The sequence below is a fragment of the Nesoenas mayeri genome (genome assembly GCF_963082525.1).
Source record: "Nesoenas mayeri genome assembly, chromosome: 7".
Lineage (NCBI taxonomy): Eukaryota > Metazoa > Chordata > Aves > Columbiformes > Columbidae > Nesoenas > Nesoenas mayeri.
The window spans coordinates 40,082,713-40,224,123 of NC_137551.1; the positions used below are offsets into that span (position 1 = coordinate 40,082,713).

Consider the following 141,411-nt stretch of genomic DNA (forward strand, 5'->3'; position numbering starts at 1 on the left):
CTGGGATTCTGTGATTCTGCGAATCCGATCCTGTTGGAACAAGAGCCACGTGTGCGCCGTCAGAAACACAGAGATCCAAAAACAGGACAAAAACCTCAGGCCTGTTTGCTGCCCTTACGTGGGAGGAAAAGGGACATCGAATGTGTCCTCGTTCACGTTGGCTTTTTAAAACACGCGTCCAGTTCCACGACAGAGGTGCCTGTGTGATTTTTGTGCATTTAGACCTCACGTTAGGGCGCGGGGACGCCAAGCGCTTGTTTCGGAGTGAGCCGTCAGTCAGTCAGAGTTCCACTGCAGGACTGCCCCAGCCAGCTAACACCGCCTCCCGCTGCCAGCAACACCGCGGTTTTCAGTTCGGTTGAGTGTTCCGGAAGTACATCCAGCAATGGTTCCGCAGATCATACATCCGTCCATTAACCAATCAGACCGGATCGAACGAGCGCGCTCGCTCGTGCAGCCACCCGCGCGCCCACCACGGGGTTTCCTGGCCGCGCCAATTGCAAACCACAGGGGCCAGTGGGCAGAGCCGCCCCCCGGCACCGGAACTGCTCTCGGGATCCACTGACAGACAGCGCCGTCGGCCAATGAAACGCAGCGGTTGAGAGAAGGTTCCAGACCGCTACCACAAAAGGGCGGAGCTGGGCTTCCGGCGGGTGCGAGGGCGCCGGCGGTTCGGGGCCGCGGGGCGGCTGAGCCCCTCGGGCTGGGGCACCAGCTGAGCGGCCTGCGGGAGCACCGGGACCCCGCCTGGCTGGTGAGTGGTTGCGTGCTCTGGGGGGCTCTGGGAGGCCTCGCCGTGCGCGGGTGCGGAGGGGCGCGGCTGGGAGCGCGGTTAGGGGCACGTCTGGAGGTTCGCGGTCCCGGCTCTGAGCTGTGTGGGGACTGAACTCCCGACCCGGCCGAACGAGCCTGTGTGTTGTCGGAGTGCTGAGTGTTTTCGGATAAACCTCGCTTCGAGTTGGTTCTCTGCCAAACAGTTCTGGTTAGAATCAAGTCTGTTGGGAGCTTATTACCTGCTGTGATGGGTAAAGTACTTTTAAACATACACTGGAATGACATATATTGAGGAATTACTCTGTATTAAAAAACGTGGAGTAATTAAAGGAGTTTAAAAGTTGCATATTTAAACAGAACTTTGCCTCTAAAAGACATGGTGTGAACCTTGTATTAGGGACAAGAATAGATCTTCCAATAAACCAGAAAAAAACAAGAATATCTTGTGTAAGTGGTCATGTTGATGCTATGCTTAAAGTGGTCTTTGTAGATGCTTCTTGCGGAGGCTTTCCTTTTTGGAAACCTGATCGGGCCAGGGTGTTATTTTCTCACGTTAAGGTCCCCAGTAAGGGACAGATGTCTTTGGCACACCCACAGTGCGGTCTGTGTCTCTCAGTTCCTCTGCCGAAATGCTGGGCTGTGGAGAAACTGAAAAGCTGAAAGGCTGAGAAGATGATTCAGCGCATTGTGAGGATCTCTGTGCCATCTAGAAGGTTGTGTGTTTTATCTTAGGGGCCTGAAATGGAGCTCACAGGTGAGAAGTCCCTTGGCATAAGGTTTGCTAGTAGTTAAGTGGCTTTAGTTTTGGCTTTAATTTTTAAATTTTTAGGTTTGAGGTTTTGATGCTTTAGTTTTTAGTTTTGGCTCAGTGTAGTTGGAAATCGCATTATAGTATTTATGGGTTTAAATATAGAAATAAACTGAAACTGCAAGCCAAGGATACACTTACTTGTCAAAATCACATGGAAGACATGGAGAGAACATAATCACAGAAGATTTAACTCCTTATAACAGGAAGAAAATAGCGAGGCACATTCTTCTGTGCTTTCTAAAAAAAGCCCTTCAGCTTTTCCTAAGCAGGTGTTTGTTGATACAGTGGTAGGTGTCGATACAAATGACAGATCCAGAGTCTTTTGCAAAACTCTAGAGAATGGTAGTTGAGAATGGGAAAAATGAAGGTAAAAATGCAGCAATATAAAGGTCCTGTCTGCTTTAATCTTATTTCTCAGCTCCAAAAAAGCATTTATGAGGAAGCAGTCTGCATTCTGTAGTATTTATTGAATGAGATAGATGTTAATGCAGTCCTAGCAAATTTTCCCATATGTGATATTAGAAAACACTTGTCTTTTTTTCTGTATGTAAAATCACAAGGCTTTACTTCACTTTGACACGATCTGATGTCCACTGGCTGTCCTCCCTCATGCCAGATGACCAGTGCCTCTTTTTTTTTTTTTTTTTCTTGCTCACATTAATTTTTGCTTGTTTGACATCCAATTTGCCCAATGAATGATGACAGTAATCCTTTCTTCTGTATTGTTGCTTCACCTTGTTCCATGTTATGTATTCAGGTTTTCTGGGGTCGTTACCCCTTCCTGCTGCCCCTTGTTTTGTGTTCTGTAAAGATGAAATATTTGATTTATTTGTATTGATCAAAGTACTTCTAAACAGTTTTACATTAATTTATGTTCAGATAAGCTGAATTACAAATATTAAATGTATCTTGTAACCTTTTATGCAGAACATAAGACTCTTTAGTTGTCAATGGTGCAGAAAAACTATATTAACTTGTTTGGAAGGAACAAAATGACTAACAACATCTCACTAGAACAGGGGTTAAAATACTTCAGAAGCAGTAGTTATAAGAAGATATGGAAAGAAGCGTTCAAAAGGACCTTCTCAGGGGAATAAAAGGTGGTTGAAAGATTTTAGTTCCAAAGACAAACATTTAGAAAATGGCTACTTCAATAGGAAAGGTATTTAGAATGGCAAATTAGACATCTGTAAATGTGAGGAAGGAAAAAAAAAACCTACATGCATTTTGAAGAAAAACTTTTTCTGTAAAAACAATATTTCTCTTCAAATACATGAGATAATGTCCTAATTTATCCACAGAACAGTATGAAGTGGAAGGTGACAGTTAATTCTCCTGGTTAGTGTGTGCCTGTTTATGCAGTTAACACAGAAAATGAGGCGTCTTACTAAGTGTGTGCTCACCCAGCATCTGTAGCAGAGAAACTTACACTATCTACAAGCCCAGCAGTCTACCTGGGCCAGTTCCAAGCTAGAAGTCACATAACTGTGTTAATACTAAATCAGATTAGTGAGATCTGCTTAGTAGTAATTTATCAAGTTGCATAATGTGGTGAGTTTTTTCTGTGAGTTAAGGAGCTTATGGTATGCTGGGTCTCTGTCTTAGCCTGACTGTTCCGAGTGGACATTTGTCTGTGGTCATGGCAGCCTGTGGTTTTTGCATCTCCCCTTGATCATACAGAGATGATGTGCTGGGGTTCAACACTTGTGACAGAAAACTCAACAAGATTGGGCAGTTAGCTTTGTATGCTGCCTTTAATGGTGGCAGATTCACTGTTAGTTCACGCTGCATTCTTGCAGAAGAAAGGGTCATCTCTCTCGACACGTGTTCTTTGCTTTTTTCACCAAAGCAGCCATTAAGAGGTGCGGTGGGGTGACATGCGCGGGGTGTCCCAGGGTCCGAGTTTGCCCGCAGGCTCAGTCCTTGCGATGATTGCTGTCTAGAGCCTGCGGGACTGCTTAGCGCACTCCAGCTCCTCCGGGCTGGGCCAGGCTTCCGGAGCTCCTGGCAGTCCCTTCCAAGCAGTGTCCTTCATGTGGTGGTACAGCCTGTGTCACGCCACAGCAAAACAAAGACATGGTGGCAGTGGTTCTTTAGTATATTTTTACCAATTCCCTGCATCCCATTTTCTCTGTTAAAGCCCTGGATTAATGGGACAATTTTAGTGAAGCAATTTAATGACATTTGGATCAGTCTAAGCCTTCCTTTTTATGGGCTGTAAGGGATGCTAACTTTTTATTTAGGGCTGCAGTAAATATCCTGGATTAAAAAAACTTAACCCAGAACAGTCTCATGCATACAAGAATATATATCTGGGCAGAAAGTTATGCTGGGAAGAAGAGAGTCACTGAACTGTCAAGTGGTTGTTCTCTCTTCATGGAGCTCTATGTGTGACACACAAGTGACATATCATCTGTTTTTTATAGTACATAAACTCAGCAAAGCAGGTTGTTTTTATCTTAAAGTGATATCTCAGAACATTCAACATTATTCTGGTAAGTTCTCAGCAATAAATGCTCTTTATATTCCAGTGTAACTACGACAATAAAATTTATTAGCTAAACCCTAATTCAGATGGACAAGAGAGTACATAAAAGATGCTATGTCATCAGAAAACTCCAATCATAGGCTAAATGGAACATGGGTAAACTAAATGTGATTGACTAGTACTCTGGAAATACCCGCTTCAGCTTAAATGTAATACAGTGCATGGATTCAGTACATCACACAATCAGATCCTAATAAAGCATCCATCATGGATGTTGATTTGCATTTAAAGAGAGACAGGAAGCCAGTGGATGTACATAAGTAATGAATTCGGGTTTATAAAAAAAAAAAGACAAAAAAATTGTAGAACGTGGTCTTCAGCAAGAATTCTGTTAGGTGACTGCTGGCAGACCTGCTGCAAGCTGCTAGTTCCAAGTGTTATTAGTCCTTAGTGTTATTAGTATGAAGAGATGCATCAATGTTTGTGACCATTTGTGTTCAAATGGGGGCTGATAAAAGCAAACATGGAGTTGGTATTTTTCTATAAATCAAGTCTCACTATTGGAATATTCTTAAAGAGGATAGTTAAAATTGGCATAGTTGTTTGGAGAAAAGTGCTGTTTTTTCTTTTTTGAAATCGACAGTGAAGGTTAAAAGCAGCTTCTGCTGTGCACCCTTCCCTTCCAAATATAATGAGCTTTGTTTTTACTCCCTTGCAGCCTGAATATTTCCTTTTATAAAGTGTAGTGGTATACACAGTTATGTTTTGACATTTGGAAACTATTACATGAAGTGGAAGGTTTGGCAAACAGGTCACATTAGTTTTGTATTGCGAAATTAAGTCTACTAAAATATTCTTGAAGATCTATGTGTGAGGTGGTAGTTTGTTAGAACTATAAACTGCCAGCACTGAGTGGTACCTTTTTACTTCGAAATACAAATGCAGGCGATTGAAGAACGAGACAGACATTGCATAGCTTTATCTGTCTTGCAAGAGATGTTGATTGTACCATGTCATATTATAAAATAATCAGATAAAAGCAGGCAAGTAAACCGCTTTATTTCACGTTGTTTGTTCCTCCTCTATAATCCTATCATGAATTCTTTAAAAAAAAGTCTGCAGCTACTTCATGTGGTATGAAAAGAAAACTTCTCTGAGAATTCAGAGGCTGTAGTCACAGATGATATGGAACTTCAGCTTCCTGAGAGTCAAACTCCTGCTGAAGCTGCAGAGAATGGAAACTGCAGCACAGCCAGCAAGACCCCTGAGCATCCCTGGTACCCAGGGGCTCAGTCCTGCTGCCTTCTGGAGTTGATGTCTGGAGTCTTTTTGTTTGTATGTGTCTCATCCTCAGTTTTGCAGTTATTACCACATGTAGGTAATGTCTGAACTTAATTTGTGCACTGTAATGGGTAGATTGAAAGAGAAATGATTGCTCATGATGTCATTGCTGCACAGTAGCTGTCCACATTCACTATGTTACTAGAAGCGTGCAGGAAGAAGTGGACTCTTTCCTGAGAGGTAAATTTCACATGACTCACATCAACTAAAGGATAAAACATGCATATTTTAGACACAGAACTGTGTCCTTTTGTTCAAATATGCAACTTCAGTAGTGTCACTCAGGTAGGCCTACTCACTGTAATCAATATAAGCATTTACCTCAGCATTTGCAGGATCAAACCAGTAGGTTCTGATTCAAAAGGAAGGACTTCTAGTGGATTTAAGGTCAGTTTTGTTTCAGGGAGTTGTATCTAACAGTTCAAAAGGGTCAGTCCCAATGGGCTGTTTGTGCAAGGAGTTCCAGGGGTGTCAGAGGGACTCCCTTTTATTATTGTGGAATACACCTGAAAGGATCTATTTGCAGAATAGGAGCCATTCTGGTGTAATCAAACCTTTTTCAGCAAAGGTAGTGGTACATTCAACTGTGTGAGCTCTTCCAGGCCTTGCCGTGGTAGCCGGAGAGTGTTGGCAGCAGCAGTGCCGGCCACCAGCTGCCCCCTCTGCCGTGCGCTGTGTTGCATCTGCTGCCCCTCGGAGAGAGCGCTGCTCCGTAGCTTCTGCCAGCATAACCAGTCTTAATGAGAGAGCTGGGTTTTGTTCAGTCAGTGCATGCTTAACTTTCAAAAGCTCTCATGATCGTTAATCATTGCAGCTTGTAAGAAAGCATTGCTGTGAACCTAAAAGTCAAGACTTTGTTTAACATTATTTATGACACTGAATGTGTTCACAGCATTATGATATAGTTTGCTTAGGGCATTTTGTGGTAATCTTGCCTGCATTGGGAAGAAGCATAAAATTAAGGACCACTTTTTCATGTTGGAAAATTAACTAGTGCTGAGCACTTTAAAGGCATTAAATTCAGAGGGGGGATTTTTTTCCTAATTATACTATGAATCAGAAGTACAAAGGAGAGCAAAATTCTTATCAGTTCCTCCTGCCCAGGGTTTACTTCAGAAGGCCAGGAATCCCTGCACAGTTGTGTATTCATGCTTCAAGGTTTTGGTGACTTAGTGTTGCCGGAGTTAACCCTCCTCTTGCTTCCCCATGTGTGCTGTCTGTACACTGTGTGCCACTGAGCTCCAAACCGCTCCATCCCATGGTCTCACTGCATGGCTGCATGTTGGGCCTCTCTCCTGGCTCTGTGCTGTCACACCCTTCTCAGGGACACTGTTGTGATACGGTGATTAGAAACTGCTTGCTGTATTTCTTATTAGTATTATTTGTATGGTTCAAGTGAGTTGTATCTAAACATGGTGTATCTGGGGACAAAGTGAAGCTGCTCCAGTGGACTTTTTTCTGTGTTTGTCAGCCCGTCCTTCACAGCAAGTCAGCCAAGCTGAGAAAGGAAAGCAAGCAGTGTCATGTTTATCACTGCTGCTCACTCGTGGCTTAAAACTCAGATCCTTTAAGTTAAAAAATCTTGGGAAGCTTGTGAATGTGGATGGAGGCTGCTTTGTTGGTCCTGTAACTATTGATCTCTTCCTAACTCCTGCAGAGAAGGACTTTGTCATTTGAATAAGCACAATTTCTTTGGCTTTGGCAGTGTTTTCTTTTAATATATTTTGCTGCATTACTGTGGCTAGTTGAAAAAATAAGTTGGTTTTGTTTCTATAATTTTCCTCTGGGTGGGAATGTTATGAGTCATGCTTAGTTTAATGCATACACGGACCATTTTCTTGCACATTCTCCAGGGACTGAGGCATGTGTTATCTTCAAATAGTTAAAGTAATAAGCTGTTACTTTTAGGCTGTGGGACATGTGCCTGGTGATGATTCAGGGTTGTGTCACAGTCTTGTATTATTTGGAGAGGAAAAAAAAACTGTGGTGCTTGGTGACAGAATGGATTCCCAATGCACAAGCCAGCCTGTGTGCTCACCACACAAAAGATAGGTTAGGACTGCTCCTCCCTGTACCTTACTCCAAAATGTCTTCAGTTACTGAGAATGTCAGTGGACTGTGTCCCTCAGAACTACCCAAGGAAAGCAGTCATTTCCAGCAAGCTAAAAGCTGGGGTGATTTAAAGTATTTCTCCCCTGCAGAGCGAGTAAGGCCGCCAGCGTTGGTACAGAGGGCGGTGTGGGAGCGCTGGGCCAGGGGGGCACGGCGTGGCTGCGGGATGCGCCCGCCTGGCGCCCTGAGTGGCCGCCTGGACGCTGGCGGTGCTGTGGGCCTGGCCGAGACGGCTGGGGACAACCAGGCTGGTGACAGTCAATGGAACGCTTCTGGTGGTCTTCATGGGATTTGACTGGAGTCTTAACTATTCAGTGTTATACTCTGCAGGGATGTCTCGAACCTGTTATTCTGCTCTCCTGTATTTCCTCTGAGACTTCTTCCCAACAAGAGGTTATTTGCATAAAACCTGTTATCTGGCTTCTTGTATGATGTTTGAGTAGCATTTTGTCTGTGAAAATCTGCTTTAAAGATAATTTGAAATTTCTTTCACTTAAATTGTGTTTACAATGAAAAAGAAACTTATGGAAATGTGAGGAACTCCTTGTTCCTGAGGATAAATGCTCCATGATAGACAGATACATAGATGTGATGTTTTGTCAAATGGCAGATGGGGATTTAGTGTTTTTTACTTTTTCCTCGGGAATCTCTCTGGTATGTGCTAACACTTGCAACACCATCAATCTCATAAAGAAATTTAGCCATGAGAGAATACCTGACTTGGCCCCAAACAAGTATAAATAAATCTGAGTAGAAGGCAAGGTCACGGTATGTTTGATTTATATCATACTAATGAGATACCATTGGCTGGCTAGTGACTGATTTTGTTTCATCAGAGAATTGCTTTGGAAAACTGAGGAGCTGGAGACAGTCCTAAGGCTCAAACCTGAATCCAGGGTCTACTGAAGTGCATGAATACTGTAATGTAGGGTTTAAGTAGAAAATGAGAGATGGCCCCTACTTCTTAACCATAGGTAGTTGTGTACATGTAGTTAAACAAGTAGACATAACCAAGTGCATAGGCCAGTGGTGTATAGTATTTTTAGTGTAATAGTCTATTTTTAGAAATTGCAAGTACAAAAATGTTTCACTTCAGTTTCATGCTTCCAGCCAGAATGACAGATACCACAAAGAAACTGAAGTTTCGGTAGGAGCATGGCATAGATCTGCACCAAGCTTTCATGTGCTCGAGACTCCGCTCCCTTTCTTCTGGCTGTCCTCAGGACCTGTTAGCAGACTGCTGCGTGGAAGAAATCGGTATGGTGGACTGTGTGTCTCAAGTCTGAGGCCTGGCATGGGGCTGAAGGGTGGGGCTCCCCTGCTCCTCGCTGTGGGCACAGCCCTGTGCCACAGTGAGCACTTTTAATAGGGGCAGCAGACAGGGCTTTCAACAAACATCCTTCGTTCAAAGAACTTCAGCTTTCATGGATATTGGGACTTGGAGTCAAATACCCTGGTGTAGACTCGTTTCTAAAGGAACTACAAATGAAGTTCCCAGGGCTGGTGCTAGTCTGGTGCAAACTGCAGCTGTGAATGGTGCTGGCAGCCTGGGCTGTCCTCGCCTGCACAGCTGCAGTGAGACTGTTAATGGGTTTGTATGGACTGCACATCTGTTTAGTTTAGCAAATGGAGCAGATCGCAGTTCACAGGGACTTTGTAAGTGTTGAAAAACTGTATTTATGTGAATGAACAGGAGGTGTTTGGGTTTGGGGTTGTTTCTGGGATTTTTACTCAGTTTTTATTGGGCACCTATTGATCAATGAACTTGTGAGCTAAACACTTCGGAGCCTGCAGGGACTTGTCTGCTAAGTCTTTGTGTGATGTAGGACTGATGGCAGTGCTCACATAAATCCCAAAGAATTTAAGATCTTCTGTCTCTTACTGTTTTCCTTGAACAGGTAGTAACAGAAGGAAATGAATGTGTCTGTCTTCTACCAGGAGTGTGCAGCTGAAGAGATGTTGCCTCTGCTGGAAGTAGAGTGAAAGTCATCTTGTGACCTGCTGCTGTTTGACTTGTAAGCGTGATTAAAAATAGACTTTGCTATAAAAATTAAGTTGAGTGTTGTAGAAAGAGTTTGTAATGATTATGGGAGAAACAGAGAATGGTTTGGGTTTTTCGTTCCGCGTTGTGTGTAGAGGCTTTTTCTTGCTGCTGTTAATTGTTTGGTGCAGAGCCAGCTCAGGCTTTCCCAAGGGCACAGAAGGACTGACTGCTGCTGTGCCAGGAGTGGAGACAGTTTGATACCACTTCCACAGTCTCCAAATTCCCAGCCAAAACTGGTCCCAAAGGCCTTTCTCCTGTGTCGGTCCAGGTGTGCCTGCTCCATCCGGAGGCTGGTCATACTGATGGCACCGCACAGCCAAGGGCAGGACTGCGCTGGACGCCCTGCTGCTGGTGGGACTGCTGTCCCCATGGTCACCTCACCACCCTTGGCCCCACCAGCGTGTGGGAGGACGAGATGGGGCCCATCCCTGGCCAGGCAGCGGGCCTGGATGTCACCTGTGCTGACGTGACTGTTCTGCATCACAGTCTCTCTTGTGACTATGATGTAGAAATTATCTTATTAGTGATTAAATGTCTGACAGCTAGGGTTACAGAAATTTAAAAAAATCTAGAAAACTTTTACATATAATCACTCTTGAAAAGATGATGACGAAGGTCTAGTTGAATATTGACTTTAGGCTCTGTTTAAACTAGTCATGGACAACATGTCAGCTTCTTTATAATATTTACAGTAAATGTAACACAAATATCTTCATTTGTATAACTGTTTTTTTTAACAAAGCTGCAAATTGTATTCTTACCTTAATTTCTTCAAATATTTGGTCTCAATCTAATGCCAAGTTTAGGGCAAATGCCATTTACTGTCTTCAGGGACTGCAAAATAGAAAAAAATGTATTTAATGTATCTAATAACAAACTTTAAAAAATAATGGTTAAGACTAAGGATTCACATGTACATAATCTCCCTCAGGATAGGATTTCTTGCATGATTAATTCCTCTTTCTTCTGAATGAGGATTTTATAATAGGAAACTTAACTAAGAAATATCATGTGAACAGTTTTTTTTTTGCTTTGAGCTGCCGGGTGAATATACTGGATAACAATTCACACTGATCTTTTGGAGATTACACAATTTTTGGGGAAAAACACACAGCTGAAGGGTTCTTTTGGTAATTATAATCGCATACCTCTTTCAGTGCATATTAACTTCATTGCTTATTGTTAAAACAATGATGTATTTTACTGAAGTGTTAACAGATTAGTATCATGTGAAAGCAAGTAGATGAAAAGCTCAAACCTGTGGAAAAACTTTCATAGCAACAGCAAAATAGTTCCAGTCAGGATCAAGAAAAATATGAAAACATTGCCTTTCACTCAGGTGCTTCTGTGCAGTGCCCGGGGAGCTGGGTTTGCAAAGCACTGTGCTATCATAAATTAAACAGTCTTACCTGCTCAGGTGAGGCCCCAGACTGCAAGATGTTAACATGTCTTAAGTAAATACAGCCTGATAACACATTATTTCCTTTTCTGATGCTTAGTATGTGCCTTTATGAAATTTGAATTAGTTTCTTATTCATAGTTAATAGTGTGTTGTGTTTAGCTACCAGCTTTGTTAAATATTGCTGGTTACTGAAATTCCTGCAACTGTGCCGGTATCTTTCCCAGTGTAAAACGCCTCTTTTGTACACAGCTTTTATCTTTTGACAAAAGGAAATCTCTACTCCTGTTCTTTTAATGAGCAGGAGAGCAAAATAATTCTGCCAAGTCACTCAAAAGGGCACGGACAAATTTTTCCATTATGATAGTTGTGTTTTCTGAGACTTCAGATGTGGAATTGCTGACTTTCAATAACTGTGAGAAGATAAAACTGGAGCTAAAAAAAAAGGATGGAGGAAATATTTTTAAAAAACAGGTGCCAGCACCTGGAGAACTTCCTCTACAGACACTCGCAAACTGGCCACCTGGAGATGCGTGTGTCGGTGGCACAGCCTGACCTGCTGGAAAAGCCCGCTGCACTCATGATTTTTTGCATTGGCTCTTGGATGTTCGGGCTGTTTGTGAGATAAAGTGTTTTCCCACAGAAGCTTCTGAATGGGTTATATGAAGGTGCTTTACAATATCCTTATAACGTGGTACTGCACAGGAGTAGCAGCTCCTCTGCTCCACTCCTGATGTGACGCTCAGAATGGTTTTGGTTTAGTCAGGCTGCAGGTGAAGAATATTTGTCTAAATTACCAGAAGTTTCACTGAATAGAAAACCCATTTCCTACATTCAAGTTTCAACAGGTTCTAGAAGAGTGTGGGGTGATACTGAGAGTAGATGTTAATGAGATTAATCACTGCAGTCCTCTAAGGGGGTTCTCAAGTGAAGTCTATTAGGTTTTGCAAGTGCTTTCTGTGAACTTTCCCAGGCATAAAAAGGTTAAATGTAACCCATAATAAACCGGATTTATAACTCTTACAATTAATGTGGAACAGTAACTAATTTTTTACTCTTAGATTTTAAAAAAATGAGAGTTTTTACAGGAAGGGTTGTCAAGCACAGGTTGCCCTGAGAGGTTGTGCAGTGTTCATCCATGGAGACGTTGAAGTGTGCCTGGACAGGATCCTGGACGGCCTGTGGGGCTGCCGGCCAGCCGCAGCCCGTCGTGTTTGTGATTCACTGCGTCAGCTAAAGCATGTTTGCATACGCGATCTGAGAGCTGTTGCTCCTAGATTTGTCATGTAATCTGTAATAGTCTCTATGCATAAATCATAATTTCTGCTTAATTTCTAATTGGAATGAAATGCTCATACACTCTTCAGGTTTTCCTGCCCTGCTGCTGTGGCAGCCACCCCAGGCAGCGCAGCCAGTGTCCCTGGGGGGCCCGCCAGGAGGTTTCTGTGTATGGCCAGACCTGGGGGCTGCTCTCCGGCGCTGCCGCCTCCCAGGTCGCACAGGCCCATCCCAGCACGCTTCCCTGCAGGAAGGCTTGTGCCGGACCCCGGCTTCAGACTGGTTTGGCACGATCTGCAGCACTGTCTGGCGAAGAGAAGCACCAGCTGCAGCCCAGGTCCTGGCCCAGAGGCTCACTGCTCTGAAGGGCTGAAGTATTCGTGTCTGATGGAAGCAGTCTTGGGGGCTGTCGGTTCAGCACCATTTGCTCACAGAAATGGGAAGTGCCTGAATCCCTGGTTGGATATTTTTTTTTCTTCAAAATATAAGTTAACTTAGGGGGTGGCCATGTCTGTCACTGAGATGGGCACTCAGTTTGGTTGTACCAAAGGTGGGATCCTTCACTTCACATTTCCACAAAACATCTGTATAGCAGAAAATGCTGGTTGCTCTAATTAAGTGTGACTAAACCAAATAATTATTGGGGACGAAGCAAATCTTTCACATCTCTTACAGGAGCAGAGGCCACTGCTGTCAGTAGATGGCAGCATCTTGGGAGTGACCAGGATATGCTCAAAAGCTGAGAGAACCAATTCAAGTGCACCACTTGAAATATCGTACTGACTTCCTAGCTTGTTTCTCTGCTTGTCTTGTGGGAATGGTAAATTTTGGGCTAGATCGCTAACTGCCACATACAATTTCAGGCATCAGATTTGATCTCAGCACAGTTCTTGTCATCCTGATTTTGTTGAACAGCTGAGATTACTGTAGGCATATTACACAAGTGCTGTTAATGATGTGTCCTCTTCACCTCACTGACTGTATGTTCCCTGCTCCAACCAGCAGCGGTTTAACCGTAGCCTGAGGCTGTTTTGTTGTCTTCCAGCTTACCCCTTGATACGGAGTGCTGATAGGAACACCTTGGTAAGAAGGCAAGTCCTGCCTCAATTCTGGCCAAGAAAAGGAAGACTGCAGTGGCTCAGATGTCCAACAGGCACTCCTCCGATTGCATGTGCTCCAAGTTTATCAATAAACCTTCAGAATATGGAAGTCTAGGGAGAGGGATTTGGCACTAATGGAAAACAAGACCTTAACAAAAGCAGCTGAAGATCTTGTGAGGTGAGGCTGCAGAACAGCTGTCTCTGAATGGAGGCTGCAGACCTGAGATGCTCCTGCTCTCCGTGTGCTCATAAGGCAATGCTTTATCTGTCTGAATTTATCTTGTATTGATTCCAGAAACAAGTCTCACAACAAAACTGCCAAAATAAAATCCTTGTGTGTATTATTTGCACCAAAAAAAGGCCTACACCGCAAGAGGGGTAGCAAATGCGGAGCAAAGTACCAAGTGCAAACCCATGATGCTAGAAGAAGTGCAACTGCTGTAAGTTGTAATAAGAAAGTATGTCACAGAGAATCACATTCAGTGATAAAGTTGACCTGTTGAAGAGGAAAAACAAGGCAAACAGGCAACCAAGACAGTATAGGAATGTTTTTGAAGGATTCTGAACAAAGAGGAAGCACAAGGTAAAGCATAGAGAATGCATTTACACTGTAAGCAAAGTCATAACTCATAGGAACAACTTGAACAATGTGACAGTATAAAACAACAAAATAACTAGAAACAATCGTTATCCATTCTTTAAGGAGATTCAGTGTACAGTTAGAAGATTTGTACCTTGGAGAAGTCCAGGTACTGCTTTCTGTGCTATATGCTAAATTCAGCATTCTAGTTTAATTCTGACATCCTCAAGAATTTAAAATCATATATCATTTCAAACATAATATTCAGACTTGGTTTTAAACTTCCAGCCCGCATATTCCGCTGCAGTATGCAGACGGTGGAGCTGTGCTGGGTCATGCCATACAGGGACTGGCTGGAGGCATTTTGATGCTTCTGTGTGGTGATCATTTTTTACTTAGGACACTTAGAATATTTTAGTATTCTTGTTGAATGAATGTTATTTTGAGTATTTTTATTAGATTTGAACTACTTAAGCACTGTTTCTTTTCAGTTGACCATATCCTAGCCATTGAGTAGGAGTTATTTTTCTCAGTTCAAAATATTGAAATTTTCTGCTGCCTAACTCTGCCCGTGTCCAGAAACCCTTCTGATTCCATTCCTGCACATGGAAAGATCTGAACCCTTGTTACCAAAGCGTTTCATGTACAAACAAAAGCAGATATAAACTCAAGGGAAGGGATGTACAGGCAGTGTTACTCGTTCTCACTCTCACTCCAGTTCCGGTTTGTTTATCTGTGTGTTGTATATGGTGTGTGTCCAAAGTGTGAACTTTCCAAGATGAACTGGATTGCTTTTGTATTTTTGGCTCTGGTTAATACGCTGGGGCTCTGGTTACCAGTTACGATCCCCAGTGATTACCTCACAACAGAGCTGAAAGATTTCCACATTCTTGAGGTATCCAGCTTAATATGTGGAATAATGACTGACAGCCCTTCAGAGTGAGAGTACTGGAATATGTTGCAGAATTGGCTCATTGGGGTGCAGAGGTGACCGAGCTACTTGCCCTGGGAAACAAACACAACTAACCCCAGCTGCTAATGATTATTAAAGAGTTTAGATACATCCAGTCATTTTTATCAGAATTATGTGACTAGCTATTAATTTTCCCACTGTCTATTGTCATGCTGTCCTGATTTTATTTCTTTTCATGTATTTACAAGTTCTGTCTTTAAAATATTTTTGTGCATCTTTGAGTTTTTAGTGCTAAAGCTGCAGTTACACTGATGATGTCTTCATCAGGGATAACGTTTATGCTATCTCTGATAAAAACTCAAGTTCCACTGAAAAAGCAGAAGAATTACTTAATTTGGAGCTTAAGTTGTGAGGCGTGAGCTGCCCGGGTGCGGTCGGGGTTCGTGTTCATGGCGTGGTCTCCCTGCCCGGCTGAGGCTGCGGCGGTCGCCCGTGTCTGTCGATGCAGGGCTGCCCCTCTGCAAGGGAGCGAGTCAGGCGGGAGCTGCCCTGGCTGTGCTCCCAGCAGCACAGGGTGGGAGGGAGATTTAGCAAGAGGAAAGCTTCATTTTTAGTGCTAAGGTCAGGGAGGGATCCACGCAAACGCTTCATTTTACCTCACAGAGCAGGAGTGATCTGAGGGAGATTTCAGCACTGCTGTTGGTTGCTGCAGCTTTTGTGGTTGGGTTTTATTATAGACGAAGACACCACTGCAGGAGGCTACTGACAGAGAGGGACAGAAGTTGTTCTAAGAGAATATCTCGCTCATCCCTGTCCCGCGTTTGCTGCACAGCACAAAACTTGCCTCTGACCAGAACTTTGGACTGTTGCTGGCAAGCAGGAGCACGGAGGGTTTGCTCACACTTCTGTTGGAGGCAGCAAAATTCTCCTTTTAATCCTGAATATTACTTATAAATTGGAAGCAGTATTACACAATTTTGTTTGTGCCAGTGAGAGGAGAAGAAATGGATGTGTTCAGAGCACCTGAAAATGAGTCGCTGTTGTCCAGTCCCTCTGGTCCGGGCAGATGGGATCCCTTCCGTCGTCCCCTGGACTCCATCCCGCCCTGGCACTTCCGGCTCCTGGCAGCGCTCATGTTGGTGGTGACCTCTCTGTCGCTGGCTGAGAACCTGGCGGTCATCCTGGTAACCTTTAAGTTCAAGCAACTGAGACAGCCTGTCAATTATGTTATAGTCAACTTGTCTGTGGCTGATTTCCTGGTTTCACTGACTGGTGGCACCATCAGCTTTTTAACCAATCTAAAAGGTTATTTTTATATGGGATACTGGGCTTGTGTACTGGAAGGATTTGCTGTCACATTTTTTGGTAAGCTGGATTGTTTGTGGTTGTGTATTTTTTTCACTTCTTCCTACTATTCTAGTAGCTATCCTGCGGCCTCCCCCGTCACTGACTTTGCATGCCTTGGAACTCACTAGTTCTTCCCCCAGTTACATATATTGTGTGGTGGACCTGGTGTGTGGGTGAATAACATGTATTGCTATCTCTGTCATATGTCAGTGGCTTGTTGCGTGTGTACTGATCATTGAGTATGTTTAATGAGAAAAAGCTGGTTAATAAGTGTTGTGGGGGTTTTGGTCAAATGGTGTCAAAAAGCCCCCCTCACTGTGTGTAACTGTCAAGGTTTGTGTTCAGGTGTGTGCATATATGGATAGGTAAGAGAATGAGAGTGGCTGCTGTTAAACTGCGAAAACTATCAGGGCACAGAAACATGTTAGCTACCCCGCAGTGGTTCTGAGGAACGGTGACACACCTGTGACGCACCTGTGACACCTACATCTTTTTGTGATTCTTTTTCGTGGCTTTGTTTTACTAACTACAGAAAGAGTATTGAAATTGCTCTAAAAGGGAAAATCCTCACCACATAGTTCTCTGTCTAAATACAAATCTGCAGAATAAATGGGAAATGAGTTTAAAATGGGACGTCCGTGTACTTGAGGGAGACATTCATTCCTGCCTCCCTGTTCCTGAAGCGGCACAGTAAAGCCAGCCTGGTAACTGTCAGTGCTCTAAACACACTGTGCTGATCCTCAGCCTCAACAGGAGTCCCACAGCTGCTCTCAACCTGTTTAAGAGGGAATAGTGGTGAGGGACAATGCTACTAGATCAGTTTGTGACATGTAAGCCATGTCCCGTGGAGAAAGATCTGGCTGTTTCAAGATTTTGGTTGCCAGCCAGGTGATATGTGCCTAATAAACTGATAATTTTGTGTTGTGGGCAGCTGTCTATAGGTTGAAGTTTTATGACAATCTGAAATACAACATTTCTTGCAAAGATACTGTTTTGAAGAGTAGTTTGTTAATTTGGCAGCTACACAGAATTTGCGGGTTTTTTTAGAGCAAAATGAAAAGAGAGGTCATTGCCAGTTACATGGCCTGATCAGCTTCTTGGCCTTGTAGTCATTGTAGTATAGAGTGACAAACTAGACAAATATGAAAATCTTGTGCTCTTAACAAATATTAGAACAATGCACATAAATTGCACATCCTTTCACAGCTTGGGTGGTTGGAGAAGGTGCCTGATACGGTGGGCAAACACAGGAACAGGTTGCCTGGAGTGGCAACTCATGCAGAGTTTCTATCTGTGGGAGTACTCAAAATCCAACAGAACTTGGTCCTGGACAACCTGCTCTATGGCCTGTGCTTGAGTGTCAGGGGTTGTTGAACTCGAAAACCTTAGAGATGCCTTTCAGCCTAAACGGTTCTGTAAATGTGGGTGGTGTCTGCTTCTCAGTGCACCTCCTCAGTTGCTGGTGCTGTTTCTTCCTACAGGCATCGTTGCTCTCTGGTCTCTTGCTCTGTTGGCTTTCGAGCGGTATATCGTGATCTGCCGCCCGCTGGGAAATGTGCGCTTGAGGGGGAAGCACGCAGCCCTGGGTATTGCCTTTGTGTGGGTCTTCTCATTCCTTTGGACCAGTCCACCAACAATGGGTTGGAGCAGTTACACAACCAGTAAGATCGGAACTACTTGTGAGCCTAACTGGTAAGGCTGCCCTTGCAGAGCATGGTAAAGAAATGAAACTTGCAGCTCAGGATGTTTCAGGGGTGGGAATTTTAAGGAAAGGTTTGAGGATTATGTTGATCTCTGCAAAAATGAATGTAAAGAAAGTTGTAACAAAACTGAGAAGAAATTGCCAAGAACAGATAAAAAAATCTAGAAAGAGTAGGTTCCATCTCTAATGAAAATAGTCATTTGTACCTTGTGCCTTTGTCAGGGTCCACAGAGACAGATGTTTGAGCAGGCTGCCCCGAGCAGCCTGGTCCGACCCCACAGCTGGCGGCGCCTGAGCCCGCGGGGGGATGGAGGCTGTTCATCCGGCTGTCCCGCAGCTCTGGGGTCCGTGGTGCTGTGCTCCTGGTCCCAGCATCCCAGCCCAGGCTGGGGACGTGGCTCAGGGCTCCATCTGCTGATACGATTGCAGATGGACTTTGGACAAAAATAGTAGTGACAGCTTTGAAGAGCAAAATCAATACTTCAATAAAATAATAAACACATAATAGTAATACATACTCAATGTATTCTGTGTTTTATACAGGTACTCAGGAGCTTATACTGACCATACGTACATTATTGCATTCTTCACCACCTGTTTCATAGTGCCTTTATCGGTGATTTTGGTATCCTATGGAAAGCTGATGCAGAAGCTAAGGAAGGTAAGATGAAGCACTTAAAAGTAAACTTTGAAAAAGTGTATGTTGGCAAACATTTGCAATTTTTGTTTGATTTTCTTTAAAGATCAAACATAAGCAGATTAAATTTCCAGGCAGCAAATGCACTCGGTTACCAGTTCTTGTTATATAATTATCCTTACAAACAGGAATTTATGCTCTGGTCAGAAATGATTTTCAAAGTGTGCAGTTTGCGTCACTTATCAGTACATCTCATTAGCGAATGTCTGCCTCATGAGGTGGGCGACCCAGAATTGGTTTATTTACAATTATACTTCCATTCAGTGATGTTTAAGGCTCAAATCAGATAAGTCAGAATTTAGCTTAAAATTACTGCATTTGTAAATGTTAGGAGTGCTGGCTAATACTGTGTAACACCTACATGCAGAAAAACATGTAGCATTTGTAAATAATGCAATGCTGTTGAGTAAATAAAATGCTCGATTGTCCAGGAACATTTAAAAGACTTGAGAAAAGCTTTTGAGTTTTACTTAATGATTGTTATCTGGCTGCAATTTGATTTCCACACAGATTGCCCTAGTAATTGCTTTTTGCTGTCACTTTGACAATAAAAATACAAAGATACTTAAGTAAATAAAAAATTGATAATGACAGTATACAGTAATTCCACACCCTGTGGTTCAGTATCAGGATCCTTTTGTGCTGTCGCCCTCCAGAGGAACAGGTCTTTCCTTGTAGATCATTAGCCTGCTCACTGGGTTCAGTGGTTGGAGGCCTCGTTTGTTTTCTGGAATCTTCTGTCTTTTCTTTAAAGGTGTCAGATACACAGGGCAGGCTGGGAACTACAAGGAAACCTGAAAGACAAGTGGCTAGAATGGTCGTCGTTATGATCGTTGCCTTTCTGATCTGCTGGATGCCGTATGCCGCCTTTTCTATCTTAGTCACCGCGTACCCCTCCATTGAGCTGGATCCTCGCCTGGCAGCAGTTCCAGCTTTCTTCTCCAAAACAGCTACCGTTTATAATCCAATTATTTATGTCTTTATGAACAAACAGGTACTGTATGCTCTCAGTGTCATTAACATTCATTTTGTTGTTTTGTAAAGAATTATTTCTGCTTACCTATGTGTTAGTTAAATAGCATTACAATATCCAACATTTAGAACTTAAAAAAGAAGTCACTATGTGTCTGCCTCTTGGAAGATGGCGTAAGCCTCTGCATTATTGAAATATGAACATTAATAATTATTAGGTGTAGATATAATAAAAGAAAATCAGCCCTTAGTTAACATCAGTTTTCCATATGAAAATTCTATTTTCAAGACTTGTCCCAGTACATTTTTACAGTTCTTCAGGAATGCAATGGTAGTGAGGTGGTTTTTGAGGTGGGATGGAATGCTCCAGACGCTTGAATTGGTGTTTGTGGCTGTATGTACAGGGGGGCAGAAGCACCGCCCGTGCCTGTGGGACAGGGAGCGTTCTCCTCTGGAATGGGGGTGGAGGATCGGACGTAGAGACGGGTTGACGAGTGTGTGTGATAATCAACTTGAATAGATTTGTGCGATGAATGTAGCTACTAAGAGTGGTGGCATCAAGCAGAGTATAAGCAAATAGGTGAAAAGAACAAAAATAGTGAAGTGACTGTTGAATGAGAAGTGATGAATGCGTGTATTTATGTAGTCCTGCAGGGGAGCTACTGCCTGTATGTCACACGGGCAGTACCCTGACCTCCCAGAGCTTGGCAGAGGTGTGCTGGTCCCCCCCGTTAGTGGATGTGAATGCCATGGAAGCAAACCAGCTTTGAATAGCTGGGTATTGGCACATGAAAGCCACGCACAAGCCTGGGGAAATGCCCAGTTCTGTCCGTTAGTTGTGGTTAGTAATAAGCAGAGGAAAATTATTTTTAGAGCAAGATTTTCAAGTAGTCTGGGTCTTTTTAGCATGTCATTATTTCTCAGAGTTCTTATGGTGCCACAAACAAATACATTTTATGGGGCTGTTTCTTTACATTCCGAACTCACTCATGAGAATTTCCAAAGTTTTAGCTAAGACACAGACTGCTTTATAGAGAGTGTCTGAATTCTTTGTGTTTTGATTGATCTCCTTTTTCTTTCAACTTTCTAGTTCAGGAAGTGTCTGATTCAGATGTTCAGCTGTAGCGCCATAGAAACTGCAGAGTCCAACATGAACCCGACTTCAGAGAGAGCGATGCTAACCCAGGACAAGAGGGGCAGTGAGATGTCCACCATGGCAGTGCGTAGCACCCTTTCTAAGAGGAGAACTGGAGATCAACACAGAAATTGCCAATCTTTTGCTCAGTTGTCAGCTTTGGAAAATAAAATCTGTCCCTTGTAGGGTGGGAGGTACAATCATTAATGCAGTGCTACAGCGTATTTCCTTGTTACCATCTCTTAATACAAAAATGTTGTCAGTAGGGGTGTTACATTCCTGTGGACACTGACTTTTGCGATTCCAGGCTCCTGAGCGCATACAAGCGTTTCTTGGCTCTGCAGTTGCAGTCAGACACCCCGCAGGAGGTGGGTCCCTTTCTCTGTGTTCTATTCCGTGCCCACAGCCTGCTTGCTCCTGAGAGTGACATCAGGAGCTGTGCTGGCACTGGGACAGGACGGGTGGGGGAGTTGTATGCTGATGACAGCTCCTTGGTCAGCTGGACAAAAACATCGTGTCATATGGCTTCAGTGTGCAAATGGACGAATAAATGATAGATGGCACACAGCTGGCTCCATCTCAGCCGGTGGAGGTGCAGGGAAGAACAGGTCTGAGGGATTTTTTTTTTTTGGTTAGTTTTGGTACTTTTACTAAAAAAAAAAGAGGCAGAAGCTTCTGCACTTACGTCTGTCCTTGAGAACCTCCCTGGGCCACTGCAGTCTCCAGCAGCTCGGGTAGGCCATTCCAGGCTCCCAAGCACTGTTTTAATGAAACAAGCCCTAACAAGAGCTGGTCATATCCTCTCGTTGCATCCCTCTTTGTCAAGAAAAATCTGTGCTTGTGGCAACTTTTGAAGTAATTTGGACTAAATGATCATAGTGGGTCTCTTCTAACTGAGCTGTTAACTCAGCTTTAGGGGTCAGAAGGGTCTAGGAAGGTACGACTATGCAGGAATTCTGGAGAAAGGGCCAGCAGCACAGCTTAGAGTTATGAAGCTAAGCAAAATTCTTAGAGATTTTTTTGAAAGCACAGATACTCGTCTTGCAAAGTGGCTGGTGCTGCGGGCTCCCGGCCCTCTGGGCGCTGGTGCTGCGGGCTCCCGGCCCTCTGGGCGCTGCTGCCGGCTGCAGAGGCACCGCGCTTGAAGCGCCCGCTTTGTCCTGGCGCACCAGCTCGTGGCGCGGAGCTGCCTGTGAACTCTGCCCAGCACAGCACGGAGACAGCGCCGATGTGCGGGGGATAACTAGGAAGCAGAGCAGTGATGCTACAGTCCGGTGATGCCAGCCACATGCACATACATATTTGAAAGTTAAGTGGCGTGTTGTAGCTTTAAAGATGTTGTTTCACAGCAAATATTGGTGTGTTGTTTCTCTGGTAGAATTACATATGTATGTTATACATATGTTATGTAGTGTTTAATTTGTTGGGTTTTGTTTTTCTGAAGCGGCATATTTAAAGGCGTTAATTCCAGATAACTGTAGATACTGTACTTTGAAAGATACTATAAATAACCAAGTGTTAATGTATTCATATTGTGGCATAATGATTTCATAAGAGCAGTTGCGTGTAACAGTCAACGTGAGAGCCTATTCTGCTACCATTTACATGATATAAATTGAGTGAGTCACTAAGTAATCTTGTTTTTACGTTACAGTGCATCATTTGGTCTGCGGAGCTGCCTAGAAAGAAACACAGTATTTCACTAATTCTATACTTTTAATTATGAATACAAGCATTTCCATATAGTGGTTCAGATGGAAGAAGTTTGTTAATTTTGACATTATGAAAGTTTTTCTTGAACAAATGCCAGAGCTTGGTTAAAACTACACACACTAATTCTTGACAGAGTTCAGCTTGTTAAGTTACATTTTTAAATGTAAGTGGTTTTGGAGGTACTTTCTGTGAGGTTCTTTTTCATGCAATATTTCATTAAAATCTGAAACTTACCAGCACAATATAATAGACAGGTAGCAGTCAGTAATTTTCAATTAAATTTGGGAATAACACAGCCAGACTCTTAGAATGGGTATTTTATGAGGATGAATAATGGCATAATTTGAGGCCTTTATAGTGTTGTGGTGCCATTTTGGCTGTTAACCTGCATTTGAGGAGTTCTTCTCGAGTCAGTATTTGTAGAGCTTCCACATCTCGATGTTAATGTCAGGAAACGCTGGTCCCACCTGTGTTTGGGGTTCTGCAAAGGACATCAAGGAGAGGCTGGACTGTAGCTGACTCACACTAAGGGGAGCAGATCTTGGGTACGAACACTGTAAGCACGTCATGATAAGTCACAGTAAGCCATTGCTGTAACTACCTAATGAAGTTACACAAGGCCAATGTGTTGCTTTCTGCTTCACAAATCACCACATGTTTGCTGTGAGGTTTTCTTTCCAAGCATGACAGTTAATTAATGTCAATGGACTGTGTGGATGGGAGTTGGTAGAGCAGGTAGAGGAAGGAAGGGGTCCAGTGCCCAGTTCTTTACAGGTCCTTGTGTATGTTTGTACTGCCTGCAGCATAAGAATTTGCACTTACCATTTTTTTCTTTGTCACCTTATGGCCTGTCCCGATACTCGTGTTTCATGTGGCTGATGACTGCAAACGTCTTTGGAACCTCACCAGCAATGCTGCACTTCAGAATGTGTCAGTCCATCAGGACCGAACACCCTACCAGTACAGAATTTCAATTCAGCTCCAACTGCAAAGGGCTTAGAATTCAAAGTCGAGTTTAGATACGTAACCCTTTCTGTTGTCTTCATGGCTGTAGTGTTTTACCTCATAAACTGCCATGGCTGAGCAGCTGGAGGAGATCATGAAGGTCTAAATGCTTCACTGGGTGTCTTGGTGTCAGCGTGCTCGGGGAGCTTGCAGGGTGTTCTGGCTCTTCCTGGGGTGTCCTCTGAAGGTCTGGGTGTGGTGGTTTTGGGTTTTGTCTAAATCAGAGTTGTGCCTGGTCACATACAGTGAAATGGCTTCTTTCTGCATGGGCAGAAACAATCCACATGCCCTCTGGCATTTCGTTCTGCTTGAGGCCAAAGCTTCGGTCCCTGCGGGTGTATGCTCCAAAAATGACTGGCGGGGGCTGTTCTCAGCAGTGCCTTTATCTGCGGGAAGCTGTTCATCCGTGCCGCTGTGAGCTGGTGGCTGGCTGGGTGACTTTACGCAGATACGTTTAATATGAAGGTGTGCTTCACATAAAGCCCGGGTCACCAGGGCCCAGAGTGGGAGGGAAGCTCAGCACTGGCGCTGTGCGCCGGGCCGCCCCTGGGGCCGCGACGAGCTGCGCCGGCACCCGCGGGCGCTCCCCGGAAGGGGTTTCCGGGCCCCCAGCAGCAGCGCATGCGCCGCTCGCTCGCGCCGTGTGACGCGGTTGCCATGGTACCCCCGGCGGGGGCTGCGGCTGCGGCGCCGCTTTCGGGCCCGTGACCGGCGGCGGGGGCAGCGCGCGGGTCCCCGGGCCGCTCGGGGCGCGTGTCGTGCGCGCGGGGCCGCGCGGGCAGTACCGGGGAGCGGGGGGGGGGCAGCGGGCACGGCCCGTCCCGCGGACACGGCCCGCAGCCCGCAGCCGGGGCCGTTCGGCGGGTGCCGTCGCAGAGCCGTTCGGCGGGTGCCGTCGCAGAGCCGTTCGCGGAGCTGCCGCACGTCCCGCTGACCCGCGGAGGGGCGGCCATGGACCGCTCGGTCCGGGAGCGGCTCCGCGCCGCCCGCTGCCGCCGAGGTGAGCGCTGCCCCGAGGCCTGCCCCCTGAGCAGCGGGCGGGCAGCAGTCACCCCTGAACACGGGAGCTGCTCGATCGTAACCAGCTCTGCTTCTAAGGAGAGGCTGTTAATCGCTGCTTGACTATGAGAAACAACCGCTGCAGCGCTCTTAATTTAGTCTGGCTTTCTTCCAGTCAAGTTTACTTCATACAAACGCGTTAAGGATCAAATCTCGGTACCGTCGCGGCCGGGGGGTCTTCAGACAGCGGCAAGACAGTTAGTGCTTCGTCTCAGAACCGGGGCTGACCGCAACAGCACCAGAGGACACACACCGTGAAATAATGTAGCCGTGTCCCGCAGTCCAGCCTGAAGCGTGAATTCCCTGCTACCTTCTTTATTCCTTCTTTCTTGCAGACGTTCAGGCGTTGAAGGATGCTTATGAGTTGATCAGATCAGCCGCTCAAGGAGAATCTGTGCTGGACTCAGATAATTTCAGCACTGACTTGTATGTTTTGTGTGCTGAACAAGCATTTGAGGTTTGTAATTTAGGCAGTTTATTAAATAAAAACATTTATATGATGTATTGTATTTACAGGTTAAAGTTACTACTTAAAAATATTCCCAGAAGTACCTGTGAAAAATATTACACTGTTCTGGTTTTGGGAAGCAATTGTCTAAACGTGCATTTTCAGTTAAAACCTGGCCTCTAAATCATCACTTCTTTATAATCAGTTATCAAACTGGCTTGTGACGTTTGTAATTAGACCAAAACATTCAAGGTATACCATAGTAATATAAAATAGTTTGCCATGCCTGTTTGTTCTTGTTATGGAAAGCTAACATTACCAACTTGGTTATGACCAAAGAAAATGAGTGTGTGAACAGTCCCTACTGGGCAAAAGAAGAAAAGATGACATTTTAATTATGAGAGATTGTTGCTAGTTGAACTGACTTCTATAAAACGTGGTATAGGTTCTTAATTTTGAATTATTGTTTAATTTGCAGTCCATGGGTGCAGGTGGTTGGATTTCAAGCGGATGGCCTTTCTGATAACACATTCTTTTCCCCTCAAGTTCCATCTGTTGTCTGAAAACTGAGATGCAGCACCGACCTCCCTATGAAATCCCACAGGCTGATATCTGTCCTTCCAAAAAACATCTCTCAGAATTTTGCCTTTATGGTCAAAACTCTGTTAACTGACATTAAAAAGTGAAACTTTTCTGTATATTGTAAGGGGCTATATGACTGAGTGACTAAGGAACCTTTAAAAATAAAGGACCCATTTTTCTACACGTTTGTAATGACAAAAGTCTCGCTTTAAATTTTATTAAATCTTAATGTGTTTGTACCAGATCTGATAGTCAGCTTTATGGAATATTGTTTGCATACTGCTATGCAGTTAGATGTTACACTTTGAGTAGCCGTGTCTTTTTAAAAACTAACAACTCTAATTTAGTTGTTGCATTTTTTAAATGTTGAAATGCTTTTCTTGGTCTTAGCTGGGGCACCTGGAGATGAGCGGTGACTGTCTGCAGATGTATTTTAAAGGAAGGGTTCCCGTGAACCAGTTTCTTGGCAGAGCGTATTTGTGCCAAGGCCAGTTGCACACTCCGCTCTCTACGGATAATTTGGTGAGAAATTGTAAAGAGTATTTCTTCCTGGGTTTTAACGTTCTGCTTTCAGCCATTTAAAATACACAAGGGTAATCAGGATTGTGGGAAAGGTTGTTTAAAGGCAATAGTCCTCCTTCCCTCCCGCTGGCTCCACATCTGCTTTGCCGCTTCCGCTGCATCTTAGGCTTTCAAAAATCCCTTTTGATGGGCCCGTCCATCTTCCTCTCGCCGTCCCTTCGGGTGTTTGTACGCGCGGTTGGATCCCCTCCTCAGCTGACAAGCGCTTCTCAGAGCTTTTCTGAAGAAAATAGCACTTCCAGGTTTTAATGGTACAAACCATTTTTTTCCCTGGCTTTGCCCTTGGACATTTCAGAGCTTTCTTTGCTGAAAGCTTAAAAAATGCACAGCTTTGCCAGTCTGGACATTTTCAGGCCTGATAATTAAAGTTTGGCAGAAATGAAAGAAACCTAAAATATAGGTTTAAAATTTGAAATTAGGAAAACACAGCATGTTTTATTTGAGGTTGATCTGAAAATAAAAATCCTGAGATGTGAACATATTGAAATAGGAAAATAACGTGCTGATTTATAAAAGCATTAACAACGTTTTTGTTCCATTTTAGGAAGAGTTTGAGAAGTTCGTGCTGTGTTTTATGAAGGCCGTAGACTTTGCCGCCCAGGACCCGAGGTAGGTCCTGCCTCCTGAGGCCCCGGAGAGCGCTGCCGCGTCAGGCTGTAGGAGTTTCTCGCGCTTTCACCAGCTGCTCCGCAGTTGCGTTCTTTGGGGTTTTTACTTTCGGGCGTTTTCCCTCCGTTTGCCGCGGCGCTCGCGCGGCTGCTGCGGGCGCTTCGCGGGCTTCGGCGGGCGGGGGGAGCCGCCTGAGGCTGGTTCGTGTCTCAGGGCGTTTCCGCTGCCTCCGTGCTTACGCTAAGTAGGAGAGCACCACGTCAGCCCATTTTAAGCGGTTACTGGGCAGAGTGTAGTTGCAAGAGTTACTGTATTCCTCTTGAGCTGCACGTGTGTTCTCAGTTCTTAGGGTTGGTGCTTATCTGGACACATAGAAAAAGTTCCAGTTCCTGACTCTTAGAAGTGTTTTAAAATACTCTGTCTGTACTTTTATGTTTATCTAAGTCCGTAAAATAACTAAATTCTTGATTTTTGCTTTTCAGATACTATTTTTTGATATATAATGCCTCGGTTCTTTATTGGCAATTTGTGAGGCCGTATCTTCAGCCTGGATTCCGCTATTGTCTTATTCCCAGCCTTTCCCAGATTGTTGACGCGTTAAACCGAACTGAAGAGCAAGACGGCGAATGGAGGGCAGAGCTCATGATGTAAGCGTGTTTTCCGTGTGGCCGTTCGGTGGTCTCTTGTACACGTGGCTGCCACCTGAGGTTGTCTTTAATAACGCGTGTTTCATTGGTGACACTGGAGATACGTTTGTTGTGGAAAGCTTAATTTATAGCTTTTTAAAGATACAGAAATGTGCGCTTAACAAAAAAGGTCCTTCATTTTAATGTTTACTTTGAGGTTGAAATGTTAGTGGCAGGGGCTGTGGGTGCGATCTGAAGTATCACAGTTTCGAGTGTAGTGCTCGAGTTGTTGTTTATGTGCAGCGCTTGTAAGGGGGGAGAAGGACGGACTCCTGTTTTCTTCAGGTAGAGAAACACACCCTTTAAACAGATAAACAGAGACCTTTCTGTCATCTGATCCCTGAAATGAAAGAAACAGCCAATCTGGGAGCAGTACCTTGGATATGTAGAGTCTCTTGAAAAAATATCAATAAGAATTATTCCAGAAAGCATTAATAAAGGTTTAATACAAATTTTGTTTGATCTGCAGAAATTTACTTGAGTGCTTCCTCGATGCTTCAAAACTGAAAGAAGCAAGAGAGTTTTCATCTACGGCAGCTATCTTTATTAAGGAGAATGTTCCAGATAAATACCCTCAGCTATTTTCTCTAATGGTAATGCTGTAAAATATTTTAAACTCTCAGTAAGACAGGAGCTTTCTCTACATTTCATAAGGCGATAGTTATAATTGCTAAATATGTTGTCTCCATTTAAATTCTGAGCTCCCAAACAATACAGTAAATATGCAGATTGTTACCAATTTGTGTATTTTTGATACTAAAAGCTAAAGAGCTCCCTACAGCCACACGTTATTTTAATACAACCTGGTATATAACTACTATTAACACAGAAGATGTAGTGGGTGCAGCTTAACCTACCTTATGTTATTGAGGGTGTATTTAGCATCTGTTGACTTTTCTTATGCTGATGAATACTTAAACAACCCAACTTGAACCCTATAAATAGTTCTGAAAATCAGAGCATATGGCAATAGTTCACATTTCTTGCATGCCCTTAATTTGGGAAACAAGAGGATGAAGACAAATGTGGCAAAAGCAGAAACAGGCAATTAAACTTGGAAGCTGCCCGCAGTCATACTTGCTTTCTTTCTGCGACATTGTCTGTTGTCCTTCTCTGTCTGCTCCCAATCACTGCGTTTCGAAAACATACGTTTGTAAGGTGAAGTTCTCTAACATTTGGATTAAGAGAACCAATATACAGCCTTCCAAAGTGCAGTATTAACGAAGTGATAACATTCAGGCAAGGTCAAAAAGCCTTTTGTATTTTTCAGAGGCACTGTTGAGCAGAGCTGTTCGACAGTGGCCCCAGGCAGAAGGGGGCAGTTCTGGAACGGGCCTTGGGCCGCGGTGTGACCCCGGCGAGCGCTCTGGTGACGCGGCGCGGCGGCCCTGCCGGCCTCGCTGCTCCAGCGGCCGCGGTCGCCAGCGCTGAGTGCGGCGGGCGCGTGTCCCGTGCGGAACAAACCACGTGTGCGCGTTCCGTGCGGAACTCTGCAGTTGTTGCCATTTCTTCTTAACATTTCTTGCTCTTTGTAATTTAGAGTTGCAGATAAATTTAAATAGGGCTCATTACTCTTAGCCGGATGAGATAATTTCAGAATGAGTGTTATCAAAGGATATTATTAAAAATGCATTAATCAGAATTCTAACTCAGCTGTTAGTTGCACATGTAGGTTTCTGCTAATACTTCTGCTCCTCACTATGTGAAGATCAGTGTTAGTATAGCTCTACCAGGTGACCTTGGCGGTATCATCAATGATCATAGGGGTCTCACTGCCCTTAAAGTCCATGAGAAAGCCTTCAGTCAACATACCTGCTTCGTTTTGAGCCCTGTGGAATGTCTGCCTTATGTTTGCTTATTTAGTCAAATTATTTTGTAGGTATATCACAAACTAATGGATATTTCCCAGCTAGAGAAGGAAATTCAAAATTCCATCCATCTTGCAGTTGTTTATAAAATGCAGATGTTAAAATTGTGAGTATTAAAATGTATCCTTCCACTTGTACTTTGCCTGATATTACAGGGTTGGAGTCAGGTTCTGGTGTCCCATATGCGGGTAGAAAAATCTACTGCAAATATTAGTTTCTTAAAAGGAAAACAGTGATGGCAGTTCGGGCAGCGAGTGCCGGGCCGTCTGGAGAGCAGCCTCGGCTGAACGTGGGGGCTCCCGGGGGCGGGAGTGGTCGTGCGGCTGTTCCCACTGCGGGAGCTGCAGAGGTTGGAACACGTTTTGTTCCCAGCGGATGGCGGTTCCTGCACCGGTCGTGTAGGAGAGTGGAGCGGGGAGATGGCACCTGAAGCACAATGCGCGGATCGCAAGCATGAGAAGCATAATGCTTGTAAAACTTCTTACAGGCATAAAACAATTTTGAAAATTGGACTTCATAACAAAATCTCATTTATTTTTTTTAATGTCTCAGCACCTCCCCATTTTAAAAGTATTAATTATTTTCTTAGTTATAATGGATTATATTATGTTGACGTTATAGGAAAGGACTTTTGCATACTATTTTTCTTTGCTTCTGGAATAAAATTTACTGTCTGAAATATTAATTGTTACGCTGGAATGTTCCTCGTGCTTCACATCTGTCTGCCTCCGGTAACTCACTGGCATACTGAATGACGTTTTGTTGACTTGCTTTGTGATTTTTGTCGTTCATATTTCAAAGTGTCCCGCTGATGCCGTTGGACTACGAGCCATCCGTTCTAGAGCTAGGAGAATTATTTCAAACTTTTAATGCAATAATACTTCTTGTGAAAAATTGTGATGGATTCTCACTGTATTGCAGGCAGTGGGACACAGGTGAGCTCCCAAGTGACGCCGCCGCAGATCTGAATTCTGTGTATGTGCTTCTGAAGCAGTACGATGCGCCTCCAGCAGCTGTTCTCAGCGCGAAGTGAGTGTTACTCGTCGTGTCCTGGGCAGGTGATGCTGAAGCTGGTGCTGTTTCCACAGATTCTGATGAATTCTGTGACGCTGAAGAGAGAGCTCAGTTACAGTAGTTTGTGTTGCATTGACGCCTGGGTCATCTTAAAAAAAGACAAAGGTCCTATCATGCTTTAATAAAGACCCCAAGATCGAATATCTTCTTACATATATTTGTTTGTATAACATGATTAAGTCTTTCCATAAACCTTTCTTGCTGATAACAGGAGATTTTAAAAGCCCTTAGAATTGACAAGTGCTTTTCAGACTTCAGTTCATTTTTAGCTTTTCTTGGGGCCCTTCCCAGTTGTTCAGCATCACTTTGAAATGCAGACTATACTGAGCTGTCCGTTGCAGTAGTTATGTCACAGCCGTGACATACGGCAGTGACAGGACATTTTCACTCACGAAGGTCGCTCGTCTTTGGCGTTCAGGTATCTCGGTACGTCCGTCCCAGACCGCGCGCCGTGCTCGCTGGGTTATTCCTGGAGATTCAGACTTGCAGAACAGTCTCCTGCCGTGTGTGCGTTGTGGGTTCTTAGTCCCTAAGTGACTGACCAGCGGGTCTGAGTGGTTTGTGTGCCGCTTGGCTGCACTGTATTTACATGATTACCTGCAGTATTTATTTGCTATTTCATCATCTTTGTGCTCCATACATTTCATTCTGTATTTTTAATTTTCTTCAGGAGCAGTTTGTGCGAGAATACAGTAGAAGTATACTAATTATACTAAGTATTCTAATTGTTTTCCATAAATACAGAAGTTTATCATCTGCTTTTCATGTAGCCAACTTTACTGTTTTGCTTTTTTCCTTGTTAACAGAGCATTGCTATTATAGTATAATCACATCCTCTAATATTCAGATGACTTCATAGTTTTCAGATATATTGCACAGATTTACTTTCACATAGTGTTTTTCTAATTCCATAGAAGAGCAATATCAGATTCCCTGAAGTGATGTTTTCCTGTTTTTGAAGGATTCCTTTGATTCTGGAGTTAGCTCGTTTTTCTCTGGAAGTTAACTGTGTTGAGCTTGCCCATGACTGTGTACTTGATTTGAAGAGAGCTGGCATTACCGTAAGTATTAATGTTAATTACAGTTGATTTCCCTTTTTTTTTTACAAACACCCTGCCCCCTTGTGATTATACTTTAAAACTAAAACTGATAGTTCTGGGATTGCTGTCCATCTCTGTATTGTTTCAATACTCATTAATGTAAATAATTACTTAGATAAGTGATCTATGGAAAGCTAAAGAGAAGGTGTAAGGTCAGAAGGTAGGGTGCAGGTAGAAGAGGGTAATTAACAAGACTAGTTTTGGCCAGTACATGTTAACCGTAAATTTTTGCCCATGTGTTTTAAATGATGCCTGTGGAACAGTTTCATGGAAGTTAAATGCTGCCTGTTGAGTTTTGAAGGTTTAAGCAGTTTACCCATTGAGATTGTGACGGGTCACTAGGATGTAAGCTCTAAAAGCAGCTAATGTTACGTACATGAACGTGAATATCACCCTTGCAGAACTGCATATGCCTCCAAATTTTGATGAGGAAAAACCAGAGCATTTGTCTGGAGCGTTACTGGGGGACTGGTGGAAGGGGGAGCTCCAAACCGTGCAAAGAAACAAACCCAAACCAAGTTGTTACCTTAGGCAGCGCAGTTCCCATTGGAGCGAGAGACGTAGAGACGTTGTGCCACAAACCACACTCCCTGATCCTGTCCTTCCTGTGGATCTTTCCTGATAGCGTTTGTTCCTGTACGTTGCCCAGAGTCCTTTAGTAGGAATGATTCATTTCCCAGCAAACTATTGTTTGATTTGTTATTTGCTAACATAATTTTTACACTTCTTTAGTGTAGTTAATGTAATGTAGGTGTAGCGATGTTCTTAGATGAAAATTCTGTGTGGTCTCCCTAATAACCGATCTCTCACTGTGTGTGCTCCTTTGGTGCCCGCATCCAGCTTGCTCTGAGGTTTGTTCTTTCTGTTCCTTCCCTGTTGTGGTGGCCCCGGCCAGCAGCTGAGCACCACGCAGCCACTCACTCAGCACCCCTCTGAGCAGGGCGGGCAGAGAACCGGGAGGGTGACAGTGAGAGAAGTACTGGACTGAGATAAAAACAGCTTAATGATTTGAAGTAATAATAGTAATAGGAAAATAAGGGAAAAAAAGATAACAGACAGAATAAAAGCCAAACAAAGACAAGTGAATCAAGTGAAAACGGTTGCTCATGGCAAACCGGCCGAGGCCCAGCGGGTCCCAAGCACAGCCCCCCCGCAACCTTCCCCCCGTTTTATTTCTGAACAAGATGTCATGGTCGCTGGGGTCACTCGTCCGGCCGCGCCCCCAGCTCCCCGTGCGCCCCCGGCTCCCCGCGCGCCCCCGGCTCCCCGCACATCCCCGGCTCCCCGCGCGCCCCCGGCTCCCCGCACATCCCCGGCTCCCCGCGCTCCCCCAGCTCCCCACACATCCCCGGCTCCCCGCGCGCCCCCGGCTCCCCACACATCCTCGGCTCCCCGCGCGCCCCCGGCTCCCCGCGCATCCCCGGCTCCCCGCGCGCCCCCGGCTCCCCGCACGCCCCCGGCTCCCCGCGCGCCCCCGGCTCCCCGCACATCCCCGGCTCCCCGCACATCCCCGGCTCCCCGCGCATCCCCGGCTCCCCACACATCCCCGGCTCCCCCCGCATCCCCGGCTCCCCGCATCCCCGGCTCCCCGCGCGCCCCCGGCTCCCCGCGCTCCCCCAGCTCCCCACACATCCCCGGCTCCCCGCGCATCCCCGGCTCCCCGCGCGCCCCCGGCTCCCCACACATCCTCGGCTCCCCGCGCGCCCCCGGCTCCCCGCGCATCCCCGGCTCCCCGCGCGCCCCCGGCTCCCCACACATCCCCGGCTCCCCGCGCGCCCCCGGCTCCCCGCGCGCCCCCGGCTCCCCACACATCCCCGGCTCCCCACACATCCCCGGCTCCCCGCGCATCCCCGGCTCCCCGCCCATCCCCGGCTCCCCGCGCGCCCCCGGCTCCCCACACATCCCCGGCTCCCCACACATCCCCGGCTCCCCGCGCATCCCCGGCTCCCCGCGCATCCCCGGCTCCCCGCGCGCCCCCGGCTCCCCACACATCCCCGGCTCCCCGCGCATCCCCGGCTCCCCGCGCATCCCCGGCTCCCCGCACATCCCCGGCTCCCCGCGCATCCCCGGCTCCCCGCACATCCCCGGCTCCCCGCGCGCCCCCGGCTCCCCGCGCATCCCCGGCTCCCCGCACATCCCCGGCTCCCCGCGCGCCCCCGGCTCCCCGCACATCCCCGGCTCCCCGCGCATCCCCGGCTCCCCGCACGCCCCCGGCTCCCCGCGCGCCCCCGGCTCCCCGCGCCCCCTGCCCGCTGCGGGGCGAGCGGCACAACAGCCCTTGGTGTTGGGCGGGGGCTGCTGGGCCACGACGCCCCTGTGTTCCAGAACAAACCCAGAGCAGCCCGCACGAGCTGCCATGAAGGAAACTGACTCTACCTCAACCAAACAAGTCCACCCACCGAGACACAGCTGTTTGTCACTGTGTGCAGAAAATCAGCATGTTTTAGATACCAAAATGTATGAAAAAGTGCCTGGTTGTGTTGTGATGATACCCATGAGTAATTTTTTAGTTATTGGAAATATGCGTGTAAGGAAATATTACTGGCAAATACTGCCAAATTCCAAACCACGTTTCCAGATTTCTATTATAGTGGTCCTACTTCGGGTTACTTGTAAAGTAAATTTCACTTATCCGCACTGGAATAGTTGTGTTCCAGGTGGCTGCTTCGGGCCTGTTCTTTCTGAAAATTCCCGCGAGTCTGAGATCAGACCCGGTCCCACAGCGCTGCCCCGGAACAGGCGTTTCAGTTCCCCAGATCAAGGGCTCGGGGGGTCAGCGTGTGCACGGGCAGGATCGCCAGGATCCCCCGAACCACGCGGGCCCTGCTGCTGCTCCCCCGCTCCGCACAGCGCGGGCTGTCCCGGCGCCCGGCCCTGGGTCCCCCGGCCCGTTGCACAGTGACCACAGCAAAGGGCAGAAATCCGTCTGGGGTTCCAGTGCCTCGGCTTTGCCGAGTACGGACAGATTTCTCAGCCTTAACACCAATTCCATCTCCCTATGCGTTTGTTGTTACCTGATGGTGGCAGTTGTACATTCATCTGGGTTTTTCAGTATCTCATCTGTTTTCCACTCGTGGGGATGTTAAATTAACAGGTCGTGCGCAGTGATTTGGCAGTAGTTCATAACGAGTGATGGATGGCGATGCTGTCTGGCTTTCCCTGCTGCCCCACGTGAAACCAAATACAAAGTACCTTAGACGATCCATACGTATGATTTATATGATTTAATACCCAGATCTTTCCTGAGCTGTTAAAACCTAACCTCTTTTTTTCTCTCAGAAGTTACATTACCCATCAAGATGAATCCTTTCTCTCTTGACTAGCTCTTATTTATTCCAAGCATGTACCTTTTTAATAATATTAGTGAGCAAGAATCTACGAGAACTGAAGTCAAAGCACAGTGTAGGAGAAATCAAGTGTACCCTGGCGTCCTTAGTGCGGAGTCTGGCAGCGAATGACTCTGAAAGTCTCGGTAAAGTTATTTTGCAGCTTTGGTTTAGTAAGAAGTTACATCCATTCAACAACAAGTTCTCCTCTTCATTGTTTCAGTTAATTAGCTTGTATAGTGGGATTTTTAGCAAGAAAGTACGGTGCTGTATTAGTGTAATGGCATGGGTTTAATCTGCCTTGTGTTCCTTTTTAATTATCAAAATGAGCATTTTGTATATTAATTCTTCATAGGAGCAAGGGAAACTTATTGAAATAGAATGCCTGGAATGTGAATATGAAGCAAAAAAAATTGGCACTAAAATTATGACTTACACCAAAGGAGTTGTTGAGGTATGTTCTTTAACATTATCTTTGAGAGAAAAGTACAAGTTTTAATTTGTTAAATGAGGAAAATTACATTAGGCTCGTGTGTCTTTATTATGTTATACTGGTGAGAAATCATGTTAAGCTTTATATTCGTTCTGGTTGGGCTGCCAAGAAGAAAACGGGCGAGTAGCGAGCGGTTGCGTTCCCCTCCCTGGGCGTTCTGCGCCTGCAGCAGCTGGCGCTGCGCGGGGCGGGCGCCGCAGCGCCCCCGGGTTCGTGCTGAGCGGTCACGGGAGGTGTTTCCATGGGACGTCTGCGCTTGGAACGGACCCGTAGGGACGTGAGGTCAGCTCAGCTGTTGTTGGTGTTATGGGCAATCTCGTACAAATTTCTGTGTCAGAGGAATGCAGGTTGTTCCTGATAAATTGTGACACTGAGGGGGATCTTCTCTTATTTCTCTAGGTAGCTGGCTCAGTTATAGTTGAGACCCTCGAAAGCAGAAGCCTAAGTGGTCGATATTATCAATGGGATTAGACAGATGCCACGAACAATTGAGAACAGCTGCTGGGACAATTAAAGTTCCTAAAATAGAAAGTATGAACATGCTTCAGGGAAACTGATAGCGCATAAACCTACTCCTGTCTCTGACTGTTCTTATTTTAGGATTCAGAAATTTCATTCAGCTTTTGAAAAAAATAAATAATAATTCTTCATAATATGAAACACTACTAGTACTGTTTAAATAAGAAATAGGATTTTTAGATACTTAGGTATTTCTAAATACACCTACCACAGTGTACACAGAGAGCTTTTTGGTTTGATTTTTAAATTTTAGTTGGTTATTTAGTTCGTTATTTTAATCAAGTAACCTCTAAAAAGAACTGGGTAATCAGTGAGTATCTCTACTGCAGGTAAGGATTTGCTTTGAGATTTGATAGGAACTGAATTTAATTGACAGCATGGCAAATGCCATTGATATTTCATTTTTTCCTGTCCTACACTGCGTTTGTAATTTAGTATTAAAGAGAAGATCCGACCCTTCTGAATTCACAGATACTGCAGTTATCGGCTTCTGTTGGTCACAAGGATGGGGAGCAGCTGACAGGCTGCTGCCTGCAATCCCTAGTAACAGCACCTGAGAGAAATACCACTTAGTTATCAATGCCTGTTAAAATAGAAAAGGTTTTAATAAGGAAATCATTTTAAAATGGAGCTCCCGAAGCTGGCTGGCTGAGGGGCTGCTTTCCATTGCATAGAGGCTGAAGGTTGAAATTGGAGGATCGTGTAAGAAGTTGCATTCATGCGTTCCTTAGCGACGTGTGCTAATTAGTGTTTCATTTGTAGGTGCAGCTGGCGTTGGTGCGGAGGCTGGAGCTGGCGCTGCGGCACGCGGTGGCCGCGGGCGACCCGGGCGCGCTCCGGGCGGCCTGTTGCAGCCAGTGGAACGCGTGCCTGCCCCTGCTGCAGCGCGGGCTGCGGCGGCACCTGCGCGACCCGCTGCTCTCGCTCGCTGCCGCGCTGGAGGAGAACAGGTCGCTCCGCGCTCCACGCCCGCGTGCTTGCCGCCGGGGCCAGGGTGGCGTCAGAGCCTCTGAGAGCTCACGCTCTGGAAAGTTTTCTGCTAGCTTGTGACAAGTGAACATCTGCATATTGCTTACATGTCCTCATTAATCATTTAAATATATGTTTCTTTCAGGCGAAGTCTTATGCCATTTAATGGCCTGTAGCAAATATTGAAATTTGTTAGGAAATGAAAATAGTTAATCATGTGAGAAAATTCCAAAGCGGCAGTTAGAGTAAATGTGTTGGAACGGGGTTTAGACTGTTGTGTTAACGTGACTTCTATTTGTTAAAAACATGAAATTTAAAAATTATTTTTAAAAACCATCATGGCTTCTGTATTACATGTCAAATGAGACACTTCTTGCAAGGTACTGGTTTTGTATCTTCAGTGATACCTCCTTTTTGTTGAAAAACCTATAGTATTAAGAAAATGTATAATTATTTTAGACTTATTCTTCTATTTGCTGTTACATGGTACTTAGCCTTCTGCTCCTTAATAGCTTCACCTTCCTCACTAGTGTGAGTGGAACAGGTGAACCTGAGTTAGTGGTGCTAGTTAAGTTTGGACCTGTACGTAGGCTGGCTGCTGGGAACAAACACCAAAACCCGTGTGGCAGCGCTGGTCACAGCAGACGTCACCTGCGTCTGAGCGGGACGCTGGGTGCTTTCTGGTGAAATGTTACAGAGGAAGGTGAGAATGTATTTTCAGTGGTTTTAAAATGTAATTCGTTAGTTGTATGAAGAGGAAACAGAAGCCTGAAGATGCAGATATACACATGGGTAAAACTGCTATGTTGTATTTCTGCACTATTATTCAAGCATTTCCTATACTTTCCATATAAAGAGCGCAGTATTGGCATATGCAGCTTGGATATTTATACTGAATGTCAGTAACGACCGTTTTTCTGGAGAAGGTTGCAGGTTAGGTTTCTGGGGTTAGAGATTTGGCTTTTGTTCTCCGTATATTCCAAACGATGCGGTAGACTCGCCCTCAGCTCTAAGGTGGTTCGTTACTGGAGTTTGAATGAAGTCACTTGTCCTTATTAATTTACCTGTCTTCATTTTTGTTTTGATTGTAGCATTAATTGTGAGTGCTGTGGTCAGCAGTAAAGGGCGATCCTTGCTTAGGTTGGCTCTAACGTGGGCCTATGGCGTTTGATAGCCATGAAAACCTGCCCTCTGTTCGATTTTTCATAACGTGGCTTTTATTCATCTGATTTCTTGTTGTTCTTCCTGGAAATAACCTCCAGCAGCATGTAGAGCTCCAGGCTGCCTTGAGCGGCCCCGGGAGGTGCTGGTGGGGAGCAGGGGTCCCCGGGGCTGGGACACTGTGCACTGAACACGTGGGTGCACAGGGGTCAGGGATACTGGGGCACACGGTACCGGGGGTCCCTGGGGCTGCGGCAGAGGGTACCGGGCGTCCCCGGGGCTGGGACACTGTGCACTGAACACGTGGGTGCACGGGGGTCAGAGGTGCTGGGGCAGAGGTACTGGGGTCAGAGGTGCTGGGGCAGAGGTACCGGGGTCCCCAGGGCTGGGACACTGTCAGCGGCACCGGGGCAGCTGCCGCTGCAGCGAGTGTGTGCGAGCGTGTTCACCCGCCGAGCCGGGGCAGCCGGGCTCCGTGTTACAATTTGCTTCTACTTAAACCTCACGAACTTTTAGCAGAAGTGGCCGCTCTCCAGTACATCCCGGTCTCTCTGAGGGTTAATAAATACTTGATTTGCATTCCTAAGTCTTAACTTGAGTGTGGTACTGGAAAAGAATTCTGCTAATACACAAAGATGAGTTCGTTTACAAGATGTGGTGCTTGCTCATGGCTGTGTGTTCTCATGCAGAGTTAATGGAAGCAAAATGCAGTTGTATTTTCTAAGTAATTTCATTTAAAAAGTCAGGGTAGTGAAAATGAGAGAGAGCTAAAAAGGGAATATATTTTCATACTGGAGTAGCTTTTAGTTATTGAGTTTCACTTCGCGGTAATTTTTAGGTCTAATTTTAGTTTGCCTCATTTTAATGGTTTACATTTAATTTCATATTCCTCAGCATGTTGGATTTGTTGCGTTGCCAAGTTCACATGGAAATAGCTCGTATTGAAGAGGATGGCGACAGAATAGAGGCTGCCGTGGAACACTTGCAGAAAGCTTTACGTCTAAACAACGGCGGGCAGTATGAAGAATATTTAAGGTTGTCTTTGAAACGTCTGCAGTTGTGCACCATGCTGTATGAGTTGCCTGAGCGCCCGGAGGATCGGGCAGCGCTGCTGATCGAACAGGTAGCCGTGCGGGGGGGTCGGCGCGGGGCAGGTTCGCGGCAGCGCAGCGGAGCGCAGGGCCCGCGGCCCCGAAGGGCCCCAGGCTGCCGCGGTCCTGCCGCTTCCCGCGCTGCCGGTCACGGCGGAGGAGCGTTCCCTGCCGCGTTCAGAGCCTGTTTCTGGAGGAGGGGAGGTTATCTGTGTAATTAAAAGAGTTAAGATTTCATTGCATGGAACAATGTTTTAATTAATGAGGGCAACAGTGGCCAAATAGCTCAACATCCCAGCTGGCTTTGAAATATTAATAAATCAGCATTACATCACACTTACAAGTGACACTAAATAATACAATCTAAATTCCCAGTGTAGTCATTGTCCAGAGTTACTGCATCTAATTCTGTTATGGTGCCTCAGCACCTGAACAAAAATCATGTTGGCAACTGATTGCTAGCTGGGCAAAAGACATTCCGGCTACACACCGTTTTGGGATATTCACAGAAATCAAGGTTTGTTCACGGAACCTAAAATCAGTTCTGGAAAGCCGCTGGTGAGTTTATGTCTATTATTAAGACAAAGAAAATTGAAGCTTTGTTGTCTAATTTGGATGCTTTTCCATGCAAGTTTACTCCGTTTAAATGTCGTTTCTAAACAAATAAGATAGATAGATAGATAGATAGATAGATAAACACGAGTATAATAAAAGTGAACCTTATAACCGTTCCTTTCTTTCCGTAGGCTAAAAGGGGAAAGCAGGAGGATGATGTGAGGAAAAAGAGGGCCCTTCTGATAAATGCAGGTCTTGCACTGGCTCCTGATTCATTTAAAGTAGTCCTTGACAGTGAAAATGAAGCTAAAGGTAATGTCCATGTGTGTGACTAAAACGTACTGTGCTTGACTTTGCCTGCTTTGCGCAGTCCTAAAGGCTGGACGTGATGTGGAGAGCGCTGCGGTGCAGGTGAACTCGGCAGTACAGGGCAAGGGACAGCTCCGCTCGGTTCTGTGGCAAAGCTCCTGTTGATTTCATTAGGGGTCTGAGATTTACATTGTGATCCTGGAAGAGCAATTATTGTCGTTTTCCCCTCTGAAGTAATCTGAATCAACTCCTGAATGTTCTTACTTAAGGTCAATTTTAAGTGGTATTCTCAGTTTTCACCCCATAATATTCTGTGTTAATTACATACCATGGTGAGTATTCGTTCCATATTGTAATTGTCTTTCTATTTGAAATCTTGCTTTTGAGAGACCAAGTTTTGCACAGAGATCTAGTCGTGAAATCTACATTTACTTTCTAAACATGGTCGCAAATAGGCACGTTCCGTGTGCCACAGGCAGCCTGGGGCTGGGCTGCACAGCTGGCTGCTGAGGAGCGGACAGGAACAGGTTTTCCAGACTGCTCGAACTGCTGTATCTCGTCAGTGACCGAACGTTCCGAACAGCGGCGGTGCCGCGGGCTCCCGGGGCCGTCCAGCCAGGACGCGGCGTCCGCGCGTCCCCCCCCAGACCCGATCGTGGCGCACAAGTCAGTGTTACGGACACGGTCAGCAGCCCCGCTCTGTGCGGGGCGTTTCAGTGGGTGAAAATGGTTTGGTTGGAAAACATTTTAATGCAGGACTTAAGCTGATAAAATGCATCGTATTTGCGCAATGAAGGGAAGTAAAATGTGCGTGTTTCTAGTTGCTCTTCAATTTTGAGGCGATAACTGTAAAATTATATCCAAACTTCCTCAGAATAAACCGCACTACACATTAACTTTCTAAGATAAACTGCTAAAATGAGTGAGATTATCACTATATTGCAATTATTACAGTACTTCCTATCGTTTGATCCCATTTCTTGTGAAATGGTTTGGCGATATTCCCGCTCTTCCTGAGGCTGTCATCCAAAGAGCGAGTGTTTTGCGTTTTCCATGACGCGTTACAACAAACTTAAACATGGTTATTGAAGGAGGAAGAAAATATATATGCAACTGTTTCATTAAAATATACATAGAACAGGACACCAGATTTGTAGGGTTATTTTGTTTCTTTTAAGTTACGTAAATAACTGCATCTTGGTGCGTGTGTTGGCCTAATTTAGTGAGAGTTGTACCCGTAGATCCAGAGGACAATGCCATTATTTACCCCACAGCCTGGCATGATATAACTGCCATATGTATTACCCTGAACAACGTCTGTGCGCCTTTGGGTAACGCGGCGTTACCATATGCTGGGTAACGCATTGCAAGAGGTTTGTACCAGGAATGGCAGGCCGTTACGCCTTCCTCCTCCTATTGTGAGTGAAGGGACGTGATCCTGCTTGTGTATTTCTTTTAAAGCCAAGCAGACTTTATATGTATTTCTTGCTGTTATTTGACAATGTTTTTGAGGATCACATTGATACCTGGTCTGCATTCCATTAGGGGCCGTTGCTTGGCTTCAGGTGAATGTACGAACTCATCAGATTTCCCAGTCACAGTCAAGTTACCTGTATTCTAATGCAAAACGTCTCCTCTGCATCGCTGCGCTGCAGAAATGACCCTGTTGGGTCTGTGGGTACCACGGGGGTATTTTCTATCTGGGGGGGCAGTTTGTTCCTCCTTTGCATCATTTTTTTGTGTTGGTTATTTCTTTGGTTTTGCCCAATATATAACAAAATAGCCAACTTTAATATAGATTGAAGAATGTATTTGATTAGATAAGTGTTCTTAAAATTTGGCGTGATTGTGAACTTTATGTATTGCATCATCCATTTACTGTTGAGTGAGGCTAATGAGAGCAGTGCATATCCGGTCAGAAAAGAGGTGTACGTGAGAGATTTGGGGCTCAAACAAGCATAAATCAGTTTTATGTGAGACAGCGGTATCTGAAGATACAGGAAAACCAGAATTAGATGCTTGGTAGACTGGGCTTTTCCTTGTTGGTTAGTTGGGTTTGGAAAAACTTAAGGGACTGAAAAAAGGGCTGGATTTTGTGTGTTTCAGACAGTAGACACAAATCAAGTTGCAAACACTTCATGTGGCTTTTTAATACTTAAACATTGCCTGGAACTGTTTTTTTCTTTGCGAAGTTTTCTCGGGTGACAGTAGGAGCCAAGCGAGCGAGCTCGGTGCCAAAGCACAGCATCATTTGAACAGCGTGGGGAGAGCTGAGGAGGACTCGAAACACCTACAAGGAAAGGACAGGGAGAGGTAATTACCATGGGCAAGAAGTATCTTTGGGTCTCGTGTGGGAGTCTCCAGTGGCAAAGTTTCTCACTGCAGCGGTTATTTGATGATACCGTGTAAGACTTATTTTGCAATTCTCAAGATGAGTTTTGAAGTACTTAGTTTATTTTATAAGGTAGATGGTTAGGGATGTCACACACGTTTTGGCATTTCTGTATAGTTACTATCCAAAGCAAAAATTTAGTGCCAGCCTCGGTATGCTGAGGGGATTGTTTGCTTAAATTAAAGCAACAGTGTTATCTTTGCTTCTGATGGGAAGCCTTCAATTTATTAATTTTTATTAGGTTTAAAATTTAAGTTTCGATGACCATTATTATTGACATGATTTTTTTAGTGTTTCCTGCTTATCAGGTAATTTTGTGTATGTTCTTTCTTTGCTAGAGTGATACTTTGGGCAGATTTGGCCAGAGCTGCACGTGCGCACGGAGTCTGGGATGTGTGCCGCGCTGCGTGCCGCTTCTGTCTCCTGTACGATGATGCTTGGTTTAGGAAGGCAAAAAAACCAAGAGAAAGTAAGTGAACGCTTTTTGTGAGTGTCATAGAACTCTTTCCTCTTTCATTAGAGTTACGTGAAGGAGAAGCCAGTTTTATTTTCTTCCTTCCCATCCCCAGAGTTCCCGGGCTCTTGTCTGTCCCTGTGTCTTGGCACACACGGAACATTCTTTGTACCTCTGGATCTAGAAGCGGGTCAGTACGTTGTTCTGTTGACACCGTACTCTGCCTTCGGGAGCGTTCCAGCAGTGCTGGGGAGGCCTGGTGAAATGTATCTGCCTGAGAAAACCGCCTCATTCCCGGGTGCTCATGTAGGTCCGTGTTATCCATTACCCGCGGAAGCACAGGGAAGGTGGGTTGCGGGTCACTTAGCCCGAGGCTCAGGTGGTGCCGCCGTCCGCACTTGCTCTGTGTGGGTGGCCGCGCGCGGTCTCCAGCGCTGCCCCCACAGGCCCTCGGGGAGCGCGTTCTCGTTCCGGGGGGAGCGCGTCCGAACCTCGGGCTGTTTGACGTCTGCCCGTCTCTGTTAAAGTGGGTTTTGCCCGGGGGCTGAAAAACTCACCTTTAAGAATAAATGGACACCCCTCTGGCTGTTTTTTTTTCTCTAGCCAATGTTCATTGAACCTATTCCACATTTTTCCTCTGGATTTTTTCCAAAGTCCCCTTAACAGATAAATTGATGCCCTATTTTTTCTTCCGTGAGTTTTTCATCTTTAGACGAGCCATATTTCATCTTTCATCTCTTTCCCACGGGACTTTATAATTCTGTCTGTGTCAGCCTCAGGCCTTTCCTGGGCAGGCAGAGGCAGAGACCCTTGGCTGCTCAGACGCGTGTCCTGTGTCCCAGCCGCGGTTACGGGAGGGCGGCAGGCGGCCGACGCCGTCAGCGGCAGCGCCTCCCCCGGAGCGGGGCGGGCCTGTGGCGCTGAGGTCTGTCTGTCCTGCCCCGGCTGTCCGGCGTGGAGCGGCCGGAGCGCTGCCCGCGGGTGCCGGCGCGGAGGACAGGGCGCGACTGACCCGAGTTCTCGGGGCGGCTGGTGCTGGTCATTTCCATGGTCCGTTTGATCTTTCTTTATGACTACGGATTGAGGATCAAATGTGAGAAGAAGGAAAGGTTGTCTTTATATATGTCGGATTGAGGATAGAGCAAAGGTAAGTGTAGAGCGATGACCCCTACAGGGGCTTGCTGGCTTGTGAGGCCTGAATAAGGGCAGATAATTCAAGACATTCTAGAGTTACAGAAAAAACCCCAAATGTTCCAGTTCCTCTTAATGATGCTTTTGGTGCGTGGTTGCCCTGACGTTCTGGTACATCTTTCTTTTTCTCTTTAGTTAGAAAAGAGATGAAATATGAAACGTGGCTAGTCTGGAGAAAGTAAACGTGTGATTGATCCGGGAGCCAGGAACGGTCCCGTCAGCGTCACGAGCTTTATCAAAACAAAGATATTACTTTTTATCAGAAATTCAAAAGTTCTTTTGAATATCTAAGTATGGTTTAGAAAATTAGACAAACACTAATAAGTTAGGTTTTATTTAGGAGAATTGAACCTCTGGTTCACGAGATTCTTGGGTGCAGACTCTGGAACACTGAAGGTACCAGGAGCAGTAGCTTCACGCACCACGTTTCCGTGCCCTCCTGGAACACCCGCTGCCAGCCGCTGGCGCAGAAGGAACCGCCGGGACAGCTGCCGTGCCCGCTCTTCGTGTTTGTCTTTCTCTTCATTACTAACCCAGAGAAAAATCATGCTGTTTCCTCTTTATTGACGTGTGTGTTGCCAGAAAGTGACCCCCTGCGTGACTGACACACGCCGGGATTTTAGCCAGTGCATGCGCCTGGAACTCCGCTTCTGCTGCAGCAGCGACGTTGAACTGCAGGCCACGGGCTGTATTCACATCAATGTAATTTCAGTATGCACGTTATGACTGAAGCAAGTTATTTGTTGCAAATATTGAGGTTTATGCACAGGTGCAGCAAAATTGCAGGTAACCAAGCCCTCAGCACTGCTCAAGAAGAATAGGCGCTGAGTGCAGTGAATTGTACTGATGAAAAAGAAGTGAAATAATTGTAAGTCTGTACTTGATAACTTTCTCGTGGATTTAAGAATGTGTACAGATTTTTAAATTTCAAAATGAAAGTGATTTTTTTCTTATTATTTGCATGGCAATAGGGGATTTATGTCTCTATTTATTTAGTTGTAGCACAGAAGAAGAAAGCTGGTGCGACTCTGAAGGGTGAGGAAGGTGACAGCTCTCCAAGACAACCGCTGCTGCCCGATAAGTCCTTCTCTTTTGAAAGAGATTTACTCAGAATATTAGCAGAAATAAGATTCATTAATGGAGAGGTAAATAAGTTACACAACTGTCAATAATATTTGTTTAATTTGGTTTTGGTTTATGTATAATTTTATAAATCTTAAAGCACTGGAATTTTGAGTTCAGTTATTGTCTGTCTTCATAGGAACTAAAGGAAGAAGTAGTTTCATGAAGCATCTGAACCAAAATCTGTGTGACTGTAACTGTAGCAATAGTTTCACTAGAGGTGGTGCTAACACTTTTACAAGGGATTCTATAGTAAATATTTGACATGTGACGTTGTGTTTCTGGATGCTTGAAATTCCAATATGATTTTAAAAAAACCCTAATTTTTTCTTTTCTCAATGAAATTATTTAGTAAAATTAGCTGCATCCAATTGCAGTATTATGGACTATTTTACATGGTGTTTCATGTGGTTGTACAACATTTGGAAAAGCATTTTGTGCTTTTTAATTTTGAAGAGGTATCAGCGCTAATACTGAGTCGCAGCCTGTTCTCAGTGGCAGCGGGTTGACTCTCTGTCTCTCCAGGCCACTGTTGAGTTGTTGCGGCTGCAGGGCGCTGAGCTGCACGGCCGTGCTGAGCCTCCGGGACGTGGGAGGCAGGATCCGCCTCTCCCTGAAAGTGATCCAGAGTGGAAGACATACAGGTGCTTCTCCTTAACGTGTAACAGGACCTGGGAGCTCTAACAGAGTGTTATTACCATGCACAGATGATAATTGCTGAAGTTATTTCTAGTTACTAAAATTCAGTGTCACCAGATGCTTCATATTTTTAGATATTCATGGTGGTGGGAAAAGGAAAAGAATATTAAAAAGTAGTTTGAAATATTTTTTTTTTTAATTTGCTTTCATTCTGGGGTGTGTATTTTATTTTTCATTTAACATTTAATTCTCTGAAATCTAGAAGCTAGTAGCCCAGCCTTAAAAACTATTAAATCCGTGTTATATTGATATTTAGACCATGAAATTCTATATTTAAAAATACATTTCCCCTAATCAGAAAACTCTTTGTCTTGCTTTATGGCTCCTATAACTACAATGATATCTGAGTACCTGAATACATACAATGAATTATGTCAGTTTGCAACACTAATCTGTTCCATCAAATCAACTGAAATTAATAAGGGAGGTTGGAACACAGCAAGTATCTTTTTTCCTGGTCTCACAACCATTTCTTGCGAAGGAGAGGAGGGGCAGAGTTCCGAGGCTGGTGAGCAAACTCTGCTCTGTTCACGCCCACACGGGTACTGGCCGTGTCCGTGCTGGGTCCCCGCGGCCGCCCACCCTCTGATGACCGACTGATGCTTTTCTCACCATCCACAAATGTTCAGTAAAATGGGAAAGCCGTGAACTGATCAGAACCGAGGGACACAGAACATGAGGCCATTGCTCCAGAATTTGCTACTAAGCTGTTTTTGAGTTTACCCAATTAGATAAACAGCTCCCAGGAAAGAGCCGTTTGGTCTCTGCTGACGTGGAATTACCCGTGTCCACTTGTGGTTTTGTGGCAGCCGCGGCCGCTCTGTGTGGTCACTCAAGACCCTGTTGTTAATATTGTTTTTTTCAAGTAATGGTACATCTTGATAGCTGAGGACAAAAAAGAAATAAAGTCATTGAAAAAAGTGATTGTCTAGACTATGAGAAGGATGATGTTCTGCTACAACCGAGCGATTCAGGCCACCCGGAGCCCACCGAGAGCAGGAACGCGAGCGGTCTGAAGCGGCAAAGCCGCCTCTGCTCGTGAGCGGGTGTCTCGTGTCTGTGTTCCAGCAGAGCCCCGTCGCGGGCACCGGTGATCTGCAGTCACACACCCGCGTTAAACAAACGTGGGGATGAAGCGTGACCTATAGCCACTATTTTTAAGCTAATAGCGCTCGAGTGTCAGAGGCTATTCATTTCATGTTGATGCTGATTCCTTCCTGAGTCATCTCCTCATCCAAGTAAAATACAAGTTAATGGGTGAAGACTTAATAAATGCAGCTGAAAAGTAGTTAAAATGTTGGTGGTGTTGATTGAGATCTGCTGCTGCATATTTAACCTTATGATACAATTCCTTCTAGTGTCAAAGTTTTGGAATAACAGCTCCTTTATATTAATTCTGTAGTTTGTGGATAGACCACTTGTCTCGATATGCTATGGAGAACTTCCAGCGCGCAGCTGAAATAGGAGAAGAGCTGAAGGAAGCCTGGATCGTCCACAACGCTGCGGTGTACGTCCTGAACTACAGCAGGCACCTCATCTCCGCGGGAAGGCAGCGGGACATCCTTGCGGACCTGCAGACGCTGCTTGGAGCCATCAGGAGCGTTGGGCAGAATGGGTGAGTTTACGGGTTTGGTTATGAGCGTGCTCTCTTCTTCTAAAACAGAAAAACATTGTAAATCACTTTGTGCTCTGAAAGACTTTCACTGCTACCTTTTATTATTAGTAGAAGGACTTTGGTACAGAGTAGTTCAGAAGATTAATTTTGTGGTGCGAAATGACTTTTCAGTCATTTCTATTTGTTCTTTGTTACTATTCACATAATCTGTATTAATTTTGGACCTGATTTCTTTTTGTGCAACAGCGACGTGTGTACGTGAAAACAACGTTTTGTAAAGCTGGTCAGGTAGAATCAGGGAGATTTTCTTCGAGTTTGCAGGACAGCTCGAGATGCGTTTGCTTGCGTCAGGTGCTCTGAAGTGGAATGATGTTGTAAATATAGTTCACTGTAAGTCTTTCTAATCAGAATTCTGAAATACAAGAGAAAAGAACAAAGGGAACGTGCAGAACAATGGACTGCAAATGGGAGCATGGATTCGAGAGTGGTTGGGAGGAATCCTGTGAATGCAATGGGAGCGACTGACGGAGGGGACGCTCGAGTCAAATCTGACTGTGGGGCGAAACCCTAGAGATTTTAGCCCATTCTTGGTGTGGCTTCGGCGCCAGGCGGGCGGTGAGGCCGGCAGCAGCGCGCTGGACAGCGAGGCCTGAGGAGCCGCTTGTGCGCTTACTGATTCTGATACGTGTGTTACCGTGTATCCGCAATAGCCTCTCAGCCATAACACAGCTCATGTTTCCACAAAATAGGGTAACTCCAGCTCAGGGGTTGGTTGGTGGATAATAATACAGTGTAACAAATAAATGGGTTTATGGAAGAGGTTTTGCTTAGATTAATTTTTTAGGAAATAGTATTTTCGTGCATAGCAGCCCACTAGAAAAAAATACATTTTAAATGTGTTTGTCTGACATAAACATGATTTTTCTGTGAGGAAATAGAAGCTTCAGTTGTAGAAAGAGCTGAAAAAATAGAATGTAAACTGTGAAAGTGGTTGTGGTTTTTGTGTGTTTAACCATTTTAACAGCTTTTCCAATAGGAAATCTTTTGTAACATCCATAACTTTGCTTTCTAAAAATAAAAAATCTGTACTTTCAAGTATCATTTGTTACTCAAAAGTAATGAACCTTATTGCTTCCTCTCCTTTTGATCTGATGCAGCGTGCACTTGTCATTCTTGTTTCCCTGCAGAAGCACTGTGGTGCTATTGATGCTGTGCAATGCTGTGGCTCGGGGCCTAATTCTGCATTGGATTCCAAAGCCAGAACCTGCTGAGAAGAAAGAAGAAGCTGCAGACAGAAGCAGAAAAGCTTTGGAAAAGAACCATGAAAGAGCAGATATCATCCAGTCGTTTTCAGTGGATCCCCGTGGACTTCCTGATATCAAAGCTGCCTTAGAGGTACAGACCCCTCGGTTTCGGTGTCTTTCTTGGTCTGCTGTCATGTATTACAATTCATATACATTGAATCATAGACATTTTTGCCAGAAGAAAAGCCGCCATGGTTGACGGTTGCTGCCGCAGGTCGCGCTGCGGCTGGGCGCTGGGGCTCGCGTTTGCGCTGCGGGTTGGCACCAGGCTGGAGGTGCATGTCCGGTGACCTTAGAGGAACGAATCGACGGCACGTTCCGTCCAAAGAGCGTTTCCTGTTTCTCCTTCTCGATGCTCAGGTCTGTGAGTTGGCCCTGGCCGCGGCGGGCGGGACGGCAGCCGGCGGCGCGGCCCCGCTGGCGGCGCGGCAGCAGATCGTCGCTGCCTGGGTGAAGGCGAAGCAGCTGCTCCAGCAGCCGGTCGGCGCGCACCCCGGCGCGCGGCAGGAGGTACTGTCGCTCAGAAACCCCGCAGAACCGGAAACCTTCCATACCTTCATTTAATAATGACTGAAATTATCAACACATATTTTCTTCTGTGTATTTGGATACAATGTGACAATAAATTCTGGCTGTAGTTCCCATAAGTCTTTATGGAATACAGCAGACTTCCCACGTCAGGCATAGCTGTGAGTTTACATTTCTTAACTGATGGCTGTATAACATATGTAGTTTTGAATTCATACATTTAAAATGATGGAATGGCTACACTAAGAATGTTAAGACAAATCAGCCCTATTTATATCAGCATGTAATATTGTCTGTATATAGAATATGGACCTAGTAAGTTGGAAATTAATATTTTATTCCTATATTTTTATTTTAGTATGTCTATAAAGCCATAATCCCTCAGTGATATATTAAATTTACATTCATTGTATTCTGGCTATGTTTTTTCTAATGTTGAAACTGTAGTAGTTCAGAATTCACAATGTTAATTAAAAATAAATTATTACATAAAATCCTCCATTTGCAGGGCACGATAAGGAGTGGAAGACTTGCTTAATGGAAATCAGGGTTTTCAGACATAGTTGTTGTTATGATTACCTCGCCATCTCAATTAATGTCCTTGATAATGTTTACATGCAGACCAAAAAAACCACTGTTAATGTGATTTTTTTATTTCTGCTTAGAATAATGATGAAGCACAAGATGCTACAGCAAGACTTCTCATTGGTCTGGAAATGTATTCGTGTAACGGCTTGGGTCTCATGGACTTTGCTCTTCCCAGCTTATCTCAGGTACGTAGTTTTGGTTTATTAGCTCTCAGGTTTTAAGAAATCTCATAGTATAAGTGTGATTTCAGTTTCAATGTGGATAGAGGGAAACTTCAGTTTGACGTTTTCATTGTACCATTAATTCTTGAAAACTTTCCAGGAGGTGAAATAGTTACGAGAGGAGGCAGAAGGTATTTGTGACTGAATGTTTTCATTTACCCAGGAGACAGGCAGCATTAGAACGCCCGTGTTAGGGTGACCCGTGTTGCTCTAACAGATTATTTCCATAGCTGTTAAGGAGATTTCTTCTCCCGAGGTTTCTTGTAGCAGAGACTCAGACACGGATTCTAGAAATTCTTCTTAGATAATTCCCAGGATACCCCACAGAGCAGCTCGAGCTGGCGCCTCCTGGAGAGGGACCCTGGGTGAGGGACACGCGGACAGCTGCACCGCGGTCCCGGCGGCCGTGCGGCGCCCAGCGCAGCCCCACCGGCCACCCGTCCTCCCCGCGTCCCCTCGTTCCTGTTCGCCCAGCGCAGCCCCACCGGCCACCCGTCCTCCCCGCGTCCCCTCGTTCGTGTCCCCTCACTGCAGAGCTGGCCCGGCCACCCGTCCTCCCCGCGTCCCCTCGTTCGTGTCCCCTCACTGCAGAGCTGGCCCGGCCACCCGTTCTCCCCGCGTCCCCTCGTTCGTGTCCCCTCACTGCAGAGCTGGCCTGGCCACCCGTCCTCCCCGCGTCCCCTCGTTCGTGTCCCCTCACTGCAGAGCTGGCCCGGCCACCCGTTCTCCCCGCGTCCCCTCGTTCGTGTCCCCTCACCGCAGAGCTGGCCCGGCCACCCGTTCTCCCCGCGTCCCCTCGTTCGTGTCCCCTCACTGCAGAGCTGGCCCGGCCACCCGTTCTCCCCGCGTCCCCTCGTTCGTGTCCCCTCACCGCAGGGCTGGCCCGGCCACCCGTTCTCCCCGCGTCCCCTCGTTCGTGTCCCCTCACCGCAGGGCTGGCCCGACCACCCGTCCTCCCCGCGTCCCCTCGTTCGTGTCCCCTCACCGCAGGGCTGGCCCGGCCACCCGTTCTCCCCGCGTCCCCTCGTTCGTGTCCCCTCACTGCAGAGCTGGCCCGGCCACCCGTCCTCCCCGCGTCCCCTCGTTCGTGTCCCCTCACCGCAGGGCTGGCCTGGCCACCCATTCTCCCCACGTCCCCTCGTTCGTGTCCCCTCACTGCAGGGCTGGCCTGGCCACCCATTCTCCCCGCGTCCCCTCGTTCGTGTTGGCAGCCCGTCCATCAAAGTCCAGTTTCTATTTTGCACTTGCAGCTGGAGAAAAATAAGTTGTTGACAGTGGCCAAAGCATTCTTCTGTTTCTTACCTTCTGTTAGATGCTGTTCTGTTCATTTACTTATCTGCAGGGATGGAAGGGTCTGAGGCCGTTTTATTTAACGGATCAGAAAGTTCACAGGTTTAGAGCTTGCACAAGTTATTCTAAGCAAACTTACTTACACCGAGCATGTTGTAGATAAGCAGTTTCTAAATACGTTCTATAAGAAGCAGTATAATTCAGTAAGCTAAGGCAGTCTATTCCCTAACAATAACATCAAACGAACATAATGGGTTCAGATGAGTTCTGTACAGAACTGTACTTCTGACCATTCGTGTTTTGTGGAGAAAACTTTATAGAATCACAGAGTGATTTTGGTTGGAAAAGCCCTTCAGGATCATCGAGTCCACCCCTGTCCCTGCCCATGTCCTGAGAACCTCATGTCCGTCTGTCCAGCCCTCCAGGGCTGGTGACTCCAGCACTGCCCTGGGCAGCCTGTTCAATGCCCCACAGCCCTTTGGGGAAGAAACTGTTCCCACATCCAACCTCAACCTCCCCTGGGCAACTTGAGGCCGTTTCCTCTGCTCCTGGCGCTTGTTCCTGGGAGCAGAGCCCGACCCCCCTGGCTCCAAGCTCCTTTCAGGCAGTTCAGAGAGGTGTATTTTAGGGTCTATATTGGAAGCATTATGGAATTTGAACAGAAAACTTCATGTTATAGTGCAATTACTCTTGGCAGTTGCAAGGTAGAACACAACTACATTTGTAACTATTTAAAAATCAAGAAACTATGCCTTGTATAAGGCCTAAAGAGCTGGCTTTGGTTCAGGCTGAGCAGTGCCGCGCTTCCCTGTGCTCCTGATGGCACCAGGGTGGTCAGGAGCAAGGAGGGTGGTGTCCAAGGTTTATACCCTGGAGTTTCAGTCTTACCTGTTGGATTACCACATTTATAATTTCTACCTCTGTGTGAAGAGCTTTCTTAAAGGAATGGGATGTATTTCTCCATTTAGTCAGGGATCTGGTGACGATATCTAACACTTCTGTAGAAGTCTTTTTTTCTAAAGACCAGGGTCTGAGTCCTTATATGTAGCTATCTAATTCTAGTTGGTCTACAGGTTCATGCCAAATACTATGAGTTAGCTTTAGCTATTACTTCAGTGGCTTAGTTTTGTAGAGCAGTATTTTAGTATCCTCATTTATGACTAATTAATTAATGATTCTTATTATCTTAAAAAGATGGAACTTTCTGACTGATGCATGCGAAAGCAAGGAAGATGTTTAGATCCTACAATGAAACTCAATATGAAACACTCTTGTTGTAAAACTAGTTCTGTCTCCCGTTCTTACCTTTGACTGAACTAAAATGGGCTCTAAGTTCAGAAGTCCCGTTCCACTGATTTTCAGAAGAGGACTGAGGACATGTAGTGAGTCCTGACGGACACTGCTGCTCCAAACGCGTGCACACTTGCACCTGCATTTGTAATGCTTACTACAGGCTGAACGATGCTTCTCTGTTGTATATTTTGATTGTTCTTGTAACTCTTTGGTTTTCTAGCTTGTTTTACCACACACTTGTTCCGTGTCCGGGGGGCTGTACAGAAAGTGCTATAGAAAAGAGAATGATGAACCGCTGAGATTTAAACTGGTTTTGTCTGGTGTGTTTCCTTTCCTCCCCAGTTAGTGGAACTGGCTTTGGAGTGCAGCTGGTCGGATTCCCTGGTGGAGCTGCAGACGCTGGCGCGACTGGTGTATTTCGGATACGTGTCCCGGGACCACGAGACAGTGATGGCTTGTTCCCGAAGGATGCTGCAGTCAGACGGGTGCTTCCACAACAGAGATGCTAAGAAACATGAGATGTAAGTACGTGGAATTTTGCTGATACTGCGGTGTATCTGAACTAAGTTTTGAAGATAAAGTATATAGGGTAAATGCATCTGATCACATAATCAAAAGTGAAAGAATCTTTGTTACAAAGAGACTCTGCTGTTGGAGGTGAAAGCAAATTTTTCCTGCTTCTGCTGACTGGGTCCTTACCAGTGACTGAAGTGCTGCAGGGGGTGTTTTAACTCTGCAGCGCAGCCTGGGCAAAAGGCAGCGGGAGATCAGAGCGCAGCCTTCCGTTCGGGAAGGTGCACGGGTTTAGTTATCCAAGCGAGTCATATATACAGGAGCAGGAAATGGCCCCTGGCAGTCATGGTCTTTTCACACTTTCAGAATTTCCGAGCAGAAAGCCTGTTCGAGGCCTGCTGCTGCTGCAGGGGGCACCTGGCGGGGGCTGGCTGGGGGGCTGGCTGTGGGGCTGGCTGTGGGGCTGGCTGTGGGGCTGGCTGGGGAGCTGGCTGTGGGGCTGGCTGGGGAGCTGGCTGTGGGGCTGGCTGTGGGGCTGGCTGTGGGGCTGGCTGTGGGGCTGGCTGGGGAGCTGGCTGGGGGGCTGGCTGGGGGGCTGGCTGGGGGGCTGACAGGGGGGCTGGCTGGGGGGCTGGCTGGGGGGCTGGCTGGGGGGCTTTACCTGCCACGGTAAAGCATGACCTCAGCACAACGAAGGGTTAAATATCTGTTTTCCACGTGGCTGTTACCTTGTCCTGTCAGCCCCTGTAAGAAAAGTAGTGATACATGTGGCCTTTCCGCAGGGCTGGGCACAGGGTGGGACAGGAGATGCTGAGCACCGCTGCCTGTATACAGGGAAAGAGCATCATGCAGAATTGGCGCGGAAGAAAACATTTGCGTGTAGCAGCAGCAAAAGCCTTTGTTCAGAGTGCCAGGTATGTTTTATTTGGAGAGAAGACTAATATAAAAGAGACCTAAAATTTGATTTACAGGTTTAGGGAGGATCATGTTCTCTCCCAGGACTGATAAAAATAAAAATGTTTGTGAGTTGAGATGGTTAACAAGGGATTTGACAGATTCTTACAGTTCAGTAGATCCATCCAGCCCGTATCTCGTCCTGTCGCGGGGAGCCTGGTCGGAAGGGACGGGGGGCGACACGGCCGCATTCTGCTGCTGTCCGCTCCGACCCGTCGGTGCTGTGACCCGCGGGAAGGTGGCTTTACATAGTCAATGGGTGTGAGGAGGTGATGCGTGACTTTGGTATGAGTTCTTTGCTATCTGGAAGAAATAAACTAATGAGCAAAAGTAGCAATTCGAACTCTTAGAAGATGAAGGTGCGGTGGCTGATGTGAGGTTGTTGATGTTGTAACAGTTTGTTCCTTCTATTGTTAAAAAGAGAGTGATGAGTGAGGTTGGACCAGCTGGTGTCATGGATCTCTAAGACGGTGTCGAGTTGCAGATGAATCTGTATTTTCTAAACTCTGCATGGTATGACAAGGGCTTTTTCAGGAAGGGCTAAGCACACATTTAATATATAGCTCAACACATTCCAAAAGGGAGACAACAAGGGGTGAGCAAAAGCTGGGCCTTAACAAGTCTAGTGTTGAGACAAGGTGCGTGAGCATATGGACCCCAGAAACCATGGAACTGTGCCAGAAAGTGGCAAAGGCTGCCAGATTGAAAACCCGCTCTTTTAAAAGCAGTAAGATTGTTCAATGTGTGGCTGCGTAATACCAGTCCATAATTTTTAGATAAATTCTAAAGCTTTAGCCCATTCATGAGAGCACCGTGTTGCAATCTGGAGAATTATTAAATTTATTAACTCAAAGTAACATTTACATGGAATATACTCGAAATAATTTGAATGCAGCTAGAGGCGTTGAGGGTATATTCTTGTGTTACAGTGGCACCGCACTATGCAAAATCCATAGCATTTTAATAACTGTTTTGTTCTATTCTTTAATGGTTTTAGAATGAGAAATAAACATAGTAGGAAGCCAAAAATGTAGATTATTCCAATGATAACATCTTGAGTAGATTTCTACTCTTTTTTTGTGAAGGCTCTTGAGCTAAGATTACACAGAGATAGAGTAAACCCATCAGTATGGTACTTGATTATTGCTACTTCTGCTAAATGTGTGAATGTGTTTTGTATATAAAAATGGAAAGTAACTCTTGTATGAAGCTCATATGCTAATACCTCCTTGCTGAGATTATACGCGGTGGTGCCCAGGTCAGGTAACATGGATGTTTCTAGAAGTAGAAGCCTTTATTGTACCTGGAGTGTAACTGTTTTCGTTCATTGAGCTGTACTTCACTGTCTTCAGGTACGCGGGTGAAGCTGGAAATTACTCCCTCGCAATGTTTGCCGCCAGACACTTCTGGAACACGTGTGCACCTTTGCTCGGCTCCCCACGCGACAGGGAGCAGCTTGAGGAACCGACGGACACAGTCCTTAAGAGTATCATTAAAGCGCAATCTAAAAGTGAACAAGTAAGAATATCCAATAGGTATTGTTCATTTCGCTTGTGTTTAGTGGTCGGTGCTGATGATGAAGGAACGTTTTGGTTTGCTCTGAAGCTCTGGGTGTGTACTTCAGGATTCCTTTCCTGAGAGGGGAAGGTGACTGACTTGTTGTAAACACGTGTGGTTTCTTACCTGCATTCCCATGGTGCACATGCACACAGAGCCACCCATCTGAAAATGTCAGCGATTCTTCTGAGTTAGGCTGTACAGTAACGGTATTGTATTGCTATACACTGTATGGTAGTGTATTCAGTGGTCAGTAGGACTGTGTATGAATCTGCTTTTGAAACGAGAGTTGGGTGATCTGTGAAGCTGCCTCCGCCCATCTGGAGTTCTCTGGCAGTTCTCTTTGAGATGCTGTGTTCTCCGATCGGCGTAGCTGGTTGGACGTTGCAGTCTGGGTATTTCGGTGTTGGTTTGTGTTACAGAGCTCGCTCTGGAGGAGGGGCTGCGGTTTGCATCTCCAGCACAAGTAGCTGTCTAAGTAACACGTTAATAGTTCGCACTAACCGTATGAAATGGTTTGCAAATTAAACAGAAGTACATTAATATTTAAAGACGTATGTTAACCGAAAGATAAAAGGGTTTTTTTGTCTTCTTTTTTGTCTTTTTAGGAGAAGGGAGATATGTTGCCTTTGCATCAGTGGATCACAAAGGATTTTCAGAGTATTGGGTTATCGCCTGGATGCGTTCTCCCAGGTGTGTTCTTCCTTCTTTTGATCTGGTAATAAAACCACCAGTATTTTGTGATATTATTCTAATTTTGCAGTATACTAATAAATCATTTGAACGTGCTTCAAAGGTGCAGAGGAAGATCTGTCGTTAAGAACCTCCTTATATGGGTTATTATTCCATATATATGCGGATAAAGCTGACTGGGAGGCAGCACTGAAAGTCCTGGATGAAGCTTTTGAAGTTTTGCCTCAGACAAGACACAGGCTGTAAGTTGGTTGACTGACGGTTATTAAAACAAGCGTCCTGATTCTTGAGAGCTGTAAAACTCTGGTTTTTTTATTTTGCATTGGGAAAATACTGTGATTACTTTTTGTCACCCCGACATTTCTTATAACAGAAAACACTGTTGTGTCTTTTGGATGAAGAAGACATACATTGGTAGTGCTTCCGGTCATTAATCTGTTCATAATATTTGTAAATTTCATTTTTTAAAACTTGTACATAAGTGGTATCTTAAGTTTTCAAGAAGGTAGACACATGGAAAGTTTCCTGGCTGTAGATCCATTTACATTAAATGGAAACTAAATTATTTAGGGAACTGTTTACTTAGTCTTATCCAAGTTCAAAGATTTGCGCCCTTTTCTCTCAGTTTGTGAACTTTGCGTCTCTGTACTATACTGATGTGAACTAGCATACCTGTCCTACTCATAAAGTTTCTTTACAGGTACAAATGCAAATAAATTGCAATTGCGTTTGGTCTTTTTGCAGCCTGATCTTTAAACACGTGGCTACAGTGAAGGCCGGACTGGGAGACGGTGTTGCGATGGACATCCAGAAATTCGGAGGTGTAGGTGAAGACTGTGTGTCACGCATGTGGCGTCATTTGGTACCGGTCTCCAGAAGTGCTGTTGCACAGTTAAGCTGTTTTCAAAATGCCATCATGACTCTACAGGTTTGTCAGGTTTTGCTGTATGTTCAAGTGCTGATAGAATGATGTTCCCCGAGCGACTGCGGGGATCGCAGGTGTGCAATGAGCTGCCACAAGGGCCAGTGACCTGGCCGGTACTTGTTATCACTTGGAAATTACTGTTCAGGTGGAAAACTGTGTATGGACGAACCCTGCTGTCCAGTAACAGTTCAGTTGAGTCCTGTCAAAGAAGAATGTCTAAGAGTAACCAATTGCAAGAAGTTTTGATAAAGCAAAGGATTAAGTGGTAGTGTTCTGCTACATTCCCTTTAGCATAACTCTGATTATGTGATGCCAATAAAACTACTCACTGTCAAATTATTTTTTCTTGTGTTAAGACTATATTGGACTTTTGAATATCATTTCAGTGGTTTCCATCGCTGAATATAAAGAAACTCTTCCTTTATTACTTTTATAGAAACAAGAAAACGAATGGCAGAAAGTTGATTATCTGATGGAGTTTGCTGAATGGTTATATTGTAACCAGTTTCCTCTCCATGATGTTATTAAACCTCTGGACTGGGTGGTAGATCTCTTGCTACATATGGAATTTTCTGTGCAATCCTCACAAGAAGGTATGTGAAACGTGTATCTTTCAGAAGAATTTCTCAGCAGCAAATGAAGGGACATTTTTAACTGACAGCTCAGTGACCACGAGGAACGTGAGCAGCGTGGCTGTGGTTTCTGCAGCGGGCGCCCGCTGGCCCGGTGCCGGCGTGGCCGTGGCCGTGGCCGTGGCCGTGTCCGCGTGGGCAGCTGCGCCGCGTGACGGGTCTGCGTCCCCGCGCTCTGGTTTGTGTTGTGGAGCATCAGTTTGGTCTTGAAAGAACTGTGGCTTTATAGTACTTCACTTCGAGCTGCAAATCTGCTGAATTACTTGGTTTTGAGCTGAGTTTCAAGTAGAGTTGCAATTTCTATAAAACATCAGTGTTTACTGAAAAATTACTAGAATTACACAGCACAAAAGAGAGGGTCGAGTAGCACGGTGTCTGCTGTCGCTGCCATGAAGAGCCATTAAGAGATCGCATTAAAACACGGGGATGAGCTTGAGCTGTTCTCTCGGTTCAGGTGGCGTGGGCCCAGCTGTGTCTGGGTTGTTCCCGCTGTGCAAAGGAGCGCTGGCCAAACGCGCCGCGTGCCGGCTCGGAGCCGCCGGGACGTGGTCTCTGGCCACCGCAGACCAGGGCCAAGAGGGTTTCTGATTTGGCTGCCGCGCAGCTTGAGTGCCTGAAACAAAGGAGGGAGGCTGTCTGTCCCACAGATTCGTTTTCAAAAGACATAGCTGAAGCGTACTTGCTATGCATTTCTGTGTCAGATTGCATTGTTTAATATATGTAACCGTTACATTACTCATTGAAAACATGGTACAAGTAGCATTGTATCACCATAAGAACATCTTCAGTAGATAGATTTCCATTTCTCTGGTTTTGCTTCATAAATATTTTCATTTTCAAGTCAGAAATGTAAACTTCTGAATGCTTTTTTAAAATACCATCGCTGCAAGCATGTTTGTTTTTCAACAGGAAAAAATCATATACCAGAATTTTCGCCTGGAGAAAATGTGAAGATCGACATTGGAGCAAATGATACCGGGCGCCAGATTAATCTGGAAGATCTGAGTAATATTAGGCAGTTGGAAGCGTTGTTCAGAGCGCAGACTCTGCTGGCCGCGGTTGCTGGTCAGAGCTCTCCTCTCCACCCGCGCTGCTGTTTGGTGGCCTACGCCTGTATCGTCCGTGTCTGGCAGGTGAGATTCTGTGAGGGTTGTTATATCAGAACGTGGCCAGTATATTTCAAGTTACCTTGTGTGATTATGGTGCCAGCTATTCCCCTGATCTTTTAACTACATCTTCAGAATTCCCAGTTTTATGGTATAGTTAGAATATTTTCTCTGTTTTAAGGATTAAACAAGAAAATTGTTTAGCTCAGGAGAATAAAGAAGAGACATCAAGAATAAAAGTAGCGGTCCATCGTTTCTTTGGTGTTCATTCATTTGTTTCATGTAAAAGTTTATCAAATTTGTACTTCCTGTGTGTTAAAGACACTCAGTAATGTCAGACAGGGGCTGCAGGCGTTGCTGGAAGCTCCGAGGGCGGTAATTAATTACAGAGGGACCTGCCCTTGGGTTGGATCAAAGGGTTGTCATTTGAAAGGAATTGTGTGACAGAATTAAATTAAATTAAATGTTGATTTGGTTGTCAAGTTTTAAGAAGAAGTATAGACAGGCGGTGTTCACTGATTGTTGTTCTCTAATCATTTTTTAATTGTTACAGCATTTCAAATCAAACAAATCTCTTTCATTTCTCATTGATATGAATACCTAATTTAAATCAGAATCATAGCAAAAAGCATAAAAAACAATTATACCTTAAACATGAGTAAATCTTTGCAGGGCCTAAATCTCTGCTTGATAATAGTAATGCTGCAAATCATTCCAGAAACGATCTTAGAGCTGTGGGGGGTCAGATCAGCTGGATTGGAAAGCCATAGCTTGTGCAGAATTTTATTCCAGTTAGCTGTAAAATCCTGCAATTAGTTACTCCTGTGGTAATTATGATCAAGTTTTCATTCTGGAATCAGTTTAGACTCTAATATTTGATGGAAGACAGGAAATTGAAAAATAAAAATCAAATATTGATGTTTTCAGATTTTACATAAGCATAATATTCAATATCCTGAAGTTGACTATCTGAGTGTCTTAGTAGAGAAAAAATACCTGGAAGGAGTATCGCTGTTTGAATAGGCTATTAACAATTTAAAAATGAAGAGTTAACGCAGCTGCCAGTGCCGGTTTGAGGCCAATGGCAGTAACTCACAGTCACAGCTGAACAGCACCGTGGAAGAGCAGCCACGGGGGCCGGGGGGAGCACGAGTCCCCAGGACAGGACAGGGCAGGACAGGACAGCTGAGCGGAGCCTCAGGAACAGCCACGGGGGCCGGGGGGAGCATGAGTCCCCAGGACAGCTGAGCGGAGCCTCAGGAACAGCCACGGGGGCTGGGGGAGCACGAGTCCCCAGGACAGCTGAGCGGAGCCTCAGGAACAGCCGCGGGGGCCTGGGGGAGCACGAGTCCCCAGGACAGCTGAGCGGAGCCTCAGGAACAGCCGCGGGGGCCTGGGGGAGCACGAGTCCCCAGGACAGCTGAGCGGAGCCTCAGGAACAGCCGCGGGGGCCTGGGGGAGCACGAGTCCCCAGGACAGCTGAGCGGAGCCTCAGGAACAGCCGCGGGGGCCTGGGGGAGCACGAGTCCCCAGGACAGCTGAGCGGAGCCTCAGGAACAGCCGCGGGGGCCTGGGGGAGCACGAGTCCCCAGGACAGCTGAGCGGAGCCTCAGGAACAGCCGCGGGGGCCTGGGGGAGCACGAGTCCCCAGGACAGCTGAGCGGAGCCTCAGGAACAGCCGCGGGGGCCTGGGGGAGCACGAGTCCCCAGGACAGCTGAGCGGAGCCTCGTGTGCAGGGCAGCGCCGAGCTGAGGGTCCTGCAGCCGCCTCTCAGGTGCTGGGGCTCCATCAACCACTCGCTGGAAGCATTAAAATGTTCTCTGAACACCTCAGTAGCACCAGCCAAATCAGCCGCTTCTGGCTTTGTTAGAGACACGTGTTACCTTTGGTTTGAAATGCTTACAAGTTGTGCAGCATCCAGCATTACTTTTTGTTCGTCTTGCGTGTTCTACTCTTGATCCCTCCAGCAAAATGTGTTCATATGCTCAGTTGTTCTTTTTTCTTAATTCATTTTAGGTAAGATCGGCAGCTGAGCTATTGCATGTTCAGAGACGTTTTCAATGGATACTTTCATATGTTTAAATAGTTACAAATTTCTTTTATACGACATTGATGAGTGCCCTTATTGAAGTCTGATCCGGAAGGTCTTCCAGATCACTTTGACATGAAATTCATCCCTTGTAGAAGATAACAAATCTAGACAAGGTTTTCGGTTTGGAGTTTTTTAAATGAACTCACAACCATAAGGTTGGAAGGGCAGCAGTATTTATCACAGGGCAGTGTCATCTTCTGACAGTTCAGCTGCTCAGGTGCACGGTCTCCATCGTCCGAAGTGCTTGTACAGATAATGCAAACATCTAAGAATCTTGGAAATTTTAGTTTTCTGAAGAAATTGCTTATGCAAACATAACAGGGTATGTGACCATTGTTAATAGCTGTGGATAGCGACTTACAGTGAATAGTCAGTATCACTAGAAATCGACATTATTATTGAAAGTTGAAAATCATTAACTGTAATTATTTTATTATCTAGGTATCGTTGTCAGCAGCACGATCTATTATAAAGGTATCATCAAAGTCTTCACAGCTTACAGCTCCTCAGAAGGTGGAGTCAATAATTGCTCCTGAGAATGATGAAAAGAAGAAGGAGAAGGACAAAAAGAAAGACAAACAAGTAAGAACGGCCTTGTGGAATGAAAACAATCATCTCTTCCGGAGAGCTGGTGCCCTGGGCTCATCTGTTAGATGATTCGGTTGCTTTCCTGTAGAGTCTCTTGTAACTTGTGAAGAGTTTGTCTGTGAGTCTGTACATCACACATTCATTCTCGATCACACGGACCTGACAGGTCACACATTTACAGATACTTTTCTTTAGTTGTTAAAATACTGCTGTTCTGTAAAATGTGCAGTCTGGAGGTAAAACAGAAACAAAAGACAAAACTTCAAAGGATATTAAGAAAATACTTTTTTTTAAAATGTTAGCTGAATATTTAATACCAACAAGAATGTTAATTTGCCTCATAAATGTCCCTGTTTTTTTTCTAGGTTGAAGTTTCTGTTGTGAAAGAGAAGCCAAGAGGGACGGGATGGGGGGACGCCTTACCAGTAAGCGTGGAGGAGTGGGCTCGTTACGACTGTCCCCGTGCAATCAGAGATGCTTTTAAACAGAAGACAAATAGTTACGGTATTAACTGGGATAATTTCCCCAAGCCCGTAAGTATACTCCTCAGAATTCTAGAGCATTAGTTATTTAGGGAAAAAGCGAGTAGCAGAGACCTTTGCTGTTTCAGTTTCTCTGCCTGTGCGATCGTGCTCAGAGGGCTGTCAGAAATGCCCCCCGTCATGACGGCTGTTAGTACTGCAGAGGTGTTGGTCTGTCCTCTGCATTCTGACGTGACCTGAGCTTTCGGAATAAACTCACGGCCTTTCCGTGTACCGAGCTGCCGCTCCAGCTGGAAACTTTGTTTATGAACAGTAGCGCTTGGAACAGAAGATGTAGTCATCAGTTTAAAATGTATTCTCTACAAATTTGTGTTTATACTAATTGAATTTTTAAACTTTCTTTTCAGACTTGCACTTTGTATTTTATGGACCTTTTATCTAATGAACTACAGAAAATGTTTTGCCCCCACCTGATTCTTCCCGTGTTCCAGCTGGCTGAAGTCATTGCTCATGACGTTGTGGAATGCGCGAGTCTGTCTGGACTCTACCACCTGCGGTTTGTACCAAAGAAAAGAGAAACTGAATGCACTGGGCTGTCCATTAATATTTCACTAAATAGTAACAAAGCTTTTTGTGACTTGTTGATTTATATTTTTAATGGGTTTTATTTATTTTCATTCCTTTTTTATAAGTTTAATAGAGTTTGATGAATTGGTTTGCTTGCGGCATTGTTATTTGTCACTGCACCAGGAAGGGTGTGCAGGACTGGGAGCTCGAGCCACAGTTATGTGAATCATTTTGGTAATGCCTTGTTGTCACCTACCTGAAAAAAAGCGAAGTAAAATAGAAAGTTAATAAAAGTGTTATATTTTAGGTGTTTATCTTGCGTTAAAAATATAATGTATTAAAAATATATTTGCTTTAGCTTAAGAGTGCAAGTAAGTACCCCAAATAAACACATTCTCTTTTATATAATTTGCCTTTGTGACCAAAATTCTGTTATTTTTATGGATGATTAGCCCTAAAAGTTTTGATTCAAAATATTTAAGATGCATGCAATGACAAATTATTGCTGTCTTTGTTAAAACTTTGCATCACGCTTTTTTGAAATGTATTGCATAATGTTTGCTTAATCATTAACAGTTATAAGATAAAATTGATTGCTTGATTCCCAATAGTTTGTGAAATGCCAAATAATGTATTTTTAGAATGCCTCGAACTGATCCCACGTAACAGAAGAGATAAATATCCACGTATACAAATGTCTGTTTATCTGGATTGCCAACTGATGCTGAGTCGCTGTCTCACACAACTAACATTGATTTAGGAGCAGGAAATCGATTTGCAGCCAGGCTTTGCCAGATGGGTTTTTTGATTGACTCCTCAAGATTTGTTTTTATTTGGTGGCATTTTATTCCTATCCGTGACCTGATTTTGTGTGTGGCCAGCTGCGTGCACCTGCAGATGCTGCCGGGGCGTGGCGGGGCAGGCCGGCTCCTACAGGCGGACGGGGCTCCGCCCGCCGCAGGACGGCGCTGCAGCGGTGTCTGCGCGTGCCCGCGCGTCCCGCCGCTGCGCGGGGGGCGCTCCTGGCCGGGCCGGCGGCGGTGCCGCGTGCCCGTGGGCGGGTTGGGCGGGGTGATCCTCGCCCACTCCGTTGGTCTGTGACCTCTGTCCATGTGTGATCTCAGCTACTGCATTTCCCTCTCTTTTAATTCAGTGTTTTTGTTATTGCCATAAGGTGGCAGGACTGCGAAATGTGGAATGTGCGCTCTTTATATATGACGTGTTTATATGAAGCAACATATGAAAGATTCTGATTGTTTCTTAAACGTTTCTTCTTTTTATTCGTAGAATTGCCCTGATATGTTCAGACCTAAAACTGAGCCAGGCATCTTTGTATCATGAGAAGGCTGCTGGGGAAGCACACATTAGTGGATTAGAACAAGCAATGTATGTATTTTCGCTACAGAAGCTGCATTTGGTTGAGCTGTTTTGCCTACAATTGATAAGTGTTGTTGGGAAAAAGTATTTAAAAACATGATCTCGTGACATAGATTTGGTGTATTTGTTGTCCCCTAAAATTCTGTGCCGTGGTTGTTGTGTGCCTACCCACAGACACCTAATGCAGTAATACATTTTGTTACACTAATTACGAAGTACTTTTACAATATTATTGAATTTACTTCTTCTTTCTCGTGATTTAGGTGTAGGCAAGAGATTGCACTGAAAAAAGAAAAGGAACTACATACTAGAGCAGAAGAAAGAAAACCGTGTTTTGAGAATGCCCAGCTGAACGGTAGCGGGGTGGAGAATGTCCTTGCTTCGAGTGCCGAGGTTTTTCTTTCTACTCCAGTTTCTTTCATAAATTACTCTTCACTTTGTGTTTTAATCTACTTGCTAGTTTGTTTTTAAATACTTCTATACTTGAGAACTATGTGAACACAAAAAATCTTTTAAAATGTGTACTACTTAAATTTTGCTGGCCGGCATAAGCTGGATGTGAGCTGGGTTTGCCTGGCATGTTACTCGTACAGAGTCAGTATTCGTGCACAGTGAAAGTGCCTTTCTACAAGGGGAATTGGTGACTGAGGCAGACGAGTGGAAGAGACAGTGAGACGTCGGTGCCTGCGCCGGTCCCGGTTTGTCGGCTCCCTCTGTCCGTCGCAGCGCTGCACACGGGTTTGCTCCCTCTGGGACCTTGTTTTGAAGGCAGCCGAATATTCCAGCGCCGGCTTTTCTGTGTGTTTTTAGTGAGGTCATTGCCTTAGTGATGCTCTCAAAGCTCACCTCTGTTTTCTTTCTATGGCAATCCTGCCCTTGTTTTCACCACATCATTCAGCTGTCTGTGTGTATTTTTCCATTCTTGTGCTTGTAAAATATCTTTTTTTTATTCATAATGCCTCTCAAGTCACCTCTTCTGGCTCTTGCAAATAGTTTTTAATTGTTTTAGTTATTACCAGGAATCAACTTATTCGCAACAGTAGCAGATCTGAAGTATTTAATCTGTTCTAAAATTAGTTTTAATAGTATATACTTATTAGTTGAATGCCTGTTGAGGATTACAAAGTCCACATCTCACAGTAAACCTGTTTTTCCCTTAATATAGTGTTGAATTTTGAAGTTAGAAAATTGAGCTGGGCTGTGGGATTTCTCAAGAAGTGAATATGATGGTTAATAACAATTTGTATTCCATCCGGTTTAGTTTTGAAATCTATGAAGGCGTAATATTTTGTTATTTTTTCAGGGTTTTGAGCTAAATGCAGTAACAGGAAAAGGACTGAGTGCCCTTTCTTTCCCTTATTTGTGGATGGAAAAAGCTCAAGTGCTGATTCAGCTCGGCTTGTATCAACCAGCGAGACTTCTGCTCTCAGAGGCACATGCGGCAGCTCAGGTACCTCAGAAACAAATAGAAAACGAGAAATTAGTAGAATGTGTATGATAAACGTTCATTTTGATGCAGTTGTTCCTCAAAATAATGATCAAATTACAAAACCAAACCTTACCCCTGCCCACCCCAAATCTCTGTCATTTGAGTTTCAACATGAAGCGTACATTTAAATATGTTGCACTTAAGTCCGACTTAATGGGAATTGTCTGAAAATTATTTCAACTTGTGAAGCAGTGTCAGTGTCTGTGTGCTTTGCGGTGACCGTGGGTGAGGGAAAGGCCGTTCATGTTGTTCACCTGGACTTTAGTAAAGCCTCTCACGCTGTTTCCCACAGTGAAATGCTGTCCTGGAGAAGCCCGCAGGTCGCGGCCTGGACGGGTCAAGGACCGGCTGGATGGCCAGGTCCAAAGAGTTGTGGTCAATGGAGTCAAATCCACTTGGTGTCCGGTCGTGAGTGTTGTTCCCCAGGGCTTAGTATTGGGGCCAGTTCGGTTTAATCTCCTTATCAGTGGTCTGGACGAGGGGATCAAGTGCACCCTCAGTCACTTTGCAGATGACACCAAGTTGGGTGGAAGTGTTGATCTGCTGGAGGGTATGATGGCCGTACAGAGGGATCTGGATCAATGGGCTGAGTCCAGTTGTCTGAGGTTCACCAAGGCCAGTGCCGGGTCCTGCAGTTTGGTCACAACAACCCCATGAGCGCTCCAGGCTGGGGAGGAGCTGCTGCAAAGGGACCTGGGGGTGTTGGTGCCAGCGGCTGAACATGAGCCAGCGTGTGCCCAGGTGGCCAAGAGGCCACAGCATCCTGGCTGGTACCAGCACTGTGTGGCCAGCAGGCCCAGGGCAGCGACCGTCCCTGTGCTGGGACCTGAGGGGGACAAACCCCGAACCCTGGGGCAGTTCTGGGCCCCTCACGCCAAGAAAGGGCTTGAGGTCCTGGAGCGAGTGGAGAGAAGGGAACGGAGCCTGTGAGGGGCTGGAGCACAATGTGATGGAGACTGAGGGACCTGGGGGCTCAGCTGGAGAACAGGAGCTGAGGGGAGACCTTCTGATCTCTGAACTGCCTGAAAGGAGCTTGGAGCCAGGGGGGTCGGGCTCTGCTCCCCAGGAACAAGCGCCAGGAGCAGAGGAAACGGCCTCAAATTGCGCCAGGGGAGGTTGAGGTTGGATGTGGGAACAGTTTCTTCCCCAAAGGGCTGTGGGGCATTGAACAGGCTGCCCAGGGCAGTGCTGGAGTCACCAGCCCTGGAGGGCTGGACAGACGTGTGGATGTGGTGCTTAGGGACATGGGTTAGCAGTGAGCTTGGCAGTGCTGGGTTAATGGCTGGACTTGATCTTAAAGGTCTTTTCCAACCTGAATGATCCCATGATTCTAAGATGTATGTATATGCAAACCTTGTTCGTTAAAATAGTTTAGGGACATTCAAGATTTGCTTGTAAGAGAGAGAGAGCATGTAGCTCCATCCTTTCAACATTTGTTCACTTGAATGTCTAGTTATGTGATTTTGATTTTCATTACGGTTTCACTGCTCACTGCGTTTTGATAAGCAGCCGCTGGCACTGCAGTGATGGCTTAGAATGCTGGCAGGTCTGAAATTAGTGTCCGTATGTTCCATCAAACAAATCCACATCATCGTATTATCATGAAGGGTTTACATTGAAGATATTCTTCCTCTACCTAATCTTATCCATTGTAGCTCTCGTCTTGGTTATATGGGTTACTGAATCATAACTATTGCAATAAATCCTTTCCCTTTAAAGAAATGTAATTGTTATCCTATTATTTTGCATAATAATTTTTGTCATCTAAGTAAAAACTGCCTATGTATATTTAGCTTGGATCATGAATACTTTGAATAATAATATATTAATAATATATTCATTAATAAAATGTGTCTCTTATTAACACATTAATTTAGTATTGTACATTGAGAAAAGTTCAAAAGACATTAGGGAGGACAATAATTCTAATGATGTAATTTCTTAGTAGTATCCTGTATGTATGCTAGTGTACTATCTATACTGTACACCGTATTTGTCTCTTGTATATACTAGTATATCATTCAACTAGCATAAAATAGCACTGTAAATTGACTGGAGATCTTGAGTATCAAATCCCAGCTCACTAAAAAATTTTTCGTCACCACATTTTTTTCATCAGATACTGAAAAATGACATCAGATATACATATCATACTAAATAATGGCAGAAAAATAGCCTGTTTGACTTGTGGGTTAGAAGATAAGTGAACATAAAGGTCTATAAGGTATATTTGAGGTTCTTGACATGAGGTAGACAGTTCATGTTTTTCGAAAAAATGAAAGTAATGTAAGTAGTAACTCAGAAATTCTACGGATAACTGGGGAAATAACGTTCACCACTCATTTCTGCGCCTATTCGTAAGTTTGATCTGAAATACGAGCACGAGTAACTGTGAGCAGCCGTGGCGGGTCTCCTGTCTACAGGCGCGCGTGTCTCTTGCAGGCGCGGCGCGCCCCGCGGCAGCACGCGCGGTGCCTGCGGGCGCTGGCGGCGCTGGCGGCGCGGGAGCGGCGCCCCGGGCAGGCGCGCGCGCTGCTGGAGGCGGCCCGGCGGCGCGGGGGCCCCGCGCGCTTCTGGGGCGACAGCGGCCTGGCGCTGGCCGAGGCGGCGCTGGAGCAGGGCGGGCCGGCGGCCCGCGGCGCGGTAAGGACCCGCGGCATGGTAAGGGGGCCCGCGGCGCGGTGAGGGACCCGCGGTGAGGGACCCGGGGCGCGGTGAGGGACCCGGGGCGCGGTGAGGGGGCCCGCAGTGAGGGACCCGCGGTGAGGGACCCGCGGTGAGGGACCCGGGGCGCGGTGAGGGGACCGCGGTTGACTCACGTTGCTCTGGGCCGTATGCGGCCACTTCTCAAATACCCCCAAGAATGGAGATTCCACGGCCAAAAGTGACCATGAAGGCCCAACACTGGAACATCTCCTTAGGTTTCCCCTTTTTTCAGGTTGAATGTGCTACCTGTGGTTGTTTTGCTGTGTTCCTCTGAGTCTGGCTTCATCTCTCCATGTGTCTATGTGCTCCATTCACTTATATCAAAATATCTAAATATGCTCGTAACTCGTACTTCTTAGACCCCTATTTACAGTCGTCAAGGATCAGTCCTCTTAGTGAATATTAGGGAAAGATACTTAACATGTTCTGCACAAAATTTAAGCTTTCTCGGTGAACGTTCAGTATTATACGCAGACGTCTGAAATAGAATGATGAAATTTCTGATATTACCTGCAGGCTTGTGAGATCCTGGAACACACTGTCAGTGTGCTCAGATCTGCTTTCCTGAAGAGGCCGAACAGCCAGCCGGAGCTGGGGTTCATAATCGCATCCCTTGAAGCCAGGTAACTGCTTTATGCCCATCCTCTGTGCAGCCACGTTGCAAATACATGGTGATTTTTGCTGTTCATCTTTATATTAGTGTGGTGCATTCTGTGGATTCTCAAATATATTTCTTTTCAGTAATGTATGTTGCTTTTTTCCAATCTAAATGTCCGGTGTCCTCGCTCGGTGCGCAGCCCGGCCATGCGGCGGGTGGGAGCCGGCTCTGCGGAGCCCGTATGTGGGCTCCCAGGAGCGGGGCACGTTGGCCCCTGCGGAGATCCCGCAGCAGCGCCGCCGCCCGCAGTGCCGCCGCCCGCAGTGCCGCCCCACCGCGACGCCACGGGCCCTTCTGTGCTGAAACTGAAGCTGCTTTGGTCACGTTGGAATCCGCGCACAGACAAGTTCAGCTGTGTTGGTGAAAGGAGAGAAGTGGAGGGTGTTTAAAAAGATGGACCCGATTTGAACTCACTGCATCTCTGAAGCTGGGTCTGTCTTTTTGAAGCACTCTGTTTATCGCGTTTACACTTCCTTCTCTTTCCAGAAACGTGAGACTCCTGGGCTAGAGAGGGAAGACCAACAGTCTTCTCAGTTTGGCTACATTTAGAAGACTGATTAGGCCTAGACAGTTTGAGTAATTAGATACATGGAACAAGTCACAGTTCAGTTCTAATCTGAAAATGTAATATTTTGATTTTTTTCAGGACCTAGTATAATTTGTAGGGCACAGATTTGAAGAACGAAGAGGCTTTTTCTAGATTTCTTGCAATTTAAAGGAGAGCAGAGAAATAAGGCTGTTTTCAAACACAGGCTGTGCTTTCTGACTGCCATCTTGCACTTCATTTTTATTCCTAGGAAAACGCTTCTTCAGGTACATTTTGCCCAAGATTGTATGGCGATTGATGCAGAGTCTTGTCAGTTACCAGATATGCTACAAGGATACTACAGTAAATTGGTTCAAATTGAGAAGGACTTTGTTCGTTATGGGCACAAAAGCTGCAGCGCAGGGATTCTGCTGGAATGTGCAAATATTCACAGGTAAGAGCACACCTGTGATGAAAATTTTATTCAACTAGTCCACAAAGCGTATTGTTTACATTTCTGTAGTCTAATTGAAGATGGCGAAGAGCAGATAATTTTGCCAGGTTTTATATCTTGGTGTTACAGGTCTATTTGTATTCTTCCTGTGTTCTGTATCAGAACAGTACTGTAGAATCAGAAATTCTTTTCGCTGAAGGCAGAGTTAATCTTACATGGGAATAGTGATTTTTGTGCTGGCTTGGAGGTCAAAACACAGTGTCAGGTCTCTAAGTCAGCTTTTTAGGAATGGGAAGACAAAGGCATTTTGCCTTTTACAATTGTTACTTTTGAAATGGTTCTCTGGAAACGGCTGTAAGACAGAAGTGCACGGTACCCTACGCCGCGGCCCCCAGCTGGTTCCAGGGTGTCCCGCCGACAGGACAGATACGCTTGGTGGCCGACTGCCCTGCCGCTTCATCCTGGTGAGCGATCCTCTGGAGCACTGTTGGCCCTTCTCCTCCCCGTGTCTCGGCGTCTTCTTGCCTTGCAGCAGTACAGGTCCGAGAATAATGTGTGAGCGTTCGCTTTTCCTGTTTGAACGCTGAGGAGACACATATACAGAATTAATCTATTTAATCTATGAATCTAATCGATTAATCTCATTATTTTATTATATATGTTCAATAGTTTTGACACCATAAAAATAAACACTTTACTACATTGGCTCCTTTGGGCTTATGGCGGTTGGTTTTTGTTTTATTTCAGGGTGATTGCCAAGCAGGGAAGAAACGAAGAAGCAAAACACAGTCGATATCTAGATGCCTATAACTTAGCTCAGAGGGCAGTATCTGAGACGGAGGAAGTGTTTCGTGATGTTAGTAGCTTATTTGCAGCTAATGAGGTATGGAGATTATATTTACATATCTACTCATGGAAAATAAATTTAGTTGTATTATTCACTCACTCTTGGATAATTCCTGGAAGCCCCAAATGACACTGTCTTCCTGTAATAATAGGCATTGTTTGAACATAGAAGGAAAAGTTGCATTCCAATAGATTTTATAGTTTAAAAAGGGCAGAAGATAAGCAAAAATGAGAGGATTTTTTCGTCTTTGTCAGTGGTATTTAATTCTGAAGTTTATCTAATAGCTACAAAAGTCTAAACTTGCAGATATTTTTGTCTCCCTAAATACATGGGGAGTCTAAAATCTCCGCAGTGGAGCGTTTTGCGCAGAGCGCTGTGTAAGCGGAGCGAGCTGTGTGCGGCCGCGGGGGCTCGCAGCCGGCGCCGCCTGAGCTCCAGCACCCGCTGTGTTCTGCTTTACCTTTTGAAATGAGCCAGTATTGTGTGCAGCTTCCAAACCCATTAATATTAAGTTTCTGGTTTTATGTACGCATTTGTGACTCCTTTGGAACTAGATATTTCTACCAGGTACATAAAACATAAAAAGCAAAACCCCATCTGCTCTTTTTCTATGCAGCTACTTTGATTGCTTTGTAATATATTTCACATTGAACTTCATCTTTTAAATTACTTAAATATCTTCACAGCAATATCTCTGGTATACCGAGGTGATATCGTTAAAATGTTTGCTTCCTTGGTTAAAAGAAATACAACATTCTAACTTCTTACCAGGTAAATTTGAAAAAATATTTGAAATCAGAATTCTGCTTTCTTTTGTATTTCAGACTGCAGATATTAGTATCCCGTTAATGAGGCAGCTAGCTAACAGGAAACTAAATCTTGTAGAAATTCTCTTGGATATTCTTCATCTTGTTGTTACTGAGAAAAAGCTTAAAGAAGAGAGAGAAGCGTCATCTTATGACGTCGTGGAGGCTTTCCTCCGAGCAGCTGCTGGAGATGCTGCAGCACAGCAGGTAATACAAAATATTCAGTCCTATGATTTACATACAAAAGTCTGACGAAGTTTCCCAGGGATATTTTCCATGGCAGAACTTCTTCCACTTGTGAGGAAAAGGGTCCCTGGACCATCCATGTAGTTTTGCAGCAGAGAAAGTTCAAGTGTGTGGGCTTTGTCCTGGAGAAGGTTTGGGTTTCGGTTGGTTGTTGTTGTGTTTGTTTATTTTCTGGTTTTGTGTTCTCATAAAGATTTTGTTTCTCAAATGCAGAGACTTAAAAACCGCTGAGAACAGCAGGGAAATTGCGTGAGGATCATAACTGACGTGGAGTTTTTTTGCAGTACTGTCTCTCCTTTTGACAGCAGCTGGAGCTGAGCAGAGCTGCCTGAGCTGGCGGACGAGAGCACAGACGAGCCCGCTGGAGCTGCCCGCTCTGTCCCGGCAGCAGGAGCTGCCGTCACAGCCCAGCACGTGTGGCACTGTGCTCCGCGTAGCCTCCCCTCTTCCCGCGTTCGCCTCAGCACTGACTGTTTGTTAATCGGTTGTTAATTAATCTGTATATCTAGGAAAGACAGCTTGTTTGTAGTTGATAGTGTAATCACATTTAAGAGTTGTGTTTGTATGTAAATATCTGTGTTACATTTTTTTAAGTATGTTTCTGGGCGGGGGACGTATATGAGCGAATAAACGTAAGTATGTATTTCACCAGGACTGGGAGCGTATGGAGCGCACTGTGGGGCACATCGCGCTGGCTCAGTTAGCAAACGTGCAGAGCCTTTGCAAAGGCTGTCCCGACACGACATCCAAATGCCTCTATCTCACTGGAAAAACTCTTCGTTTACTGGCCGTTAGCACTGATCCTGTACGTTCGGATGTTTACTGGAAGGCAAATGCTATGGTAGGCATTCTTTTTGCCTTTACATTTGCTCCTATGTGTAAAGCTTGTCTGCCAGGATATCTTTTCCGTATACTACACTTTCTGTAGGGCTAGGTTTTGCATATTGCATACAAACCATCATAAAAATTAATACTGAACCAAGTAATTTCAGAAAAATGCTTCTGCTTGCATGCCATTGTCATGTAGATAATTTTTTATTTGTTCCTGAGATATGCTAAATACAGTATTTTCAAATGAGATAGAAGATTATCCTTGAATGCCTTAAAGGGCCAGATAGGCTGGTCTCTGAATCCACGCAAACAAGTCATGACTTGTGAACGAAAAGCTCAGCCTTGTCAGTAGCTTTTGTGTTGTAGTAAGAACACCATGTAAGAAAAGAAAAGCTGAGTCATAAATTCAGTGATGAATTACAGCGTTCAGAAGAAATCAATTGAGGACACATACCAGAAAATCAAAATCTTAGAGATTGTATGGGGTCTTTCGAGTTTCTATTAGTCATATTGTCATACATACTAAGAAATTTTGATGCCTGATAATATTGCTAAATCTCTCACCATCAAGGGATTCAGATAGTCAGGTAATTTGAGTTCCATTTTCTCCTAGATTCACAGAAAAAATAAAGCCAGACATATTTAATGGGGTGATTAATTATTTTTTATGCTGTGGCGAGTAGGAAGAAGCTGAATCAGACATCGCAAGAACCGCCCTGACTTCGGCAGCACGCAGCGGGCAGGAGGTGGCACACAGCGGTTCCCCGGCCCATCCGTGTCAGTATGATAAGTACCAGAGGAAAATACAGGACTTAAAGGTATGTTAGCATATGTGCTCGTATTAGAATTCGTGTGCTTCCTTTCGATGGAGTAATAGTCACCTCACCTTATCCGTTCTGTTTGAACTGATAATAGAAATGTCTGTAACATCAGATCTCCAGACGCCCCGGAGCCGTCTCCGTCCTGCCCTCAGCACCTGCAGCGGGAGCTCCTGCCCCAGCGTTCGCAGGCGCTCCCGGGAGTTACCGCGTCTGCTGAGCGGGGTCCGCGGGGCAGGGCGCGCAGGCAGCCCGGCCCTTCCCGCGCGGGGAGCACCGCGTTCGGCTGGGCAGCGGCAGAGAGCTGCTGCCGCAGAGCAGCGCTGAGATCCTGACCGAATAAGCTGTGTTGTATGGGCAGCCGACCTTATTAACTACTGCAGGGCGAAGCGCAGGCCTTGGGAATGTACTGTTTGTGGTGTTACTATGATCAGCAAATACCCGAGATAAGAAATTCACGGGCTTATTTGTATTAAATATAGTGGAAACAACTGTACTGAAAACTGACAGAAAATTCCTTTGTTCTAAATGGCTCATATTGCCTAGAATTGAAACACTGTTCTGCTAAATACATGCTTTATATTAAAGAAAGTATATTATTAAAATATTTATTCTTTGATGTATAGTGAATGTTGGTGTCTGCTAAATAATTTATATTGGAATATTTTGATCATACATTAAGTAAATGCCTTAAAAAGGAGAAAAAGCATTAAAATCAGTCTTGAAAAGGGAATACTTATATTTTCTAAAACACTAGTAATCTCTATGCGTGTAAAAATATTTAATATTAATACATATTTGAATATAAACCTTGTTATTTTTATCATCTAGAAGGAACATAGGCTGGCTGAGAAATACCTTTCTCAGTGCAGCGAAGCGCTGCTGCGGTGCGTGAACGTTGCGCTCAGGCACAACGTTACCGACGTCCTGGCTCCTGCCAGTTTGGAAATGGTCGAATGCTTCCAACAATTCGATCCCGTTTCAGCTAGCCAGTTCTTGGCACTTCATCAGGTAACGCAGCTCATGTGTTGTGATTCTGTCCACTGTAAAAAGGGTCTTTTAAGTTACATAAGCAAAAATGTCTCTTCATGTAGCCTGAAAACTGGTTATACGAAACACAGTGTACACATACATATAAGAACTAGTGAGTAATACAGGTAATCAAATACATATGTTTGTTGATTTCAAGATGTTTGATCAGTAGCTTTTTAACAATCCTAGTATCTGTTGTGTTCGGCTTGATGTTATCATTGATGATTGCATACATGAAACTACTTTAATATTAATAAATACCTATAATGTGATTAACTAGGATAAGCATTACCACGAAATACAGTTTCTTCCTTCTCTGACAAATAATTTTAAAAATTTTTCTCTAGACTCGTTCATTTGTTACTTTGAAGTAGAGGGGAAAGGTTTACATTCAGTTTGTCAAATCAACACCTACACACGTGGTCCCATAGGTGGCTTGAAGGCGTGTGAATCGTTCATGTCTGCGCCTTCATCACAGAGATGACGAGTGACTATAAGGCTTATGTTCCCTATATCGGGAACAAGTCACACGCTTCCTATGCCATCATCTCCATTGTGGAAATACAGAAATGTGCCTTGTACTGATTTCCTTCTTGGCACGTCAAGGCAGCCGCGGGTCAGGACGCGCCGTGGGCAGCTGCCCCTGTGCCAGCTCCCAGGTTTGCACTCCCCTCTGCCCGCAGGTGGAGTGGCCTGGGGGTCTTTGATAGATCAGGAAACGGGTAGCGCTGGTTTCCGTGGTTCAGTCCTTTATTCCTGTACTCCTGCAGCACACCATGTTATTTGTAGTTTGCTGTCCTACTCGTTAGTGAACAAGCTAAGTAGAGTGTGTATCAAGGCACCAAAATCACCACCAGTCCTGTCTTCTACTGGGCAAATAATTCTGCTGATTCAGTTACTGTGCTGCCCAGAAGGGTTTGTATATACAAAAACGTCACTCCATGGTAATATTAGGCCTCCCTCTGGATTATTAGGTCAACCCAAACTGCATTTTTTAATGTGACATCTGCATTAAAAGAAAAAAAAAAGATGCCTTAGCTCGTAGCAAGCATTGGTTCAGAGGACAGGATTGGTGCGTTTGCTGAAATAAAAGGGTGTGGAGTCTTACCTTTCTCTCGCTCTGTGCAGGAAGTCTTGAAGTGATGCGCTGGCTGTGCTGTCGAAGGCACAGGAGCACGGAAAAGACTCAGCTTACTCGAAAAGCTCAGCACAGAACACTGGCAGTTACCTTTCCATGTAGACCTTAGATGGCTAAATGCAGGAACGTAGGTGATAGATGTGGTCAAAGAGATTAATTCTAGCTATTCGTATTTAAGAAATCTTCATTAGTTATTGCCATCCTGTCTACATTAGATTGTAAACACATATAGCAGATAGGCTTTGGCTGATCTGTCTCACTTTGCAACCAAGAGACTTTAACATATATACATGTTATAACACATATAGAGTATATACATATGTATGTTATTTTGGGGAGGGAAAATAAATAGATATACCAATTTTACAGAGCTGTTGGGTGTCTCTGAGGATGAAGAGTGTCCTCCGAGCAGCCGCGTCTGACACCAGCAGCTCCCAGCTGGCGGCGTTGCTGCATCTGCAGGGGCAGTTATCGCGCACCAGGAGCACGAGTGATCTCCTGGCCAGGGTGGAACAGCACCTGGCTGCTACTTCAGTGGTAACTCTTTGAGATATGCTGCTTGTTAGTGGTTTATTTGTATTTTATATACAGAGACACATATATACCTAGGCATACATTTAGATATACACAAGTATTTGTAATTTCGGTGGTTCCTGGAATTAAATAATATTTCATCTGTTTTATTTAAACTCTATTAAACTTTTTTCCCCTTATTTGAGTAATGGGTTGACTTGATCATGCATAGAAATACTTTTTTATTAGCATGGTATGTACTATCCTGTGGTTTTGTTCCTGCCAGGTTATCTGTGTGGCATGAGCTATGTAATTTAAGTCAGAAGTCAAATTCTAAGTTCCAGTTTGTCTTATAGTTACAATTTGGTACAGCTGGATGTCAGTTCTGCATGCTTAAATCCTTAATTCCATGTGAGTCTCACCCAGTCCAGCTGCAGATGTTACTGTAAAGGACCCTGCAACAGAGACTCTTGTCCCTGTCTGGACAGTCGTCCTGTTTGAGATACTCAGGTCCCCATGCAGGTGTTACCCTGTGCAAACGGCCCGATACCCTTTCATTCGTTCACAGGACCGCTTTACCCGTGAGCCTGGGCGTGGGCCGAGCTGCGGTGCTGCAGGAGGCCCAGGTTCCTTCCTTGGCGGTGCCGGAGCCCGGCCCGGCCGCCCGGGGGTGCGGGGTCTCCGCAGTCAGCGCAGGCCGCGGGGTTCCGGCCCTGCTCCCGCGGGACACCTGCAGCCGGGTGGCTTGTCAGCGTCTCCGGGGATGGAGGCTGCACGGCCGCCAGGGCGGGCGCCCCGCGGGGCAGCAGCGTCCCCGCGGTTCGCGCGGAGCCTCCCGTCGTGGCGCAGCGCCCAGTGCTCGCTTCGCTGCTTTCTTTTCAGTGTTAGCACTGTCTTCCCTAGAACTATCATCAATTTTCTGATGAAAGAACTGGGATCGGTGATTATAAAATGTATGAAAATAATGCTACTTTGGAATTATTGTACAGGCATGGAGAAATCTCTGTATTCCTGTTGAGCATTTTAATATAATGGACGAATTGCCGTCTAATTTCTACATAATGATTCTCCAACATTCAGAAGACAGGTATAAAATTTCATCATTTTGGTTTAGCATTCTGTTTGTTACAAGTGTAATCTGATTATTTACAGGTTAAAAAAAGTATTTTGGTTGTTTATTGTCTTTTACTTCTAATTTTGCTGGGCTTGAATTCTATGATAGTGAACAGATTGATGTATAAACAGAAGTGCCTGCAGCTCGAGCTGTGCGTTTCCCCGTACTTTGATTTCCCTGGTTATCTGTTTAATCTCCAGGGGTCACTTGAAAGGTTCCAGACCAGATTTGGTATCCTTCTAAATTCTGTTAGTAGTTCCCAGCTCTTGTTGCTTGTGCTCTTCAAAATGTCAGGAGGGATCCTGTTTAGCTGTATGAAGCCACAAATGATCTCATTACTGCAGCCTAATTAGCGACTGCTCATGAATTCAGCTATAGCAACTGACCATGGGTATCCTCACCAATTGTGAAAAGTCGTAAATAGTTGTCATGGAACAGATACAAATCTACCTTGCTGGAAACGTAGTAATGAGAGAACGCTAGAGGATAATAATTACTCATCTGATAAATGTGCATCATATAATCAGGCTGAAGAGTCAGATAATCTGCTCGTTTCCTGCGTTCCACAGGTCGCACTTGTACAGTTCGTTGATTGGGAATCCGGGAGCAGCCGCTGCGCAGCAGAAGGGGAGACCCACTGGGCCGGGCGGTGAGTGCGCGGGGACGCTCGTGTCCGCCACTGCCGCTGAAATAGTGACTCTATTAATGCCAGAGGAACGGTAATACCTGAATACAGGATTCCATTGTCAGATATCGTGTATCTGGTCACAATTTACAGGGGTTTTGTTTATATTTAAAGGCTAAGGTTGTTATACATAAGTAATTGTAGACTTTTTTCTTTCATTGTACATCTCTCTTTGTATTTGGTGCTAAATATATAAAGTTATTTAATTTTCGAAGAATACCATGGCTTTAGAAACTGATGTTCTCTGTGCAGTCATTTCTTAAAGTACAAATGTGATTTCTCAAAAGGAGTCTTAAGATGGTGTCATCCTCCTTTCAACAGTGCGAGCCAAAGTGTCTCGATTTCCCGTGAACCCTGATACCTTTCGTGTGCTGTTGGAAAAAGTGCATCTTTACAAGCAGCAACAGATGCAGAGTCAGCTTAAACAGACTGTCATTCCAAACTTGCAAGAGTGCACCTTCAGAACGGATGTGGTAATGTATTTGATTACTTTATATTTAAAACAGGATGAAAAACAGGTACTAAAAACTCATTATAAACACTCTTTGTGCAGAATTTTCAGTTTATTCCAAGTGTAACACCCAGTCTTCACAGTTACCAAATGCTGTGTACTCCGCTTCAAAAGTTAATCTTACTGTGCTATCTCGTCACTATTTTCAGTGTCATTCGGCAGTTTTGAAATGTTGAGTAATTTATCACAATTGAAATTGATGCAGTTGAGATCAATGTGCTTTAAAATGAGCTGAAAAGATCTGCATTTACAAATGTGCATTGGCTTTCACGTCACAGGGAAGACCCAGCTGTCCCAGGGGAAAAAAGGGATCTCAGGTCTAACCCTTTACTCAAAACTATCTCAGCCAGAGATTATTACTGATTTCCAACCCAGAAAAACTTCCAGAACACACGTGATCCTTTGCACTGTGGCTGTTTGTCTGAATGCAGTTGATCCAAGTCTGTTAAGTCACAGTTTTGCTTCAAGGACACATTTCCTTGGAATTCCAAGTTTGTAGCTATGAATACTTTAAATGTAGATGATAGAAGTTTTGTGTTGCTGCGAGAAGGCTCCGTTCTGTGAGGATGTTGCTCCTCACAAACAGCGGAGCAAGTCGTGCAGTGTCACGTCACGCTGGAAAAGCCTGTGACTCCCACGTCAGCTTTTAATCTGCAGGGTGACAGTTGTGCACGTGGGATGTGCAAGTCTGCATCCGCTCTAATTTACTGCAGTTTTGGCTCCATTAGATAAAATCTAGGGTTTTCAATATAAATAAAAATTCACTGTTAAATATAGCATATTAACCAAAGCTGCTGTAGACCTATTTCCATTATTAATGTAAGGGTAAAAATATAGATAATATTGAATTTTCTGTACAGTTTTTCATTATTTTAATCACACAATTTTAAGACATCTGGTTCATGAGCTGGAATTCTGTACTGTTGATCATGTTAGCTTCTTTCAGTTAAAACACTGATTATTGCTTGATCCCTTTTCCTCTTGCCCCTGGCCCGCCTCTGTTGTGATGGCAACTTAAGTGGAGGTTGCTGTGGTTGTGTAAGTAAAGAAAAAGGTGAAAAGATGTGTCAGGTAGAACAGGCCGAAAACAAGTGGCTTAGGGTTTTCAAAGGCGTGTGCGTCGTGGCTTCCCTCAGCTGTGCTGCAGCGCACCCGGAGCCGCAACAACAACCGGGGCAGAACCAGCGCCCTTCGCCTTTCTCTGAACTCTTCCCCAGCTGGTGTTTTTGTGTCCATGTCTATTGGCTTTTAGAATCTTCATGTTTTAGTGTCATCTTCTCCTACATTATTTTATTATCTCCTTATCTATTTTCTTCATTCTGTTTAGGTTTTCTTTACCAAACTTGCTCCATTGGTCTCTCCATACACTTCCATTTGCTGCTTCCACATTCATCGTGCAGTTTCTGTTTCCTTCTCAAAGTTGTTATTTGGTGCATCGCATTATCTTTTCTTGCTGCTGGACTATCCTCACTGAAATTGCAGAAATACATTAATTGCTCAAATAATAAATATTGAAATCTTGTACTGATTTCTATGTTAGAATGTTTTGCTGCTAGGAGTGATGTTCTGAAGCAAAGTAGTTTAGAAACTCAGTTTCTGCATTTATATTTTCTGTTTTATGGTGTTTCAACTTATTTGACTTAGCCTCTGATTGATTTAACAGATAATACACACTCCATCCTTATTAAATAACATTTTGTAAGCATTCTGTTTTCGGTTGCAATGTGCGTGATAGACTCCACCAGAGAAGATACATGATAATGGACATGATTTGACATCGGATTTCTCTGAAATATTAGAAATTATGGAAGACTATCTGAAACCAGTGCTGTCACAGGTCGATTTTTCTGATACCAGGTAAGACATTTGTACTTGTTCTGTCATCGTTTGTGAAAACAGAATGGTGACTCAGGTCCTGCGAATACGGGAAGGGGTTTAGCAAGAACAGACTCTGTTGAATGAACTTCTTACATCCTGAGAGACAGGTTCAGCCATATGATAGACTGAGTTATACAGTAGTTAGCTCAGGATGAAACGTTGTAATTTAACTAGTCAAGGGTGGGATTTCCAAAGGAAAGGAACTCCAGAGGGAGCACATCCTTGGCGGTGTAAAACGTCATTGAGGTTGAAGCAGTTTTGTCCTGGTGTTTGGCGTGAGAACCTTTCCTTACGCAAGCATTAGTGCTGGCAATGCTTTCACTGCGGTTCCTCTGCGCAGGGAACAGGACACGTCAGCCTCAGCAGCTGGATCGGGGAAAGCAAAAGTGAAGGACAAGGACCCCAGGCGGACTCGGATGCAGGGTACGTGCGCTCAAGTACAGTGCGTGTGTACGAATACACAAAAATCCTGTCCCTTCAGTTTCCATTTTTTGACACCGGGGAGAAGATGGCTTCAGCAGTGGGCCTGTTTCCTTTCCATATCAAGTATTTCAGTGTATTGGTACGTGGGATGGACCTATCCTTCTGCATGTATTTAAGGTCTTCTAAACTATGCGTGCTCTAGACAGCTAGTTAAATGCCTTTTTTACAAACCAGACTTTTCAGGAGAAAAGCCAAAAGAGTGAACTTTCTTAAGTCTCTTCATGTGTTTTTGTTCTGTCTTTCTGTGCTTTTCACGGTATGGCCTGTCCCCGGTTGTTGGCGCTAATGCGTCCTGCTGGTGGAGCACGTCCCTGAAGGTGCCGGGAGAAGCGCCGGTCAGGCCCGCGGCCTGCCTGCGGGACAGGGGCTTTGCTCTGTGCTGGGGAACAGTGAAGTTTCTCAGTTAAAAATTACTAAAAATAAAGAGGCATTTGCATGTGCTTTTACTTAGAAGAGTTTCTTTCTGCAGTCTGGCAGCTGGTTGCTTCTGTTGTTCTGCAAAGACTGAATAGCTTGTCTTCGTGTGTTCATTGTCTTTCTGTAGAACAGGAGAGTGTTGTCATAATGATACGCAGTACTTTTTTCCTAAAAACAAACACAAAGGTTTCCTGCAGACAGACACAGTTAGTATCGGATAAGAGCTCCTTTACAACTCTGTACTGTTTGGCCAAACTCCACTAAGGCAGTTTTGCATTTCCAGAAATCATTTTCGTGAATACCTATGCCTGCACTTCATCTGAGCTGGGTGGTTGTTGACACGAGGGCAGTTTTCCCTCTGAAGAATCGGTGCTCACAAGTGCATGTGCACAGAAGCCTGACGGCATCTTAGAAGTGACAGTATCAAAAGAAATAATTTTGCATAATGCACTTAATCCACAGTAAAATGGAGTTCGGGTGTCACACAATAGAGGAAATGTAGATTTTTACATCTAACTTGAATTATTTACATGTATACCGAGAACTACTGAATCTCAGTCACGTTCTGTAGGTGCAGCCGTGGACTTTGGATTGTGTGTGGTGCTGCTGGGAGATTCATCGCTGATGGAATTGCCTTTGGAAGCTCTCAGGATCTTTAAAGCAGAAGGAATAAGTTCTGTATCCAGAGATTTTTCTCTTCAGATTCTCTACAATCGAATACATATGGCTGAATCAGGTACTATTAGACATTCTTTGTACTAGTGTAATGGTGCAGCAAACAAGGTACTTAGAATTTAAATAACATGAATGGCGAACCATTCTATGTTTCTGTGACTCTGTGTATCGTATTTTGCTGTAAGACTGAGGCATACAGGAGGTTTCCGGTATTTTAGATGGAATAGATAGTACAGTAGACTTTTTGCACTGATGTACAGGCTGACTATAGCTGCAGTGCTAGCTGATTTAAAATGACCTCTATATATGAAAGAATTATGTAAAACTCAATGGAATCCAAAGTGGCTTGCAAAGTTATACAGGTATGATCTTAAACTCTGTACAGCTGTTTTCAGCTGCACGGAGGGGATGGACTGAGATGGTGCTGAGCAGTGGGGTCCCGCGGGCCCCGCCGGCCTCCCTCTGCGCGGCCTCTGCACTGCGATGGGTGCGTTAGGTAGCTGGACAGTTGGTAAACTTGTCCGTATGGCATCTTGAGACTCATTTCTTATTTATTCTAAAAGTGAGTAATAAATGCAGACACTAAGCAGCTTTTTTGTATATATCAAAGATACCTTTTGTTAAAAAATTGGAAGTCACAATAGGGCAAAAGGGAGATATAAAAGCATATTTTAACTCAGACTTGATTATTAAGACTGTAAAGTAGGCTGAGTTTAGAAATCTCGCTGTGGAGCTGTTCTGTTCCAGAGCAGCTCTTGTGTTTGTGTTCATATCTGTGATATTTAGCGCCTTCAGTGTCCCCTGTCTTGTGTTTTTCCATTTCACGCCTCCTTTCTAAAGGAAAAGGACCGTGAATAATCCAAGATTAGAACATTTTTAGTCTACATACACATGCGTGTACCGTTACAGGTCTGTTAGGAACAGGGGTTTTAGAACATAGGGTTTTTCCATTTCTGTTTTTCCCTTTTTTAACATGAAACTTCTTGTAGCTGCATCATTTTAGAAGCAGATAAATGAGAGGAAGCATAGTTGAAAAGTCTGTTAGTGCAATTATTGCTTCTAATTTCTGCTTAGAAAGTGCTTTGGTAACCACTGTTCAACTCTGTCCTAAACCTGCAATGTAACGAAGCATTTGCATGTCCAAGAATCACTTCTCTTGCTTGTTTTCCACTTTCAAACCATTACTTTTAGGCAGGAAGCTTTGGGGAATGTTCTTGCTTTGCTGTGGTGTGAAATTCATTTTTATTGTTGCAGTTTAATCTGATATTATTATGACATCAGAACAAAGACAAGTCGTCCTTCAGGAAAGCTGTGTTTTCTAGAACTGCCTGTATCTTTACAAAATGTTCTTTTCAATTCCGCAGAGACTGATGGCAAAACGGATGTTGAAAAGTCTAAAGAAAATAAACCAAAAGCTCATCAGAAGAAGAATGGCAAAAAGGTGAATTTTCCACATTTAGAAAACGAACTCAATAGCAGTAGTCTTCTTTTTGTGTAAAAATGTTAAAGAACAACAAGTAGCTGATATAGCAGCTCATTATACATGCTGTAATACTGAAGTGAAATCAATATCAGGTAAGACTTTTGCCAAGAAAGGTGGGACCCGCTGACCCCTGCGGCCCTTCCAGCCGGGGCTCCGCCGTTCTGTCCTCAGTCCGTAGGAATTTGGCTTCTTGCTGATTCTGCAATAGTGACAGAGTGGTTGTTTCTTTGAAAATCAGTCCCTGTGTGACAGGCTTAACAGCCCACCAGGCAGCTGCTCCGAGTCACTAAAATACTTCCCAAACAATATAGTATATTGTATATTGTGGATGCACATATTTTTATAAATATATGTATGTATGTACATGTGCTTGTGCGCATGTGTGTATATATTTATATGTAATGTATGTATATGCATCGTAGGTAAGGCGGAATAGCTTGTGCTTTTACTTTCCGTTGACAATTGAGTGTCGTGCTGCTTTTAATCCCGACATCTTTTTGATAGCTCTTTGACACAAAAAATGCAATACTGTTAATATTTGATTGAGACTCCTGTATGTAATAGAATATGTATTGTTTTTACTTGTAGGCACCAGTTAACCGTGATTTACCCTCTAATTGCTTGTCTGTTGATACTCGTCATTTAAAATGTATCCTTTTGCGAATTATTAGTTGTCTATCAGTTAAACTTACCTTTTTTGTTCTTTACATTGTGTTGTTTACACTTAACTTTTTATTAGATATTGTGGATCCCTATAATGAAGGAAGAGAGGCAGGTAATGTATGTTAAATAATTATTTCACCATAAACTAGCCATTGAATTTAGAAGTTTTTGTAACAGAAAATGCAGTGATGGCATCAGGCTGCTGACAGAAAAGTCTGGTTGTTCATTGGAACAGCAGCTGCTTATCGCCTGTCAAATGGCGCATCAGTGAAACGATAGAGCCTGGTTTACATTCAGGAAAGAAACCACTTTGTCTTATTATGTCTTTCATATCACTTAAAATTGACCTAATATTGCCAAGGAAATAATGACTTGAGTAATCTTTCGTATGATGCAAGCCAGTTAAAAACACATGCCTACTTTGAGGAACTCGTTATAGCGTTTCTGGTTTTCAAATAGATGCTGTTATGATACAGTGTCCCTGTGTAGGTTAACTGGAAGGCTGTGGTGCTTTGTATGATCTTTGCTATACAAGAAATTTGCTTGAAAGCCGTGAGAGGGCTTGGAAGAAAAGGTGTTGAGTGGAACGGGCTGGGGCAGGACAGCGGGACTCACCAGCAGCTCCCAAAATGAACACTGCACAAAAAGCGAGTGTAACGTGGAGTTTTTACAGCCCTTTGAAAGGTGAAGGGCACTGCGATAGACACAGAGCCTACAAGGGTATTTGAGAGAGTCATTACGTCCTTTTGGGTCGTGTTTGTCAAGGCAGTAGGCGTTTACTGGGTCAGTAGAATAGACTCTGAACAGAGCAGGCTGTTGGGTTGGAAGGGACACGCGGCGGTCGCTCGGTCCAGCGCCTGCCCCGCCGGGGCTGCCCGGAAGCCGAAGCGAGTCGCTGGGCCTTGTCCGCAGCCCCTCGGGCACCGACGGCAGCGGCCGCCTGTCGGGAAGCCTGTGCCGGGGCCTGGACAGCCCCTGGGTGCAGAGCGGCTCCTGGTGCCCGTCTGAGCCTCGCTGGTGCAGCTCCGGCCATTGCCAGGGCCCTGTCCCCGCGACAGAGCTCAGCGCCCCCTCCCCACGTCCCTCCTGAAGCTGCCAAGCCGGGGGCCGCCCCAGAGCCCCCTCCAAACCAGACGGACCCCGTGTCCTCCCCCAGCGCCTTCCAGCGCGTCCCCGGCTGCCCGACCTCCTCTGCGTGCGCTAACTCAGTTTGACAAACACCTTAATACAGGTTTACCTCGCGTCTTCTGCCACTGTGTGTGAGAATTTAACTGCCTCACATGCGTTAATGAACTCACATGTATATCAAATGCTGAAAATTGATGTAATGAAGGTTTTTATTGGATATAGTTATTAAACCTAAATGCAAAATAAGCTACTGAACAATCAGTAGCATAATACAGGATTATGTTTGCAGTTTCTCATTTACAGCAGATTAAACTACACCACTGTTTACCATGTGCTCATATCTGACTGTAGAGTGTATCTGCATTTTACAGTGGTAGCAAAATGTACCCAAAAAAGAGAAAAGGAATTATCATTAAGTGTGCAGTGTCCGTGCAGAGCAGAGGTGGGTTTGGACTCTTGCTTTCTGAGGTCGGGGCTCTGGAAACTCGGTTATTTCCGTCTCTGAGCCCCTGGAACCCGCCTTGTTGAGCAGTCCGCGTGCCTTCCACTCTTCACACTTTCCTCAGGGTATCTAAATTTTTCCTTTGTCTTTTCAAAGTCTTTAACCTGTCTACTAAATAATCCTTGACAGTCATAAAATATACCTTTCAAATGGGAATTGCAAACAATTTTACCCAGAAAATAGCATGACTACTACAGTTTTAAAAGCCAGACTTAGGTTTCAAAAACTTAAGGCCTAATGATGGCCTGAAAAACCCTAGATGTTATATTGTCATTTATAAATAGTTGAAATTAAGATTCCCCAACATGCTTTGTAGCATATTAAGCTTGTAATGATTAAATTCTGTTGTTAAAGAAGCTCTAAGTCCTTCCCAAAAGCTGAAGGAAATCCTGGAAAAGCACGGCGAGCTGCAGTGGCGAGGAGTGACGGGCAGCGAGCGCCTTCCCAGGTTCGTCACGGGGCACCCGCCCCCGCGTGCTGTTGCAGAACTGCGCCTGTTCCCAGAGGCTTCGGGCATAATACAGGGTCACATTTCTTCTGAGCTGGTAGACACGTAGCTAACCACTGCCTTTGTTTCAAATGCATATTTAGATTTCTAGACAGGATATTTAAAGAATCTGAAATAAGGTGATTTAGCCAGATTGATATCAGTTACTGTATATGTAGACCATGTCATTTTGGCAGAAAGTCTACTGGTGCAGTCTTAGATTAATATGGTATGTCAGCTTAAATGTAATTTCTGGCTGTGCTCGTAACTGTTTTTAAATCCAAATGTAAAAAGCTGTAGCACCCCCTGCACATTGAGCCAGCTCTGAGACTGGTGCACTGATTGCAGACACAAAGTGGTGAAGGTACATCTCACAGGCTACAATTCCAAACATCTCATTGTGAAACGATACCGTTTAACAGAGTTTATTCACAAACAGACTTCATTCTTCATAGAAGTGCTTTTAAGATCATTGAAACAGAGGGATAAAAGGGATCCTGATAGGTTGAGCACCGACAAGTCCTGTGAGTCGGCACGGCCGCCACCGGACCTTCCGTTGTGACCGCCAGGTTACCCAGTGCTTTGAAATCTTCCTTACGTGGGTAAAATGGCTGTGATCTCTGGTGTTTCTTCACAACCGTCACAAGGCTTGTGACCTGACAGGCAGTTGCACGGGTTTGCTGCTAGTTAGGCTGGTTATTTGCATCTCCTTTCAAACCCTAATTTCCGCATATCTTGGTGGGTGCACATGCGAATACTGTTGAAAGTCAGACTAAATACTGTTATTTCAAAGCTGTACAATACACACATTGATGATATTTGTTTGTTTAATATGAGATGTTACTAAACTAAGTACCCCTCTGTATTGAAATAATAATTATTAATAGTCCACCTGAGTTATTACACTTTCCATAGAATTCCGCAGTCTTATCTCCTTGCTTTCCATGCTGACTTCTCTTACGCGTGTTTCTGGAGTAGATGAGGCCGAGGTGTGTGCTCTGGGTGCTCTCTGTAGAGTGTTGTAAAGCAGGAGCCGGCGGTAACGCCCCGTCCTCCTCCGCGCAGCCAGGCCGAGTGGGAGCAGCTGCTGGCGGGCTGCAGCGCGTTCCTGTTCTACGGGACGGAGAGGTTCCTGTCGCACCTCGTACTCGACAGGCTGGTCGCCATGAACATCCCACGTGAGATAACTCAAAAATCCTTTCTAATGACACCACCTTTTGTTCCCAGTTGTGTTTATTTCATGCTGTGTCATTATCACAGTATTGACGTTGCCCATTAAGGGCTTTTTTCGAGACGTTATTCGCTGCACAGCTTCCTTGTTATTCCTCACAGGTCAGTCCTTCTCCACTTCCAAATGCTGGAATTTCTGAAGTACCAAAAACTGAGTCATAATCTGATGGTTTTCCCAGTAACTCCTGTCCCTTTCTATGGAATTCAGCATTTGGTAGCAAAGTCTGTTTTCTTGTGTGTAGCTGGTCCTGACTTGTGGGGAGGAGCTGCGGTAGGTGACATCTGCACACCGTTTGGCAGGAGTGTGTAACTACACAACCGAGTCGTACAGCTTAGCCGGTAGGAGGGTGGCGTGTGGATTCCATTGTTAGTTATACTGTGGTAGCACAGGAAAAACCCTGCAAGACACTGTGGAAAAGTGTAGCAAAGTTACGTCAAATACTGTTAGGGTGACTTTATTAGTGTTCTTTTGCTTAATATTTGACTATTTTGGCTCAAATATATCACATTTATATTAGTTGTTTGGACTGTGTTCAAGAAGTCATTAACTTAAGAAAGGCCTGATTTACTTACATTTATTATGTATGCATTAGTATTAGTGCAAATACCATTGCTGTAACATATTTGTTTTCCAGAATGCCGTCTGATGATACTTCTAGATCTGGTGCGAACAAAGGAAAGTTATCACAGAATTACAAACTCTGGTATCCACAAAAGGTAGGATAAAGTTTATTTTGGTAAAGTCCACATTAAAGCAGATTATTTTTATTTCAAAGCAAAGTTAAAATTCTGAATTATAAATATTCTTATTTACTTCTGCAAGTAGAAGTGCTCGTATTTGCACCGAAGGGAGAAGTTTGGCTCTGTATCTTGTAGCTTCATTCTCTGCATAGGACCTAAATAAGTTGCAGGCTCTGTTGAAGGCAGTGGTCAGAAAATGTGACACAGAAACACATGTACCTTCCAGTTCTGAGTTTGGGATCCTCAGAATGTTTGAACTAGATAGATAAAGCTTCCCTTTAACAGATAAACTGTTAAGAGTCGGTCTAAAGTTTCATACACCAAAGAGTTTAACAACCAGCCATTTTTAAATTTAACTACATTATTATGGCATGTTAAATAACCTGTTCAGAATCTTTACCATTATTTATCAGAGCATTTTTAGCCTTAAAAGCATTTCGGTGTTTTCCTTGCTTTCACGCTGGGCGGTGGAGGGGTCGCACACTCGCACCGCGTGTCGTGAATTCCCGCGGACGGCGCGTCGCTAACCGCGCGGTGCCGCCCCGCCTGCCCTTGTCACGGGCCCGTGCCAAAATGTACTTCACCCATGTCATTTTGGGACTGCCCTAGTTCTGCAGCCAGTCAGATCTTAAACCCAGTCCTGTTAGGGTTGCATAAACACCTCTTGACTTTTCCGATTATTCATTCCATGAAAAATAAATAGAAAAAGTGCTTCTCTAAAAATACTGTTTAATCAATGCAACAATGTGTAAGTTAAAATTACATTTGTGTGAGACAGGTTATACACACATCTGAGTGTGTATTAATATCCTGTTTACCTCCCCCAAACAGCCGTTTCCTAAACAGAAACAAAATACGGTTCCTGTCCAACTCTGAATTTCGAAGTCTCATTCTAATAGATGGTAAATTTATCAACATGTTTAAGTCTAAAAGCTTCCAGCAAACTTAGAGTAACATTCAGTTAAAACTGAGTCACGTAACTGCATAGACGATCAGCATCTCCCGAAAGATTACAGAAAACTGTAATGAGCATCTGCTGATGAGGTTACCATGAAAAGCAGTGGCTAATAAAACCAAAACTTCGCTTTCAGTTTACTGCAGTTCCAACACTAGAGTATCGCCCCCTCCCATCACTGGAACAATATACCAAACATACTTACTTATTCAGCAATAAAATATCTAATCCTACTATACAAGTTATTTGATTTTAAGCCTCCAAATTAATGCCACGCTTATCACAAAGAGCAGGCTTTCCATTCCTGCAATATTTTATGTTTCCCTTTAGCACCTTAAGCAGAAATGAACAGGTCTTTTCACCTGATTCCCAACATTTTGACCATCTTTTAAAGGGTATTCTGCAGTATTTTGTAAAAGTCAGTGTGCTACCCCTTTCACATTTCCTGAGATGCCCAGGATGGTGCCATGATGGAAGAATCCACATTGTCAAATTGCATCATGAAAAGATGTAGAGGGGAAGTTACGTACGTTCTTTGAATTGATTTGAAGGTGCTGTATGAACACTAGATATCGCTTTATGCTCAGCATACATGAAAACACAGTCTGGCATTCCTTTTCGCCTTCTGTTAAAAAGCATTGTATATTTAGTTGTATTTTTGATATGTTGCGTACGTTCTAGTTCCTGGGTCTCATAGTGTGGATTTCTTTAGCGGTGCCGGGGCTGCGGCGGAGAGCCCCGCGGACAGCGCCATGCTGCTCAGCCTGGCCGGCGTGCGGGCCGTGCTGGCCAACCAGTGGTACACGACCCTGCGGGACAACGCGGAGAGGCTGGACGTTCTGGCCGACAGTGAGTGTTCGCGTCCGCGTTTCTCTTCGCTTGCGTGTGTTATTCCGGACAGCGGTGCGTGTGCGCTCACGGGGTGTCCTGCCCCCTTGTGTCCCACCTCTCCTCCTCCTCTGCGCCTCACCGAGCTCTGCGGCGGTTTCCGTGGGCGGTGGCTGCTGCCGGAGCGCCGCGCAGCACAGCGGCCTGCTCAGAGCAGCCCCGGCGGGTCCGTGCGTGGTCAGGATGTGACCTCTGTGGCGAGGAGCGGTGCCCGAGGACCTGGCAGTCCGTAGTTCCAAAAACTGTGGGAGAAACAGAGGCTGGAAATAACTCAGGTCTGCAGAGGCACAGAACTAAATCTGTCAAGGAGTCTGTTTTCATCAGCTTTGAAATGGGAGGACACCAGGCTGTATGGCTGGTGCTTTCTTATTTTTCAAAACTTTAATTGAAAACTAACAGCAATTAACGTTTCTTTCCAGATTTGTTGAGCTTTGGTAGAACAACTGGGCAGATAGTCCGTATTCTTCAGAAGAGGAAGATTCACAGGGAAACGGATTCCATGAAAAGTAAGAATTAAAAAGTGCAGAACAAAAGACTGGCAGCTTTAACAGGAACCCGTAGACCCATGGGTAGTTCAGAGGTATAAATTAAATCTTTCGGACGAGCTCTGACAAATTTTTGTGACACTTCTTAGAAGAATGGAGAGTGGGAAGGCCACTGATGCGGTTCTATAATTGGAGTAGCTGTATTTTGCATATATAAAATTTTGGGGGAGGCTTTGTCGTAACTGACCAAAAGCTGACATTTTCTCTCCATTGAACTGTTGTAAAATGAAGTAGTGTGACTGAAAAGTTACTTGAGGAGCATGACATTAACAATATGAATGGTATGGATTGTATGGATTATGCAAAAAGATAAGTTGAGTCCACAGGGATCGAGCAGTCTGCATTGCAAAGGGCACACTGTATACACAGAATTCCACCTGGCGTCTTGTTAGAGAGGGGAGAAGGATTTTTGAGTAAAACAACTCTTAATATACTGATTGTGAAATTATATAGATATTTTTCATTGTATGGGAGTTACCTCTTAAGACAAGGGTCAATAAAATAAATTTTAACTTACGCTGTTGTAGAATTGAAAGGAGTGCACATCAGAAACTTTGCCTTGTTTTTCAGAAATGCTTCGTAGATATAGTGGCAGTTGTTAATATCATTAAAAGAATGTAAAATAACCACAAATATTAGTCAAAGAGAAGATGTGATAAATTACTGCATTTGCAGCCTTCTTATATTCAGCTGTGTTCAGAAACAGCGATGTTTAAATGTTTTACAGCGGAAGCGGATTCTGGCCATTGCGCGGAGGACAAAGCAGCTGGGGCCGCTCGCAGCTCCTCGGACCCGCGAGTGTTCGGCTGCGCGCTGTACGGGTTGCCCAGCGTGACGGTGGCGTAGCCCGTGTCCCCCTACATGGTGCCGACGAGCCGATTCCTACTTCAGAGGTGGAGAGTTCGGTATGAGAGTGAGTGTCAGGAACGTATCAAACACTGTATTTCAGAGATTTCAGCGAGTACGCCAAGGTTTTCTGAACGCGGTGAATACCTCAGGAGAATTTGCTGAGTACAAACACAGCTTTAAGGAAGGTAGGCTGTTATTTTTTGGGAGTCGGTGCCTGAGTGGAATTGGAATGTGTCATTGTCAGTACCTCCATTGGGAAAGACTTTTCCTTGGTGTATTTTATTTTTACGTGGCAGATTTTTCAGGAGCTTTGCTGAAAAACGCACCAAGTCACCTTATTCTGAGTGAATTAATGTTTAACTGTTTATTTAGTGCTAGTTGTGGTTTAATCAGAAAACGAGGCAGTATTAAATAAAATGTTTAATAAGTTTTGCTTTCTTTATTTCCGTGTAGTTTTCCTGAATAACATATTAACACATATTAAATTCTTCAAAAATCCCAAATAAGATTATAACACGTGTGGATTTTGTGGCATGGTCTGTTAATCAGCAATGCATTTTTAAAATACAGACTTTAAAACTTTTATTTGTAGTGGTAACAGTAGAAGTAAATGTAAAATAATTAGCACTTATGGAAAACACAAAGCTTTCACCATTATTGCCATTAAACCCATTTTTTCCCCAATAATGTTTGTTTCCTGTGATACATTTTTTGTGTTCCTGATAGAGCATTAAAATGGCACTGAAAAGATACTGTTCTTGTCCTAGAGTTAATTACAACCGGACAAGAATTATAGGGCTATATAGACCATAACTACAAAATCATGACATGCAAAATACTTTCAAATGCACACAATAGAGTATAAATTTGTGCTTCTTTCCCATTATTTAGGCATAGGACATATGTTTTTAATGGAGTGTATCTGGGCATTTGGTAACAATACAGATGAAGTAACCAGGAGGTCATAGGCTGTGTGTAAGTTAAGGATTCCGTGTAAAATCTTCTCGAGTCTGAACTTGCCGTGTTTCACCAGACATGCCCGGGGGTCCTTTTCCTTAAGTTCTCGCATTTTATTTACGTTCTTTCAAGTCCTACCAGGTACCTTTTCAGCGCGTCACTATTATGCAGCTGCTTCCTTAAGATCCCATGCATGGTATTTGGGAACCTCAAGTATTTCTGAGTTTGAAGAAGCAGTTTCTCTTGGAAGAAGCAGAGGTCCGCGCTTGTTCAGTGTAGCAAATGTCCACTATATCATTAATTCCTTTATTTCTGAGATTAATTTCCACATCATTCTACAACACATTCATTGCTATGAAATTGTATTTCCCTGCTGTTGATGGCATTTTCTACCTGGAATGGCATCCTTCTGGTGCTGTCTCTTTTCCTGTAACATAAAAGGCTTTGAAAAAAGTGTATTCAATGGGAATCGTGAAGCCTCATCTGCCTTGCTACGTGACAGTTTCCATGAATTTGTATTACCTTCCACCTTTTTGAAACAAGAAGTTTCATAAGTAGTGAAGTACAAAAAGGACAGTGTTGTTCTTCAGAAATGACAGGGTCATTCTTTGAGAATAATCCAGGATAAAACCGCAAGATTGCAAAGGTTAGAAAAACCATGGATATACAGGTACAATGGGCTCATTCAATAGCTTAATACTGTGGTTTATTTATGAAACTGATGGAAATAACTTGATCTACCAAAGTGCTTCTCTCCCAAAATGTTCCCGTTGGTATTTGATACCTCAGCCCTAAGTACATTGCAGCAGGCTCTGTCAGGAAGGTGAATGAGTATGACCAAAGTGTCCTTACGGTCTGACAGCGCTGCTTTATCAGAAGGCACTGATAAAGAGTTGATAAAGAGCAGTGGCCTTGTCCAGGAAACTTCGGACCAGTAGCTTTACTTGTTGAGAGTAAGATACTGGAAATGCTAATCCGAGAAAAGCTTCGGATGGCCCTGCGTGCTGGGCGTGTGCCGAGGAAGCGGACGGACGCGTAGCGACGGCGTCTGCTCGGTGTTTCTGAGGCACTAACACGTAACCAGCCTGCCCGGGGGATTATCAGAGTTCTCCGTATTGCTGTGCTGAATCCCAGCCGGGAAACCACTGCCGGCAGCAGGACGAGAGGAGCGGCTGGTAGGCTGTGCTTGGCGTGGCCGTGGTTATGCATTCAGTGACACAGGAGGTCACCTAGTTCATTCCTTCAGGAATTAGTACCAGAAATAATACCTGCCTTTCTATTATGTGTTTGTACAAAAGAGTCACTTCAGGAGAAGATATATAGTGACATTTGGAATAATTTAAGAAGAAAATGAGCACAGACAAATTAACATCTCTAATATTTTAAATTTACAATGGCAATTTAACAAAGGAAGAGAAGCTGCTGCTTACACAGAGGAAGGATTCAGCAGCTCAGCTGATACAGGTTTTGAGCTCGGAATGCTTATCTGTAAGCGACAGTAAATGTGAGTGGAGCTGAGCAGAGGTTGAGAAATGCTGTAGAAAAGTTATGTTTCACAACCTGATTTTAATAAGCAACTAAAAGCTTAAAATCATCTGATATTCTTCAGACTCTGACTGAAAGTTTAGGCAGGAGTCCTCTGTGAGGACAAAGTTACTTGTAATTGGGAAACATTAAAAGGCCCAATTTACAGGTAATGATAAATGCACTGTAGTATGCCTAACGAGTCTCAGCATTTAAGATGCTAAATAAGTCCTAAGTTTACAGCTTTGTCACATGCACAAACACCTGCTGCAATTTAGAAGCATTTGCAGAAATGTGGTTGTTCTCACTTAAGACCTTTGGGGTCAGCCAACTCTGTTCCGAGAAATGGGGTGTGACAGATGGCTCGGGGCGCGTGCACGCGACCTCGTGGAGATGTTCCCAATTGTTGTTGTCATTTTGCCACCAGCTGAGACTCGCACGGCAGCAGCTGCTCGTGTGGAGCGTGGAACTGGGGGCGACAGTGGGAGTGAAAAATGGAAGATGGAGAGGTTCTCAGGTGTTTTCTGCGGTCATGGAATGACAAGCATGTCAAGTTCCCAACAGGCCACGTGAAGGTCTGGGTAAACATGTGTGTTCAAGTCCAGGTTCAAAAAACAGAGGAGTGAGGTGCTGTCACAGCAGGTCATCCGGACTAACAGCAGCGGGCTTCGTCCGCAGCGTGAGCCAGCGGACGGCAGTGGGAGCAAAACGAATCTCCAGTGCGCAGCACAGAGGGAGCAGAGGGGGGGTGTGTGTCCTGTGGCAGCCTGATGCACGAGACCGCCAAGAGCATCCTCGGCTTCGGATTACTTGGGGAGCTCAGTAGTAGTGTAGTCATACAAGGTGCCACACTGAAGGTCTTCACTGGGTAGGAAATGGGTGGACCAAGATTTTCAGCTACTGATACAAAAGCAGAAATAAGACTGTTAATTTCATACAAGAATTTGTACAGGAAGAGTACTCCCTAATAACTGCAGTGGAAATAGTCATGGTGAAATGCTGATGCGATTATTTTAAACTGTTCATTGAGTATGTACAAAGAGCAAATTCAAAAAGGTAAGTCCTGGTACTAATATTGTGTAAATAAAATCATGGACTCACAGAATGGTTTGGGTTGGAAGGCGCATTTTGACGACCGCGGGCAGGGACACCTCCCGCCAGCCCAGGCACCCAGAGCCCGTCCCGCCGGGGCTCCCAGGGCCCCCGTCCTCCTCGTCAGACCCTTTCTGTGCCGAAAGGCCGCACCCAGGTCTCCCGGAGCTTCTCTTCTCCAGCTGAACAGCCCAGCGCTGGGCCTGTCCCGGCAGAGCTGCTGCAGCACCGGGGCGGCTCTGCGGCTGCTGCGGCACCGGGGCGGTTCTGCGGCTGCTCCGGCGCCGGGGCGGCTCTGCGGCTGCTCCGGCGCCGGGGCGGCTCTGCGGCTGCTGCGGCGCCGGGGCGGCTCTGCGGCTGCTCCGGCGCCGGGGCGGCTCTGCGGCTGCTCCGGCCTCGCTCGGCAGCTCAGCACTTCTTGTGCTGGGGCCCAGGATGGGCGCAGGACCGCGGGGGCTCGCCAGAGTGAGCAGTTATTTTTGTCATATTAACTGAGAAATTATTTTTATTAAGTAAAATATTTAAGAATATTAAATACAAAAACTTTTCTACTTTTTGGAGGAGTATTCTAGAGAATACTCTCCGTTTATTTGACTGTGAGCTCTTAATTTGTAAAATATTATATATTGTTCAGCAACTTGGAGGGAAAAAATCCCACTAACTAATGACCAAGGAATAAATTACAGTAGATACAGCTTAGGACATATGAGCTATCTACTAGAAAGACATTGGCACAAGCCCAAACACGAATAAAAGCTTCTGAAAATATTTCATCTGCATGGCACCGCATCGTTCCCGTGCGCTGTATCCATTCACACAAGAAATATTAAACAGTTCGTACTGTTCCATGTATCAACGGCTTTAAAATAACGTTCTGAATTATGTCTCAGCAACGTGACAAATCACATTATCAATTAGGTTTTATAACAGAAATGACATTTCGTAATATATTGGAGCATGAAAAGAATTGGTCAGCTAAAATTTATGTGATCTAAAAAATGTGAGGAGAAAAAAAATTCACGGTGAATTTATTGGTAATATTCTAGAACACGAACATAATTTGAGCAGTAGGTACCTGTCCAAGAAGAATGTGCAGTTCTAAGTGTTCTGCAGGGAAGAACTGCAGCAAGATTGCCACAAAACAGTGAAAAACCAAAACCCAGCTCTGTCCTTAGTCCCTGGAACCCGGTGTGAACTCCCAAATGGAACTGAACTGCCGGAACCCGGTGTGAACTCCCAAATGGAACTGAACTGCCGGAACGCGGTGTGAACGCTCCCAAATGGAACTGAACTGCCGGAACCCGGTGTGAACTCCCAAATGGAACTGAACTGCCAGAACCCGGTGTGAACTCTCCCCAATGGAACTGAACTGCCAGAACGCGGTGTGAACTCCCAAATGGAACTGAACTGCCGGAACGCGGTGTGAACTCCCAAATGGAACTGAACTGCCGGAACCCGGTGTGAACTCCCAAATGGAACTGAACTGCCGGAACCCGGTGTGAACGCTCCCAAATGGAACTGAACTGCCGGAACCCGGTGTGAACTCCCAAACGGAACTGAACTGCCGGAACCCGGTGTGAACGCTCCCAAATGGAACTGAACTGCCGGAACCCGGTGTGAACGCTCCCAAATGGAACTGAACTGCCAGAACCCGATGTGAACGCTCCCAAATGGAACTGAACTGCCGGAACCCGGTGTGAACTCCCAAATGGAACTGAACTGCTGGAACCCGGTGTGAACTCCCAAATGGAACTGAACTGCCGGAACGCGGTGTGAACGCTCCCAAATGGAACTGAACTGCCGGAACCCGGTGTGAACGCTCCCAAATGGAACTGAACTGCCAGAACCCGGTGTGAACGCTCCCAAATGGAACTGAACTGCCGGAACCCGGTGTGAACTCCCAAATGGAACTGAACTGCTGGAACCCGGTGTGAACTCCCAAATGGAACTGAACTGCCGGAACGCGGTGTGAACGCTCCCAAATGGAACTTAACTGCCGGATCCCGGTGTGAACGCTCCCCAATGGAACTGAACTGCCGGAACCCGGTGTGAACGCTCCCAAATGGAACTGAACTGCCGGAACACGGTGTGAACGCTCCCAAATGGAACTGAACTGCCAGAACCCGGTGTGAACGCTCCCCAATGGAACTGAAGTGCCGGAACCCGGTGTGAACGCTCCCAAATGGAACTGAACTGCCGGAACCCGGTGTAAACTCCCAAATGGAAGTGAACTGCCGGAACCCGGTGTGAACTCCCAAATGGAACTGAACTGCCGGGACCCGGTGTGAACGCTCCCAAATGGAACCGAACTGCCGGAACGCGGTGTGAACGCTCCCCAATGGAACTGAACTGCCGGAACGCGGTGTGAACGCTCCCAAATGGAACTGAACTGCCAGAACCCGGTGTGAACGCTCCCAAATGGAACTGAACTGCCGGAACCCGGTGTGAACTCCCAAATGGAACTGAACTGCCGGAACCCGGTGTGAACGCTCCCAAATGGAACTGAACTGCCGGAACCCGGTGTGAACGCTCCCAAATGGAACTGAACTGCCGGAACCCGGTGTGAACTCCCAAATGGAACTGAACTGCCGGAACCCGGTGTGAACGCTCCCAAATGGAACTGAACTGCCGGAACCCGGTGTGAACTCCCAAATGGAACTGAACTTCCGGAACGCGGTGTGAACGCTCCCAAATGGAACTGAAGTGCCGGAACGCGGTGTGAACGCTCCCAAATGGAACTGAACTGCCGGAACCCGGTGTGAACTCCCAAATGGAACTGAACTGCCGGAACACGGTGTGAACGCTCCCAAATGGAACTGAACTGCCGGAACCCGGTGTGAACGCTCCCAAATGGAACTGAACTGCCGGAACGCGGTGTGAACTCCCCAATGGAACTGAACTGCCGGATCCCGGTGTGAACGCTCCCAAATGGAACTGAACTGCCGGAACGCGGTGTGAACGCTCCCCAATGGAACTGAACTGCCGGAACGCAGTGTGAACTCCCAAATGGAACTGAACTGCCGGAACGCGGTGTGAACGCTCCCCAATGGAACTGAACTGCCGGAACCCGGTGTGAACTCCCAAATGGAACTGAACTGCCGGATCCCGGTGTGAACGCTCCCAAATGGAACTGAACTGCTGGAACGCGGTGTGAACGCTCCCAAATGGAACTGAACTGCCGGAACGCGGTGTGAACTCCCAAATGGAACTGAACTGCCGGAACGCGGTGTGAACTCCCAAATGGAAGTGCTGTCGGCGGTCCCTGCGGGTTCTCGCCACGTGCTGCTCTCTGCGAGCTGGGCCCGGGCAGGTCTGTCCCCTCGCAGTGGGGTGTGGTGGAGCAGATGCCAAACTCTGTTTGTGGGGGAACAGGTTTGGGGTTGTTGCCAAGGTACGTTTCCGTGACTGAGCCCATTTGAGTTTGAACGCTAATTTAGTGACTTCGCCCCCGAGCGGGAGCTGGAAGGTGCCGAGCGAGCCGGCCCGGCGAGTGCCAACACGGGTCGCGGTGCTGGGCCGGCCGCCGCGCTCGGGCTGCGAGGAGCTCCGTAAAGTCCCCCAGGTACTAACGCCAACTGAACTGTCTTCGTGTGCATACAATAACACTTAATAGTATGGATTTTAAGAGTATGGTCAAGTTAAAACTGAAGGCATGTTTAGGTGTCCTGAATTACTTACCAGTCTGTGGAACTATCGAGTCATTACCTGGGCAGTGAGTGGGTAATTTCTCTGCCGCTGACAGCAGAACACGGGCGGTTTTTTATGATCCCAGCAGGTACCATTTCAAATGCAGTTGTCACAAAAGTCTTCACTTAAGTGTGAGAAGAGAGGAAACAATTTTCATAAATTGCAGCTTTCCAGAGGGTTGTCTGAGACTGGTGGTATGAGGAATAGTTTTAGATCACTTAATCCCATTTTTACAAAATTGCAGTGTGATACCTTAACAATGTTGCTGGTATGTAAAATATCAGTTATATTCCTTGAAATCTGAATCTTCCTATTATTATATGTAGGTATATTTTTAAAGACATTAAAATAAACATTGTAATCACAGTAGCACACCTACTGTGAAATGTATTCTGCTGGCAAGAGAATATACGTGTACTGTTGTGTTCAACAGGTCAGCGCAGTTGAAGCCAACAAAATAAAGACCCCTTTCAGAAGCAAAGGCCTGTATCTTAGCCTAAGGAGATACAAGAAAGGGAAATGATCTCCGATAGTCGTAATCTTAAGCCTTAGTGTTTGTGTCACCATCAGCAAATGAGGGTGTCGTTAATAGAAATTGCACACATTTGACCAGCTTTCTGAACGTTTTCAAATGTAGCATCCCCCTCTTTCACTGAGATTTTCAGTTTCCTGGCAGTGTCTATGGGAAATATTTATGGAGGTATTTCTTTATCACTGAATTACTACTGTGATTTGTTTTTCGTGTGTTTCATATGGTGCTTCAGCCTGACACGCGAGGAGCCTGAAAACCAGCGACACCATGGAGCAGGTCGGTGCTGAGCTCCGTCTGTGTCGTGGCGCACAGCACCGCCCGCGCCCCGTTGCTTCCTGTGGTGGTCTCATACTTGACATACATTTGAAATCGTTGGGAGAACCCGGCATCCACAAACACGGGCAGCTTTTCCAGAAATTTCCAAAAGGGCTGAACTAATTAGGAATTTGTATCTATTTTCTGAATATATCTGAAAATCATTTGTTCGTGTTCTGTATTTCTGGCTAACCTTGTGGATCACTTAGTTTTTTTAGAAGCAGTGAAGTTACTGTGTTAGGTTTCTTACCAGAATGGGTGGTTCAGACTTCTGGTTTTTCCTGTACTCATATTCAACAATTCAATAATTTAAGAGCTGACATAGAAATTTCCCATGCTATAGGTGCACTGAGGTGAGCTACAGATAAGAACAGTAAACTGAGTCAGGACCATTATTGATTTTGGGAATTCTTGTTCTGAATTTCACACAAGCCGTCGGCTGTGAAAGTCGATGGCAGCTGCGCTACAGCAGCTTCTGCACTGCAGAAGAGGAGGAAGAGGGGTTTTCAGGAGCGCAGAGAGTCATTTTCCTGGACAATCAGAAGCTGTACTAAATTCCTTATGAAAATATTCTATATTATGGGTGTCTGATTATCTGACTGGGTAATAGAATATGCTTACTAACCGTGTCACGGTGATGGTGTCCGCACTGCTGTTCTCTGTCTTCCTTTTCTGTTTAATGCCAAGATTTCAAGGGGCAGATCCCTGCTCACAATTTGGTTTCATTAGCACAACGAAGGCACGGTCACAGTCAGTAAGAAAAACGGTTTCGTGCTGCAGGCCCGACGTGTTCGTTCGGAAACCGCTGCGGGTGGCCTGGAGAACAACGTCTAAGGACAGAGCAAAGCTGAGGAGGCGCCAGCGCCGGCGGAATTACAGGTGGAGCTGAATCGTGGGTGTCCGGGGGAGGTTTTGATGGAAACGTCGGGTGTGCTCGGAGCAGACAGCCTGACCCTTCTGGTGCTGATGAGCTTGTCTGCTAAGTCCTCAGCATTCGCGGAGCAGCCAGGACAGTCTGTTCTTCTACTGTTGTGACAGATACTTATTAATTGCCTGTCAATACGCTGTCAGAGCCTTAACTAAGAGTTTCTGTTGGAAGGAAAGAAAGTATTTCCAAAAATACTTGCAGTTCAGTCATGTCCTCAGAATTTATCTGGACTTGTAACTCCTGAAGTAGCTTGCAGAAGATAAATGAGTGTGAAGGACGCTGCCGCTGAGGTGACGTGTCTGTAATCATTCGGCTAATCCTGGCAGTGAGTAGCAGCTAAATTGCATAGAGCGGTAAGCGTGATACTGGCCGAGTATTTTACAGAAGAAAAACTATTCCAGTACATGGTGACTGAATCAGGACCCCGATGTCACTTAGAAGTCATAAGAAATATCTAAACATACTGTCTTCATCATTGACTAATAATTAATAGAAAGCTAGAACAAAATGTCTTGGCAGTTGTAGGAGCTGTCACCTACCCGATCAGTGATATCCACTTTAAAAAATGCAAGTACTTGCTTCAGAGGAGGTTTGGAGATAACAGTGCCGTGTTGCCCATGCGGTTGCCCGTGGCCGGCACAGCGATGCTCCTCGTTCCCGCCCTGGGCACGGCGATGCTCCTCGTTCCTGCCCTGGGCACAGCGATGCTCCTCGTTCCCCACCCTGGGCACAGCGATGCTCCTCGTTCCTGCCCTGGGCACGGCGATGCTCCTCGTTCCCCACCCTGGGCACGGCGATGCTCCTCGTTCCTGCCCTGGGCACAGCGATGCTCCTCGTTCCCCACCCTGGGCACAGCGATGCTCCTCGTTCCTGCCCTGGGCACAGCGATGCTCCTCGTTCCCCACCCTGGGCACGGCGATGCTCCTCGTTCCTGCCCTGGGCACGGCGATGCTCCTCGTTCCTGCCCTGGGCACGGCGATGCTCCTCGTTCCCCACCCTGGGCACAGCGATGCTCCTCGTTCCTGCCCTGGGCACAGCGATGCTCCTCGTTCCCCACCCTGGGCACAGCGATGCTCCTCGTTCCCCACCCTGGGCACAGCGATGCTCCTCGTTCCTGCCCTGGGCACGGCGATGCTCCTCGTTCCTGCTCTGGGCACGGCGATGCTCCTCGTTCCTGCTCTGGGCACGGCGATGCTCCTCATTCCCGCCCTGTGCACGGCGATGCTCCTCGTTCCTGCCCCAGGCACAGCGATGCTCCTCGTTCCTGCTCTGGGCACGGCGATGCTCCTCGTTCCTGCCCCAGGCACAGCGATGCTCCTCGTTCCTGCCCCAGGCACAGCGATGCTCCTCGTTCCTGCTCTGGGCACGGCGATGCTCCTCGTTCCTGCCCTGGGCACGGCGATGCTCCTCGTTCCTGCCCCGGGCATGGCGATGCTCCTCGTTCCTGCCCTGGGCACAGCGATGCTCCTCGTTCCTGCCCCGGGCACAGCGATGCTCCTCGTTCCTGCCCCAGGCACAGCGATGCTCCTCGTTCCTGCCCCGGGCACGGCGATGCTCCTCGTTCCTGCCCCGGGCACGGCGATGCTCCTCGTTCCTGCCCCGGGCACGGCGATGCTCCTCGTTCCTGCTCTGGGCACGGCGATGCTCCTCGTTCCTGCTCTGGGCACGGCGATGCTCCTCGTTCCCGCCCCGGGCAGCCCTTGCTGTGCCTGAGGCACAGTTGCCAAGACACGGTTTGTCAGGAAAGGGAGCAGAGGTGGGTTTTCCTGCCCACCCCAGTGTCCTGCTGGAGCATCGGTCACCGTGTCTGACAAACGTGAACCGGCGCACTCGGCACACGCCGCAGCCACTACTGTTACGTCTTTCAAAAGTAATCAGAATGTCTTGTCCTGTCCTTTTCCCTTAGCCGGGCCATTGGAGCCTTGCTGTTGTGTACGGAACGCAGCACGCTGTCGCCCGGTCCGCGTCTCCAGGCGTCCCCGCTGGAGCTGCTCCGGGAACGCGCTGCTGCTCCTTCCAGTGCCCGCGGTGCGGAACCTCCCCGGACACGCGGGCCTCGGAGGCCCAGGGCCCTGCTCCCGTTACAGGTACCCAGACTCTGATCCTGCACTCTGGCTACTCGCTGCTTATCGCAGCAAATGGAGGTTTACTCGTGTTCCCGCGTGCCTGCACGGAACAGCAAGCGCATCTGCACGGAGTAAATGTGGCTAGAAGTATCATATGGGTTACATTTTCTGGTCCAGGCAGAGGCAGAATTTAAGCATCGCGATTCCCTTCAGTGAGAGAGACATTCCTTTGCTACAGTCGCATCTGTGCAGCGGAGCAGTGCCTGTGTTCGTACCACCGTACTGGCTCCTGTGCTATTTTTATAGGGTTCATTTTTCTCCTCCAACAGAGTTCATTAGTATTTGTCCTGAATGACACTGATTTTTATTCCATCTGAAAATACCTATTTAGCATTTTTTGCTTATTAGTATTGCAAGTACTGACATTAGAAACCTAAATGGTACATACATTGAAATAAATTTGTGCAGGAGTTCTACAAGCCTTTCTGCTTCTTCATCAGTATGATTCAGGGGACATGGCCTACATCTGTACTCAATCAAACAGGGCTGTGTTGGCCAATATAATCTTAATTGTTTGACATTTTTATAGCAATTCATTGAGACTAAAGAGAGATGACTACATTAATATCTTGATGCAGCTAGATAATAGCTGAGCTCAAACCGATGTGCCAAATTGCTGAAAGGCTCTTAAATTCTTGTACAGATTTTAACTCTTTGTGACAAAGAAAAGGAAAAAGGCTTCAATATAAATGTAATTAAGAGAAAGAATAGTACAATTTATAATATGAAGTATTATAATAAAGAACATTATCATAAATTTTCTAAGAATCTTCACTAATCATTTACAAATTATATTTCTCAATAATTGATATGAGAATTATTGTTAATGTTCATGACTCTGTTTTCTTGGCTAATAATTTTCACTGGGGTTAAAATCAAACAGAAAAGGTTTAGCCAACCAATAGGTCCGTTACCGCTCCAGCCGGACGTGAACAGACGGGCGGGAGCAGGCGGGGGCTCCGCGGGGGCTGGGCCCGGCCGGGCTGGGGCCGAGGGGCCCATCCAGCCCTCCTGCGCGGGCGCTTGTTCGGAGCGGGTCTCTGGGCGGGATCGCCGGTCAGAGAGCTGGAGAACTGCAGAAGTGGTTTATTGGGGGGTTTTGCTCTGAGCCTGGAGAGCTGAATGCAAGAGAAAGCAGGTACTAATACTGCAGCTGAAGCCAGAAACACGGAGAAATACGTTTGACAAACTTGGTTTGACTGCTAGTTGCCGTTTCGCTTTCAGAGCCCTGGGCCGGGAAGACTCAGTGTGGGCAAGGACGAGGTCTTGTTACTCCAAAGTGGAAACCCTGACATGTGGATAAGTAATTAAAAAAAAAAATTGCAGAAGGCGCAACGTGATTATCATTAATTGCAACTGTGTCAACTAGAGGTTAATTAGAGGTTAATCTCCAGTTCCACTACCTCAGAGCTATGCTGGGATGATCCTGCTTATGATTAACTGTTGGTAGTGCTGGTCCTTAACGAGAGTCGCTGCCCTTGTGCACAGGCACCCGCTTTGCGCAGGTGCTGTCTCCTCTAGCAGGGCTCTGCAGGTGCACGTGCCTTTAGGACAAACAAAATCTGTGTATTAAGGTATTGGCGTCTTCGAAAAGCAGCGGCCGGTCCCCAGAGCAGCCGTGCTGTGTGCTGCCAGGGCCGCCCCGCCGCGTTCTCTCTTACTGAAATAATTTATTTTGGAAGGTATTTTAAAATCCTTGTTTGTTTTGTTGGTGGTTTGGGTTCTGTTTGTTTGTGTGGGGTTTTTTGTTTGTGTTTTTGGTTTGGTTTTTTTGTGAGGTGGTGTTTTCCATTTTTTTCCCATGCAGAAATTCGTTTTTATTTTTCAATGTACAGCCTTGCGTGCCGATTCCCACCCGCCTCGGGGAGCGCCCGCAGCCGTGCCCGCAGCGTGACCGCAGCCGTGCCCGCAGCGCCGCTGCACCGGAGCGGTGGTTCCCGTCGCTCGCACGTGCCGCTCGTCACGGCCCGAGCCTGCGGAGCCGCGCGCGCCGGCCACAGCCGTTGGCTGCGGATCGCACCGAACAGCGGCGCCGGACGCAGCGCCCGGCGGGGCCGAGCTGTGCGCCTGTTCCACCGCCCGCCCCGCCGTGACGGAAAACGGGAGACACCGCAGCTGAGCCTCCGGGGCTTCCCGATGAGGGTGGTGACGCCATGTCCGCCCCAGCTCCAGACAGGAGGAACCGGCTCCCCGCCGCCATTCTCGCTCCGCCCGCGCAGCCCCTCGGCCGCCCCCGCGCGCCGCGCGCCGATGGCAGCGCAGGCCCCGCCGGAGCCCCCAGCCTGGCGGTGGCGCAGACCCCGCCCGCGCATGCGCCTCTGCGCGTTTCTTAGCGACGACGCGACGCCATGAGCGGGGCCCGCGCGCTGCTGCTGGCGCTGCTGCTGGCGCGGCTGCTGGCGCGGCTGCGCGGCCCCGGCCCCGCGCGGGCAGCCCCCGCCGAGCTCGCCGCGGGGGCCGCGCGCCGGGCTGCTCCCCGAAGCCAGGACGCGGCCTCGGGCCGGAGCGCCGCTGCTGCTGCTGCCGCCCCGGGCTGCGGCGCCCAGCTCCCCGGCGCCCAGCTCCCCGGCGCCCAGCTCCCCGGCGCCCAGCTCCCCGCCGCCCAGCTCCCCGCCGCCGGGCCCCGCCGCGGCCGTCCCGCTCCTCCGCTCCGCCGCCGCCCGCGGGCAGCCCGCGCCGCCCTCCGCCGCCCCGACCGCCACCGGCCGCCCGGCGTCTCCGGCCTGCGCGGCCCCGCCGCGTCCCGCCGCTCCGGCGGCAGCAGGTGGGCAGGGGCCGGGCCCAGGGGTGGACCGGGCACCCGCGGGAGCCGCGGTTCGGCCGCCTGCGGTTCGGGGTCACAGCTGGTTCCGCGCCCCGGGCCCGGAAGGTTTCCCGCGGGCGAAGCCGAGCCCGGCTCTGCGGGGACGCGGTTGGCAGTGGGAGCGAGAAAGGCTGAGGGAAAAAGAACTGTGATGCGCAACTGAGAGACAGTAAAGCGGCTACAGACTGCGAGACGCGCTCCGCGAGCAAGGCGGTTTGAGCTGGGGAGCGAAGATGTGCGGGTGGATCCTGTCCGCAGGCCGCGGCGGTGGGGAGACCGGGCAGCTGTGACACAGACACCGAATTTCTTTACTACTTGTTGTTCCAGAATTTGAGTGATTTCTAAATATACAAATAGAGACGAGAGAGGCTTTCTGTAATTGATTAGCAATGCAAATTCTGCAGTAACTCATGTCAGATGATGAAAAGTAGTACTGTGTTGTCTTGCTGGTATTTGGTGATGTAAGATATGAAGTGATCAAGAATAGCCTCTTTAACAGTCTGCTCGGTGGGATCTTGTCTCTGCAGGTCTGTGAGCCAAGTGTGTGTAGAGAAATCACTCGTGTTCAGAAGTAACACCCCTTATGCTACCGATATCGTTGCTGTCCCTGGTGGACGTGATCTGCTGTTCTGTGTGCAGCTGGATGACTGTGAGTGACCTTTCTTTCCCCACGTTTAATTCATAGGTTGCCTCTGCTTAGGGAATATTTTTTTAAAAAAACATGTGATAACTGTTACTAATTACTTGGGCTGTTATAATTATAGAGAGACCATAATGAATCAGTCCCATCACCAAAGGCAAACAAGAAAAAAAGATCATTGTACTCAGTTTAAAAGTAGGGTCTCTGCCAAACACAAATCAGCCTTCATCAACTGCTGTTGTGTCTGAGATCTCATTGAAAGGAAGAATCATCTGTGTCCATATTGACAGCACCAGATTTTTCTGTCCATTTAATATTTGGACCCCATATCAGTCACACTATCAGGCCCGCTGAACAAGCCCTAGACATTTGATTGCATGTGTATGTGAGGTATAGCACACCCGGGAGCAACAGAATTCACTGCTTGTGTGGCATTTTCCTTCTCTGTGCTTGTTGGAAGAACATCTGTGAAAGACTTTATTTGGGATCACCTGAAGGATGATAAAATTTTCTGGCAGAAACAGCCTTTTCCCCATTGGCCTTCCCCAAGGAAATATAGAAACACATATGTTCTCATCAGCCGATTGTGAAAGAAGCCTTTCCAGGGTGGATGGTGGCAGGAGCTACTGCTGCCAGAAATACAATCCAGCCTTCTCTGAACCTAATGAATTACCGTGGCCAGTAACAGAGGTTGTGATGCACAAGTTGACTTCACCTCGTTGAAGCCATTGCTAGCAGGTGCCAGAGTGGTGTTCAGGTTTTACTGATACTTCTTTGTGATACTTCTGAAAGATGCAGGTTTTACTGCAGGTTTTTACTTCCTCTGCCTGTCACTAATTGCTCTTTCAGTGGCTGTCCTCATCCTTCTTGACTGCAGTACTCTATTTCAGCTGTCTTTCCTGAAGTGTAGAACATCCTTTGCTTTACCCAGTCATCTTTCTTGCCTATTTTTCTGGCTATTGCCATCCTTCAATTTGCTTTATTTTTCTACTTTTTCAGACTGTTGTTCTCCATCTGACAGCTGTTCATATGTCTGGCATTCCTCTAACCTTGATAGCTTGTCACACCCAATCTCCTCTTTCTTTTGTGCTCTCTGTGGCCCTTTCTTCCTTTTGGTGACAACCAGCAGTTGGACAAGGGGCAATGGGTTCAAACTGGAACACAAAAGGTTCCTTTTAAATTTGAGAAGCAACTTGTTGGGGTGAGGGTGGCAGAGCCTGGCCCAGGCTGCCCAGGGGGTTGTGGAGTCTCCTTCTGTGCAGACATTCCAACCCGCCTGGACACCTTCCTGTGTCACCTCAGCTGGGTGTTCCTGCTCCATGGGGGGATTGCGCTGGATGAGCTTTCCAGGGCCCTTCAGCCCCTGACACTCTGGGGTTCTGTGGTATGATCTGTAGTCCTTGAACTCTGTAAGACGTTTTATTTTGATGGATTAAAAAGTTTATTGTTCAAACAAGTCCATTAGGGTGAGTCTACATAGTACGTTCTTAATAATTTACCATTTTATGACTTAGTGTTTTAGCAGTAATAATTTAATATGTTGTAACGCTGTAGTTGTACCGAGTACTGCTGGGTCAGGAGGGCGTCACTGTGGGATACCCATAGAAAGTCTGGGTGGTTTTTTGTTTTGGTTTTGTTTTTTTAGCATGCCTGTTCATATGTACCACCCTTAATTCTTTTGAATCCATTTAATGTTACTTTTAGTGAACTCACACACTGGTAGTGTTTTGTCATTGAAATGTCATGTGTGTCTAATTTGGGCATCCTACAATAATTAGAGCACATGTTAAGATAGTTAACTTAAGCAGTTTTCATGCCTTTTGTAAAGTTACATTTGTGTATTGATACCTGTCTCCTGTGAAACAGTGTGAACTGGATATCATCTTGTTCATATTTCATATTAGCCTGTTAGTAGTGTTACTATGCATTAATTAATATAAGGTACTATCTAGCTTATGATTACTAAAGTTGTTCCTTTTAAAAATATTGGCACAATATTTATTTTTTCCTAGATCTGTCTTTTCTAGAGATTTGATATTGGTGGATTATTTTTTTCTCTTTTTACCCTTTAGCAAAGCTGAACTATTTCCAACAGCCACAGGACATTAAGGAATCTGATTTTGTGGAGTTTTTAGAGAAGTATGGCAGACACTCTTTCTTAGCACCATCACAAGTCCAGCCGTCGTTCTCTGCCTTTTACCGGGTGAGCTGAAAGGAACCAGCAATCTGTCTGCAGATGTGTTTTTGCTAAAGCTGTCTGTAATGAGATCTAACGAGACCAGATGGAAAGATTCTTATTCTTCTACCTGTAATCCGTATTATCTCTCTGCTCCTTTAATTCCTTGTTGTGTGAAAAGTTTGTTATTAGTTTCTTGTATTTAAAAGTTAGAACAACCCTTTAGACAAAAGCGGGTGTACGCTAAGGAGAAGTATAAATTTGCCTCTGTGCCCTGATGCTGTCGTCACCTTGCACTCGGCCTTTGCATTCCACAGTCACTTCGTCTGTGATTTCTCCAAATTGTCTTTTCAGGCTGGTGATCCTATCCTGATCTACTTTGATTCGTCATCTGTACTGAGCACGCTCAGACAGCCAGTAAAAATGGGAGCCAGCGGACTCTGTGTTGATGGAAATCCTGCTGGTCAGTAAAGGGGGAAGAATTTCTTGGGATGGTTTATGTCAGCTTTATCCATTGTCATGTCTTAACTCAGGCTTCCTGGACAGTAAAAGCACAAGCTGTACTCGGATTTTTGCCAACTTGAGCAAGAGCTGCGTTACTGACCCTGCCCTGGCTGCTGCCTCCTACTACCGTGACTTCTCTGTGCTGAAGGTGCGTGTCACATTTCTTCCTTTTGCTCAACATCGTATTTGCTTGATTTTCCATTCCAGTTCCAGCTATCTGCAAAACTAAAGGTCATCTGGTGTGTTATCCCTGATCTCCGGATTGTTAAGGCCTTCTTGCTGGAAATCCTGTTAAAACAGACGTGGTAGTGATAACCCTCAATTCAAACTACTTTCCAGGAAATTTCAGTTACTAGCAAATTCTTAATGCATTTAATAGGTTCTTCTTTAGTACTCATAGTCTTAATGGTTTAACTAGAACTCTCATTTTAAACAGACTGTTTATCAAAGTGTTACTGTCCATTCCATGACTTGCTCAACCAAGCAACGTGCATGTTCTTAATAAAGAATGAGGATTTGTTTTACACAACATGTTACCTCTAAAACCACTCTGAAGGCTACTTATCAATATTAGCTTTATTTACATGCACAGATTGAATTCCATATCAATTTCTCCATTATTTGTCCTGACAATAGTTTCAAAATAGCCGATTAATTGTTCTGGGTTCATCATGCTGGTCTTACTGGATGTTAACATGAAAGAAAATACCTCTTTTCTCCTCTTAGAGTTCTCTGGTGTTCCAAGGTAAAACAGCGGTGTAAATATTAACACCTTAGTAAGGCTAATGGCTCAGTTTGCCCTACATAGCCTACAGGTAAATCTGATTCTACTGATTACATTTAACCATGTTTTCGGGCCTTTCTTTGTCACTGTGCCCAAAGTGTAATTTCTCCTCAAACGGCAGCTGATGTAATTATGTGCTTCCAGAAGGGGGAGCTCCAGGAATGGATCAAAAATGCTGATGCTTTCAAGTACCTGCATTCTGCAGGTCATTAGCAGGGCCAAAAATAAATTGTCTCGTCTAATGTTCTAAAAATGCTCTCTGTGGATCGTGTGTGTGAGTTATGTGTGTGGTTTCACAAATTGATTACAAGTTGTACATATCTGGAATAAAGCAAGTTTTTCTCAATATAATATCTAGGCACTATTTAGTGATGGTTTCATGACTTCAGGCACTTGCAAACCTAGGAAACTGGTTGTCTTTTTGGTGATGTATGTTGTTCTGTTTGTTTTCCCCAGGTCCCAATTAATGACACCATCGTGCAGTCCATGAAGGTAATGAAACTAATTTCTGCTTCTGAAATAAAACATTACTGAAGTCTTAGGCATTCATAGTAATGCCCATGGGTTGGGAACTTTGGAGGAATGTTTGGAACTTTGTTTGGAATGTTCTGTGTCTGAGACAGATTTTTTGGACAAAAGTGTGACATTATAGAAAAAAAATCAGGGAGATAAGGAAAGATGTATTTCCAAATGAATGGGCATAAATAGGGCTGGAGTCAGGGAGGCAGCTTGTTTTCATAGGAAAAAATGGGCATCTGTAGCAGGGTTATGTGCCCACAGATCACAGCTACAGCAGGAGGTAAATCTGACTTGAGTAGAAAAGCAGTGGGAAAGAGTGAGAACGGCACAGTCGTTTTGAACAGCTGCTAATTGCTGATGTGCTCACTGTCTCCAGGTGAAGGTCACCGCGGTGGCAGCACCTGGAGCGCCCCACATGAAGGATAACACATGTCACAATGTTGTTTCTCAGGTATCTGAATCTTCTTTCCTTTAGTCAGCTCAACATTAGCTTAAAGTCATGGCCCTGTTACCTGCCCCTGCCTCTGATCCTTCTCTGAACTGGACTTCCAGGTGATCTATGAGATAGAATTCAGCAGCACGCGTGGGATCCAGAGCGTTTCTGTGCGGTTCGAAGTCAGCAGCGTCTCTGGGAGCGCGGGGTCCGCTCTGCAGCAGCGCTTCACCTTCCGCTTCTGGGTCAGTGCCCGCGCTCTCCCGGACTCCGACCAAGTCTGTTGTCTGTAGTTTGTGACCTAGTGTTGTGCAGATGACACGTGGAAAGATTAGAGCAGTGTCACTGTGGTGTGGTGGTACTAGAACCCTGGGACATGGCTGCTGGTCAAGGGAAGGAGGGGCACTGCTCTGGTCTCAAATAAATCATATTAGTAGGAAAACTCAAGCTCAGTGCAAGCATGCAGTCTCGCACGGCACAAGCTTGAAGGGCATGGTTATTTTAATCTATTTTTGTTGGGTTTTTTTAATTTGCTTTGGGGATTTTTTTTGGTGGGGGGAGAAGGGGAGAGAACGCCATCAGGGTCACCAGCACAGTGTTGCGAAGGAAGGGCTGGAGCTGTGCTGTATGTGAGGCATTCAGTGTTTGCAAACAAAGTTTCTAAATTCATTACAGGTGCTTATTTAACTTGGCCTGTGCAGCAGGGAAAAAAGTGTTGCTTTGGAGGGGGTGGAAATCTGGGAAATACTAACGTGTGTTGGAGTTCGTATAAACCTTGTCCCATGGAGGCAATGTAACGTGGGATAAGGGGTGACCTCAGGGGCTGATAAGTGCAGTGCAACCTTGCTGAGGTTGTCCCCAGAGGTCCTCCCCATAAAACAATTTAGAAGTGGAACCTGCCACTTCAGAATCGGGGTCAAGGCAGGTTTGTTCTGCTCATCATCTGTAGAATTGCCCAGACAGGTGTGTTCACTTCCTTTGGGACAAATGCTGAGCAACAGGAATTTGTTGTCTCAAGAACTGTCTCGGTAACATCCACGTTTCGGGGCACTGGCGTTTAGTTTTTACCTCCTGGAGTGCAGATGATCTTGTCAGGTAAGAAAGAGGATTTGGAAACAAATAGTGGATGTATAGTAGTGCATAATATTTGGTCATTCAAAAAATGGGTTACATTTATGTTTTTGAGAATGTGAATTTGATCTTCTGAGAAGAATGGATCTTACCAATGCTAATGTTTTCCTCTTCCTTTCTTTCCTTCCTTTGCCTCTTCGTAGACCAGGACTCTTTCTCATACGTTGCCTAGAAGTGGAAACCCGGGCTACATCCCTGAAGCACCACTGCTGACTGCACACGGTGGTGCCACGCAGCACGTATCCTTTGTCTGCCGTCCGTTTTATTTATCACCGGGTTTACTGACGGCTGGTGCTCCACTGTCTGGACTTCTGAGATTCTTTACCTGAGAGACCTTTACCTGTGAGGAGGTACCTCAGTGTTACATTGCAGCCATCAGCAGGCCTTCTGGTCACAACCAAACGATAGTCCTGCGATGGGGATGAAGAGGAATGTGGGGAGAGAGGATTGTTAAATACAAGCCGAATGTCCAGAATTGTCTGTTTATGCTTTTGTTTGGCTTCTTGACACGCAGTCTGTCAGATGAGCGTTTTACAAAGCGAAGGTGATGGAAGTTGCTCACGGTTCCTCAGACACACAGTACAATTTGGAAGAAATATGAGGACAGGCTGCAAGCTCAGGTAACAACACGCTCTGCAGTTGCCCTTCCTGGCACTTTTAGGAGGTGTGCACTGATTTAGCGTGTTTTTGTAGTCTCACACACTGCTGTGGAGCTTAGGTCCTTCCTGAGGTCACCAATGGGTCGCTACAGGTCTTTCATATACTGCTAACAGGACTTTAATATCAGAGAGAGGGTGGACTTCTAGAACAATCTGAACATTGCGAAGGTTTTCTGCAACACGTTGACAGTGTAGTCTGGCAACATGTCTTGGGCAAGAGTGGAATTTTTATTTGAGAAGTGAAGTATAATGCAACCTTAGTGATTGTGTTGATGTGGATCGTTCGTTTGTTGGTGACGGGGCAGGTATGTGACCACTGATGTGATAAGATGACTAGACAGCTGTTGGTTTTCCTTACCGCTTGTGACCCTCCCATGTTGTTGTTCTCCCTTCTCATTGCAGAGAGCATTGAATCTGTATCCGTTTAATACCAGTACTTCATCATGATTCTGTTGACTCGTTACAAGAGCAGAAGTAATACGCTTTACGAACGAAGGATGTTGATAGTGTTTTTTTCCGGTCCAGGAGATCACTTTGTCAAAGTTGTTGTTTTCTCATTTCCAGCCTGTCCCAAATGCCGGAAGGCGATAACTGCGGTCACGCGCGGCAGCAGCTGCAGCGGGCCCTGCGGGGGCCGCGCGGAGCCGACGTGGCCGTGACTGGCAGCGCTGGCTCCAGCCAGGCGGAGCAGTGGGCGCCCATTCTGAGTCGGAACTGCAGTGTGCAGGTAACCTGAATGCAGAGACACCAGCTGTGAACATCTTTCCTTCCTGATCTTCATATTCCCTTGGGGAAGCATGCACATGGGGGAAAAAAAAAGAACCAGCTTGTTTATCTGGGCTTCCTTTCTTTGTGCGATGATCCACTGATTCTCAGGGGTCTCAGGCCGTGTAAGCAGTCACTCTTATTATGGTTGGTCGCACTAGGATACTCACTAAAAAAAATAAATCCTGACATTTAATATCTCTTAAATGCTGTGCCTGCTGTTTAAATGGGCAAAAGGAGTTTAACAGTGGATCCGGTCGTGTATTGCCTAGCTTTCTGATAGCCGCCTAGAACTAAAACTACCTGGTTAATTCCTGTTAATTTGGTGCTTTTATTATTGTTGTCCTTTCTGATTTTCCAGTTTCTAGCGATATTTATATATTACGTAATATGGGTAAAAGTTTGCAATTCAAGTACTTATGGAAGAAATTCTATTTTAATAATTATTAATTTGTTGGGAGATGGCCTAATAGAATAAAAAATCCAAGTGGTAGAGCTGAGATCAATTTTGTTTGGAAATGAGGTGACTATGAAATGGATAGATACAGCTCTGAAATGGGTGGTTGACCTGACCAGAAGTTACGGGGTTAGTGCTGAAGTGACTGATTCAGGTTCTGTTGCCTATGCTAAAAAAAAATTAGATTTTGATGATAATGGTCCTTTTTCACATTTAAAATACTATGTTAAGGTGTTTGGGGTATATTTTGTTCTCAGGCTGTGAATTGTACTTCCTGTTGCATGGTTCCTGTGACCCTGGAGATACAGATACTGTGGACTAAGGTTGGCCTCCTGTCCAACCCACAAGCTCAGATACTGGGTGCACGATACCTTTATCAGTGCCAGCCCCTGAAGGTATGGAACCCAAACCTGCTCCCTGTCACAGAGGTAATCGAATGGGATTCACATTGTTTAAAAAACAAGGAATCAAATGATCTTGGTATTACTGAGTTGAGTTTAGCAATGATCTGTCTGCAATGGCAAGAGTTCGTATTTAACAGCTCCATAGAGAAAGGTGGTTTTATGGTCTCACCAGTACTGTCCTCAGTCAATTGTACAGCTGGAAAAGGTGCCTTCTTTACAATCCCAAACCGCATTCTGCCCCTTAAGGACTCAAACTTTAAACTTTTAATTATGCTGGATATAAAGTTGTTGTTACAAATATTCAATAACTATATGTTTATCTAGTTGTCTCTTAAAGCCTTGATATGGAATGTGAGTTGATGTATATTTAACAGACTCCATAGCATGCTGCTCATCTGTGCAATAAGATGTTTCTGTTTCTCTGGGGGTTCTGAAATCACCAACAGGTAGCTAATGCTGATGGCAGAAGATTTGAAGAACCAGGGGGAGAGGTTGTACGCCAGAAAGCAGGTTTCTGAGAGAAGATTATATGATGGGAAGATTCAGAGTCAGATTGGACAGGGCTCTGAGCAACCTGATCTAGTTGAAGATGTCCCTGTGTACTGGAGGGGGTTTGGACCAGCTGAGCTTTAAAGGTCCCTTCCAGCCCAAACTGTTGGGTGGTTCTATGATGCCAGCAGGAAGGTGGAGCTAACCCGTCCACACGGGAGAATTAAGTCTTTTGCTATTGTGTCCATGGACCCCATTTTGGTGCAAGGCTTGACTCCTGACACGAGTGCCAGTCAGGTAGCGCATACACTTCAAGGCTTATAGTTCTCTGCGAGGGCTTTAGGGGGAGCAGCTGACACCCGCCCACGGCGCCCGCTGTGGCACAGGGAGTGTCTGATCTGCTGCCGCTCTTTGAACTCCAGGCTCGGTCTAAATGAGGTTTTACACCACTTGTTTGGATGTGTCTCCTGGTACCTCTTTATCCTCCCTTCTTGCAATGTACATGAAAAAAGAACACGGCAGAAAATGTTCACCTTGTAAAATATGTTGTAGCCGCCCTGGAGCAGGGGTGCTCAGCGGCCCAGGACCAGGGGCCACCTCTGGGCAACAGAGCTGGGCTGGGGGTGGACCCAGCTGAGGGGCCTCATGCTGACGCGCTTGGGATTGGGGCTGGTGCAGGTGGATTTAAGGGCTCTGCTCATGAAGCATCTTTGCAGACCCCTGATAGAACCATGTATTGCAGTAGGACTCTGCCCAATGCATTGCTCATTACGTTTTTCTTTTATATTTGAGCACAAAAGTGTTATTAATTTGCCTTGAGAGCTACCACAACAATTCCCCAACAGGATTCTCCGTATTTTTCTCTTGAAAGTAATGAACTCTGTTTTGAAGCTTTTTCAAACACTTTCCACACAACTTTGCTCTCAGGGCGACCTTCCGGCTTGTTTCCAGGGGAGGAAGGAGGCGGTGGTCTCGCAGGCTGGCGCGGCCGTGCCAGCGCGGAGAGAGGCTGCGGGTGCAGCCCCTTCCCGCGGGCAGCGCGGTCCCGGATCGCCCGGGCGCACCGTGACGCTCCGCGCGGCTCCGGGAGCGGGCGCGCTCGTTGTCTTGCAGCGTTCTGCTGGGACAGAAAGGAACTGAGGCCTTAGAAGTTCAGTGCCCTTTTCCATCTTTACCGCCTGACCTACCAATCTGCCTCCTTTCTGAAACACCATGCTACAATGGGAGAAATAAATTCCTTGTTGCATCAGGTCCCTGCTTTATTTTATTGGCATTTTCTGGAAAGGATCAAATCTTGTGGCAGTCCTGTCTGTTTCTGGCAGCAATCACGTGTTCAAAGAGCCAGGTGATCTTGTCTTACATAAAAAGTACAATTTTATTAAAAATAAAGCTAGCTTTCCTTCTCATGACCCACTAGCCGATGTGTCTCCTGTGAGCAGGCGGCTTGCTTTAGCAGAGCTGGAGTCGCTGCTTCCATTCTGGAGATCTGTAACATGTGATGTGCAGTAGCTGCTGATCTTTCCTGAGACCTGTGCCCTCCATTTACCGGAGAAGGATTGATTTGGGGAAAGAGGAGTTACTCCACTAAAAATATATATCTGCAACACTTAACTCCTACCATCCTAAAGGCATTTGGTTTGCCAGTCACCTACAGTGGGTCTCCATTAGCATTGAGGAGAGATGTATCTTTTGCATTAATCTTGCTGAACTCTGTGCTTTCCTCCTTGTCGCAGTTCCTGAGCACAAGCGCGGTACCTTTGGCGGCTGTTGTCACTTTCATGGACGTGACGGAATGGCCGGAGCCCCCGCGAGGCCAGCCACAAGTGCACTGGAAACTCCCATTTGACATCTTTTTCCCATTCAAGGTGGCAGCGAACTTTGAAAGAAGTTATAGAGGTGATCTGGCTGCCTGTTTTTTGTTGCTTCTAGTACTGTCTAGTATTCTCTGCTTTTGAAAAGTCAAAGAGTCAGGGCCTGTCAGTGAACTGATACACGCAGAAAATGGTGCAGATCATAGACTTTTCTCCTCAGGCTCTTACACCGCGCCTGTGGTACCGATGTGCCTTCTGTTCCTGGACTGAGCTGCGGGACTAGTTTTGTACTGTGTCCTCGCACGCCCCTGTTCTCCGTGCGCAGCACCTGCGAGCCTCACTGCGGTGAAACACCCGAGAGGCGGAGGGATCCCGAGAAATCGCATTAACGAAGAACAAGGAGGAGGACGTTAAAGTGAACATTCCCTGTTCCTAGAAACCAGGAGTGCTTTCTAAACCAAGTTCAGCGCAAGTGTTTTGGAGCTGCATTCGGTCATCTTTCTGTTGGAGAAGGACCTGATTTTTCTATGTGGAACTAACCGAACATTTAAAATACAGGAGTGCCCCCCAGCTGGCCTGAATTACTATTTTATGAGTAGACATGTTGCCAGTCACCTTGAACCTGTCCTCGTTCTGTGATGACTGTGCCTCTGTGACAGGTTTTGGCTTTTATTTTTCTGTCTTTTCAAATACAGATGTTCAATTGAAATTTGTGTTTTAATCACTGTTAACATTAACAATAGTGTTACACAAAGCAAAGTAATTGTAAATGTCTCATCCTCTGAAATATAGTTGAATTTTAGTTGTTTGTCAAGACAGCTTTCTTCCTGATATTTCTCTTTCTTGAATAAGCAGACCTGAATATGTGTTTTCCTACATAAGAAACAGTCTCTTGTGGCTCCAGGTAGGAACTGGGCTGGTCATGATAGCCACTGAAATTCTAGATGGCACATCGGAGAGATTTGTGAACAGTCCTAAAGAAGAAAATCAATTATTTTAGGAAGAATTTGTAGATGTAGTACGAGACTGAAGCTGACCGCGGTGCTCTACTGCTGGTTCAGTCTTTGGGACCGGAATGTAAGTTTACTGGTTTTGAAGCTGAAGGTGATCTGATCGTCAGGCCTGCCACACTGCGTCACGCCGGCGGAGGAAATCTGCTCCGTCCTTCCTTGGACTTGTTGGATGACAATAGCTTTTTTTAGCAAATTATTTATTATCTTAAATTCTTCACATGATGGAAAAATCTGCCCCATCTAATGTCAAGTGGAATCAATGATGGGCAAGAAAATCAGAGAAATGTGACCTACCTTTAGCAAAACCTGTTGCCTTTGTACTGTGCATAGCAACTGTTGCTCTTCCTCATTATGAACTTAAACAGAGGAGTGCAAAAATAGAATTAAAAACTTGTAATTGGTCAGGATATGAAAGGTTATAATCTGCATGTCCTGGTTTTGCTTTTATTCAGGTTACGAGGTAACTTCACGTATTTAACTTTGAGGTGGTTTGCGTGGTTTATGAGCTTGGAAAGAATTCCACGCCCGTGTCTGTGGCCGTGGGGCAGCCCGGGGCCGCGGGTCCGGGCCCACCCGAGAGCAGCGACCTGTGATCCCGGTCAGACCCGTAACGTGTTTGCAAAGCTTTTAGCAAAACGCATTTGCAGCATGTCACACGTCCTCTCGTGCTCCTAATTTGCAGAATCCAGAAAATTAATTTAGAGGTGACAATAACTGAATTGAACAGAGTTAATTGGAGAAACTTGGCAGGTGTCATTTGTCAAGCGTGTCAGGCTATGGCTTGAATTAAAAGGATCTGGCATCTCTGTTTCCCGCATTATTGAGATAATTCAATTAGGTGAGTACAGAGATTCTTTTTTTTCTATGAGCTGCTGTAAGTCCTGTAAGAATGCGTTATGTTACTGCTGTAATTCTCTACCGTATCCCTGATGTCCAACGTGTATTTTCTAGCACACCGTGGGCTCCCGTGAATGTCCTCACTGCAGGAGACAGGGCTGGACAGAGCCTCGTCCTCCCCAGGCACGTTCCGTTCCAGCCACGGCAAACGGGGGTCACGGCTGGAACAAAAAAATGTCCCTTCCCGCGGCCGCAGCGCGACGGGGACACGCGGGGACACGCGGGGACACGCGGGGGGCAGCGCGAGTGCAAACCCAACCCCTCCCGCGCTGCTCTGAGCCAGAGCGCGGCACGCGCCGCTGCTGCCGCTGCTGCGGTCGCGCCCGCTGGCACCGGAGCGCTCCCTCCGCCCCGCGCGCCGGCACGCGCCGGCAGCGCCCGAGCCCCCCGCCCGCCCCCTCCAGCAGCGCGCGGGCTCGAGCTCACGTGCGCCGCGCCGTCGGGCGGGGCCGGAAGCAGCGGGACGCGCCGCGCGGGTGAGTGTGCGCAGCGCCGCCGCGCTCGGGGCCGCCACCCCCGGCGTCCCGCGGTGCGCTCCCCGCCGCGCGCTCCCCGCCGCCGCGGCCGCGTGCTGGCGAGCAGCCTCGGGCGGCCGTCCGGGCTGTGGCCGGCTCGGGGAGCAGCCTGCGCTGCGCCCGTGGGGTGGCGGCGACGCCCGGCAGAGGGCCAGCGCGGTTGCCGCCGCTGCCGCCTCGGGAGCCCCCAAACCGGGCCGGCGCGGCCGCCCCAGGCTGAGCGCGGAGCTGCGGTGCGGCCGGCCCGGGGCTGAGCGCGGAGCTGCGGTGCGGCTGGCCCGGGGCTGAGCCGCCGTCCCGCGGTGGGTGGGAGCGGCTGCGCCGTTGCCCGCAGCAGAGGAACGAGACTCGGGGGTGAGGAAGGGAAGCGAGCTGTGCGCAGAGGTGCTGCCCGCGCGCTCCCGCTTCTTCTTGCCCTCGCGAGCTTTGCAGGGCCTGGCGAACCCCGGTTCGGGTTCTGTGGAGGCCGCAGCGGCCGCTGCTGCCGGGGGTCACCGGCCGCGTGGAGGTGCGGTTCGGAGCCCTGCGGGCGCGGCGCCGGCGGGAGCTGCGGTTCGGAGCCCTGCGGGCGCGGCGCCGGCGGGAGCTGCGGTTCGGAGCCCTGCGGGCGCGGCGCCGGCGGGAGCTGCGGTTCGGAGCCCTGCGGGCGCGGCGCCGGCGGGAGCTGCGCCGGGCTCCCTGCGGCTGTGAGAGCAGAGCTGCACCCTGCTGAGGTCTCTTTTTCCTTGCTCATCTCTTCTGGCCACTTACAAGATTTCTTCATGTCCAAATAAAATGTTTAAACCCTCCTGGCGCCTGCATGACACACCAAAGTTATTACCTAGGTTTTGACCTAACTCTTGGTGATAAACCTGTTGTTCACTTAGTGTTTCTTCACGGGAGATATAACAGGGCCAGATTAGAGGGTTATTTTAGGAAACCTGATAGTTCTCTGAAGTAATAAAACTGTAGATAAATGAGACTTAACAAGCAAAGCTTACATGGTTTTCCAAAACCCGTAGGCAAGTGGCTCTGTACCATGACATCAAGAACAGTTTTATTTTCTTAAATGAAAGAAATTAAAATGCTTTAACAAATGAATATACCTGTGCTGAGTCTGTACCCTAAAAAATTATGGATACTCTGAAGTGTTTACCTTGAAAAATCAGAGATGGGTCTCACTATGACATGAGCCAGTGCTTAAAGCTCCCTTGGATTAATCCTGTCAGGCCCCATCGACCTGCAGGGATCCCGCTGGAGCCGAAAATCCTGCACATATTTCATATTGATTGGGCGTTTATTGTCCTCGCAGCCATGGTTTTCTAGCCCGGAGTTATGGGCGCCCCGAAGTCCATCATTGGTGTTGAAGGCGAGAAAGCACTAAAAGTCTCAGCTTTGTCTGTGTCCCTGTTCATGAGGTGACCATGCTCATCAAGTAATGAGCCCATGTTATTTCTGGCTTGCCTTTGCCATTAACATATTTTAAAAAGCCCTTTTTAGTTGTTCCTTGCAGTTCTGGCCAGATTCAGCTCTAGTGGAGCTTCGGCCACACAAATTTCTTCGCGGTAGTGGCGAGCAGACTTCTCTTTATTCTGTCCTTGCATTTCCCTGGCTGTTGTGTCTCCTGGGTGTGAAGAAGTGTCTGGGTACTTGATCTGCATGTTATCGCTCAGTGACGCTGTTGTCACTCTACTAACCATAGCTATTACAAAATTTTTATTCAGTCTCCATCATTTTTCCTGAATAATCTTTAGCACTTGTACAACCTTGATTTGAGAGCTGTGGGGAAAGTGGAACAGAACTGGGATGCCAGCTCTGTCATCTTCATCCTTATCCGCTGGTGGAACCCGATGTTCTGCTGCTCAGCGCTGAAAACAGGTTGTAGAATAAAGCAGCCGGATTTGATCCAGGCAAGAGCAGAGAGTGACGTGAGGAGGAGGGAAACGCTTGAAAGATGCGAACTAACCCTGTCTGGAGGTTTCTTGGTGAGGACTAATGTTTGATTAAATTAACCTGTGTTCTCACCTTCCTCACTTAGTAATCTTGATTAAAGCTGCTACTCTGTGTGACTTTTTTCTTTTTTGTTAGTTGGGGAGGAAAAAACCAAGTCTTTGAATGAAGATAATGAAGATCCACCTGCGTTTGTTGCAGTCGTGTCCAGGACTGAGGGCGGACTGTAGCACGTCTGTCTACACACATTGTTAATACCATCGCGATGGTTTCGTTTCATGCTTTTTCTCCAAGGTAGAACTCTGTTTACGGTTACTCAGGGTGTTCACTCCCCGCAGCCGGTTTCCCATTGCCCACTTCTGCTGTGCCTGCTCTGCACTGAGGGAAATAACTGCTGACCAGGCAGGAAATCCAAGATTCCTTGCCACTAACAAGCATGCTTCCCTAAAAGCTCGTGGTTCCATGTGGCAGATGAAAGTACCAATTTAGTTTCTATTAATTTTCTCTTACCAATTCTTCCTCTATTTCAGTGTCTGAAAAAGAAAAGCAGTATCTGCAGGGGTTGAGGAAAACCTGATGCCTTTTATTTGGAAGCACATTTGAAAGAAGTGGCATGTGCTAAAAATTGGCCAGGTGAGCATAAAATGAGGGGATTCCTGCTTCTTGTTAGCTGTTTAAAAATCAAAATGAAGGCTTGGCTTCACATAAAAGATCAGCTGCTGGCATAATATTTTAAATCACTGTTCTGTCTTTTTTTGAGTGTGTGACCAACACTCCGGTGTTGTTGCTGCAATTACACGTGAGGTTCATCGTTGCCGACAGCTGGAGTGGCGAGGAGGGGAGAGCGGGCCCCGTGTGCATTGTGAAGATCAAAACAGATTCCAGCTCTCACAAAGTGATGTCCAGATAGCCTTCTATCGAAGTGATTACCTTGTACTTATTTTGAGTCTTTTGGGGGTTGGTTTGTTTTCCCTTGTGTGGAGATAGTGAAATCTTAATGTCAGATAATTGTGAATTGATTCTTCTATAAATTATTGAGAAACTAGGGGTTTTGCAAATGTCTTGAACTCTACCCCCACCACTTGAATATTGTTCACTCTTCATGAGGCTTTCTGCACCATTGTAAGACTTTCAGAGAAGATTGTTTCCTGATCCCAGAAGGTGATATGCTTAAGATTTAAAAACAAAACAAAGCCAAACCACAAAATAAACAATCCCCCAAACAAACGTCACACAAAACAAAAAAAACCCAAATACTGTCTTGTAACAACATGAGAATTAGAACTGTTGGAATTCGTTTGAATAGGAAATTTTGTTTCTAATAGGAAAATAGGAATATTACCATTTACAGTGGTGAATTAGGTATAGACAGAAGGCAGTATCTGAGTTGAACTGAGGAACTACTATGAATTTCGTAGTGTCTTTGAAGATGAGAAACTGTAGATTTATGGTTACTACTAATTGCAGTGATAAGAGTGCTTGCAGAGGATACCAAATTGGGTGGAAGTGTTGATCTGCTGGAGGGTATGATGGCCGTACAGAGGGATCTGGATCAATGGGCTGAGTCCAGTTGTCTGAGGTTCACCAAGGCCAGTGCCGGGTCCTGCAGTTTGGTCACAACAACCCCATGAGCGCTCCAGGCTGGGGAGGAGCTGCTGCAAAGGGACCTGGGGGTGTTGGTGCCAGCGGCTGAACATGAGCCAGCGTGTGCCCAGGTGGCCAAGAGGCCACAGCATCCTGGCTGGTACCAGCACTGTGTGGCCAGCAGGCCCAGGGCAGCGACCGTCCCTGTGCTGGGACCTGGGGGGGACAAACCCCGAACCCTGGGGCAGTTCTGGGCCCCTCACGCCAAGAAAGGGCTTGAGGTCCTGGAGCGAGTGGAGAGAAGGGAACGGAGCCTGTGAGGGGCTGGAGCACAATGTGATGGAGACTGAGGGACCTGGGGGCTCAGCTGGAGAACAGGAGCTGAGGGGAGACCTTCTGATCTCTGAACTGCCTGAAAGGAGCTTGGAGCCAGGGGGGTCGGGCTCTGCTCCCCAGGAACAAGCGCCAGGAGCAGAGGACACGGCCTCAAGTTGCCCAGGGGAGGTTGAGGTTGGATGTGGGAACAGTTTCTTCCCCAAAGGGCTGTGGGGCATTGAACAGGCTGCCCAGGGCAGTGCTGGAGTCACCAGCCCTGGAGGGCTGGACAGACGTGTGGATGTGGTGCTTAGGGACATGGGTTAGCAGTGAGCTTGGCTGTGCTGGATTTGCAATTGGGCTTGATCTTAAAGGTCTTTTCTAACCTAGGTGGCTCTCTGATTCTGTTAATTTAGAAAGAAATGCAAATGGGATATAGGAGATATTTGAAGAGCAAAGCCAGTGATCATTCCCTTGTGGAGGAGTTTGTGCTACAGAAGAGAAAACAAAGGAGGTAAAGGCCCTAGGGGGGTAAATCTGCTCTCAGGAGCTTGGCGACACTTCTTTTCACCTGGCTGCCTGCATCAGAGTGCTGCCATCTGAGAGCAGGGCAATCGAGGTCAAGGGAAGCTGGCTGCAGGAGATGGCTGGGCAGCCCGTGCTGCGGACGGGGCTGTCTGGACTAGGCTGGGACTAGACAGAAAACAGCTGTTAATGCTACAGCTTGTAAAGCCGTGGATTTTGTGCTGCAACGTGGAGCAGAGTTACATCATGCGCGGGGGCCGCGGGGCGGGCAGGGGCGCGCGCGGGTGGGAGGGGCGGGGCCGGCGGGGCGGGGCCGCACCAGCCGCCGGTTGGTTCTCGGCCGCGCTCGCCGCGGTGATGTGGCGGCGGCTGCCGGCGGGCGGGGTTGGCTGCGCTGCGCTGCGCTGCGCGGCGGGCGGGGTTGGCTGCGCTGCGCGCGCCAGCGCGGCCCCTGCTCCTCCGCGGCGCCGGTTCTGCGGAAGTCACGGTGTCAGCCGGAGGGTCAGGTACGGAAATGCTGGTGGCTCTCCGTGCTGCGGCGTGGAGCGGCGCCTGTGGTGTCAGCGGTACACGTGCGGCGGGTGGTGTGTGTGCTGTGAAGCCGAACTGCCGTCCGTGCCGCCGCTGCGCCCGCGCGGCTCCGCTCGGCTCCGCTCGGCTCCCGTTCCGGGCCGGCAGCGGCTCCGGTCCCGTCCCGCTGCTGTTGGTGCGGCCCGGCGGGTGCTGCCTGACGTGCTGAGAGACGAGGCACCGCCGAATGGAGCGATCCCGACCTTCGCAGGCGCTCGCTCTGAGATGCCGGGGTTGAGGTGCTGGGAAGGGCTCGGGCCGGCCGGTGCGGGGCCGGTTCCGCCCGCTGGAGCGCGTCCGTGGTGGAGAAGAATTGCTAGTGCGTGTTCCTTTGAACTGCCCGACCCCTGTGTGTGTAACTTCTGTGGAACCTGGGCGAGCATATTTGTGATCTGTTCTAAAGACAATTTAGTCAAAGCTTTATTTCAGTCAGTTCTTCTGAGCGACCTTACCTCTGGGAAAGTTGCTTGGTTTTCTGTTAACATTAAGAACTGCAGATTTAGTTGGTAAGGTAACAAAGCTGTGTAAATAACAAAACTGCCTGAATATTTCAGAGGAGTTATTTGTGTTATGGTATAACCTTAATTAGAATTGTATGCATTTCCTTGGAACTTGGTTTATCTCTGCTTAATTGCTTAAATGTATCATAGAATCATAGAGCGGTTTGGGTTGGAGTGCCCTCCCAGCCCCCGGTGCCCCCCGCCATGACAGGGACATCGTCGCCAGCTCAGGGTGCTCAGAGCCCCGTCCAGCCTGGCCGGGGGTGTCTCCAGGGATGGATCCACCACCCTCTGGGCAACCTGGGCCAGGCTCTCACCACCCTCAGGGTGGTGATATATATACCTATATATAAGGATATATATAGATATACATTCTTATATCTAATCTAAATATCCCCTCTTTCAGTTTAAAGCCATTACCCCTTGTCCTGTTGCTACATCCCCTTGTAAAAAGTCCCTCTCCAATGAAATTCTACAGTTAAAATTGTAAGTACTAACTTTAATTATTTAGGATATAATTTAATCTCTTTTCTGTATTTGTTTACAAACTTTGATTTTTATTTTTAGTATCATTATGGCAAAATGTTTCTTTAAATTTCTATTTCGTTAAGGGTTTTAGTCTGCTGATCAAAATTTACACTTCAAGAGTGTGTGCTTCTGTAAAGTAGTGTTACTAAAATTCATAGTAACTGTTAACTCTTATGAAAGGTCTCAAAAATTTGCTGAATGAAAAAAATATTAACAGAGCATTCCCAAAAAGGATTATAACACATGCATACTTAAAAACAGTGGAGCCATATGAAGCTGGAAGTCTTCCACATTAGGTTTTGTCACGAAATTATAATGTTAAAGTAGGTATAAGAGTAATCAGCTTAATCAAATTCTGTTGTTATAAAATCATGAGATATCTGAGCTGGAAGCTATTAGCTGTAACTGCAGATTATGTGTGCATAATGTGAACACTTAAGCAGATAAACCTTAGAAGTTAAACTAATGGTATGCATATCAGCATTTGGAAGTGCTGCTTCCTAGCCAGCCTATGCCATTATTTTTCGGCAGCAGTTTCCGTTCTCGTGTCACGTAGGGAGAGCTGAGCCAGGCGCGCTGGAGGAGCGGTTTCTCTGCACCTGAGAGCCCCGAAGTGCCGCTGTGCAGTCGCTCAGCCGGGGAGGTCAGACCACCCCCGGCCTCTGTCCAGGCCCCGGCACCTCAGCAGCTGACAACCAGGCTTTCAATTCAGCTGAAAATGGGTAAAAAGCTCACTATTCAAGTTTGACAGTGCTCCAGAGGTGTAGTACAGTATAGATCTTGCTATAGGAGTTTGGTTTCCAGATTTTTTTTTCACGTGTGGAATTTTCTGACACTTAATTGAGATATTGTTCTTCCATGTATAAAACCGTGAAAAAGGTTTATTTAGTTTTATTTTATCAAATCATCAGAAACAGTTGTGAACAGCCCATGGGCCTGCAGCCAAGAGGCTGAAAAATCAGCATTATAGATTGTTGTAGTTATAGGCACCAGTTTTAGGATTTGAGTGAGACCTCTGTTTGCTTGAGAAGGTGACAAGTCTCTTTACACTGGTCTGGAGCAGGGTCTAAATATACTGTGCTACTTAACAGCTGTTAATTAATGAAAACTAGCCAATAGTATTGCTTTCTTTGAGCAATAATATAAGGACAACTTTTATAATTTAAAGAGATAATGGGAGAATGGTATTTTTAAAAGTCAGGTTTGTAGTTGATGGTGGAGTTTTGGAGAAATACCTGAATAATGCATTTCCCTTTTCATTTTATTGCTCCCTCCCCTCCAAGTAAGACAGAAGCTTTTGTTTATTTATTGATTTAAATGAAGCACTTTTATTGGTTTGTTACTGAAAACCAGAACCATTCCATCTATGAAAATGGTGGGAATGAGAGTGGAATGGGAACTGAGGATTGAAATTAACTTTAAATCGATTGAGTGAGAGGAGAGAAAGGAGTTGTTCTGCAGCCTCAGACTAGCCTGAAAGCAAGCTTGTAATTCACAGCGTGCCCTGTGCTCCGTCTGTGCTTTCCAGCAGCATCATCCCATTTCACATCTCTTTCTTATTGTCTTGGTGTCTGTTGCTGCTTTAAAATTTCAGTTTCTGTCTTCTTGTTAACATGATCGCCTTGCTTTTTCTCACAAGCTAGTTTCAGAAAAGTTCAATTTCTTTCTAACCTTTTTGCTTTTAAAGACCCCGCTGCCCGCGCCTCCTCAGCCGCTCTGCGCGCTCCCAGCGGTTCGTCGCTGGAGGGAAGGACGGGGCTGCTCGTGGTTGTCTGGCAGAGCAGCGGGAGCAGCGCGGCTTGGCCCGGCTGTGGGGTCTGCAGCGGGGGGCAGCCCCAGGTGGAGTTTATCGCTGTGGTGGGAGTCGATGGGTGGACGGGAGAGGCTGTAACAGGAGGTGTCTGGGGTGAAACCTCCGGTGCAGTGCCTGGTTCTTTTCCCTGAGGGACAGGATCTGTGGTGGGAGCTGATGAGGAACAGGCAGTGCCACTCAGGATGACTGTGGTAGAAGGGATTCTGGATAAAGGACTTGCTGTTTGCCCGGTCATGTTGTTAGGAAGTGCTGGACTTCGAGCATCCCTCTGAGACGAAACCAAAACCCTCCTGGGAAGGCGATGGTGGACAGTAAATGCTGGGGTGAACTTCACGGTGGAGGGTTCAAACAACCAAACATATGAACAGATGGAATTGCTGTGCGCTGCAGAGACAGGTGTGTGAGGTGCCTGGTGAGGGTTCAGGGAAGGAATGTTTCCTTGGGACTGTTCACCAGCTCCTCTGAGCTTGCCCAGTTGTGAGAAGAAAACTTGGACCGCTTGCTCAGTTGTATCATCTGCTCTGCGTCCTCTGCCTGCCTCATCGTGGCAGTGATCAGGGCTGCCATTGCACATGAAATGCAGAGCTGGAGGGACGCTGCAGATCGATATTGTTAAAATGCCATGCTGTGTAATCTTTCCTAGACAAAACAGGACAACCATTGTCTGCGGTTGCCTTCCTGGTCTTATGTAGAGGTATATATTTTGGTAAGGATTATAATGAGGTATAGTAAAGATACACTGAGGCAGCTTCAAGTGTTGATGTACACATATGGTGGAACTGCCAGGTGCTGTAGCTGTTTGTATTTGTCGCAGCAGCCTGCCTGCGCGGGCTCTGCTGCCCTGCGGTACCTTCTCCGGACCACAGCTCCTGCAGCGTTGTTTGCTCTGTTCGGTGGTGCAGAGGGATGGATTGAATACAAGTAAAGGAAGCAAAATTTTGTAAAAGGGGAAGCAGAGGTTTAATGGCTTAAGCACTGTTTGGGAGAACTGGATTCTTGTTGATCTCCTTTGTGATACCAGATGCATTACTTCAACTAGACCTGTCATGGGGAATTGCTTATTGTGTATCACTTGTTTCCTGGGTACTTGCTGTAGTGGATTTTGAGTTACAAGAATCCTGAGTGTTTACAAGTTCAGTGAAGGGAAACTAATACCAAACACTTTGGAAATTGGTGTCAGTGCTTGTAATCATGGTTAACACCTTGTCATTTGGTGGCACTCAGGGAAAAGTGAGTCAGCATATCTTCTGTAGGGAACGGGGCTGCGCTCACGGGCAGCAGGCACTCCGTTGCGTACAGAGAAGACGGGATGATACAACCACTCTACATTTTTATTTTTTTCCAGGCTTCTCTGTGGAAAAGTTCCGACTTTTCTCCATTGTAGGTACACTCGCCAGCAGTATCTTCCCTTCTTGGGGAACCGTGTTTTCTTCTTGGTCTTTAATAACGGCCTTCTGCCAGCAGGTCAGGAACAGGGGCCCTCAGTTCGTCCAAGTCGCAGTGGGCTGTCTGTCTCTTATACAAGGAAATTGTGTTAAGAATGTAGAGGATACAAGGGAGTTGGGGGAGCAGGTGGGTGAAGAGAGAAATACGGATGGAAATTTACTGATATTTAACCAGTTTCCCCCCTGCTCCTTTCCTTTTAACTTACAGATTTGCAAAAGGCATCTCAGAATGTTGTGTCGTGCTGCTCTGAGCCCTGTTGTCCGTTCCCCTGGATGGTGCTTTGTGTCACCGCCACAAGCCATCGCAGCCATTCCCTGCTCATGTATGTATGACAGAAAGCACGCGTTTCTGAACGTGTCGGTCAGCGTGTGTCTGGGCATGCCTGCCCTCTTTCCTATGTTGAACGGAAAATCACCTCATTAACATCGTTCAAAATTTACAGCCTCTGGAGCGAGCTGCAGTTGAAGCTCTACTTTATTAATGTTACTTTCTCTCTTAACTCAATAATATTCAGCTGGATGTCTGAGAAGGTGTATTTGTGTGTGTTATGGCATGAATTTCAAGAAAAAAAAACCAGTTGTGAAAGTACTGCTCCTGTCAGAGTTATTTAGTTTGACCCTCTACGTTCCTGGAAATTATCTGATTACACCTGCTCTCCCATCTGCATTTTCAGCCAATGGATGTCTTGAGTAAAGCAAGATGTGGAGCTCAAATTTATTCATATTAATTAAAAGTAGAAAAATGCTTGCAGGAAACCGGAGTGTAAATACGTAGGTGCCCTCTAAATAGTTGTTCCCTGAAAACCTAACTTGAGAGAGCCATTCGCTGTCTGTTGATTAGTGGTCTGAAATAGAGATGGCAAGGACAGGCAGACTCTATTAGATCAAGAGATTAACTTTCTGTTGGTCTGTATGTTAACAGTTCTCTTTTGTTGATATTTATATGAATTAATGTATGTTAAAGTCTTGAAAATTCTAAACTTTTTTTTTTCTGGGCTGTAGCTCTGTTGACTTCTCCCTCTTTTTTTGATGTACTGATATTTTTCAAACTGTCAAAAAGTTGACCTGGTTTAATGCAGTTTTAGAATAATAATACAAGAACTAAATGGAGTATATGGAAATGTGGTTTCAGATTTTTTTTCAAGTAATATGGCTTGTCCACATTATATTAATTATCCAGTTGACACACTTGGACTGCAGGTATTCTTATCTGCACAGCTCCTCCTTCAGACACAATTCATCATGGCTCTGCAAAACCTCATATGAAGCATGTTGGGGGTGCTTTCCATCCACCTTCATTCCTTCAGCTTAACTTTGGGACTTAATGTGTTTGGGTCCACCTCTTTGTCAATGAGAAAGGATCCGGACTGGTCCTTGTGATTGTACCTTAATAGTCACTAGTGTCTTAAGTCTGTTGTGCAGACAGTGGTCTTACTGTCCTTTGCAGGCATTTCAAAGGCAGAGATTTTGCTGAGAAATGTTCCCTAGCTCATTGGCTTGGGCAAAGTGCCAGCCCTGTGTATCTTTTATTACCTGAGTAATGCTGTGACTGTCTCCCTCCACCGCCTGTTTATCCCATAGGAAGGTGACTTCCAGTGCGTGTGTCCGTCATCCCCCTTCTGCTGCCCCTGTTGAGCAACACGCAGAAATACCTGACTTCAAGATATTGCAAAAGCTGTGTTTCTTTTCTGTCCTAACAGTTAGGCTTTCTGTGCTACTACAGACGAGAAAACTCTCTAGCTGTATCTAATGAGGCAAGGCATAGTAGATGATTGTTTTTAAAACTAGTACACTAATTTCTGATGCGAGCTGCCTGGGCTCTGTTGCAGCGTCCTTCAGTTTGATCCCCTAGAGCAGAGGTGTCAAACTCAATTTCACTGGGGCCACATCAGCCTTGTGGTTGCCTTCAAAGAGCCGAGCGTAATTTTAGGACTGTGAAAATGAGTTTGACACCCTTGCCCTAGATGCTCAGCGTCAGAGCTCTGACACACATGGGATATTGCCTTGTATGTCAGTAAGGATGACTAGTGCTGCACAGGACAAGGCAAGAAGTGTTACCTGAGTTCAAGGGCTTAAAGCGTGAATAAAACTTAAAACTGTGTTGTGGTTTTTTTTCCTTTCTTTCTTTCCCAAAGATCCCCCTCGCCACAACCAAAGATTAAGGAATGAACCCATCCGGTTTTGGAGCAACATCCCGTTTCTCACCGTGCCGCTCAGCCGCGCGCACGGGAAGCCGTTTGCGCACCGCAGCGAGCTCAAGCACGCGAAGCGCATTGTGGTGAAGCTGGGCAGTGCTGTTGTGACGCGCGGGGATGAGTGTGGCCTGGCCCTTGGAAGGCTGGCGTCTATTGTAGAGCAGGTAATGCCGTGACTGCAATGGAATGTTTGTTTTAACCTCAGGTACTCGGTGGCTGTTGGATGACACAGAAGATTGTAGGAAAAACTCATAAAATGGCCTTTTAAAGCAATGAGTTGGCGTTTCCCTTTTTCCTCTCCCCGTTCTGTGGTAGCATAAACCACATAACTCAGTAAACTGGTGTTTGAAGGTATGGTGGGTTGACCTTGGCTAGCAGCTAAGCCCCCACACCGATGTGTGTTCAGTCCCCACACGGCTGCCCCACAACCAGTTGGATTGGGAAGAAAACAGGAAGAGTGAAAGTAAGAAAACTCATGGGTTTAAATAAAGACAGCTCGGTAAGTGAAGGAGAAGGGAAAAGGAACAAGTGATGCTAAGGCAATCACTCTCTGCCTCACACAAGCTGACCAACGCCCAGCTAGGCCCGAGTGACGGCCACCTTGGAAGAAACCCCGTGCCCTTTCCTATTCTGCTACCCCAGTTTTATTACTGAGCATGACGTTGCATGGTATGGAATGGCTTTTTGGCCAGTTCATGTTGGCTGTCCCAAGTGTGTCCTCTCTGAACTTCTCGACGAGCTCCTGTCCTACCTGCTGTGTTGGGCTGTAGTGGGAAAAAGAAAGCCTTGGTGCTGTGCAAGGACTGCTCAGCATGGGAAAAAGAAGGCTGTGATGCTGTGCAAGCACTGCTTAGCAATAGGCAAAACATCAGGATGTTATCAACAGTGGTTAAGTCTTGAAATCCACAACACAGCACCGTGTGGGCCCCTGTGAAGAAAGGTAACTCCACCTCAGCCAGACCCCGCAGCACAGAGGGAGGGAATCGGCACAGTGAGGGGTTTTTAATGCAGCAGGTGGGACGTGACTGGGGCGTTAGTTGGAGCCAGTGGGAAGGTGGCACTGGAGTGTGTGAAATCTGCAGGAAGGGCAGACCCTTTGCGATTACCTGAACATGTGCAGATTTCCTCCTGGAGAAAGCCTGAAACTTTGGTGCTTGTAGGAAAAACTGATGAGATCAACTCACGGATTGGTTCTCTAAAATGAAATTATGACTGGGGGGTAGGATTGGACATGTCTTCTTTGGGAAGTAAAGTTAACATATTATAATAAATTAAATTCATGTAAGACGTTTAGCTTTAAAGATTTGAAAGAAGTCTGGCCAGATGCATGTAAAGAAGGAGGAATTAAAAGCTGTACTGTCAGAGTTAGCTTTTTGACTTTTGGAATACAAAGTTATTGTACAATGGCAGCTTTGGGTGTGGATGGCGAATGAGAAGGTTGGTGGAAGGTACAGCTGTTACTTTACAGCTTTTCCGTATCTTATCTTTCCTTATCTGTAGCAGAGGAGGGACGAGGGTTATAGAAGTGTTGCCGTGTAATATATATTGTGAAAATTCAAGCACGACGCTGTCATAAAAACTGGTGTAGTGACAAGAAAGTTTAGCAGAAGCTATAGATCGCATGCAGCCCTTCGCATACCTGCCAAGCGGCTCAGAAGGTATCCAGGAGTATCTTAGGGCCTGGTTGCCTTTGTACTTCCATGGATGAAGTGAAACACTTGCGTCAGCAAGAACCGTGAGCATGAGGTTGTCCGTGATGGGCGGAAGTGTTGCGTGTACAGCGATCATACTGCAGGCCCTGTTTCGTGTCTTCTGTACTTACAGGTGTCAATGCTGCAGAATCAGGGTCGAGAGATGATGATTGTCACCAGCGGTGCTGTAGCTTTTGGAAAGCAGCGGTTACGTCATGAGATCTTGCTTTCTCAGAGTGTGAGGCAAGCGCTTCATTCAGGCCAGAGTCAGCTGAAAGACATGGTGAGTGGCTGGTGGCGCTCCCGCTGTTCCTGCGCGGGTCCTCGCTGACCGCCGTTGGTTGTCTCTGCAGGCTGTTCCGGTCCTGGAGGCACGGGCCTGTGCAGCCGCCGGGCAGAGCGGGCTGATGGCTTTGTACGAGGCCATGTTCACGCAGTACAGCATCTGTGCAGCGCAGGTAAGGCATTCCTTCTTTTCTAGGCTGACTTTCTAGTTCAGTCAGAGATGGAGTTGCGCTTGGATTTTTTTTCCCGTGTTTTGTATGCTGCTATCTTTACTGTAGTCTTTCATTTCCATTGCCGTCCTACTTTTGAGTCTTATTTTCGTAGTGTAAATGGTAGCTTATACAGGTGTCCCTTGCTAACTATTTCTCAAATGGAGTTATCCATCGTGAGGGTGAAGCAAATCTGCTTTTTCTTTTTGGAGTTTGTGTGTGTCCTGCCTTTATGTGTGGGCTGGGAGTCTGTTGAGGTCTCTGCAAAAGCTGAACTTGCCGATGCAGAGCGAGGGCTGAGGACCGCAGTGGCTGGCCCGCCCCGCACTCGGGAGAGCCGGCGGGAGAGCCGGCCGCGCCTCAGGACCCGCTGGTCTGCGCTGCGGACCTGTCTGACTCTGTGGTGTCCCCAGCCCGGGTCTTCTGCCTCACTGAGTACTGCAGCTGTGTTAATCGAATTACTCTTAAACAGACTTTGCTTATCTTAAATGCTCTGAGAATAAAGAATTGTATCAGCTATAAGGCCTTATTTGTTTAGACACTTTTAATGAATTTAGGAGCCTAATACGAAGTCTCGCTTGGAGGAGCTTCTTCCTGTAATACAGTATAGCTGATATCACTAAAATGTTTAGAGTATACCTAACAATCACTACAGGTTGTACTGGATTAGAATATTTTTCAAGTTTGCAGACAGCTACGATTTCTTTGATTTAAAATAATTGCCCATGCCAAAAAAGTCAGTGTACACAGTGATTCCAAATGCTATTGTAACTTTTTTGTGGTGGAGTTGTTTGCTTAGTTCTCAAATTTCCAATGGCAGAGTGAAAATGAAGAAAAAATCTCTTCAAGGCAGACAGTGAGGGGTTTTTTTGTCTTAAAACACCAAAAAGAAGGGAGTGGTATCTGCATGCAGGAGGCTCTAAGACCAATATTCTTTCAGAAAAGCGAGTGAGTTCTAGAGCTGAAGTGTTGAGACAAAGCATCACTTCTGCTTGAAACAGTCGAAACCTTACCCTGGGAGGGAACAACAGGAAAGGCAGTGTCTTGAGTGTCTTGGATCAGATTGTTTAGCCTTAGTAATTATCATCAGCACCTATGTTCTGCTTGTGTTTCGTTTTGGTTTGGTTTGTTTTTTTTCCAAGTTGATTCCTGGAGCCCGTGATCCGTCAACCTGAGAAAGGCCGTTGTAGGTTCCAGTAGAAGTTAAGGCATATAAACCTGAAAATGTTGTGGAAAGACTATTTCTTACTTGTATTCTTTATCCTGTAAATGCAGCTTATGTTTATTTAGTGACCCGAAGGGTCATACGTTTATGGTGTTCTTGGGAAAAGTGGTAGGCTAAATATATATTAATATTTTTTCCCCCTTTTAGATTTTAGTCACCAACCTGGATTTCCATGATGAACAGAAGCGTCGGAACTTAAATGGAACATTGCACGAGCTTTTAAGAATGAATATTGTCCCTATAATTAACACTAATGATGCTGTAGTTCCACCTCCGGAGCCAAACAGTGATCTACAGGGGGTAAATGTGGGTAAAGTATTGTAAGAGACTGGATCCTGCTTGTAGATGGTACAGCACTGATGTGTACTGCACTAATGCCATAATCAGGGACAATAATTAGGCTGACATAATCAGCCTCTCTGAGGCTGCAGCAGGGAAACAAACATACCAGCTTCGTGGTGTGGGCAGAGGGCGCGGGAGCGCCTGACAGCTGAGGTTGGAAGGGACTTGTGCAGGTCATCCCGTCCAGCACCCCTGCTTAAAGGAGGGTCAGTTGGTACCTCTTGTCCTGTCACTGGGCAGCAGGTTGGACAGTGCCGGTACTGGTCACACTACTTGTCATTTTGATGCGGCTTCACTGCGTTCCAAAAGCATATGTACTTTCACACGAATATCACCTTCTAAGTTTCCAGTGGGAGCGAACAGAGTAGCTCAGCAGGACTTGGTAGTGCTGAGGTCGCTTGCTTTTGTATGTTGCAGCCAAATATTTCCTAGTTCTTCCCACTGTTCAGTGCTGCTGATATGCATGTGCCTTGCAGGTGATTAGTGTGAAGGATAACGACAGTCTGGCAGCACGACTGGCTGTGGAAATGAAAACTGATCTCCTGATTGTTCTCTCAGATGTAGAAGGTTTGTGAGTCACTTATTTGCTTTCTTGTTTTATTGAAGTACATCAGATAGTCAAAGCAATATTCAGGCTTTACTGATCTCTTCAGCTCTTGTCTTTTAGAGAGGCAGTTACAATGTACCATGTAACTCCTTAAGGCATTTACCCAATGCTGATGCATAATCCAAAGCCTGTCTGCCACCCTGCTGAGTCTGGGTGGGTGAGAATGCATGTGGCCTTGAGACTTGTTCCAGAACCCAGAATATTGTATGTACTATGGTATTTCTGTGGGCTTCTCAGAATTGTATTATATAGTCGTGAGTAGTAATATGCAGGATAAAGGCCATGTGTTTAGAATCAGGCGTATAAGCCAAATACTATGCTAGAATAGTTCTTCTTCTGGCAGCAGGTTCTCTTTCAGTGAATTGCAGGTACGTTACAAGTCCTGGTTGTTGCCTTCCAGATACCTGGAACTTGCAGCCCTTTACTGTCCCCCAGACATTTGGCTTACACTGCTCTGGTCTTCTGAGCTGTGCTGCTGTGACGTACGTCTCTCACCTGTGGATGCTGAAGTTCTTTTTGTAGAGAGAGGAGCACAGTGGGTGCAGTTTCAGATCAGTGCCATCCACATCACCCAGGTCACGCGGTCTTTTCATCTTCTCCAGATGGGTTTCTTTCAGTGGATCCTGGACTTGGGCACATATTGTAGGCCGTGAGGAGGAAGGAGGTGCCTTTCCATAAACACAGTTTCTTTTAGCAGATTCAGCTGGATTTCATGGTTGATTATAGTTGAAATGTCTGTCTGAGAACAACTTGTAAAGCGATAGTCAAAACAACTTCCAAAAAACTTAACACCTAACACGCCTATCCTCTGAGCTTGTTCATTGAATGTGACATCCTGTTTATGGGAAGATGTGTGCCATCTCCTCCCAGGGTATCAAGGAGGGACACAATCTGCACTTGTGCCCTCTAATTTGTAATGACAGTATTTGTTGACATAGAATTTTTGGGAAGTGTGGTGGTAGAGTTTAGGTTTAATGTGTTAGGTAAGCCAAAGTGTCATTCAACTCCAAACATTACATAAAATTATTAAATTTAATGAATGTGTCTCCGTGGCGTCTTCCTTCTTAGCATAATTCGATAGTTACCCTTTTTACATATTTCTGAAATGCCCAGTTTATCACTCTACAACCCAGAATTCAGGAATATCATCTGAGATTTTGGTGAGGAGGACTATTCTTTGCCTGTTCAGTTGTGGGTTTGTATATGTAAGCCTGGATTTTGAACATACAAAAGCTGTAAACTGTCTCTGTAACCTCAGTCACGTGTCCCTACCTCCCAGCTTGCACGCTGATATTCAGCATGTGGGTTTTCAGTTTCACGTTTGTTGGTTTTGGTAAAGCTTGAGCCTGCCTGTTAAGCATATCATGCTTTCAGTCCCACAAAAATCAGGCTTCAGTGAAAGTTTTGAATCTGTGAAGTGGAATACAGCTCTTGAGCCTCATGGTTTGTGGTTTTTTTTCTTTTTTCATGAGTGAGCTTTAGAGGTGAGGGTATATAACACTAACAGATTTGTATTGTTTTATTTCAGGACTCTTTGACAGCCCTCCAGGATCTGATGATGCAAAGCTCATTGACATATTCTACCCAGGAGACCAGCAGTCTGTAACGTTTGGAACCAAATCCCGGGTGGGAATGGGAGGCATGGAAGCCAAGGTAGAAATATGGAACGTTTGTTTTGTAATTGGGAAGGGATGGGCGATGTTGGAAAGGGAGATAGATGAGATGGTTGTGCTGCCGTTCAGGTGAATCTTGACAGGCTGCAGAAACGTGCAGACAGGACCCTTGTGAAGCTCAGTCATGGAAATACCAGCCTTGCCCCGGGCAGGAACGGCTCCATTAACTGTGTGGGCTGCGCAGTGACTGGCTGGAAAGCAGGTTCCCTGAAAAGGACATCAGGGTCCCGGTAGACACCAAGCGGAATGTGAGCCAGCAAGATGCCTTCTGGGCGAAGCAGGCCACCGGTGGCGGGGTGCATCAGAGCGTGGCTATCAGGCCGAGGGAAATGACGATTTCCCTCTGCTCAGCACTAGTGAGACCACACCTGTGGAGTTGTGTCCGGTTCTGGACACCGCAGTACAAGAAGGACATGGCACACTACAGTTAATCCAGCCGAGAGCCGTGAATAGGATTAAAGAATCAGAACATCTGTCACACTAAGAGAGGCTGAGAGCGAGGACTGTTTACCCTGGAGAAGTGGAGGTTTGTGTATAAATACCCGAGAGGAGGGTGTAGAGGGGACAGAACCAGACTCTTCTCAGTGGTATCCAGGGAACAGACAAGAGGCAAGGGGCACAGACTGAAATACAAGAAATCAGATGGAAATGTAAGAACTCTCTCGTGAAGTTGCTGAAGCACTGGAGGAGTTTGCTGAGAGAGCTTGTGCAGTCTAATGTTTGGAGATGTTCAGAACCTGACTGGACAGTGTCCTGAGTAACTTGTTCCAGTTGACCCTGTTTTGAGCAGGTGGTTGGACTATTTGATATCCAGAGATCCTTTCCAGCCTCAGCTGTTTTGTGACTGTGGATGAGTTCCTTTAGCTTCTTTCTTAGGTCCATGTAAATTGAAAAGAACTACTAATGAATTACACCCCAGTAATTTACAAAATGTAGCATTTGGAACTGTATGTATGTGTTTTAAATTGAGCCCATCCTCGTTTCCTTCTTAGGTGATAATCCAAAGGTTTTGGGAATCCCTGTCACTTGAATGTGATGTGATACCTCTGTCTCCTTTCTGAGTTTGTACATGTGCTTTTTGCTTCTGAAGGATACATGTTCTTGAGTACAAGATTAGTAGAGGTAGGAGGGCCAGTGGTTTTTAGTGCTGTACACAGTCAGATGCCCTCAGTATTCATTGCTGTGAGTGCATGAACATGGCTGTGGTGTGAGACTTCAGCATATGGCTCTCATGATGCTGGGATATACACTATGGCAGCGTTAATTGATCCAGGTTTCCTCAGGACACCTTTGGAAGGTTGTCTGTGGAAACTGAAGCAGATTTGACTAAGCAGGGAAAGACCAAAGTGAAATTCTTCACCAGTTACCGTATGTTTTATTTCCTTTTCTGAAGAATCAGGTAAGGCACACTTGAGTGCCAGAGCGTGAGCTGGAAGGTGGCAAAAGGAGGCGGCACTGGAGTGTTCTATTTGTAACTGAAAGAGGTATAGAGCTTATTGAGAAACAACTTTATCTGGCTTCTGGAGTAGTTTAAACGATGGCAGATATTGAGGGGAAAGCGGCCAAGGTCGGAGAGTACTTGTATTGTAAAACTAATAATCTATTAGAGATATTTGGTATCTTTAAGCCTGAGTTATGCAGAGGTAAATCTCAGTGTTGCTGTTGCAACAAAAATCTCTTACAGTTGAGAATTGGGTGATATTTTTGGAAAACTGTTAACATCAATAATAGAAGAAACAGGTGGTAGCTTGAAGTACAAATGTTGATTATCAGCATGAAACTTGAGCAAAAATGGAGCAGTTGATGGTCTTGTAGCAGTCAAGAGTTTGTGACAGACATATTTGGCAGGTGCTGTCTCCCAGTGAATATGGATTGTCGTATGTAATTGTAGAACCATAGCAGGAAAGTGTAGAAGTGAGGGAGCAGAGAGAGAAGCCTTTGCAGTAAAATAAATGACATGTGATTAAATACAGTTGTGGGATAATGCTGCACATTCCTCAGTCGGGAAAAGAAATGAGGAGGCCACAGGCAGTACCTCTTCAGCAGGTAACATCTGGGGTTTGGTTTGTGGTTTTGTATTTTGACATGAACCAGTGAAATCTTGGAGGGGGGGAAATTTTAGAGAAATCATGTTGTGATGCCTTAAACAATGGGTTAAGTGTGTGGAAAGAGGCTAATCTTAGGACTAATCAGTACCTGATTTCAAAGGACCCTATTGTGCTGTAAGCTTAACATTCTGTAGGAGGGCTGAGCAAGGCAGTGTGCCAGCACTGAAGTTCAGAAAGGGAACTCATGTTTGCCCTACGTGTTTGGGCAATGCCCACAAAGATGCTGCCCCTGAATTTCATAGAGCTCTTGTTGCTCATGTTGCCTGCCCTCCGCGAAGCCTTTAGCACACAGGTAATCTGGGAGGATCATTGATTTCAGTTCCCTTCAGTCTGTGAACATCGGTGCTCTTGTTTCAAACTTGCTTCTTGCCTTAGATCTTATGTATGTTACTTCTAGACTTGGCTTAGTACACTGTGGTCCTGACCTTTGAGGATGACTCCTAAATGCTGTACCTAGAGAATCCTCCTCCAAAATAGCAACAAAAAAGAGGAAGAATGCCAAATAAAAAGCACATAAGTCAAAACTAAAGAAGTGCAGTCTTCAAATCGAGCCTACTGAAAGAAACAACCATTAAGACAATAGGTGTACTCGCAAGCAAAAAGTAGCAGCAAATAAATAAAACCATCCTTTGAGAACCTGAACAGGAAATGTGAACGAAGTAGGTAAAATCTTTGTGTGGAAAGCTGAGTAACTATTCGGCAAACTTCATAGCTTCACCAAAGAGTTACAAACAGTGAGAATACCTCGACTTCTTAGGCAGATTCATGAGGAGTGCTTAGGCTGTCAAACTTTAAGGGAGTAATTCAGACAGCTTAAAGTATTGAACAATATATTAATGTTATACTGTAATGGCTAGGACCTGAGCGAGAACAGTGCTCTGCAGTACAAGTAATACCATGTGGTCACTTAAAGTGGAATGTAGTAATTATTGATGGCTAATCAATGTCAGGGAAAGCGGCAACAGAACATTTTAAAAAAATAAAATTGTCTTTCTTCAAACAGTATGAAGGTCTTACAATGTAAGGTAATGGTGAAAAAGAACATATGTCCAAAGTGCCCTTGCAGAGGCCTTGAAAAAAGCAGGCTGTGAGGAAGATTTGACATATGCTTATGAAGCAGCGACTAGTTAAGGAAGGGAAGGTAAAGCACAAATAGATTATTTCATTCAGTGCTACATTATGTAAATCCCTGAAGTGTGTTGAATGCTCTTTGAAAGCATAAGTGATCAAAATGGAGATCAAAATGGAGCAAGAATTCTTACTGAGAGTGGGGATTCAAGTAAAAAGCGAATTTCCTGGAACTGGCTCTGTCGTTCACTGTAGGTGAAAGCAGCTCTCTGGGCCCTCCAAGGAGGCACCTCTGTAGTGATTGCAAATGGAACCCACCCAAAGATCTCTGGTCATGTCATCACAGATATTGTGGAAGGGAAAAAAGTTGGAACTTTTTTTTCAGAGGTAAAACCTGCAGGTGAGTACAGAGGTAATGTGTACATTGGGAGTTTTAGAGATTTCCTGAAAGGTTAGGGATAAAATTTGGCTAGACCCGTACAATAACTAGGAAACCACCCTCTGCTTGAAAAATGGATTTTGAAAGGTCTTTTCTAAAGTAGGAATAGAAGATGTTGAATCCTCTGCTCTGGTTCCCTCCAGCTGATAAACTGCCATCTCAGACTTGCATTTGAAGAATGCAATGAAAAGAATTTTTACCATTTTTTTGTCTTAGGGGGTTATCATCTAGTATTGAAGATTTCAGTGTGAAAATGTGGATGTAGAATGTGCTGCTGAGCTAAGACAGTGTTTAGTTTTATTTCTTACCAGAAATTCCTTTTATGACTCAGTTTTCTACCATGGTGGGTAGGAATGTTTTCCTGCCAGTGCATGGCTGGAATGGTGTGACCATCACTGGAGAAAGTCAGACCAAAGATCCCTGACCCAGCAGGATAGGACAAGTACAGAGTGACACTTTGGACTAGCACTTTAAGCCAAGCAAACTTCTTTGTGTATAATAATCCTCAATGGATTTCTTTTAAGAATTTGTCAAATCATCCTTTGAACCCATGTAAAAGTTTAGCATCTGCAAGACTCTGTGTCACAACAGTCAGGAGCCTTAACTAGACCCTGCGTAACCTCTGGAGCTAGAACTCCGTGAAGAAGAGGTTGCTTTAGTTTGGGTTTGGGGTGGTGGGGAACGTTTTGAGTTGTCTTCCCGATATCTTCATTTGATGCCCCTGCTGCCTTTATGGATGATCCGCCCCTGTTTAACTTGAAAGACATGAGACGTAGTCCTTCCCCTCACCTTCTCTCTTCCACGTGAAAGAGGTTTGGTCTTAGACATTTTGTACAGAAGCTGATCCAAAGACGTGGCCATCTCTGCTTCTGTTGTTCAAACCTGTTTTCATCCTATTGTGGCCTTTTTGAGATGTCCAAAAATCAAAATTTCACATAGTGTTCAAGATGCAAATGAAGCTTTAATTTATGAGATGGCAGAACTAACTGAATTTTGATGAGATGTGTGATGTTTTCTGTCATGTTCTCTAGGCCTTTTCTAATAATTCCAAATATTGAATTTACTTTTTGATGTGGGTGTTCACTGAGATGATGTTTTCATAGTATTATTTGTCAACATACGAATGTCCGATTTTCCATTTCCTCTCTGCATTTGCTTCACGTTTATCTGGTTTGAATCACACTTGCTGTGTCTTGGCCTATTGCTTTGTCTGCAGAGGAAATCATGGAACTGCCAAATGGCTGAGGTTGGAAGGGGCGGTATGACAGATGACCGCGCTCCTGCTCAGCAGGTTGCCCAGGACTGTGTCCAGACAGAGTTTGGTTATCTCCAGGAACGGAGACTCCACAGCCTCCCTGGGCAATCTGTGCAAACGTGTTTCCTGATGGGACGCGCCTCCTGTGCTTCGGTTTGTGCCCATGGCCTCGTCCTGTCACTGGGCGCCCCTGGACAGGGCCTGTCTCCCTCTGCACGCCGTCCCTTCGGGTGTTCTACACGCTGATGGGATCCCCTTCTCATACGAGCGATGCTCCCGTCCCCCCGTCATCTCTGCAGCCCTTTGTTGGACTCTCCAGTGTCGGTGTCTGTGGTGCTGGGCCCAGCCCTGGGCACAGCCCTCCCGGTGCGGGCTCCCCAGAGCTCAGGGGCTGCGTCCCCCGCCGGCCGCGCTCCCGGGGCGGCGCAGGGCACGGGAGCTGCTCTGCGGTGCGGCCGGGCCGGGCTGGGCCAGGCTGGGCTGGGCTGGGCTGGGCTGGGCCGGGCCGGGCCGGGCCGGGCTAGGCCGGGCTGGGCTGGGCCGGGCCGGGCTGGGCTGGGCCCCGCTCGGCTCCTCTGCACAGCTACTTTCTAGGAAAAAGTGCAATTGTGACACTCTGC

General features: G+C 46.0%; 4 protein-coding genes and 1 long non-coding RNA gene across 9 annotated transcripts in view; all 5 read left to right on the forward strand.

The window, feature by feature from the left end:
* Positions 1–620: 620 nt before the first annotated feature.
* LOC308042526 lies at positions 621–12,796 on the forward strand. Of its 2 annotated transcripts, none has more exons than XR_013922367.1 (4): positions 621–754; positions 8,637–8,783; positions 9,425–9,541; positions 12,337–12,796. It is a non-coding gene; the product is annotated as an uncharacterized lncRNA (long non-coding RNA). The 2 variants fall into 2 exon arrangements; XR_013922368.1 differs by lacking the exon at positions 12,337–12,796 and adding an exon at positions 9,839–10,229.
* A 1,004-nt stretch (positions 12,797–13,800) lies between these two features.
* Positions 13,801–22,455, forward strand: LOC308042524 (vertebrate ancient opsin-like). The gene is made up of 6 exons (XM_080348014.1): positions 13,801–13,930; positions 15,578–16,205; positions 17,669–17,879; positions 18,433–18,550; positions 19,341–19,580; positions 20,649–22,455. Exons 2-6 carry the CDS (start codon positions 15,845–15,847, stop codon positions 20,877–20,879), a joined length of 1,161 nt encoding a protein of 386 aa, XP_080204140.1. The 5' UTR covers positions 13,801–13,930; positions 15,578–15,844; the 3' UTR covers positions 20,880–22,455.
* Positions 22,456–24,805: 2,350 nt separating this feature from the next.
* CFAP46 (cilia and flagella associated protein 46) lies at positions 24,806–91,909 on the forward strand. Its single transcript, XM_080348281.1, has 51 exons — positions 24,806–24,927; positions 25,891–26,022; positions 26,627–26,691; positions 27,174–27,338; positions 30,167–30,274; positions 31,281–31,380; positions 35,101–35,199; positions 36,520–36,707; positions 38,782–39,010; positions 39,725–39,845; positions 44,876–45,024; positions 45,527–45,645; positions 47,103–47,315; positions 48,503–48,710; positions 48,980–49,129; positions 49,813–49,920; positions 52,882–53,060; positions 53,835–53,966; positions 55,359–55,524; positions 56,172–56,256; positions 56,360–56,498; positions 57,001–57,118; positions 57,618–57,774; positions 58,723–58,946; positions 61,454–61,594; positions 61,966–62,133; positions 62,490–62,638; positions 63,937–64,035; positions 64,290–64,419; positions 65,330–65,476; positions 68,738–68,844; positions 69,632–69,859; positions 70,607–70,742; positions 71,531–71,719; positions 72,411–72,599; positions 73,273–73,407; positions 74,239–74,418; positions 75,947–76,114; positions 77,080–77,177; positions 77,774–77,853; positions 78,211–78,362; positions 80,136–80,257; positions 80,619–80,701; positions 81,750–81,914; positions 83,218–83,294; positions 83,925–83,985; positions 84,076–84,111; positions 87,982–88,063; positions 89,755–89,891; positions 90,350–90,436; positions 91,203–91,909. Exons 2-51 carry the CDS (start codon positions 25,906–25,908, stop codon positions 91,319–91,321), a joined length of 6,804 nt encoding a protein of 2,267 aa, XP_080204407.1. The 5' UTR covers positions 24,806–24,927; positions 25,891–25,905; the 3' UTR covers positions 91,322–91,909.
* A 12,924-nt stretch (positions 91,910–104,833) lies between these two features.
* Positions 104,834–116,702, forward strand: LOC308042687 (tectonic-3-like; the record flags this gene model as incomplete). The annotated part of the gene is made up of 13 exons (XM_080348282.1): positions 104,834–105,242; positions 105,788–105,937; positions 108,001–108,131; positions 108,459–108,567; positions 108,638–108,756; positions 109,849–109,884; positions 110,288–110,362; positions 110,464–110,589; positions 111,619–111,714; positions 111,998–112,095; positions 112,699–112,861; positions 113,614–113,751; positions 115,983–116,702. The coding sequence occupies 13 exons, from the start codon at positions 104,834–104,836 to the stop codon at positions 116,202–116,204; spliced, it is 1,872 nt and encodes a 623-aa protein (XP_080204408.1). The 3' UTR covers positions 116,205–116,702.
* A 6,567-nt stretch (positions 116,703–123,269) lies between these two features.
* Positions 123,270–141,411, forward strand: part of ALDH18A1 (aldehyde dehydrogenase 18 family member A1) — a 30,548-nt gene continuing 12,406 nt past the window's right edge. The window contains exons 1-9 of one of the 4 annotated variants that reach the window (XM_080347665.1): positions 123,286–123,344; positions 127,903–128,017; positions 129,830–130,053; positions 131,714–131,863; positions 131,934–132,038; positions 133,447–133,605; positions 134,118–134,208; positions 135,777–135,901; positions 139,353–139,497. In XM_080347665.1, coding sequence (XP_080203791.1) covers positions 127,924–128,017; positions 129,830–130,053; positions 131,714–131,863; positions 131,934–132,038; positions 133,447–133,605; positions 134,118–134,208; positions 135,777–135,901; positions 139,353–139,497 — 1,093 coding nt within the window. In that variant the 5' untranslated portion in view covers positions 123,286–123,344; positions 127,903–127,923. Of the gene's footprint in view, positions 123,345–124,310; positions 124,395–127,902; positions 128,018–129,829; positions 130,054–131,713; positions 131,864–131,933; positions 132,039–133,446; positions 133,606–134,117; positions 134,209–135,776; positions 135,902–139,352; positions 139,498–141,411 lie in introns of those variants that run through there. The other 3 variants (XM_080347667.1, XM_080347666.1, XM_080347668.1) reach the window with 3 other exon arrangements.

Excerpts from the sequence above, each read along its gene's own strand:
- CFAP46 (XM_080348281.1), top strand. The coding sequence starts at position 25,906 with ATGAGCGGTGACTGTCTGCAGATGTATTTTAAAGGAAGGGTTCCCGTG. Across the intron at positions 39,011-39,724 it reads CAGCGCTGCTGATCGAACAG|GCTAAAAGGGGAAAGCAGGA; the intron begins GTAGCCGTGCGG and ends TTCTTTCCGTAG. Across the intron at positions 53,061-53,834 it reads GATGCTAAGAAACATGAGAT|GGCTGGGCACAGGGTGGGAC; the intron begins GTAAGTACGTGG and ends GCCTTTCCGCAG.
- LOC308042524 (XM_080348014.1), top strand. The coding sequence starts at position 15,845 with ATGGATGTGTTCAGAGCACCTGAAAATGAGTCGCTGTTGTCCAGTCCC. Across the intron at positions 16,206-17,668 it reads ATTTGCTGTCACATTTTTTG|GCATCGTTGCTCTCTGGTCT; the intron begins GTAAGCTGGATT and ends TTCTTCCTACAG. Across the intron at positions 17,880-18,432 it reads ACTACTTGTGAGCCTAACTG|GTACTCAGGAGCTTATACTG; the intron begins GTAAGGCTGCCC and ends TGTTTTATACAG.